The sequence below is a fragment of the Ostrea edulis genome, chromosome 3 (assembly GCF_947568905.1).
Source record: "Ostrea edulis chromosome 3, xbOstEdul1.1, whole genome shotgun sequence".
In the NCBI taxonomy this organism is placed as follows: domain Eukaryota; kingdom Metazoa; phylum Mollusca; class Bivalvia; order Ostreida; family Ostreidae; genus Ostrea; species Ostrea edulis.
In genome coordinates, this window is record NC_079166.1 from 15,789,410 (window position 1) to 15,933,588 (window position 144,179).

Here is a 144,179-nt window from a genome sequence, read left to right on the forward strand (position 1 = left end):
ATCAACATGCTAATGATAAATAAAAATACTATTTACTGGATTTCTATTTAATGAATAGCTCATAAACAATCTAATACTTATAATAATAAAAAAGATATTACCATTTTGTGCTGAGATCAACAACTTGTCAAAATTTAAATTCAGTACTACTGTAAAATCTCTGTTTGTAATATGAATGTATTTGATATTTTATTTTAAACAAATACATGAAGGTTTAAATATTTGCATGGTATGTGAACATGTAGAATTTCACAGGGATATTTTGTTACAGATTATTGACGAGTGGCATAGGGAATATTTTCCTCCTTCACAAAGTGTTGATTCATATGATGAAAATACAGACGATAGTGATATTTCAACTGCATCAGAAAATGAATCCAACGAAAATATTTTAGAACAAAGAATACAACTTGTGCATCCTGATAATGATCAGAATAAAAACCTAAATTCAGAGGAGGAGGACTGGGAGAATAACAATCTTGACTTAACAATTCGTGAAAAGATAATCAAAGGCTGCTCCTGCAGAATGGATTGCATATCAAATATTAGTTTTGAAGAAATCAGTCACCATATTTATTCCATGAGAGAACTTTCCAAGGAAGAGAAGGATATGTACATTATGGGAAAGCTAAAAAGTAAAAGTTCTGGTGGCGGATCTTCAAGACGCGATGCCAAACGACAGAGATACGAATACAATTTTGATGACCGGGAAGTATGTAAAGATGTGTTTTTATTTTTACATGACATTGGTGAAAAACATTTTAAAAATCTTGTGAAGCATATGAAGACCCATGGAATAAAACCACGGACACATGGAAACATCGGGAAAAAACCACACAATGCCCTGTCCTTTGAAGAAATTAAATTTGTCGTGCAGTTTATCAATCGATATTCTGAAGATAATGGACTTCCTATGCCAGCTGCTCCAAGAGGTCGCGACTCCGAACCACCCATTTTTCTACCTTGTTCAACACCAAAGAACGAAATTCATCAGTTATATGTTGAAGCTTGTCATGAGGTCCAAATTCGTGCTGTTAAATTGTCCTCATTCTATTCCATCTGGTCTGCCTGCCTTCCTAACATTCAGATTGCCAACCCCAGATCTGATGTATGCAATACCTGTGAGCGCCACAGAGAGCACATTTTGAATGCAAGATCTGAAAATGAAAAGCTTACAGCAACAAGAAATTTTACAGATCACATTGAAAAAGCAGAGAGGGAGCATCACCTCTACATTCAGTGCATTAAAGAAGCCAGGGAAGAACATCAGTCTATTCAGCTTCCTGAGCCACCTGTTAGACCCTGTTCCACAGATTTCCTCAAAACTCACTATACTTTTGACTTCGCGCAATGTGTGTCTGTACCTTATCATTCCAGACAAGTAGGGCCATTATTCTTTGAGACACCACGGAAAATTCAGATCTTTGGAATTTGTATGGAGGGAGCAGGATCTCAGCGAAATTATTTGATTGATGAAGACCAGACCATTGGAAGAGATGGAAAGAATGCCCATGGGCCAAATACAGTCATCAGCATACTTCATCACCATTTTCAAAATTATAGCATGGGAGAGAAATGTGCTGTTCTTCACTGTGATAACTGTCCAGGTATGTATATTTCATCTTCATTTTTTCATATACACCTAGTTCTATTCATTTTGTTCACATGTATATGCTGCTTCTAATATTCTAATGCTCACTTCATCTTTAGGTCAAAACAAAAACCGGTATGTGATTGGATATTTGCTATGGCGGGTCATGATTGGGCTACATCGAGCAATTGAACTTCACATGCAGATACCAGGGCATACAAAATGTCAAGTGGATGCAGGCTTTGCTCAGATCAAAAAGAAGTACAGGAGGTGATATTGTGTTAATATCAATTAATATTCCAAAAATAAAATTGTATCTAGCATAATCGAGAATTTCTATAATAGTCTATATTTGTTCAAAACCTTTGCGCGGCGATGCATTTTGTTTTTAGATCAGATTGTGACACTCTACAGCATGTTGCTGACGTAGTCTCCAAGTCCTCCAAAAGTAACGAGGCTGTGATAATAGAGGATGGAAATGTGAAATACTATGAATGGAAAGAGTATATAAAAACAACTTTTCAGCCTTTGAAAGGGATACGCAAGTTTCATCACTTCACTTTTTCAGCACTGCTGCCTGGAGTTGTATTATGCAGCGTTGATGTAGATGGCGACAAGGTCCCAGTAATCCTCAGTAATCACGACCAAATCAGTGTAAATCTACCACCAGAGATAATGCCGGGCGGACTCAGTAGAGAACAACAGGAATATTTATACAAACATATCAGACCTCATGTCCGGGAATGTTTCAGGGACACAACATGTCCAGAATTTCATGAAGAATAAGTGAAAGTTTCAATTGTTTCCGACAATGATTAACGTCATTTCAACGTCATTTTTTGTAACGTCATTGAAATATTATCTTAACCTTTGACGGCCTATATCTCAGTAAATATGCTGAATATTTGACCCAAACTTCACATGTGTCTTTTTAATGTTGTTTTCTATCATATTCCATTAAAAAGTTAATTTTGATAATTTTTACCATAAGGGCCCTTTTTGCATGGGACGGCTCAAATGTTAAGTGGGTAACTTTTGATATTAAACACCCATTACAAGAGCGACTTATAAAAGTGGTCCAGTAGTGTAAATGAAAGGTGTATATAAGGAACAGTGATCAATCAAATAACTCATACAAGCAATACAAAACAAAGAGTTGAGCAAACACGGACCCCTGGATATACCAGAGATGAGATCAGGTGCTTAGGAAGTGTAAGCATCCCCAGTCGACCGGTCAGGTCCAGTGATTGTCTAAATCTTCTACTATCCCGTTTCCAAGTCTTTATTATTTGTTCAAACAAAAGTAAGACTTCCGCCCTCACTCAGAAAGTAAGCACTAGAACTTTTCTTAAGTATAATCTGATAAAGACATTGGAAGGAATTGGACATTCACCAACAGTGAGTGCACTATTTATTTCATTCTTCGTTACATCTTATATTAATAATATTTCTGTAAAGTTTCTAATTTATCGTTTCTGTTAATTTGAAGTTAAAGAATAATTTCCAATTACAGATAAACAAGGTATAGTATTTAATTTATTATTAAATTCTTTATATTGGTTTCATGCATGCATCATGTATATTTGGGATTCAATCAGTACAGTATTTTTGTAAATATTGTTTGTAACACTGAATTGAACGAGCTACAGACTGATTGGCTCTAGTTATCTTCTGAGAGAACGCTTGTTCCACAAACAGGTGATTGAATCACATTATGTGTTATTACAATATCATAAGATATTATGCAACAGCTTTACAAGGATATTGAAACTTATCATTTTGTAATTTATGCGTGTGTACATCTCAAACTAAGTAATGTTCAATAAGACTAAAGTTTAAAAGTTATCAATATCAAGGGGAATAACTTATATTTTTTATAATATCTAGACGTTTCATGACAAAAGTTGTCACTCTTCTACATTATCAAAATTATAATATGCTACATAATGATTTTTATCAGTTGTATATATTAAACACATTACATTTTGATTTATTTTGCTCTTGTTTATGTCACAGAGTTTTATTCCCTATAGCGTGTCAAATAAAAAATACAGAAACCAAGTAGCCATAGTTGTCATTTCTGATATTGAACAACAATAACAAGGCTATCATTAATCAGTCTCCACATTTTTGATATCTAAAACCTTTGCAGTTTTTTTTGTAGAGTTTTCTGTTTGGTAGGAAAAGGGAGGGACACCCTATCATAGCAGCTTCACTTTTTATGTCACTATACACTATCTACAAAGAACCCTGGATTTCCATTACTCCTATTAATCCCTAACGATATTCTGTTTCAAGACTTTAGTTTATTTTGAATATGAAAACATAAATTGCAAAAACACAGTTCCTTCTTACAATCACATTATTCAATACAAGTGACATATTAATGATACGGATACTTTGTCTCTCAGACAACAAGTTGTTCTCATCCTGATCAAAGCCTACATGCCTATGACAACCACTATGGCTTGGTATTACGGTACAATATTAATCAGCTGATTAGCTGATACGAATACTAGAAATTGTGTGCAATATGCTGTCGGTTTAAACAGTGAAAATCACCATTACAGGCTTCTTGATGTACATTAGTACCTTCTTGTCATAGCATTATTACAATCACTGCCTGTGTTAAAGATTCATTTTCTTCATCCCCACAGCAATATTGGAAAACACAATTATTCGTGTGATATTTCACATGCATTGAAAACTAACCCGGAAGTGTTTTTAAATGATTAGGAATAGTAAGTCTTGTAAAAAAAAAAAAAAAAAAAGATATAGCGACCGTAAAACTTGATTATCTATAGGTTAATAATGGTTCTATTCTGCCTAAATTTGAATTGTTCAAAACTAGATTAATTCATATATTTTTTTTTAAAAAACCCAAAAACAAAACCCAACAATTATCTGACAAAAAGCCAGTCTACATTACTTTATATGTTTATAATTGTTGCACTTTTCAGCCCTGTCGTTGTGCTTAGATACGAGACGGAGAGCTTAAATGGGTTTTAGTATAAATTTACACAACCACAACTCTCTCTCTCTCTCTCTCTCTCTCTCTCTCTCTCTCTCTCTCTCTCTCTCTATATATATATATATATATATATATATATATATATTTCTAACCAGTCACGTGACATACAAACAATGAACGAAAATGAATCAGATTATCCAACAACCTCACTTACAAGTAAATTGATCTAAGATCCAACACCTGACATCATATTCGTATTAACGGAAAACTGACAACTCAACTGTATGACAAACGGGATGCTTTCAGCTTCTCCATCGTCAACTTCCCATATTTATGTAGCAATATTCCATTATCACCTGCATATGGTGTTTATATCTCTCAACTGATTCGATACGCAGGAGCTTGTTCTGCGTATAGTCAGTTTTTAAATCGAGGCAAGCTACTGACAAAGAAATTGATGGTAGAGGGGTTTCAACAGTATCGATAGAAGTCAGCATTTCGCAAATTCTATGGTTGCTATAACGATCTAGTTTGTCAATGCAACCTATCATTGGGTCAAATGCTGTCTGACATGTTTCATAGCGATTGTTAGACCGTTGTTGTCATATTGATTTTGACTACGGATAACTTCGTTTCCCAGATCATGATATAGGGCTCACAGCAGGTGTGACCGATCGACATGGGATGCTTACTCCTCTTACTAACCTGATCCCACCTCTGATATATCCAGGGGTCCGTGTTTGCCCATCTATCTATTTTGTATTCCTTATATGAGTTATGAGATTGATCACTTTTCGTTATCTTCACCTTTCATATCAATATAAAAACAGGTCAGCTAACAGGGGAGTACAGTACGTGCCCATGGGAATTCCAATAGACTGAAGATCTCGAAAATATTGTAAATGAGGAACCCCAGCATATTTTTTATTTCAACTTCAGAGTACTTGTGCATGGAATTAGAGTGGCTTTTAACGAAGTAATTTTTGGGATGGTTGATCATAAGATAGGAATATTTGCGTTTTCCAGTTTTTTCAAAGAAGTCTTTAATTTATCGTGAATGGCCGTGTAAAGTGTTGAAAGGTCATCCGTTTTCAGGTTGGTGATTTGAGAAAAATTTTGTGATTTCAAGTTTACTAAAAGTTCTTTAGAATTTTTTAGAATCCACATTTGATTTACACCACATCTGGGATATGTACGTGCACAGTACGCTTGAGGTTTCTCCTTCACAGCTGTTAATAATTTCGTGATGAACAAAGACAGGGGCCTTGTAGAACATTCACTGGATCCAGCAATGTATCTTTGTTTGTAAGGGTATCTATGAAGTTTAGGAATCCAGTATAGGTTACGGTAAGTCATATTCATCCGACCCATTGACTAGGATATTAAATGTGTCTAAAACCCTAAAACTGAATATTGTTTTTATACTAGCGGAAAAAAGAAACTGTTAATTAATATATGAAAAAAGAATTTTTAAAAAAATAAGAATGAACAAATTTTATTTTTTGTAATATTGTTAACAAAAAAATGTATTCGTTACAATATCTCATAATCCATTAATGTGAACGCTAAATAACTTCAATTTCAGCACACTCGAAAGACACTGGTATTCGAACTTCAATTAACAAATTAATAATGCGTGTGACCATCATTTGCATTCACGCATGCTTGACAACGACGCATCATTGATGCCACTAAACTGTTCAGAAATCTTTGAGGGATGTTGTTCCAGATGTTGGTTCAAGCCTGGTCTAAATCAACTAATGTCACTGGCTGATTTGGTAAACGGCGTAGACGTCGTTCCATTTTATCCTAGACGTGCTCGATCGGCGATAAATCGGGGGAACACCTGGCCAGGGTAAGACATCAACAGTCTGTTGAACAAAAAGGTCCCTGACTACATGTGCAACATGTGGCCTTGTGTTATCTTCCTGCAGAGTGATGTTAGTTTGTTGTATCTGTAAGAAGGATATTTCATGGCGCTGAATAATTTCGTATCGATAGCGTACGCTGGTGACATTTCCATTGACAATTTGTAGAGGGGTCCTTCCATGTGCTGTTATTCCATCCCACACCATAACGCTACCTCCCTCGAATTGTCAACGTTGCACAACACAAGCGTCCTGGTACCGTTCCCCAACGCGACGATACACTCTACAACGGCCGTCACTGCAACCCAAAGTAAATCTGGAGTCATCAGTGAACAGAATATTGGCCCAGTCCTGTATTCTTAATCGCAGATGTCGTCTGCACCACACTAGTCTAGCAATACGATGGTGTTAAAGCAGTATTGGACGCACAGCTGGACGTTTTGGTATGATGTTGTGTTCGCGCAGACGATTGCGCATAGTTTGGGACTGATTGGTCGGAGTCAAGGAATGCTACGAACAGTCAAACTTGCTGTCTGGAACGATTTCTCGGGTGCACAAATCTAATATGGTTGTCCTGTCGACGTGACATCACACGAGGACGCCCAGAACGTGGTCGATGGTGAGTGTTACCAGATTGTTGAAAATGTCTCCATAATGACTGGATGGTGTTCCTATGAACTCCAAGATGTTTTCCTACGATATTTTGTGCCATTCCAGCTTGAAGAATCCCAACAGCACGATTACGTTGGTTTTCGCTGAGTCGTGGCATGATAGAAGGGTAAATTTTGTCAAAATTAAAGTGCTTTCCTTAACAAATAGTGTCCAAACAAACCTTTTACACTTTTTACTCCAAACAGTATTGGCCAGTAACACTCGTGCGTACGAACACTTCGATAAACAAGTTCTGTTCACTAACCTTGAAAAAGTCCGTGCATCTGCGTCGAGTACTATACGATATTGTTCAAAAACACCACATTTATACATTGTTTAGATTTTATAAATATAAACAATCAATATAAAAAAAATATACTAAATTTTATAATGCACAGAATTTTTTCCGCTAGTATATCTAGAAAACTCAAAACCTTTTGTGAAACGTTGTAAAACAAAAGTTGTTGTTACTGTCCTGGGGTGCATTTTACAAAAGATTTTACGACTTACGACCAACCTAACATACTGGATTACTCCCGTTTATTGTAAGATAAATCACTCCAATGTAAAATAGTGAAAACATAATGTTGAAAATTAAGTTTCAGAAACTTTTTACTTCCCTCATTTAAGCTAATAAGTGTGTAATACAATTGAAGGCATGCGACTTTGTCGTAAGTTGTTTTGTAGAACAGACCCCTGAGCTACATATGTATTCGATATTCGATATTGAAGTTTGGGGTAAGCCCCTTAAATAAAGGGGCAAAAGTTGTCAAAATATTTTCTTGATATCATAAAAACTAAAACGAATTTGTTAAACATTATTGAAGTAGTCATCTGTTGTGACGATCAGTAGCTGATGATGTAAATCGTTCCATTCAAGATCTTATCATATCCCATCGGACGGAAGACCTACTCGTGAGATCTTGTCTAGTTAATTTTATCATTCTTCTGCTTCTTCTTCCGTTTCTTTTTCGTGCCTAAAACTATTCGACATCGTTCTCGACAGTTGGTGAAAGTAATAGATATTCAAGGATATGATAGGCCAATGTATCTAGACGTGCAGATTTTTTTTTTTCAAATTGAAGGGGGTTGAGGTACATTTTTAGGGGGGGGGTCAAATGGGGATGAGGTTTCACATAGAAATCTATGGAGAAAATTACTTCCAAATCTCAACATTTATAACTTAATAAACATGATAGAATCCTGGGGTCTTCAGAAATGAATAAAGCATGACAGTGCCTACAAATTAGTCTCAAGGTCAAGTCACCCTAGTCATCCTGACCTCTGACCATAGACATAAAAACTGGAATAAAACTTCAAAAATGATAAAAGGATGAAGTAGTATATTCATTGACCTTGACGTTGATTATAAAAACTGTATAACTTTAGAACCACGGCTGATAGAGATATGGGATCATCATAAGAGGACTTACAAACTAGGACCAAGGTCAATTGACACCAGTTTTACTAAAGCAAAAATGGGGTGTGAAAAACTCAAAGTGATCGTGATTTAGATCTTTTAAATAAAGTTAAAATTGGCATGAATTTTGTCAAGAGAGGAAAATAGTAGTACTCTGAAAATGTCACTTTTATACAGTCAGTACTTCGTTTAGGAAATTTTATAATCTGAAAATTATAATCATATCTTGTTTATTATCATCAATATTTTTTATTTCATTTTTTTTTTACATATTAATTTTATCAACTTGCGTGATGTACACCACATTGTCATTTTATCACGTGCGTTCACAGTCTGTTTTGTTTACAAGTGGCACGTTTCCGTACAGAAGTGTGTATGTCCCTCGCTTAACCCTGTTCTGTACCTCAAACAAGGAAAAATAAATGTAGTATAAATGAGTTGCCACAAGGAAGTACCTAGCTGGTCTGGTATATCTTTAACCTGTATGTAAGTAAAAATATATCTATAATTTCTACCTCAACATGATAACCATTTCCATTTCTATTTAAATATATTTCTCCGAGTTATGAGATTGATCACTGTTCGTTATTTTCACCTAGCATATATCTTTTAATCTAATTGACTTGTTTTTATTTAAATTACCAGTAGATTTAAAGAATAAGATGTTTTTAAATGTCAGCTTATTAAGGGCACAAAGATGCTACATGTTACAAGAAGGAAATGTATACAATTCATAAATGACAAACTCTTTATTATAGTCAATAATATGTTAGAAATAATAGTAAGTAACGGATGTTCCTTAATTTTAAACAATATACAGTTATTGATTGAAGTCGGAACTGAGAACCAAAGTGTTGCCTGGGGTTGAATACAATGGTATAACTAGTGGGTGCATGCAATATAATGCCCGATTTACCAGTCAGAACGGTCTACCCTCAAACAGCTCAAAAGACGTAATTTTGAAGATTTCGGGTTTCAACGTTAGAAAGATGATCAGATTGCCGATGTTTGAGCTTACTTGATCCAACATCTGAGATGAATTCTCGTAAATTGTGATTTTCGTACCCTGTTGCATTTGATTTTGTGAGACGTTTTAGTACGTTAAAATGATAAATTCGAATTGAAACTGTACACGCTATTACTCAGTTCCCGATATTTGGACATTTTTATGGCGCAGGTTGTGGAATTATTGAGTACCCTTTCCAAGAAATGAAAATAAAAATAAAAACAACAACAACGGACAAGAACATGAATTCCCCCATTAAGCTATGCAATGGCGAGAGGAATGAGAAATTGTTGATAGTATTAATCGTTTGACGACTAGTTGCTGATGTTCGATTCGAAAATTCTGAGTCTTCAATCTGTTTGACTAACACCGTGAAATACATGTACATTTTACTCTCTTTATTTGTAGAAAAAGAACGTAAAGCGTTGTAAAGAAACAATTTAACATGGTCAGTATAGTGAATCTCTCCCCCTCTATCTGTCTCTCTGTCTGTCTCTATCTCTGTCTATCTCTCTCCCCTGTCTCTCTTTCCCCTCCTCTATCTCTTACTCCTTTCTGTCTGTCTGTCTCTCTATCTCTATCTCTCTGTCTGTCTCTCTCCCCTGTCTCTCTTTCCCCTCCTCTATCTATCTCTCCTTTTTGTCTGTCTCTCTGTCGTTCTGGCTCTCTATATGTCTCTCTCTCTCTCTCTCTCTCTCTCTCTCTCTCTCTCTCTCTCTCTCTCTCTCTCTCCCTGTCTCTCTCTCCCTTCTGTCTCTCTCTCCTTTCTGTCTCTCCTCCCTTATGTATCTCGCTCTTTGTCTCTCTCTCCTTCTCTCTCTCTCTCTCTCTCTCTCTCTCTCTCTCTCTCTCTCTCTCTCTCTCTCTCTCTCTCCTTTGTCTATCACGCTGTCTCTCTCTCTCTCCTCTGTCTCCAGGCGCGTAGCCATGGACTGACTTTACATTTGTTTGAAGAATTGTGTTGTCCACTTATTTTCACTGTTTTCGATTGTTGTTTTTGATAAATGTTACTGATAACAAATAATATCCTATATCCATCTACTATATATACATACCTTTATATGAAGTACATTAAATTTACCTTGAATTTGATTAATGATGATGATTAAATTATAAATCGGAACTATATAACGCAAAAGTATGTTTGTTCGCTGTATTACGTTTGTTTGTTGTTTTACATGTGTTGTTGTTTCTTTGTTGTTTTATGTTTGTTTGTTTGTTTGTATATGCATAAATAAACAATTTTATGTCTACATTTCTTTCAACCTTGGAATTGCAGTCAACGTTTTCTGTTTTTAAGCTACAGTTTTGATATGTTGTGTGCGTGTGTGCATGTGTGTGTGTGTGTGTGTGTGTGTGTGTGTGTGTGTGTGTGTGTGTGTGTGTGTGTGTGTGTGTGTGTGTGTGTGTGGATGTGCGTGTGCATGATTTGAGGCAAAAGAACATACATATGCAAACAAAAAAGAAAACAAACGTAAAACAACAAACAAAACAAAGGTAAAACAACAAACAAAACAAACGTAAAACAACAAACATAAAACAATATAGTCACAAACAAACGTTAAATAGCATGCAAACAATTTCTAGATCTGAAATGCAACAACTATAATGTTATTCCTTGTTTTTGGTTTTAGTCCTTCATGACAGCACAATCTGGGTTTTGGAGCGGATATTACACACAATCTGACATTCGGTATCCTTTCAGCATACAGCTTTTTCTCGGTAACTTTGACGGATCGGTGAAAGGCGAAGGAACAGACAACATCGGTAATTTTATGATCAACGGATCCTGGAGGAAGTTGGACGGGTCGGTGAAGTTTACAAAGCAGTATATCGGCGCTCACTCTGTGGTTTATGACGGTCTTTTATCCCCTGATGGCAGACACATGGATGGGAAATACACCGTTGGGGAAAGTGTTGGAGATTTCCACATGGAAATTTCAAGTTAAGCTATAATCAGCTGTATTTTCACACCCATATATCATACAGTGACTAGCAGATTGCATACAAAACTGTTTGTTATATATGCATGTATATGAACTTGTGGTATTGTATTTCAGATAAGAGCATATATCATTAAACATTTGTTTAACTTTGTGTTGTACTACGTTAACGATTTATATCGTAAAGAGATCTTATTTTTTATTCAAATTCGAAACAAAATAACACAGCGTGTGGAACACGCATATTATCATATCGTGTTAGATGTGCAAAACCAAATATTGAAAACTAGCATGTCATTGTTTGTTTTAGAGACAGACCTCCGGAGATGGTGGGAAACTGAAATACAAGCAATCTGATGAAAATCAGTTCCTCAGTATGCTCCTTTGGGAGGGGGGTGAATTTTGTTTAACTTCTCTAAGCCATCACGAACAACGCGCACGAACATATTACATAGGATTTTGGTGTTGGTCTCTTCACGTCCTTGCTTTGTTTGAAATAACGTATGCTACTGACAAACAAGTTGATGGTACAGGGGTTTCAACAGTCTCGATTGAAGTCAGCATTTCGAAAATTCTATGGTCGTTATAATGATCTAGTTCGTCAATAAAACCTATCATTGGGTCAAATGCTGTCTGACGAGTTTCATACCGATTGTTAAGTCGTTCTTGGGACACTGATTTTGACTGCGGATAACTCCGTTTACCTGATCAGGATATAGGGCTAACGTTGAGTGTAACCGGTCAACAGGGGATGCTTACTCCTCCTTGACACTTGGTTCCACCTCTGGTATGTCCAGGGGTCCGTGTTTGTCCAACTATCTATTTTCTATTGCTTATAGGAGTTATGAGATTGATCACTGTTCGTTATATTCAACTTTCATTGTTGGACTGTGCATTCAGATAAGATCAGACAGTTATATCACATTGACGTAACCCGTCAACATCATATACTTAATACTTGAATTATCTTTCGAAATATCTCTCTTGTTTCGTCTGCAAAAAATTGCATTTCGTTTCGGAAGTTGTGGTGACGTCACGGTGACCTAATTCTTAATTGTATAAGGAAACGACAGCTGTACATTTCTGAGCTGTAGTAGGATAGAAATAAAGTTCATGTTTTTTGTGTATATTGCAGGATGACCTCCTTGGACTTCTAATGCTGTTTGAAGTATAAAAGCCTCGAAGGCTATCCTGCAGGATCCACGTGTACGAAAACACGTACCTTATTTATTTTCTTAATCAAGCGATTGATGAAATAAATGCATGTAAGACTGATCTTTTGTAAGAATTATACACTGATGTAAAATAGAGTTAACAATAACCATTCATGAAACAAGTTAAATCAATGTTTATACAAGAAACAAGACAATTAAATACACATAATTCACATTATCTAAGACTGCAATAAATCATAAGTTCAGTTTTCCCAAAACATAAGCTTATATTGGGAACTGTTTATACGATATACTTCCTCGTGGATTCTCGAGATGAAACGCAACACATAAGCGTTTAACAATTTATTGTTTGGCAGATAATGGCCACAGTGGTCAGAAACAACATTTACAACCAACAACGGTGAGGCCGCCGAACAACAGGGCTCACCCCCAACAACAACATTTTTGTGTCGCCCGAATGGGCAAGTAGCCTGCTGGGTAATCACAATCAAGCTACCGACACAATCAACATACATTGTATTCAATACTGTATCTAACTTGTATTGAACCTTATTGAAATTGTCAATATCAAATAATTCATAAATCAACATCCACATATCAACAGTCAACATCACAATATAACATCCAATTTGAAGGTGACGATTTCGCCCCAAACCACTAAAACTGCTATTCAATGCCACTGTGACGAGTCGTGCAAGTATGGAGGATCTCAGAATGCTGACAGCATGTGATATCTGAAACGAAAATTCTAAACAGCAGAAAATCGAACTTAATCAAAGAAAAGGGTGGGTTGGGTGGGTATTTCAAATTTCTCCGCTCTAAAATTTACCGACTTTCTCGAATGCTGCAGAAACGAAAAGGGAAGTGATGCTGCAGTAAATTTAGAATGATGCCTGTTAAAGTCCAGAACACAATTCCGGAATAAACATACCTGGCATTGATACTTAAATTCACAACATCAGCTGCCTTAGATTAAACAACATATACAATCATCAAATGACACAATAACACTCATCTACTTCAATGTAAAATTACCCATATAAGTAAAACGGAGGGAGGGGCGCTTAGATAACGACACATATTTACACACAAGCTGAAATATGTGGAATTATCCAACACTGCATTAAATCATAAGTTCAGTTTTCCCTAAAACTTAAGCTTATATTGGGAAATGTTTATACGATATACTTCCTCGTGGATTCTCGAGATGAAACGCAATATGTAGGCGTTTAACAATTTATTGTTTCGCAAATAATGGCCACAGTGGTCAGAAACACCATTTACAACCAACAACGGTGAGGCCGCCGAAAATAGGGCTCAACCCCAACAACAACATTTTTGTGTCACCCGAATGGGCAAGTAGCCTGCTCGGTAATCACAATCAAGCTACCGACACAATCAACATACATTGTATTCAATACTGTATTTAACTTGTATTGAACCTTATTGAAATCGTCAATATCAAACAATTGATAAATCAACATCCACATATCAACTGTCAACATCACAATATAACATCCAATTTGAAGGTGACGATTTCGACCCGAACCACTAAAATTTCAATTCAATGCCACTGTGACGAGTCGTGCAAGTATGGAGGATCTCAGAATGCTGACAGCATGCGATATCTGAAACAAAAAATCTAAACAGCAGAAAATCGAACTTAATCAAAGAAAAGGGTGGGTTGGGTGGGTATTTCAAATTTCTCCGCTCTAAAATTTACCGAGCTTCTCGAATGCTGCAGAAACGAAAAGGGAAGTGATGCTGCAGTAAATTTAGAATGATGCCTGTTAAAGTTCAGAACACAATTCCGGAATAAACATACCTGGCATTGATACTTAGATTCACAACATCAGCTGCCTTAGATTAAACAACATATACAATCATCAAATGACACAATAACACTCATCTACTTCAATGTAAAATTACCCATATAAGTAAAACGGAGGGAGGGGCGCTTAGATAACGACACATATTTACACACAAGCTGAAATATGTGGAATTATCCAACACTGCATTAAATCATAAGTTCAGTTTTCCCAAAACATAAGCTTATATTGGGAAATGTTTATACGATATACTTCCTCGTGGATTCTCGAGATGAAACGCAATATGTAGGCGTTTAACAATTTATTGTTTCGCAAATAATGGCCACAGTGGTCAGAAACAACATTTACAACCAACAACGGTGAGGCCGCCGAAAACAGGGCTCAACCCCAACAACAACATTTTTGTGTCGCCCGAATGGACAAGTAGCCTGCTGTGTAATCACAATCAAGCTACCGACACAATCAACATACATTGTATTTAATACTGTATTTAACTTGTATTGAACCTTATTGAAATTGTCAATATCAAATAATTCATAAATCAACATCCACATATCAACTGTCAACATCACAATATAACATCCAATTTCAAGGTGACGATTTCGCCATTTGGGCAACCTAATGAATTTTAAGCACATGCAGAAAATCCAATGAAGTTGTCCACCGCCACATGGTGGGGGTAGGAACCTTCAAATAATAAATTACCACTGTGTCTATACTCCACCCCACCCTCTGTGATAAATCATACCGAAGGGAACCTCACCTGTAAAATACTCAATTTCCCTATTTCTTAAGAGAAAATAAATAAATAAGTCGGGTAAACAAGCCCCACCGAAAAAAAAAGTAGTATAGCTTACCTATGGATTGAGGATGGGTGATACTATTCCCCCGCCATCAAATACCTGTTTAGCTGTCTCTCCCTATTCAGTCTATTCCTGCCTGTGCCATAGGACTAACATTATGGGAGTGCCTCCAGAAAATACGGGGAAGTAGAGAGAACCAACCAGCGTAGTATAACGATGCTCAAAAGTAATTGATTCAAGAATTTGGAAAGTTAAATTTGGACCAAATCATTGGCCCCGCAAGGAATAAACAAACGTTGAGGTTTATTTTCAAAGGTAGCTAGGTACCCAAATTTTCGAAATAAGTCGATGAATTTACCCCACCCCACCCCCGACTTGCCGCCCAATATCTAATCGTGTTTTATTCAAACTTTGCTCCGTCCCCCTGGCCTGACTGCCCCTTCTATATTACGAACCGACTACCCCCTCTTATACTGCCAATTTGACGGGTCCCTATATATATATATATATATATATATATATATATATATATATAGATATATATAGGGATATATATATATATATATATCCCTATAATAGCTCTAAAACTTCATTGTTATTTCGGATTTCAAACATTTCGGTTGAGCATCACTGAAGAGACATTTTTTGTCGAAATGCACATCTGCTGCATCAGAATTAGTACCGTATAAGTTTTACAATATAATCAAAGGGTTGCATACGTTCATAATTTACTCTTTCCAAATGTCAATGACATCTATATCGGATCTGAAAGGTTTTTCCAATTTTCAGCTATTATTTTCACAAATATTAGGTTTCTGTCCCAAAACTTGAAATGGTCTCCATGCAAAAAATCTCATCTATACTAAAAGGGTTCCATACTTTCAGAAAATAATTGTTATCAAATGCCCACATTATCTATATAGGATCTGAAGAAGTTTTCCATTTTTCAGCGATTTTTAAAGAAAAAAATCATGTTTTAGTCCCAAAACCTCGTAAATGCCCCAACATATCTATGTCAAACAACTTGATATTTAACCATAGGGTTATATACGTTCAAAAATTGCTTGTTTGCAAATGTCAATCGCATATATATCGAATCTAAAGAGTTTTTCCAGTTTTCAGTTATTACTTTTACAAATTTCATGATTTTTGCCCCAAGACTCGTAAACGCCCCCACGCAGAAATGCCAGGCAACCTGATTTATAATAAAGGTATTATGTATTTGCAAATATCCCTAGGTGGTCCCCCATTACCTTTACTAGCCCATGGTCTACTTGCTTATAGAAAGTTAACGTGATTAATTCTATACAATGAGTGCTGTAAAATCTTACTTATATGTCTAGTTGGATATTAATGAACTAAGTATTATGGAAAAAGTTATTTTCAGATATCAATTGAATTCCCTTAATCTATCTATTCAGCAAAAGACAGCTAACGTTTTCCCGGGTTTTTTACACACGAGCCCCATGCGCTACATCTGACAATCAGCTGATGCTTGCTGCCTGAGAAGTCTGTCATGGCTTTATTTAAGAAAATGTTTATTCTACAGCATGCGGTGTGATTTTTCAAATTTCTTTATTACAAATTTTCTCCAAAACACACACAAACAAAATCATCTATTGTAGTTTTTTAATATAATTACAAGTGAAAGTTTGGGAAGGTTCCCGGTTGTTTCCACACTAAAATAAAATAAATGTACAGTAGAACTCACGAACAAAGTTCATGCATTTATCAAGTGGAAAATGAATGTGGTGATTCACGCTAATTGTATTTCATTTACTGCGATTTGATGCTAGCAAAAAGCAAACTGTTACCGTTATCAACGTTGACTAATTGATTTCATTTTGATTTGAACCATCCACGCAACTTACAAAGAATTATCATATTATAATTAACGGTTCTTTTTCTTTGGCTGAAGGAAACTCCTTGCATTGCGTAATGCGTACAATATCAAAGACACTGACATTCACGAGGTGAAGGGATAAATATTTCAAAAATATGTCATGTAGACTTGATCCAATGGGATTGGTAAGTTGGAGCATTTGTTCAAACATCGTTCTTGATAGCCTCAATTAAATAAACAAACCAACAAACAAATCATATGACAAACGGCAATTAGTGTCAATGTGATTTACTCCACAAATTACCAATGATTTGATTTAAATAAGTAAAGTTGAAACAAGAAATCGCCCCATTCAAACAATTTATAATTGGTCGTGGAAAATAGATCTTTATACTTTAGATAATCAACATTTTAATAGTATTTTGTAAGTAAAAGTGTACTTAGCGTTACATCCATTGAATTAAATTTTATACTCTGTGTCATGTCATGAAAACACATTGGTACATTCAGTGGACACGTCGTATTGTACAGAAGGCATTCAGATTCAAGGCTAGCAATTTCAAAGGCGCCGACTATTGATTACAACGTTGTTATCTTATGCATATTTATAAACGAGTAATATAACATACATTCTTTTATCCAGTTCCTGATCATTGCCAGTTCCGAATCACTTTGTAATTATCATTAAAAAGTACTTAAGTTATGAAATGATTTTTACTTAGAAAGGTAAATCTCGTTGAAAATGAATACTGAGGGATACAAAACTGTTGTAATTCTTATCCAGCCCAGGTTTATTACTTGTCACACTTCTTTAATACATTAGGACTTCGACATCTTGGTCACTTATACGCTTGGGGAAAAAATCGCGCTGGAGGCAAAAGTTGTCTGTAGCTAAAGAATAACCAAGTTTTCTGCATCAAAAATGAATGCATTTAATTGATGCATCTTTCAGTAAAAGCAGCAATAAATATTTCTTCAACGAGTGTATTATTGTTGTTGAGATGCTTTACCAAAGAGACACCATCTGCTTGTCCAATTCCGGATCAGTCTTGTCAACTACACTGTACTGTCATACGCGACTTGTTGAACTTAGTTTTAAACTTTGAGCAATATTTCGGTTTATATTATTTATACAAGTAGTGTCAGATATAATACACACACATGTTTGTCCCCCACCGCAACGCGTAAGGGGACATAAAAATACCGGTGTCCGTGCGTCCGTCCGTCCGTCCCACTTCATTTTGTAGACGCAACTCCTCAGAAACCGCCCAATGGATTCCGTTCATATTTTATAGGATTGTTAGTCACCATGTGTAGTTGATCATATTACATGTACGCCGCCATTTTGATTCGACAATTTTTACAGGAGTTATGGAACTTTGTTAAATTTGTACATGCTACACTATTGGAACACTTTGTGGACGCAACTCCTCTGAAACCGCTCAACGGATTTTTTTCATATTTTGTAGGATCACCATAATATGTAGTTCATCATATTGAGCCGTCATTTTGATTAGACACAATTTACAGGAGTTATGGAACTTTTGTGTTTCAGCTTTTTTGCAGCGGTGGGGGACATGGCTACATGTAGCAATCTTGTTTTTATAAACACAATAAACTATTGTTTCCTGATTAGCAAAATGAATACCCCCCCCCCCCCCGTTTATAGATTTTAAAATAAGAAAATCGGGACCGTAAATACACCATGTATTGCATCTAGATTTACATCTTGAAATTGATTTCTAAAACGTATACTCTAGCCAATGCCCAAATGTGAAGCTTTGAATATTGTTCAATATATATAACCTCAATAATGTAGAGATTTAAACTATTCTTTGATTTGATTTTAATTCATTACAAACTAGGTATATATTAAGCGAAATAAACATGCACACGTACTGATTTAAAGTTTCGGACCGCTTGAAAGTTGGATCGGGTCCGTGAAAGTTCGAATCGGCCTGCAATCGTTTCAAATATCCCCGTCATTTGGAACTGGCGGTGTGATTTGGAACTGACCTATGAACACGGTTATGGCAAATGCAAAGGCCCGTGATATTTATCTCGATTTTCAAATAATTTTAGTTATTTTTTAATTTAATAACTTCTTATCTTCTCACCTACAGTATCTTCGTGGATTATACCGCTAACAATCGTTAATGAAAATGTGATCCGGAACTAGGCAAACGACTGTACCAGTATTTAGGGATTAATATTATTGATCACTGTTCGTTATCTTCACCTTTCATTGAAAAACACTTTCCAAAAACTGTTTACTATCATACACATATGATTTTGATAATAAAAACAAATCCATTTTTATGATTTTTGGTCTGCAAAATCTGCCGCTAGGGTCCCCGTGTATATACAGTAACGCCCACTGTGGCGATGGCATAAGACAGTGACTATAAATACCCACCGTCTAGAATGCTGTATTTTGGTTTAGAAAGAGGGAACAATATGCCTTGAGTAGGTGGTGCTGTATAAAAAGAGTGTACATATGGATAATTTAATAAAATATTTTGTAAATGGAGATAACACCTACAGGTGGTTCCCCATGCAGAATATCACAACGATTGGTTACATGTGCCTGTGGACAGTTTTGCATGGTTTTATCTGAGACATGCACTTAACGGGTATCATTCTAAAAATGGTGAGGATAAACAATACGAAATAGAGAGTTGGGCAAACATGAACACTATTTCTTATGCAACTTTGAAGTTTATGATTCCAGAAATATTTTGCGTACAGTTTTAGAAGTGCTATGTAATCAACGACACAACTGCTAGGAATAAATACTATACATTTCCTAAGCATGTAAATGATCTTTTTTTATTTATTAAACGTAACAATATCTGTTATTCGTATTGCTATTTACAACTTTAAAATATGCTCAATTATATTATAAATCAAATGTACCCGTGACTTTAAAGCAATACAACATGTAACTGAAGGAATTTTTAGCAATCCAATTATGCACCAAATGACACCTATCGGTATAACTAATATAATCCCCAAGAAAATTTCAGCAAAATAAACAAGGAAATATTGTTTGAGAGCATAGCTATAATGAGCGTTTCGTATAAACCGCCATTGCATCGTATATGCGGACAGGGGAACGATGATTGCCCAACATAATTGGGTTGCTGAGACCGAGGTCATATACAACGACTGAAACTGACGTGAGTAACTACACGTGTTACTTATTCTAAAATATTACAGCGTTTCATGAATGACTAAAAGTACTATAAGTGTAAGAGTATAATAATTACTCAAATGAAATTTTGATTGTGAATTTTTCTATAGAATTGGTATGTAAAATTATTTAGAAATCTAACACGTGCTCAATGCCTCTATTTCACATTTTTCCGAAACTGGTGACCTTCTAGGTCAATGTACATCACGGATTACGAGCAGGAATTACTGAGACGATGACAATGGTTCATGAATCGATAGTTTCTACTGATTTGACTTGTTTATTGCTTCAGATTCACTCTGATTGTATGAAGTTACATATATTTAATAACAAATATGTTGAATATCTGATCTTTTATTTTCAATTTATTTGCCGTCAGTTTCAACTTGCATTGCTTTAATATTTCCATGACAGGGGATGTCTAAAAAAAATTCAAATGGGAATTGTGACCCAGATGTCTACCTTTCTGCCCACACCCCTATCCCCCCAAAAAGCGGGGTCGCAACCTCAAAATGGCAATTAATGACTTTTAAAAACTTATACCATCATAGAGAGATCCAACCCCCGTAACCCCGCTCTAGGTCCACCAATGCATTGATTGATGTTTAAGCCTTTCTATGATATATGAATTCAAATATGAGACAAATATTTGATTGCTTTATTTTTCTCAAGCACTTCTTTATTTACAATTGAAACCCGGAGAATGACGACCAGTTAGCAGTTGCATCTTTCCCTTGACCACCATATGTCCTTATCCAGACCCTGTCCTTCTTCTTCATTATAATCACGGCTGTTGTTGAGGAAGACGCGAACCGGGAACCGCCAAATTTACCGTCAACATTATTATAGCCAACTATATTTCCATTGATGACAATTTCTGTGTGAAATTTTGACCCAGGTAGTGTCGTAATATTCCATGTGAAGGAGTATATACCATCTATTGGTGCTGTGAATATTCCTGTGTTACCGTTGTAGGCGGATCCAGAGTTTAAAGTTACTTTCCCAAATACAACAACAGCATTGCTACCAAGATTTTTTAGATTGGAGGACATTAGTGCATGGAAAGCTATGGCCCCTGTTTATATACAATGGGTCAAAGTAAAACTTTTCATTGACTTATATAATTAGCACATGTTTAATTTTTGATCAGGAATTCAAACGAACAAAATACAAATATATATTAATGTATTTGTTCTTCTATACATAATTACATACATACCATGGTTTCTTCCTTTGCAACTTTTTGTTTCGTACCCCATTCCTCGACAGACGGTGTTGTACTTGTTGTATTTACTGATGAAGTCCTGTGTGGTCTCTTTTGCATACAGTTCAGTCAATATACCCATTAAGACCAATGTCACCCTCAGCATAAGCATGGACACCCTACACACACACACACACACACACACACACACACATATATATATATATATATATATATATATATATATATATATATATATATATATATATATATATAATTATGCAATTCCAATTTTGAAGCTCATAAACTGTGTTACCTAGGAAAATTTTCATTCCTCATTTCAGATCATATACCAGCAGTTTTATAGCCTAAAATCTGCTTCAGATCAAGGAACTCTGTATCAACTGAGAAATGTTGTCAGGAGGGTTGATGTTCAAGGCCCTGAAGGAGTTACCAGTTCATATAGGTAAGTGAAAAATAAAGTAATGAAAATCTATCCTAAGAAAGTATCTCTAATTTGTTTCAATATTTTTTGTAAATCTTTATTTTAGATCACATATGAACTTTGTGCAGGATTGTTTGGAGGCCTTTGTTTTAGGATCATGTCTACACATGTTTGGAATGGAGTCTTTAGATGATGTTCCTGTAAATGTTGAAGTGCCTCACGTTTTACACCTGTCATCCAGCGAAGAACAATATGCATGGCTGAAACAACTTGGTGCACAGCTTTTTAAAAGATATGTAAAACTAGACAAAGGTAAAATTATTTATGATTTTAATTAATTAATGATGGATAGAAATTGTTCCTTTCAATGTCTATGTATGGTATAAAACATCCATACATTTTAAATACAGCAAAGTTTAATAAATATTTTCCTCATTTGTTTTCATTATATAAGAATGATAATGCTAATTCAAAAATGTCTTTCCTTAACATTCGACATGCATTTATGTTACTTTAAATAATTTATTGTAGACAGTCTGATCAACACTGAAATGACAGATCAAGTGTCAGAGATGGACGATCAAGAATTACTGCTCGCAGAAATGTATGACTCTCAGAATAAGCGATACAGCTGTGTGTGCAATAAAGTTTACAAAACGAAGGGTTACTTCAAAAGACACCTTGAAAAGGAATATGGATGGGACTTTACATTGCAACAGGATACAGTAAACTCAGCAACGCACTCAAAAATGGATCATGTTGCCGTGTGGCGAGCTTCATTTATGAAACTTTCTTCGCTGCTCAGAGACACTGAAGATGCTTATCAGTATGGTGATGGTAATCGCATTTTCCGCAATGCCAAGTTCGAGATGCTTTGTGCAGGTGCAGCACATCACACAAAATATCGTATATGGTTATGGCGTATGCAAGCATACGAGTGCGCCATCTTGAGTCCAAGACAAGCCGCTGAATACAAGTGGAACTGCACAGCCAATATGCATGGTGGAAAAGGTAAAAAACATTCCCAATGACAATCTGGTGGAGACTGTTGTGCAGAGAATTAAGAAGAAATTAAGAGAACAGGGGTCTAATTTAACCCACAAAAGTGCACAGAGAATAGCTCTTTCCACTCAAATTCAGGAAGAAATGAAAGATAATGTGTTACGGCAATTTACAAGTAAAGAAAAGGGACGCTCTAGACCAACCATTAACAGAGACTCTGAACTTAATTATTTGATCAGTGAACTAATGCATGGTGAAGTTTTTGATTTTATGCTTTCAGAGGATTTAGAGATTTATTTAACAGAGTGCAAGCCGAAGAACTGCACAAATGGATTTCAAATCAAAAGTTCAGAGCCAGTTTTGAAATGTTTTGAAGTAACATAAAACATAAGCTTCATACATTTTCGAGATTATCTAAATTTGTTGTTATTTTATGTGTTAGCTCACCGAAGGCTCAAGTGAGCTTTTCTGATCGAAATTTGTCCATGTTGTCCGTCGTCGTAAAATTTTAGCTAACAACTGACCTACTCAGCTAGGCAATGAAATCTAAAAGGAGCAGACAAATATTGCTGATATTTACATTTTCATTCATGTTTTTAAAGGATGTTTGGCATTATGACAATGTAGTATGTCTCCTTTTACGAGTTTACATTTTAAAAATGTAGAAAGTTTGCTTGTATGATTAAGATTTAACTATCAAAGATATACAACATTTTGATTGAGTCATGTGCAGTTACTAGATTTTTGAATGGGCTCCAAATTTCTGCTCAGAAATTTTTATTAAAAATTTGATAAACGTAACATCACTCAGGTTTTTGTTTCACTTATGAAAGATTTTTTAGTACACCCCCACCCTTCTCAGGGTACATGGAGTGTAGTCTGAAAATCTCAGTATTTTTCTATATCTCAACAATAGGCGATTATTTGAGAAATTTCTAGATTCTTTATTGGGAAATATTTGCATATTTACCAGTTTGGAAGGGGTCCTTTTATCAGACTCACTTTAGGGAGTTTGACAACTCTGTTAAAAGTTTAATCTCAGTTTTCAGTTCATGGAACTGGCTATGATCATCTGGTGAATTTCCATATGGACAACAATGATCATAATGTTCATAAGTTTAATGTCTATATACAACAAATGGATATGAATTACACATTGAAAGTTATAAAAGCAATGTTTTTCATCAAAATATGAAGTCAGTCAGTTTCTTGATCAGTTGTTGTTACATCACTACTACAGTCTGAATCATCAACAACCATTTCAACTCTTGCATTTGTTTTAACTGGGTGTACATATGGGCAAAGTTCCTCTCCACATTTGCAAGTATTTCCACAGATATCACAACAAAATGTTTTCTAATCACACATGTATGACTTGGTTAATAGCAATCCCCTGCAACTGTCAGATACAACAAGGTCTTTCATGTCATTATCCACTCTTTTCAGTTGTGCAGATTTAAAGATAATGAGGTCATGAGACTGCGTGTTGTCTCTGCCTGCACGGCCCATTTGCTGAACAAAAGAGTCAATTTCTTTTGGAGGTCCATAATGAATCACATTATATAACTCGGAGTAGTTCACCCCCATGCCTGCAGCATTTGTACAAATTAGTACTCTTAGCTGTCCACTTGGATTACTCATATCATTTCTAATTTTATCCTTCACATAATCTGTTGTTTTACTATGAAACATGATGAAAAGATTGCTTTTCCCGAAATGTTTAACAAAAATCATATATATTAATGAACAGTCTTTAATTGAGTTCCAAAATATCAAATGTTTATGAAACTTGTTTTGTTCTTTCGAAAGCCCCTCAATAATCCATGAGAAAATGACATCAAGGTCATCACTTTGTTTCACTTTCACAACACTCATTTTAATGTTCTTTCTATCTGGAGTGTCTGATATTACACAAGCGTTTTTTCCATAGCACAATTTTGACATGATTTTTCTTTTGTGACTTGGACATGCAGTTGAAGTCAAGGCCAAAACAGGGACTTTTAAACATAGAGAACGCAGTTCACCAATGTGACCAAACAATTCACGGAATGCAGTTTCTTGTTTATTCTTTTCTTCTCCCCTAGAAATAAACATAATAAGCAAATATATTTACAAATTTCAAAATAACATGGCGGTTGGGGGGGATTAAAAGTTCCTCATGCTTTTGTTGTCAGACACTGATCAATTCACAAAAAGTTTAGATATTTATAATGCAGTGTATTTAACCAAGGAATTCGGTTTAAAATTTCTGACTGTTTTACATTAGGATACACGGTGGTACTTACATGTAATACAAATAAGTATTATCATGTTCAAAATGTCTCATGTATGAACATTGCTCATACTAATAGTGTCATATTTTGCTCTTGTTTTGTTCTTTTCTTTTTATCATCATTTTTTTAAAATAAACATTGCACATTGAAATGTTAATAATCATGTATGCTGTATGCCCGAGAGGGCCCTAATTTGGAAATCAATCATATTCTATTCATACTGAGGGGAGTAGTCTTGAGAAAAACTATATAAATTAGATTTTGAAGACAACTTCATGATATAGATGTATAGGCTGTTTGTAAAACATTTTTCCTAACATTTTTTATCTGAGTAATCTTACCAATGAATGATGGTATGAGCTTCATCTACAACAATCAAACGGTGTCTCTTGGTAAACTCGGGGTTTTTGAGAACATCCCTCCACTTTGTCTCACCCACCAGTACTTCAGGGCTACCAAAAATGAAGTTGTAGTACCCGTTCATAACGTTTTCGACATCGGTTGACCCTTCTAGATCTACTGCCCTATATCCCAAGCTGGAAAGTCGTTCTACTTGCTCCTTCATAATGCTCACCAATGGAGCGACTATAACGGTTACCGCCGTTTCACCAAACACAAGTAGTACACACTCATAAGTGAGTGTTTTGCCACTTCCTGTCTTAGTTCCTATGAATATATCACGTTTTTCTGATAAACTGGATATTGCAGTTCGCTGATTATCAGTGAGGGCACTGATGTTGAATTTTTCGCAAATTTCTCTCTCTAGACGCTGTAGATCGGCCATCTTTATGCTTCACCCGAAACTCGTTTTGAAAAGAACTATTTCATTGGACAGTTTATTTTTAGCATATTACGCATTGAAAAGCTTGAGCCCGAAATTTAAATAACTACATTCGTCAAGGGTTTGTGTGGAGAGTACGTAATCACAAAACCTTGACTTGTGAGGATGTGGACACACCAGAGGTTGGATCAGGTGTCAAGGAGCAGAAAGCACCCCCTGTCGACTGTCGACCGGTCACACCCGCCGTGAGCCTCATATATATATATATATATATATATATATATATATATATATATATATATATAAATATAAATTATATATATATGCATGAAAGGTGAAGGTAACGAACGGTGATGAATCTGATAACTCCTATATGAAATACAAAATAGATTGTTGGGCAAACACAGACCCCTGGACATACCAGAGGTGGGATCAGGTGCCTAGGAGGAGTAAAAAATTCCCTGTCGATCGGTCACACCCGCCGTGAACCCTATATCTTGATCAGGTGCCAAGAATGGTCTAACAGTCGGTATGAAACACGTCGGGTTGAAACCCCGTACTATCAAACCTGACCATACATAGAACAAGCTCTTGCGTATCGAATCATTTGAGAGATATAAACTCCATATACAGGCGATAATGAAATATTACTACATAAATATGGGAAGTTGGCGATGAAGAAGCTGAAATCATCCCGTTTGTCATAAAGTTGAGTTGTTAGTTTGCCGTTAATATCTACTTTCAATACTGCCGTAAACCTTCGCTCATGTAGATAATTAACATAAAGATGTTCGCATAAGCGGCGACCTAATATAAGCTTGAAATGCAGTAGACCACCATCTTACAGCTATTGATTTAATATCCGAGAAACCTTTATCGATCTGATTTTGTCGGAACCCATATTCTAAAAGGAAGCTTGTAATACATGTTATCTAGGTCTATAGCGGCTATAAGCCATCCAAACTGCTGATAAAAGATATCTTGGAAGCGGGTTTCCTCCAAAATGACCAAACAAGGGGCCGGTAAAATTTGGTCTTACTTGCTTAAAATTAGCCATAACAGGGCAAGTGAATGTGCCATGACAAATTAGTACCACGTGACCCCCTTCCCAATTGATTGATAGTTTTGGCACCTAGGCTAGACGCACAATAAGTTGCGTTTCCGAATGCGCACATCAACAACTCCGAGAATGGTGTACCGATTGTTGGCTGTCAATAAAGCAAATTTTCCAACCCATAAAATCTCCCTTGTAGACCCGGGTTAGAATAAGTCCTCAGTACCCTTTGTTTGTCATAAAAGCGACTAAATGGGGCAGACTTACAAATGAAACCGCAAAAACTAAGGCTCCGTTTCACAGCAGATGTGTCACGATAAAGATCCATCTCTGCTCAAAGGCCGCAGGCGCCTAATATATGCTAATTTTTGAAGGCCTTCTTCATCAATGGGTGATGCCGAGCATAGACCCAAGTTTTACAGCCCTTCACCGGCAATGAGTGAAAAATTCTCGAAAGAGGTGTAAACAATATACCATCACCCATCCTTTAAAAAAGCCAAAGTATAAGCTATGCATTTCAACTTTTGCCATATAGACTGGAATACACAGTACTCATTACTCATATAAACTAACTGGTAACCTAGTATCCATCCTAGACTAAAGACGTCCAAAACCTTCCAGAGCGTTGAACCTGTTGGTTGCATCATGAATTCCTCATACCCAATAGCCACTACATAGGCTCTAACTGTAGGTTCAGCTCAACTATAAGTGAGAGGTAGGCATTAAGTGAACAATTTGTTCGAGTGATCGAGGCCAGATAATATCTGCCTTTGTCAGACTCCTAAAGTAGCCCTGTTTCGTACCTACAGGTATATGTTGCTTCAACATAACTTTTCATCAAACTACTAGCATAACGAAAGTTAACGTTTTTGAAATACTGGAATTTGTTTTTGGGATTCTCGATAGTCTTATGCAGTGACTATTTCTATTAAATCCCAGAAACACTTAACGGGTATCAGGAACCTAAGCTTGTCTACTGCTAATGGAACCCATAATTCTGAAATGGTACCTTAGATTAATTGCAGACCCCCCCCCCCCCACCAAAAAAAAAATTAAAACCGTCCAAATAGTGTTCTATCGTATCTAAACCATACTTTTTCTGTACCCACTCATTGTAGAAAAATTGAAGACTTTTCAAAAATTGAACAGGAAATGGAGCATCCCATGACATGGACAAGCACTTGGATATATAAATATATTCTAATTCTAGTAGCTGAAAGTACCCGTGGGGATCCGGGTTAGAATAGGTCCTCAGTACCCCCTTGCTTGATATAAGAGGCGACTAAATAGGGTGGTCCTTCGGATGAGACCGCAAAAACCGAAGCCCCGTGTCACAGCAGGTGTGGCACGATAACGATCCCTCCCTGTCCAATGGCCATAAGCGCCAAGCATAGGTCTAAAGTTGCATCCCTTCACCGGCAGTGGTGACGTCTCCATATGAGTGAAGTATTCTCGATAGGGACATTAAACAATATTCAATCAATCAATAAAATGCACTTTGATATGAACTTTACCCTACTTGTACCGAGACCCAGTTACCATGTCATGACCCTCAACCATGTACATCATCAATGATTCCGTGTGAATTTCAACCGACTATGATCTGCGCCAGAACTGCTCATGGAAAGTTATAACCCAGAGGAACTATCTCCTAATTATCATCATGATCTATTCTAATGCAAATTGCATGGTATCATCTGGTATGGGTGTAACTCCCCCACCCACCACCCCACCCCCACCCCCTCGTCCGCCCATAGATCTGCAGAACCTGTCTGTATATTTGAATAACCAGGTTTTGTTGTCGAAATACATAGACTGTCGTTAACCAGTTCCTGTTCGGGAGCAGGCGGTTTTGTCCGACCAATAATGCGATCTTCCCTGGTCTGGCCTCTAATTCGTCTCGATCGTTCTAACTAGAGGCATGCTCCCACAAATTTAAACAAAAAAATATTTCAATCTAATATAGCAGATAAAAGGGGACCGTTATGTGATTATTGAATTATATATATAAACCTGAGGGGGGGGGGGGGGGGGGTTCAAATGACTAGTTTTGCATGGCCACACTAAATCAGAATCCTTTAAAAATCACAAAACTCAGCCGTCATCGGATGCATTTCGGTTCGAAGAATTATACAAACAAAAACATTCTTACTGTGAAAGAAGTTTAGCCAAAAAATAAATGTTCATAACTAACAAAGATTATTTCAAATTTCTCAGCACTAAAATTTACCGACCTTCTCCAATGCTGCAGAAAGGAAAAGGGAAGTGATGTTGCAGTAAATTTAGAATGATGCCTGTTAAAGTCCAGAACACAATTCCGGAATAAACATACCTGGCATTGATGTTAAATTCACAATATCAGCTGCCTCAGATTAAACAACATATACAATCATCAAATGACATAATAACACCCATCTACTTCAAAATTACCCATATAAGTAAAAAGGGGGTGGAGGCGCATCGATAACGACACATATTTACAGACAAGCTGAAATATGTGGAAAAATATATAGAATATACCGTCACCACAATGCTATCCATATTGTCCTTGTCAACGAAGTCCTCACTGATTATCTCCCCTGAGTGTCACACTGAATCATCTCAACCGTGTCATCACCGCTAATATCCCCTGAGTGTCAGACTGAATTATCCTTGCAAAGTCATCATTGATCATCTCCGCTGAGTGTCACGCTAAATTATTCAAACCGAGTCCTCACTGACTATCTCCCCCGAGTGTCACGCTAAATTATCCAAACTGATTCCTCACTGATTATATCCCCTGGGTGGCACGCTAAATTGTTCAAACCGGGTACTCACTGATTATCTCCCCTGAGTGTCACGCTAAATTACCCAAACCAAGTCATCACTGATTATCTCCCCTCAGTGTCACGATAAATTAATCAAACCGAGTCCTCACTGATTATCTCCCCTGAGTGTCATGCTAAATTATCCAAACTGAGTCCTCACTGATTATCAACCCTGAGTGTCACACTGAATCATCTCAACCGTGTCATCACCGCTAATATCCCCTGAGTGTCAAACTGAATTATCCTAGCAAAGTCATCATTGATCATCTCCGCTGAGTGTCACGCTAAATTATTCAAACCGAGTCCTCACTGACTATCTCCCCTGAGTGTCACGCTAAATTATCTAAACTGATTGCTCACTGATTATCTCCCCTGAGTGTCACGCTGAATTACCCAAACCAAGTCATCACTGATTATCTCCCCTCAGTGTCACGTTAAATTAATCAAACCGAGTCCTCGCTGATTATCTACCGAGTGCCACACTGAGTCATCTCAACCGTGTCATCACCGCTAATATCCCCTAAGTGTCCGACTGAATTATCCTAGCAAAGTAATCATTGATCATCACCCCTGAGTGTCACGCTAAATTATTCAAAGCAACTCCTCACTGATTATCTCCCCTGAGTGTCACGCTAAATTATCCAAACTCATTTCTCACTGATTATATCCCCTGAGTGTCACGCTAAATTATTCACACTGATTACTCACTTATTATGTCTCCTGAGTGCCACGTTGAATTACCCAAACTGAGTCCTCACTGATTATCTACCGAGTGCCACACTGAGTCATCTCAACTGTGTCATCAACGCAAATACCCTCTGAGTGTCAGACTGAATTATCCTAGCCAAGTCCTCATTAATTATCTCCCCTGAGTGTCACGCTAAATTATTCAAGCCGATTCCTCACTGATTATCTCCCTGAGTGTCACACTGAATTAGTCAAACTGAGTCCTCACCAAAAACAAATCTTGTGTACCAACTGTTGTAAATGACCATACAGGACTTCAACACAATTTAAACAAAATATTTATTCCATTGTAACATCATCAATAGTCCTCTATGTACTCGTGGAAAAATCAAATATTATCAATTCTAATTCTATACTTTTGTGCATTTAATTCGCAGGAAGAATTTGTTTGTTTTAAAGATGTGATTAATTAGTGACTTAATAGTAATAAAACAAAACTGTCGGTAAACGATCGATGTATGAATCTACAAAGCTTTATTATTCTCCTCTTATGACAAGCAAGGGATATTGAGGACCTATTCTAATCCGGATCCCCACAGAAAAACAATATTTTGATTTCGATATATTGATTTGATTGCTAAAGGGGGATGATTTATCCAACCTGTAGAAAAACCTGCACCAAGCCAATGACCGAGACAATTCAGAAACTAAAGATTATATAATTCTTTGCTCAGGGAAAGGAATTTGACTTTATCCGTATACATGGATATGAAAATCGTGCAGAGCAAAATTACGTGGTTGATAGTATAGCAATGCTCAGAGAGATATACTTTTCATTTATCCCGATTCACATAACAATGACTACAAAGCTTGAAACCTGAAATCAAAAGCAGAAAGAACATTTTGTAGCAAAATAATTTTTTTGAAAACTCCAAAACTTGCATATTCTGCATGTATTGCTACTGAACAAGCAATCGAGTCTGCATTTGCGTCAACCCTTTCAGCCAAACGACAAGTCAAAGAATATGCTATGATAACCAAATGGTAGATTTGTGACTGCCACAAAATTGCCAATAACCTATCATGTCCACCTTTCCATCATCTCTGAATACATGACTGTATAGAATTGTTTTTGCATTTCCCTCTAAAGTATCAGACAATCCATCTTTTTTTCTAAGACCAAAGGGCTCGTCAAACCATACTCTCAATACACATGTGCCTCAGCTATGAATGGAAATGGATACATTACCTAAGCATCTCACGTTTGAAATGACTATGCGCCATCTGACAAGAAGTATTGAGTTAATTACATTATTAGGTCACCGTATAAACTACTCACAGACGCTGTGGAGCTTGAAACTGCTATTTACAAGGTGATTACAAATTCTGGATTAATACTGCCTGCAAGCATATCTCTTAAAACTATTTCAGTAATTCATAAATAAATTCCGCCTTAATGCCAAACAACTTGATATAATCGTAAGGGATTACGTTCTATAAAGCATAATACATGTCTGCAAATGTCCATAATGTGTTTGTAAGATTCTCGAAGTTTTCAATTTTTAACAAAACTTGTATGACAAATTTCATGTTTTTGCCCCAAAACTTGAAAAAGTATCCATGCATTAATGTCAAACAATCTGATTTACAATTAAAGGATTACATACTTTCAGAAAATAATTGTTTTCAAAGGTCTCTGATATCTATATATGATCTGAAGAAGTTTTCCATTTTTCGGCGATTTTTGAAGGGGGGAAAATCATGTCTTAGACCCAGAATTAGTAAATGTCCCCATATATCTATTTGAAACATCTTTTTAATCAAACTGTCACACAAGTTCAAATAATACTTGTTTGCAAATATTAATGACATCTAAATCGGATCTGAAAAGTTTTTTCCAGTTTTCGGCTATTATTTTTACAAATTTTAGGTTTTTCCTCCAAAACTGGAAAATGTCTCTATGCAAACAATCTGATTTATAATTAAAGGTTTCCATGCCTTCGGAAAATAATTGTTTTCCATTGTTCGGCGATTTTTAAAGGAAAAATCATGTTTTAGCCCCAAACCTTGTAAATGCCCCATATATCAATGTAAAACAACTTGATATATAATCAAAGGGTTGCATACGTTCACAATTTACTCTTTGCAAATGTCATTGTTATGTATATCGGATCTGAAGAGTTTTTCCAATTTTCAGCTATTAGTTTTACAAATATTAGGTTTTTGCCCCAACACTGGGGCCAATCTCCATGCCAACAATCTGATTTATACTAAAAGGGTTCCATTCTTTCAGAAAATAAGTGTTATCAAATGTCCACAGTATCTATATAGGATCTGAAGAAGTTTTCCATTGTTCGGCGATTTTTAAAGAAAAAATCATGTTTTAGTCTCAAAACCTCGTTAATGCCCTCACATATCTATGTCAAACAACTTGATATATAACCAAAGGGTTATATACGTTCACAAAATGATTGTTTGCAAATGCCAATGGCATATATATCGAATCTAAAGAATTTCTCCAGTTTTCAGCTCTTAGCTATACAAATTTCATGATTTTTGCCCCAAGATTCGTAACCCCCCCCCCCCCCCCCCCCCGTAGAAGAACCAGACAACCTGATTTATAATTAAGGTAATATGTATTTTAAAAAACACTTGTTTAAAAAATCCTTGGGGGGGGGGGCGTGTTCCCATTACCTTTACCAGTCCATGGTCTTATAGAAAGTTAGCGTGATTAATTCTATACAGTGAATGCTGTAAAATCTTTCTAGTTTAATATTAATGAACTTAGTATTATGGAAAAGTTATTTTCAGATATCAAATGACTTCCTTTAATATATCTATTCAGCAAAAGACATCTAAAGTTTTCCCAGGTATTTACACATGAGACCCATGTGCTCCATCTGACAATCAGCTGACGCTTGCTGCTTGAGAAGTTTGTCATGACCTCATATGGGAAAATGCGATGCATGCAGTGTGATTTTTCGAACTTCTTTATCACAACTTTTCTCCAAAACACACAAAAAAATCATCTATTGTAGTTATTTAATATAATTACAAGTGAAAGTTTGGGAAAGTTCTCGTTTGTTTCCACACTAAAATAAGATAAATGTACAGTCGAACTCACGAACAAAGTTCTTGCATTTATCAAGTGGAAAATGAATATGGTGATTCACGTTAATTGTATTTCAATTACAGTGATTTGATGTTAGCACAAAGGAAATTGTTACCGTTATCAACGTTGACCAATTGATTTCATTTTGATTTGAACCATCCACGCAACTTACAAAGAATTATCATATTATAACTAGCGGTTCTTTATCTTTGGTTGGAGAAAACTCCTCGCATTGAGTAATGCGTACACTATCAAAAACACCGACATTCAGGAGGTTAAGGGATAATTATTTCAAAGATATGTCATGTAGACTTGATCCAATGGGATTGGTAAGTTGGAGCATTTGTTCAAACATTGTTCTTGATAGCCTCAATCAAATCAACAAACCAACAAACAAATCATAAGACCAACGGTTATTAATGTCAATGTGATTTACTCCACAAATTACCAATAATTTGATTTAAAAAAGTAAATTTGAAACAAGAAATCGCCCCATTCAAACAATTTATAATTGGTTGTCGAAAATAGATCTTTATGCTTTAGATAATCAACATTTCAATAGTATTTTGCAAGAAAAAAGTGTACTTAGCATTACATCCATTGAATGAAATTTTATGCTCTGTGTCATGCCGTGAAAACACAATGGGGCATTCAGTGGACACGTCGTATTCTACGGAGGACATTCAGATTCAAGGCTAGCAACTTCAAAGGCGCCGACTATTGATCACAACGCCGTTATCTTATGCATATTTATGAACGAGTAATATAACATACATTCTTTTGCCCAGTTCCGAATCCCGTTGTAATTATCATTAAAACAAATACTTAATTAATGAAATGATTTTTACTTAGAAAGGTAAATCTCGTTGATAATGACTACTGAGGGATACAAAAGTGTTGTAATTCTTATCCAGCCCAGGTTTATTACTTGTCACACTGTTTTAATACATCAGAACTTCGACATCTTCGTCACTTACACGCTTGGCAAAAAAATTCGCGCTGGAGGGAAAAGTTGTCTGTAGCTAAAGAATAACCAAGTTTTCTGCACCAAAAATGAATGCATTTCATTGATGCATCTTTCAGTTAAAGCCTCAATAATTATTTCTTCAATGAGTGTATTATTGTAGTTGCGATGCCTTACCAAAGAGACACCAGCTGTTTGTCCAATTCCATATCAGTCGTGTCAACTACACTGTACTGTCATACGAGACTTGTTGAACTTAGTTTTAAACTTTGAGCAATATGTCGGTTGATATTATTTATAGAAGTAGTGTCAGATATAATTCGCACGCATATATGTCCTCCCACCGCAACGCGGAAGGAGATATAGAAATACCGGTGTGTGTGCGTCCATGCGTCCGTCCGTCCCTTTTCACTTTGTGGACGCAACTCCTCAAAAACCGCCAAATGGATTTTGTTCATATTTTGTAGGATTGTTAGTCACCATGTGTAGATGATCATATTAAATGTACGCCGCCATTTTGATTCGACAATTTTTACAGGAGTTATGGAACTTTGTTGAATTTGTACATGCTACACTATAGGAACACTTTGTGGACGCAACTATTCTGAAACCGCTCAACGGATTGTGTTCATATTTTGTAGGATTGTTAGTCACCATATGTACTTGATCATAATGAGCCGCCATTTTGATTCGACAAATTTTACAGAAGTTATAGGACTGTTGTGCTTCAACTTTTTTGCGGCGGTGGGGGAAATGGCTACGTGTAGCAATCTTGTTTTTATAAACACAATAAACTATTCTTTTTCCTGATTACCAAAATGGATAACATCCATAAAATCGGGACAGTAAATATACTATGTATTACATCTAGATTTACATCTTGAAATTGATATTTAAAAAGTATACTGAGATTGATTACTGTTCGTTATCTTCACCTTGCATGTATGACTGTATTATTTTTTCTTCATTAACTCACCAACTCCACAAGAAAATGCCGAAGGATTATTATCCCGGGTAGATATAACGTTAGATCATAAACACATTCAGAGAAAGATAATCATTAATGTTGATTAAGAGAATTTTGAATGCCGCAGTTTTGGCTGCCTAAATGTGAAGCTTTGAATATTGTTCAATATATATAACGTCAATAATGTAAAGATTTAAACTATTGTTTGATTTGATTTGATTTCAACAAAAGCTAGATATATATTAAGCGAAATAAACATACACAGGTACTGATTTAAAGTTTCGGACCGATTGAAAGTCGGATCGAGTCAGTGGAAGTTCGAATCGGCCTGCAGTCGTTTCAAATATCCCCGTCATTTGGAACTGGCAGTGTGATTCGGAACTAACCCATGACCACGGTTATGGAAAATGCAAAGGTCGGTGATATTTACCTCGATTTTCAAATAATTTTAGTTATTTTTCATTTTAGTAACTTCTGATTTTCTAACTTACAGTATCTTCATGGATGATACCGCTAGCAATCGTTTATGAAAATGTGATCCGGAACAAGGCAAACGACTGTACCAGTATTTCGGGATTAATATTATTGATCACTGTTCGTTATCTTCACCTTTCATTGAAAAAAACTTTTCAAAAACTGTTTACTATCATACACATATGCTTTTGATATTAAAAACAAATCCATTTTCATGATTTTTTGCCTGCAAAATCTGCCGCTAGGGTCCCCGTGTGTATACAATAACGCCCACTGTGGCGATGGCATACGATAGTGACTATAAATAGCCACCGTCTAAAATGCTGTATTTTGGTTTAGTTAGAGGGAACAATATGCCTTGAATAGGTGGCGCTGTATAAAAAGAGTGTACATATGGATGTTTTAATAAAATATTTTGTAAATGGAGATAGCACCTACAGGTGGTTCCCCATGCACAATATCACAACGATTTGTTACATGTGCCTGTGGACAGCTTTGCATGGTTTTATCTGAGACATTCACTTAACGGGTATCATTTTTAAAATGGTCATGATAAGCAATACAAAATAGAGAGTTGGGCAAACATGGACCCTATTTCTTATGCAACTTTAAAGTCGGAAGGTGTAAATTGGATAGAAAAAAAACTACTCATCTGTATACCCTAATTGAACCAAGTCGATATCAGCTATATCATGTATGTCTTCCATATCCCTGTGACCCGAAGCACCCTCCTCCCCCAGCTTGAACAATAATGCGGCTTACATCCCATCCAATGGGGAGTTGGACAATCACAGACCCTTGGTCAAACCAGAGGAAGTATAACGTGCCTAGGAGGAGCAGGCATTCCCCGTTCACCGGTCATACCTGTTCTGAGCCTTATATCTTGTATTATGATTGAAAGTTGGAACACTTACGCTGTTTTACAGTTTATGATTCCAGAAATATTATGAGTACAGTTTTAGAAGTGTTATGTAATCAATGACACAAGTGTTAGGCATAAATACTAAATCATTTAGCAATGTAAATGATCTTTTTTATTTATTAAGCGTAACAATATATGTTATTCATATTGCTATTTAAAACTTTAAAATATGCTCAATTATATTATAAATCAAATGTACCCGTGACTTTAAAGCAATGCAAGCTGTAACTGAAGGGATTTTTAGCAATCCAATTATGCACCAAATGACACCTATCGGTATAACTAATATAATTCCCAAGATCTGAAGAAAAATTCAGCAAAATAAACAAGGGAATATTGTTTCATACCTAGAATGAGGGTTTCGTATAAAACACCATTGCGTCCAGGGGCGGATCCAGGAATTTCAGTTACGGGGACGCCACTTTATGAGGCGGTGGGTCCATGGCGAAGCCCCCGGAAGCTCCTGGATTTTACAGATTTTATGGGGCTTGAAGTATTTCTCCTATTTAGTCATTTGTACTATTTTCTATCATTTTAATAAGGTAAAATTGATAAAATTACTCAAATTTTAAGGGTTTTTTGAAAAGAAATTAAGTTCTCCCAATAAAGTAATGCAAGAAATCAAAAGATTTTGTCATTTATTTCTCCGAGTGTGGAAGAAATTATTGCTTCTTTTATCGTTTAGTACATTTTCCGAAACAATATATCGCGATTTACCTAAAATTTGAAAATGTTAGGGGTGGGAGCGCCAGTTGCACCCCTCTAAATCCGCCACTGGCGTCGTATATGCGGACATGGGAACGATAATTACCCAATATAATTGGGTTGCTGAGACCGAGGTCATATACAACGACGGAAACTGACGTGAGTAACTACACGTGTTATTTATATTATAAGTGTAAGAGTATAATAATTACGCAAATGTCCCACTCAAATGAAATTTTGATTGTGAATTTTCTATAAAATTGGAATGTAAAATTATCTACAAATCTGACACGTGCTCAATGCCTCTATTTCACATTTTCCCGAAACTGGTGACCTTCTAGGTCAATGCACATCGGAGATTACGAGAGACGATAGCAATGGTTAATGAATAGAAAAATGCATCATAGAGAGATGCAATACCCGTAACCGCGCTCTAGATCCGTCATTGCATTGATTGATGTTTAGGCTTTCTATGATATATGAATTCAAATATAAGATAAAATATTTGATAGCTTTATTTTTTCAAGCATTTTTATATTTACAATTGAAACCCAGAGAATGACGACCAGTTAGCGTTAGCATATTTCCCGTCCCTACCATATGTCCTTATCCAGACAAATAGGAAATGAACAAACAGCGTATATTAAAGGTCGTTTTATAGGAATATATGCACGTCTTATCCGAGATATTCTTCGGAGGATCTAATGCAGATTTGAAATCACTGCATTTTCATCTATTAAAGAAACACAATAGAAATGTTGTGATATGAAAGGGTAAATATAACGAACAGTGATTAATCTCATCAGTCCTTTAAAAAATGCAAAACAGAGAGAGGGACAAGTACAGACGCCTGGACACACCGGAGATCGGGACAGGAGCCTGTAGGAGAGGTAGGCATTTCCTTATGACAGATCACACTCTCCGCGAGTCGTATTACTTGATTAGGAAACGCAATGGTCTGCAACAAAATCACAGATTGGTATGAAACAAAACAGAAAACATTCCATCCACATCACAGGTTATATTTGCAAACTAATATCCATTATCTGTATTTTGTTTTAGCATTAGATAAATGCCAATCTAAAACATAAATCATATTTCTTTCTGATAAAATAATACAGCGAAGTGAAATAGATTATATTTATAGTATATTGCATACGTATTTAATATCACCCCGAGTAATTCACACACAGTTATGTCTTGAATGGGTTGCTGTATAACAGCTGGTGATATACACAGAAACAGCTCGTTGAAGGATTTAACAGTGTCACAATGTTTTCCTATCCACCAAGTGTGTGATATCGATCATAAGTAAAGTTGATGATCTCACGCAAACAGGAAATTAAACTGGACGATGTAAGTATAAAGGACATTCATTCTTTTTCTCGTCTTCTTCGTTGTTCACGACTAAAATGCATGCTGCATTCTAAACTGCCATGTTTCAGGGATGTAATTATAGAAGAGCTACATCGTGATGTATTTCTACAGTTTGTATGAAGATGTATTGTATCATGTTTATTTGGAAATTAATTACTCAATGATACGGAAAAAATTCTCTCCAGTCTTAAACAACATATGGTATGTTGCATCACTTTTTAATTCTTTAGCAAAATTATTTCCTCGCATGCCAAAATTACTTTCAATGTGTATTATATAAAATATTTCGAGTAGTCTTTGAGTTTGAAAGGGGCGAAATTCAGACATTTACTTTCGATATTTTACGCGCCATTATTTGTGATGTGATATGCGACGGCTTGAATATAGTACATTGGACGTTTTACTAACGGATTAGATATAACCAACAAACAAGTCAATTATCACATTAGACAATACCGTATGGGAAGTTTTGTGTGTTTTGTGCTGCTTAAGGTCATACTACTGTCAGAAAAAGGGATTGAGACTGAGGTTTTTTCCAATTTTTCAAAGGAATTTTTCTGGAACTTTTATAAGGTAATTTATTGTCAGCGCAAGGGAATTGTCATTAAAAAATTCGCTTTTGTCCATGCACTTTTCCAAAACGCAGTTGGATAGAGACCTACTTGAACTACGAGAAAATGGTTATGTAGAAGCTGAGGGCAGCCACAGGATATGCATTTTGTTCTGTTCTTCATCTTTTCACATAATACACAACCGCACCTTTGGAATAAGATTTGACCTTGAATCATCATATACTTGTGCTCCTAGTTCCTGCCAACTCGTACATTTACAAAGTTTAAAAATAGATAATAATTAAATTTGCATTAATAAATCATACAATATTGTAATTCCTAACTTTTTGAACTATGATGTTTCCTAAATTAAAGAGACAATACTACTTATTACATTAAGTACAGTATAAAGCCATGCTTGGATTTGTTAACGATATGTAGACCCCGTTTGGAATTATATTGTTTGTGTTAAATTTCTATTTTAAATTTATTTTCCAAAAAGAATGAAATAGACTCATGACAGTAGGCCTTGTTGTCAATGTTATCTTAAGATCCATGATTTTGTTAATCCAAAAAGCAAATATTGATCGCACAGTTTAAATATTATAAAACAACCCCAATAATTACAGATGTTTAAGGAATAATTAGTATTAAGACAGCGACCCATGTAAACATATACCCGCAATTCCCGATTTCATAGTCTATTTCCTCGGTACATTCTTGGGTATTTGCTTCCCTATTCGTGTGTATAGGTGACTAAAGCACACGGTATATGGATATGTTGATTGATTGATTGAGGTTTTACGCCGTTTTGGCAATACTTCAGCCATTTTACGGCTTTGTAATATTTATCAAAATCAGATATAAATTATCGAACACGAGATCAGATGGAATTATGATAGCAATAAAGGATAATGCTGTCATGTAAAAATTACAAAAACTGATTGAAAGTTTATTTCCTGGCTCAACTTGAGCAAATGACTTATTATTACAACTAAGGATGTTATTTTGGGGGGTTGTCTATCCTTCAACTGAAGGAAGTAGACATTCTTCCCCTGACCGTTTAATAAAATATCGAACAAGAAATTCTGAATATTGTTAATGATACCAAGTATGTATGTTTGACTGGTGATTTTAATGCTAGAATTGGTCATTTGCGTGATTATTGTATACCTGATGATTTTCTCTTGTAATCCATTGTCAGATTCAACCAGAAATTACATATAGCTGTTCAATTTTTGTCAAGTACCATATCCCTTTAGGTAAAACTGTAAAATATTCCTTTGTTCATAATTGTAGTATAAACTTGTTGATATTCATATCCATGTCTCAAAATAATTATGTTTATACAGTAAGCAGGTGGGTAGGTAGTTATAAACACATAGGTGAAATTAGCAGCATTGCGTTGACTATGTTTTTGCCAGTACACACATTTTTTATATAATACAAAGATTTGATATTGATTCAACCACATGCAATTACATATAAATTTTAATTTTTGTCAAGTATCAAATTCCTTTAGGGAAACTGTAAAAAATTCCTTTCTACATATTTGTTTTGTAAACTTGTTGATATTCATATGTGTATATATAAATAATAACATGATGATATTTATACAGTAAACAGCCGTGTAGGTTGTAATAAACACATCGGTGAACTGACTTGCAAAATCAGTAGCACTGTGTTAACTATGTTTTTCCCAGTGCACACATTTTTGATATAATACAAAGTTTTGATATTGTTGATTTTTGTAGGTTATACTAGGATGTACATAACCCAATTTCATTTTCCACTTGTAACGGAACATATGAATATACAGATGGAGGTGAGAATCAACCTTCTGAGAGAACTCTTGTTCCACAAACAGGTGATTGAATCACATTGTTTTATTACAATAGCATAATATATTATGCAACAGCTTTACAAGGATATTGAAACTTATTATTTTGTAATTTATGCGTGTGTACATCTCAAACTAAGTAATGTTCAATAAGACTAAAGTTTAAAAGTTATCAATATCAAGGGGGATAACTTATATTTTTTTTAATATCTAGACGATTCATGACAAAAGTTGACACTCCTCTACATCATCAAAATTATAATGTGCTACATAATGACTTTTTATCAGTTGTATATGTTAAACCCATTACGTTTTAATTTATTTTTCTCTTGTTTATGTCACAGAGTTTTATTCCCTATAGCGTGTCAAATAAAAATACAGAACCGAAGTAGCCATAGTTGTCAGTTCTGATATTGAACAACAATAACAAGGCTATCATTAAACAGTTTACACATTTTTTATATCTAAAACCTTTGCAGTTTTTTGGGGTTTTTTTTGTAGAGTTTTCTGTTTAGTAGGAAAAGGGGGGGACACCCTCTCATAGCAGCTTCACTTTTTATGTCACTACACACTATCTACAAAGAACCATGGATTTCCATTACTCCTATTAATCCCTAACGATATTCTGTTTCAAGACTTTAGTTTCTTTTGAATATGAAAGCATATAAATTGCAAAAACACAGTTCCTTCTTACAATCACATTGTTCAATACAAGTGACATATTAATGATATGGACACTTTGTCTCTCAGATAACAAGTTGTTCTCATCCTGATCAAGGCCTACATGCCTATGACAACCACTATGGCTTGGTATTACGGTACAATATTTATCACCTGATTAGCTGATACGAATACTAGAAATTGTGTGCAATATACTGTCAGTTTAAACAGTGAAAATCACCATTACAGGCTTCTAGATGTACATTAGTACCTTCTTGTCGTAGCATTATTACAATCACTGCCTGTGTTAAAGATTCATTTTCTTCATCCCAACAGCAATATTGGAAAACACAATTATTCGTATGATATTTCACATGCATTGAAAACTAAACCGGAAGTGTTTTAAAGGATTAGGAAAGGTAAGTCTTGTTAAAAAAAAAAAACAAATAGCGACCGTAATACTTGATTATCTACAGGTTAATAATGGCACTATCCTGCCTATCTTTGAATTGTGCAAAACTAGATTAATTCATAATTTTTTTTTCAAAAAAAACAAAAACAAAACCCAACAATTATCTGACAAAACGCCAGTCTACATTACCTTATATGTTTATAATTGTTGCACTTTTCAGCCCTGCCGTTGTGCTTAGATACGAGACGGAGAGCTTAAACGGGTTTTAGTATAAATTTACACAACCACAACTCTCTCTCTCTCTTTCTTTCTTTCTCTCTCTCTCTCTTTCTCTCTCTCTCTCTCTCTCTCTCTCTCTCTCTCTCTCTCTCTCTCTCTCTCTCTCTCTCTCTCTCTCTATTTCTAACCAGTCACGTGACATACAAACAATGAACGAAAATGAATCATATTATCCAACAACCTCACTTACAAGTAAATTGATCTAAGATCCAACACCTGACATCATATTCGTATTAACGGAAAACTGACAACTCAACTGTATGACAAACGGGATGCTTTCAGCTTCTCCATCGTCAACTTCTCATATTTATGTAGTAATATTCCATTATCACCTGCATATGGTGTTTAGATCTCTCAACTGATTCGATACGCAGGAGCTTGTTCTGCGTATAGTCAGTTTTTAAATCGAGGTAAGCTACTGACAAGGAAATTGATAGTACAGGGGTTTCAACAGTATCGATAGAAGTCAGCATTTCGCAAATTCTATGGTTACTATCATGATCTAGTTCGTCAATGCAACCTATCATTGGGTCAAATGCTGTCTGACATGTTTCATAGCGATTGTTAGACCGTTCTTGGCACATTGATTTTGACTACGGATAACTCCGTTTACCAGATCATAATATAGGGCTCACAGCAAGTGTGACTGATCGACATGGGATGCTTACTCCTCTTAGGCACCTGATCCCACCTCTGATATATTCAGGGGTCCGTGTTTGCCCAACTATCTATTTTGTATTCCTTATAGGAGTTATGAGATTGATCACTTTTCGTTATCTTCACCTTTCATACCAATACAGAAACAGGTCAGCTAACAGGGGAGTACAGTGCGTGCCCATGGGAATTCCAATAGACTGAAGATCTCGAAAAGATTGTAAATGAGGAACCCCAGAATATTTTTTATTTCAACTTCAGAGTACGTGTGCCTGGAATTAGAGTGGCTTTTAAGAAAGCAATTTTTGGGATGGCTGATCATAACATAAGAATACTTGCGTTTTCCAGTTTTGTCAAAGAAGTCTTTAATTTATCGTGAATGGCCGTGTAAAGTGTTGAAAGGTCATCCGTTTTCATGTTAGTGATTTGAGAAAAGTTTTGCAATTTCAAGTTTACTAAAAGTTCTTTAGAATTTTTTAGAATCCACATTTGATTTACACCACATCTGGCATATGTACGTGCACATTACGCTTGAGGTTTCTCCTTCACAGCTGTTAATAATTTCGTGATGAACAAAGATAGGGGCCTTGTAGAACATTCATTGGATCCAGCAATGTATCTGTGTTTGTAAGGGTTTCTATGAAGTTTAGGAATCCAGTATAGGTACGGTAACTCATATTCATCCGACCCATTGACTAGGATATTAAATGTGTCTAAAACCCTAAAACTGAATAATGTTTTTATACTAGCGGGAAAAAGGAAACTAAATTAATATATGAAAAAATAATTTAAAAAAATAAGAATGAACAAATTTTATTTTTTGTAATATTGTTAACAAAAAAATGTATTCGTTAAAACATCTCATAATCCATTAATGTTAACGCTGAATAACTTCAATTTCAGCACACTCGAAAGACACTGCTATTCGAACTTCAATTAACAAATTAATAATGCGTGTGACCATCATTTGCATTCACGCATGCTTGAAAACGGCGCCTCATTGATGCCACTAAAGTGTTCAGAAATCTCTGAGGGATGTTGTTCCAGATGTTGGTTAAAGCCTGGTCTAAATCAACTAATGTCACTGGCTGATTTGGTAAACGGCGTAGACGTCGTTCCATTTTATCCTAGACGTGCTCGATCGGCGATGATTCGGGGGAACAGCTGGCCAGGGCAAGACATAAACAGTCTGTTGAACAAAAAAGTCCCTGACTACACGTACAACATGTGGCCTTGTGTTGTCTTCCTGCAGAGTGATGTGAGTTTGTTGTGTCTGTAAGAAGGATATTTCATGGCGCTGAATAATTTCGTATCGATAGCGTACGCTGATGACATTTCCATTGACAATTTGTAGAGGGGTCCTTCCATGTGCTGTTATTCCATCCCACACCATAACGCTACCTCCGTCGAATTGTCGACGTTGCACAACACAAGCGTCCTGGTACCGTTTCCTAACGCGACGATGCACTCTACAACGGCCGTCACTGCAACCTAAATGAAATCTGGAGTCATCAGTGAACAGAATATTGGCCCAGTCCTGTATTCTGAATCGCAGATGTCGTTTGCACCACACTAGTCTAGCAATACGATGATGTTGAAGCAGTATTGGACGCACAGCTGGACGTCTTGGTCTGATGTTGTGTTCGACTGATTGGTCGGAGTCAAGGAATGCTACGAGCAGTCAAACTTGCTGTCTGGAACGATTTCTCAGGTGCACAAATCTAATATGGTTGTCCTGTCGACGCGACATCACACGAGGACGCCCAGAACGTGGTCGATGGCGAGTGTTACCAGATTGTTGAAAATGTCTCCATAATGACTGGATGGTGTTCCTATGAACTCCAAGATGTTTTCCTACGATATTTTGTGCCATTCCAGCTTGAAGAATCCCAACAGCACGATTACGTTGGTTTTCGCTGAGTCGTGGCATGATAGAAGGGTAAATTTTGTCAAAACTAAAGTGCTTTCCTTAACAAATAGTGTCCAAACAAACCTTTTACACTTTTTACTCCAAACAGTATTGGCCAGTAACACTCGTGCGTACGAACACTTCGATAAACAAGTTGTGTTCACTAACCTTGAAAAAGTCCGTGCATCTGCGTCGAGTACTATGCAAGGTAAAGATAACGAACAGTGATCAATCTCATAACTCCTACAAGCAATACAAAATAGATAGTTGGGCAAACACGGACCCCTGGACACACCAGAGGTGGGATCAGGTGCCTACGAGGACTAAGCATCCCCTGTTGACCAGTCACACCCGCCGTGAGCCCCATATCCTGATCAGGTAAACGGAGTTATCCGCAGTCAAAATCAGTGTGCCAAGAACGGCTTAACAATCGGTATGAAACACGTCAGACAGCATTTGACCCAATTCGAGATTGTACTGACGAACTAGATCGTTATAACGACCATAGAATTTGCAAAATGCTGACTTCAATCGAGACTGTTGAAATCCCTGTATCATCAACTTGTTTGTCAGTAGCTATACGATATATTATACTATATCATACTATACGATATATTTCAAAAACATCACCTTTATAGATTGTTTACATTTTATAAATATAAACAATCAATCTAAAAAAAATTATACTAAATTTTATAATGCACAGAAATTTTTCCGCTAGTATATCTAGAAAACTCAAAACCTTTTGTGAAACGTTGTAAAACAAAAGTTGTTGTTACTGTCCTGGGGTGCATTTTACAAAAGATCTTACGACTTACGACCAACCTAACATACTGGATTACTCCCGTTTATTGTAAGATAAATCACTCCAATGTAAAATAGTGAAAACATAATGTTGAAAATTAAGTTTCAGAAACTTTTTACTTCCCTCATTTAAGTTTTGGGGTAAGCCCCTTAACCCTTTCTCTACCGGCACATTTTAGAGGTTTTTAAAGACTAAATGACAATATTTTTAAATCGAGTTACATCTGCATGTATCACGATTTTAGGTAGGCATGTGATATATAATTTTGTTACAAATTGGACAGTGAACATTTTTTTCATAAAGATTGTCATGTTATCCCATGACCCCAAAGAGTTCTACGGGGTCAAAGGTCATATAAGTGCACATTTTTGCTATCTTTTTTCTCTGGAATATATATATTACGACCCCTCTCACTGGATTCGAGTCAAAAATAGGAAATTCTAAATGTATGAGCTGATATATCTTTTAAAATACTACAAAAGCATCACAATCAAATTAATCAATTTTATTGACAAACAAATATTTTTGGTTGCTAAGTAACAACACTCATGGTGTAATTTTGACCATAATTTGCCTTTCTACATCCATTCGACACAATTCAAACATAATTACATTGCATGATGATTAGTAAATGTCACATTATTTTAAAAATATAATCTTTGACTAGATCTTAATCATTTTAAAAGGTTTTTAACAAAAAATATAATGAAGAGAATTAAGGTCAAAGGTCATAAAATGAAAATTTCGTACTTCATATACATATTCATTATTTTCTAGTAATATGACGTTTTGCCATTGTATCCCACTAAATAGTATAAATATTACAACATTAAAACAAAGAATCTAAAAAATCAATTTTTTTATATTCAAATATATTTGGTTGCTAAGCAACAACACCATTATGATATAAAATGCTATGCGAAAATAATGCCCGTTTTTCCTCCCCAAGTTCATTGTACATGTAAACGAATGTTCAAGTCCTTACTTCCAATCACTAAATTTAAATGTACTTGCATTATATTTAATAAAAATTGTTCTTCTTATATTCAACCTGTTAAAACATATTTCTAGACATAATTCTTGATACTAGGTTGTTCCGATAGGGGCATGCGTTGACCAATATCTGTCTATCGACTGGAACTTCTCAGCAGACATGTATAAGATAATGCCCAAAAATCTGAAGAAAAAAAGTAAGATTGTTTATACTTAGCCCCAATATACTGAAGTATTCTCAGAGCTTTTGAATACTCAATTGGCTCTGTAAATGTTTTCTATAATCAAGGCCCTCTGAAAATTATGCGTTTAATTACTTGTAAAATTTTATCTGGGGTAATTGTAATACACATTTAATAAATGTGTTAGATGCACAGCCAGATTAATTTTGGTAAAGGTAATCTTATAAAATGCATTTTATTATTCGTTTTAAACTGGAAATCACTGTCACAATATCGGTACTTTAAAACTAGTAATACCTGTACAGTTCCTCTTCAGTGAGAGGCTTCGAACTTCCTTGGGAAGCATATGACAATCCTTCCCCCTTGATATGACCATCACAGCATAATGGTTGGTGGCAACACAGATGGAGAAAACCAAATCTTCTGTCAAAAACAGCTTCATAAAATCTGCAATTCTCTGAATAATCAGGTCCCATATCTGAAAATAAAAATGCAAATAAAATCAGTATTGGCCATCATACCTTATTTGTCAGCATTTAAAACACTTAGCATACCTTATAATTAGAAACAGAATAATGATTTTCCGTGTTTTGTCTCTTTTTGTATGCATGTAATCAGTGTTTTCCCTAAGAACCGGCCGCCGGCCAAATTGACCGTTTCAAACGATTTTCTGGCCGGTTCAATTATAAAAAAAATCAAAAAATAATATGTTGTCAATTTCAGTGATGTTGATTTACACGATCGATCTTTGCAAAGAATGTATGCGGTAGCAATATGGTTGGCTATAAATATCTTTCATATTTCTTCCTTGTTTATGTTTTTATCGAGAGCTTTTTGAAACGGCGATTTTGATTGGACGATATTTTAAACTCTCCCCTTGGGCGTGAGAAGCACATGGCAGTGAAAAATAATGAAGCGTCGAACGAATACATTACATGATTTCTTCCAGTCAAAACATCGGAAAGGTGTGTATTTAACACCACTGTGACTAACTTGTCTGACGTAAAAATGTTCAACCCTTTGGTATATATTTAAAAATGTAGGTTAAAAAGTGGCATATGAACAAGGGTCATTTTGCCCACTGAAATGCCTCAGAATGCAGGAGTTTGCGTCTAATTTTTGCGTCTAATTTTCCAAAATTTCATGGGGGGAATCCCCCCCATACCCCCCCCCCCCCCCCCCCGGCCTGTTACAATTCTAAATGGGCCTGTTCAAATGAAATGAATGGAAAACACTTCATGTTATATTTAGTACTGCAACGATAAACAGTAAAATGGTACACGCATATCAGTGTACCATAATGCCATGATTCCATTTGTGAATGTATTATATGTATCTGGATTCATTTGAATGTTAACTAAATGTATAGGGATTTAACCCTATATTGAACCTCAAAGAGTCATACCAACTGCATGCCAGGTTGTCACTCCGAATGAAATGCCACAGTTCTTGGATCAGGTGTCCCTGTGTCCTCCACACCAACATACTTCCATCGCATGTATGGATTTGCCAGTAGACTGTCACTAGTGGAAGATACCTGGAAGCTTTCCACTAAATATTGGGATGTCAATAACCTTTTTAAAGATGAAAAAATACAATTAAGAATTATTGGTTTGTGTTTTAAAGCAGAATATAAGCTTCATGATAGTAAGGGACAGTTTCGCACGAAAGTACTGATCATATTTATTTAAAGATAGAGATGTCCTATATTTGAAGTGCTATTTGGTTAGGGATTACATACATAGTTATTTTGGATTTCAAAGATTTCGGTTGAGCATCACTGAAGAGACATTATTTGTCGAAATGCGCATCTGGTGCATCAAAATTGGTACCGTATAAGTTTTACATACATATGTTAGAAATCAAATTAATGGAATATTTCATTATACTTTGTGAGTGTAGCAGAGTGCGTATTGACAAAAAACAATATACATCATGGAGGTGTTAGCATTATGCCCAACGTATACATGGGAGCAAATACTGAAGAAATTCAGGTTAAAATATACAGTGTCCAGCGAAAATATTGTGCCTCTGAGGGAAATTGAATGGCCCCAGATTTAAAGTAGAATTGAATTGGTTCTTCATTGTACACAGTGTCTAAATCCCCTGGCATGGTACTCTGATGGGGTGTGGATTTAGTCGAAACTAGAGAAAATCTAAGCAAGAAGTGGGCACATGCCCATCAGCTTATAGCACACCAGCATGTATGGATCATATAATTAAATGCTTTTTCAATAGCCTGTCATAACCAGATTTTGATTGATGTTAACCCCCCCCCCCCCCCACGCACATACCTTTTGTCCCAAACACACATTTTGTTTTTATTTCTGTTACAATATGAAGAAAAACCTCAAATTACGGTAATAAATTCTATTATTACGATAATACAATAATGCAATATATGCTTTCCTAACAGATTGTGTTTTCTTTTCATAGAAAGATTTTTTTTATAAAGATAGAAAATCTTGGAAAATAGCCTCCACACACCAATGGTCATGAATGCCCAGTCTGATTAAAACCATCCCACCCTTTTCTCATCCACACTAAATCCACCCTCTTCTTACACTCGCGCGTCAGGTGAGGAGATACCAAAAGGGGGGGGGTCAGACTGATTAATGCCGGGCCAGGACATATTAATTGATGTCAGATATGTTCAGCTCTTAATAAACAATTGGGTGTTATACACTTGGTTTAGATATCATAAAATATAAATATTTTCTTTCATGAAACGACAAATTATGGCATCAAATCGCGGTTAATATATTAATCGTGCATTTTTCATAACATGAGATAACCGCAAACTTTTTTTTTTCTAGTCGGCCTATGTGGCTACATCAACTTACATGTTTATACTGAATGCATGATCGTTTGGGTCATCCTGCAACAGGATATCCAAGGTATCTTCAGACTTCTTCATCTGACATGAGGTCGTTTTCAAGATGTAAAATACAATACAAGCGTTTGTTGTGTTGTTGTTTTCGTTGAAACGGAAACACGTGTGTTGCCCGTGGACACTTTCAGAAAACACCACGGCCGCGATCCGGATCACGGGGGGAAAAGTATTATATATACAATATGCAGACTGGTCTTTTTGTTTTCTTTGTTTGGCAGAAAAAATTATTTCTATACCGAATAAATATTACATAACGTTTATATCTGAATTTGAAGTATTTTTTTTAATTCACTCTACCGATGTAACATTCTCGTTAGGTGTTTTATAAAGTTACAATACAAGTAGGTGGTGTAACTGTTATTTACCAATAATGGTTTTTATACTTCTTTTTTTTTTAAAGCAGAGAATACCTGGCTGATTATTTCATACATATATGAATATTGTTTTAGTGTATCAAAAAGTATTCATATTACCAACAGAGGACAACACAAATAGTTTTCACTACTTTATTGAGCAATGCGCGTCGATCGCTTTCAGCACCGACGTTTTATCGCTAATTTTAAAGAAAACCGCGCAGCATGTCCCAATTTAATTTTTTCGCAATATAAAAACTAACAAGAATTACAACACGAATAAGGGCCCATCAAAACGAAAATTTCCTGTTCTTTTACAGGCTGTATTTACTTTTCCCTATTTCCATATATGAATATTGGTAAAACGCCAATCTGTTTAAACATTGAGAAATAAAATTGTAAAAAAGCGTACATGTGCAAAAAATAGCTATTTTCTTATAACTTTGCCAGGCATTGGAAATAACTTTTATATGTTCTGAAAGCAGGGAATGTATGCTTTTCAAAAATATAAAAAATAGTGCATTCATACGGGAGATTAAAAAAATCGTATCGAGGGGGAAAATGGCCTTACGACAAAGCGTTGCGTCATATTTAGACGAAGCCATCTTTCGCTTTAAATGCTTTTATTAATTTAATAGCTTTATTTACTTAACTGATTTTTACATAGTTACAAAATAGAGAAAATTTCCAAAAATTTGATATATAGATCATATATCTTATGACCGTAGTTTGAAAGATTTAGAGACACTCCTTTTGCGCTGTTCCGTTTTTACGCGCCACCGGTCAAATTGACCGGTACGGTAGAGAAGGGGTTAAACAAAGGGGCAAAAGTTGTCAAAATATTTTCTTTATATCATAAGAACTAAAACGAATTTGTTAAGCATTATTGAAGTAAAGTCATCTGTTGTTACGATGAGTAGCTGATGATGTAAATCGTTCCATTCAAGATCTTATCATATCCCATCGGACGGAAGACCTACTCGTGAGATATTGTCTAGTTATTCTTATTATTCTTCACCTTCTTCTCCCACTTCTTTTTCGAGCCTAAAACTGTTCGACACTGTTCCCCACAACCAGTTGATGAAAATAATAGATATTAAAGGATATGATAGGTCAATGTATCTAGACGTGCAGATTTTTTTGTTTTCATATTGAAGGGGTTGAGGTAATTTTTTTTGGGGGGGGGGGGACAAATGAGGATGAGGTTTAACATAGAACTCTATGGGGAAAATTAATTCCAAATCTCAACATATATAACTTGATAAATATGATAGAATCCTGGGGTCTTCAGAAATGAATAAAGCATGACAGTGCCTACAAATTAGTATCAAGGTCAAGTGACTCTAGTGATCCTGACGTCTGACCATAAACATAAAAACTGGAATAACCTTAAAACTGAGACTAATAGTGACATGCAATCTTCAGAACTAGCAAGAGCATAAAATTGGTATTATTTGAGAATAAGGCCTAATAGAGACATGGGGTCTTCAGAAATGATGGAAAGATGATGAGATCCACAAATAGTATCAAGGAAAAGCGACTCCTTGACCTCTGATCTTGAATATACAAACTCTTATCATTTTTAAATGAAATTAATACAGAAATAGGACCTTCAGAAATGATAAGAAGATGATTAGATCTACAAACTAATATCAAGGTCAAGTGATTATATTGACCTTTGAGCTGAGAACATAGATTTGGTATTCCTAAAGTACCAGGTCTGATAGAGATATGGGATCTTCAGAAATAATAAAAATGATGGTGTGATCTACAAATTGGTAATAAGGTCAAATGACTCCAGTGCTCTTGACCTCGGACCGTAAACATAAGTATGGTATAATTTTAGAACTGGGATTGATAGTGACATGGAATCTTCAAAAATTATAAAAGGATGATCTTGACTTTGACATTGATTATAAACACTTGTATAACTTTAGAACTAGGGCTGATAAAAACATGGGATCATCATAAGAGGACGTACAAACTAGGATCAAGGTCAAGTGACATCACTTTTACTAAAGGAAAAATGGGGTGTGAAAAACTCAAAGCCATTGTGATTTAGATCTTTTACATAAAGTTAAAATCGGCATGAATTTTGTAAGAGAGGAAAATAGTAGTACTCTGAAAAAAGCCACTTTTATACAGCCAGTACTTCGTTAAGAAGATTTTATAATAGGTAGAATATAATCATATCTTGTTTATTATCATCAATATTTTTTATTTCATTTTTTTTACATATTAATTTTATCAACTTACGTGATATACACCACATTGTCATTTTATCATGTGCGTTCACGGTCTGTTTTGTTTACAAGTGGCACGTTTCTGTATAGAAGTGTACATGTCCCTCGCTTTACCCTGTTCTGTGCCTCAAACAAGAAAAAATAAATGTAGTATAAATGAGTTGACACAAGGAAGTACCTAGCTGGTCTGAATATCTCTAACTTGTATGTAAGTAAAAACATATCTATAATTTCTACCTCAACATGATAACCATTTCCATTTCTATTTAAATATATTTCTCCGATATATCTTTTCATCTAACTGACTTGTTTTTATTTAAATTACCCGTAGATTTAAAGAATAAGATGTTTTTAAATGTCAGCTTATTGAAGGGCACAAAGATATTATATGTTACAACAAGGAAATTTGTACAATCCATAAATGATTTTTTTTTTTATTATAGTCAATAATATGTTAGACATAACAGTAACTAACGGATGTTCCTTAATTTTAAACAATATAAAGTTATTGATTGAGGTCGGAACTGGGAACCAAATTGTTCATTGGGGGTGAATACAATGGTATAACTAGTGGGTACATGAAATATAATGCCCTCTTTACCAGTCAAAAACAGTCTACCCTCTAACAGCTCAAAAGACGTAATTTTGAGGATTTCGGGTTTCAACGTTAGAAAGATGATAAGATTGCCGATGTTTGAGCTTACTCAATACAACAACTGAGATGAATTCCAGTAGATTGTGATTTTTGTATCCTGTTGCATTTGATTTTGTGAGAAGTTTTAGTATATTAAAATGATAAATTCGAAATGAAATTGTACATGCTATTACTCAGTTCCTGATGTTTGGACATTTTTACGGCGAAGGTTGGGGAATTATAGAGTACCGTTTTGAAGAAATGAAAATAAAAATAAAAACAACAACAACGGACAAGAACATGAATTCCCCCATTAAGCTATGCAATGGCGAGAGGAATGAGAAATTGTTGGTAGTATTAATCGTTTGACGACTAGTTGTTTCTCTCTTTATTTGTAGATAAAGAACGTGAAGCGTTGTAAAGAAACAATTCAACATGGTCAGTATAGTGAATATCTCCCCCTCTGTCTGTCTCTGTCTGTCAATATCTCTCTGTCTATCTCTATCTCTGTCTGTCTCTCTGTGTGTCAATATCTCTACCCGTCTGTATCTTTATCTCTCTCTGTGTGTCTCTTTCTGTCGGTCTCTCATTCTCTCTTTCTCTCTCTCTCTCTCTCTCTCTCTATCTATCTATCTCTATGTCTGTTTGTCTGTCTGTCTGTCTCTCTCTTTCTCTATTTCTCTGTCTGTCTCTCTCTGTCTGTATCTCTCTCTCTCTCTCTCTCTCTCTCTCTCTCTCTCTCTCTCTCTCTCTCTCTATCTCTCTCTCTCTCTCTCTGTTTCTATCCGTCTGTCTGTATATATCTCTCTCTGTCTCTTTCTCTCTCTATATATATATATATAATGTCTACATGTGTGTGTGTGTGTGTGTGTGTGTGTGTGTGTGTGTGTGTGTGTGTGTGTGTGTGCGTGCGTGCGTGCGTGCGTGCGTGCGTGTGTGTGTGACGCAACACAATATACTATACAAACAAACAAACGTAAAACAACATACAAAACAAACCTAAAACAACAAACATAAAATAATATAGCCAGAAACAAACGTAAAATAACATACAAAAAACTTCTAGATCTGAAATGCAACAAATATAATGTTTTTCCTTGTTTTTGGTTTTAGTCCTTCATGACAGCACAATCTGGGGTTTGGAGTGGATATTACATACAATATGGCATTCGGTATCCTTTCAGCATACAACTTTTTCTCGGTAACTTTGACGAATCGGTGAAAGGCGAAGGAACAGACAGTATCGGTAATTTTATGATCAACGGATCATGGAGGAAGTGTGACGGGTTGGTGAAGTTTACAAAGCAGTATATCGGCGCTCACTCTGTGGTTTATGGCGGTCTTTTATCCTCTGATGGCAGGCACATGGATGGGAAATACATCGTTGGGGAAAGTGTTGGAGATTTCCACATGGAAATTTCAAGTTAAACAATTATCAGCTGTATTTTCACTCAGATATAGCATACAATGACTAGAAAATTGTATACACAACTGTTTGTTATGTATATGAACTTTTAGAAGGCTGAAATGTGGTAATGTATTTCAGATAAGTACATTTATCATTAAACATTTGTTTAACTTTGCGTTGTTCTACGCTGTGCTATTTATTTTTTGCACATGATCTATTTATGATATAATATTAACATATCATGTTAAATGTGCAAAACCAAAGATTGAAAACTACAGTACGGACAACGCGGATCCCGTATTAGACCGTGCTCCCCAAGAGGTATATGTATGTGGTCACCTTCCGACATTGGTATATGGTAAACTACCCTTATATTGAATGTATGGCTCAATAAAGGAAACGAGAAGTTTTTGCAAACTGTGTTTGCACATGTATCTGACACTTGGTATATATATATATATATATATATATATATATATATATATATATATATATATATATATATACATATATTGATGCATATTCACAGGGACCAGTCAAATTGACAGTATAAGAGGGGGTAGTAGGTTCGTAATATAGAAGTGGCAGTCAGGCCAGGGGGACGGAGCCAAGCCTGAATAAAACAGGATTAGATATTGGGCGGCAAGTAGGGGGGGGGTAAATTCACCGACTTATTTCGAAAAGTTGGGTACCTAGTTACCCTTAAAAATAAATCTCAATGTTTGCTTATTCCTTGTGGGGCCAATGATTTGGTCCAAATTTAACTTTCCAAATTCTTGAATCAATTACTTTTGAGCATCGTTATGCTACGCTGGTTGGTTCTCTCTACTTCCCCGTATTTTCTGGAGGTACTCCCATAATGTTAGCCCTATGGCGCAGACAGGAAAAGACTGAATAGGGGGAGACAGCTAAACAGGTATTTGATGGCGGGGGAATAGTATCACTCATTCTCAACCCATAGGTAAGCTATACTACGTTTTTATTCGGTGGAGCTTTTTTACCAGACTTATTTATTTATTTTCTCTTAACAAATAGGGGAAATTGAGTATTTTACAAGTGAGATTCCCTTGGATACGATTTATCACAGGGGATGAGGTGGATTATAGGCAGTGGCACAGTGGTAATTTAGTATTTGAAGGTTCCTACCCCCACCATGTGGCGGTGGAAAACCTCATTGGATATTCTGCATATGTATAAAATTCATTAGGTTTCCCAAATGTCGAAATCGTCACCTTCAAATTGGATGTTATATTGTGATGTTGACAGTTGATATGTGGATGTTGACAGTTGATATGTGGATGTTGACAGTTGATATGTGGATGTTGATGTATGAATTATTTGATATTGACGATTTCAATAAGGTTCAATACAAGTTAAATACAGTATTGAATACAATGTATGTTGATTGTGTCGGTAGCTTGATTGTGATTACCCAGCAGGCCACTTGCCCATTCGGACGACACAAAAATGTTGTTCTTGGGGGGAGTGAGCCCTGTTGAGCGGCGGCCCCACCGTTGTTGGTTGTAAATGTTGTTTCTGACCACTGTGGCCATTATCTGCCAAACAATAAATTGTTAAACGCTTATAATTGCGTTTGATTTCGATAATCCACGAGGAAGTATATCGTATAAAAATTTCCCAATATAAGCTTATGTTTTGGGAAAACTGAACTTATAATTTAATGCAGTCTTAGATATTGTGAATTATGTGTATTTAATTGTCTTGTTTTTTGTATAAATATTGATTGGACTTGTTTCATGAATGGTTATTGTTAACTCTACTTTACATCAGGATATAATTCTTACAAAAGATCAGTCTAACATGCATTTATTTCATCAATCACTTGATTAAGAAAATAAATAAAGTACATGTTTTCGTACATGTGAATCCTGCAGGATAGCCTTCGAGGCTTTTATACTTCAAACAGCATTACAAGTCCAAGGAGGTCATCCTGCAATATACACAAAAACAAGAACTTTATTTCTATCCTACTACAGCTCAGAAATCTACAGCTGTCGTTTCCTTATACAATTAAGAATTAGGTCAGCGTGACGTCACCACAACTTTCGAAACGGAATGTAATTTTTTGCTGACGAAACAAGAAAGATATTTCGAAAGATAATTAAAGCATTACGTCTTTGATATTGACGGGTTACATCAATGTGATATAACTGTCTGATGCAAGGTGAAGATAACGAACAGTGATCAATCTCATAACTCCTACAAGCAATACAAAATAGATAGTTGGGCAAACACGGACCCCTAGACACACCAGAGGTGGGATCAGGTCCCTAGGCAGAGTAAGCATCCCCTGTTGACCGGTCACACCCGCCATGAGCCCTATATCCTGATCTGAATGCACAGTCCAACAATGAAAGCTGAAGATAACGAGCAGTGATCAATCTCATAACTCCTATAAGCAATACGAAATAGATAGTTTGGCAAACGCGGATCCCTGGATACACCAAAGGTTGGATCAGGTGTGAAGGAGCAGAAAACACACCCTGTCGACTGTCACCGGTCACATCCGCCGTGAACTTCAAATATATATATATATATATATATATATATATATATATGCATCAAGGGTGAAGGTAACGAACAGTGATGAATCTGATAACTCCTATAAGAAATACAAAATAGATTGTTGGGCAAACACGGACCCCTGGACATACCAGAGGTGGGATCAGGTGCCTAGGAGGAGTAAGAATCCCCTGTCGACCGGTCACACTCGCCGTGAACCATATATCTTGATCAGGTGCGAAGAATGGTCTAACAGTCGGTATGAAACACGTCGGGTTTAAACCCCGTACTATCAAACCTGACCATACATAGAACAAGCTCTTACGTATCGAAACAGTTGAGAGATATAAACTCCATATACAGGCGATAATGAAATATTGCTACATAAATATGGGAAGTTGGCGATGAAGAAGCTGAAATCATCCCGTTTGTCATAAAGTTGAGTTGTTAGTTTGCCGTTAATATCTACTTTCAATCCTGCCGTAAACCTTCGCTCATGTAGATAATTAACATAAAGATGTTCGCATAAGCGGCGACCTAATATAAGCTTGAAATGCAGTAGACCACCATCTTACAGCTATTGATTTTATATCCGAGAAACCTTTATCGATCTACCTTTGTCAGAACCCCTATTCTAAAAGGAAGCTTGTAATACATGCTATCTAGGTCCATAGCGGCTATAAGCCATCCAAACTGCCGATAAAAGATATCTTGGAAGCGGGTTTCCTCCAAAATGACAAAAAACAAGGGGCCGGTAAAATTTGGTCTTACTTGCTTAAAATTAGCCATAACAGGGCAAGTGAATGTGCCATGACAAATTAGTACCACGTGACCCCCTTCCCAATTGATTGATAGATTTGGCACCTAGGCTAGACGTACAATAAGTTACGTTTCTGAATGCGCACATCAACAACTCCGAGAATGGTGTACCGACTGTTGGCTGTCGATAAAGCAAATTCTCTAACCCATAAAATCTCCCTTGTAGACCCGGGTTAGAATAAGTCCTCAATACCCTTTCTTTGTCATAAAAGCGACTAAATGGGGCAGACTTACAAATCAAAACGCAGAAAATAAGGCTCCATTTCACAGCAGATGTGGCACGATAAAGATCCATCTCTGCTCAAAGGCCTCAGGCGCCTAATATATGCTAATTTTTAAAGGCCTTCTTCATCAATGGGTGATGCCGAGCATAGACCCAAGTTTGACAGCCCTTCACCGGCAATGAGTGAAAAATTCTCGAAAGAGGTGTAAACAATATACAAACACCAATCTCTTAAAAAGGCCAAAGTATAGCCTGTGTATTTCAACTTTGTGACATAGAGACTGGAACACACAGTACTTATTACTCATATAAACTAACTGGTAACCTAGTATCCATGCTAGACTCCAGACGTCTGAAACCTTCCATAGCTTTGAATCTGTTGGTTCCATCATGGACTCCTCATACCCAATAGCCACTACATAGGCTCTAACTATAGGTTCAGCACAATTATAAGTGAGAGGTAGGCATTAAGTGATCAATTTGTTCGAGTGATCGAGGCCAGATAATAGCTGCCTTTGTCAGACTACTAAACTAGCCCTGTTTCGTACCTACATATTTATGTTGCTTCAACATAACTTTTCATCAAATTACTAGCATAACGAAAGTTAACGTTTTTGAAATACTGGAATTTGTTTTTGGGATTCTCGATAGTCTTATGCAGTGACTATTTCTATTAAATCCCAGAAACACTTAACGGGTATCAGGAACCTAAGTTTGTCTACTGCTAACGGAACCCATAATTCTGAACTAGTGCCTTAGATTGCAGACCCCCCCCCCCCGAAAATTAAAACCGTCCAAATAGTGTTCTATCGTATCTAAACCATACTTTTGTTGTACCCACTCACTGGAGGAAAATTGAGGACTTTTCAAAAATTGAACAGGAAATGGAGCATCCCATGCCATGGGCAAGCCCTTGTCTTCATAATTGTATTCTAATTCTAGTAGCTGAAAGTACCCGTGGGGATCCGGGTTAGAATAGGTCCTCAGTACCCCCTTGCTTGTTGTATGAGGCGACTAAATAGGTTGATCCTTCGGATGAGACCGCAAAAACCGAAGCCCCGTGTTACAGCAGGTGTGGCACGATAAAGATCCCTCCCTGTCCAATGGCCATAAGCGCCAAGCATAGGCCTAAATTTGCAGCCCTTCACCGGCAGTGGTGACGTCTCCATATGAGTGAAGTATTCTCGATTGGGACGTTAAACAATATTCAATCAATCAATCCATAGCTCTTTAATATGAACTTTACCCTACTTGTACCGAGACCCAGTTACCATGCCATGACCCTCAACCATGTACATCATCACCGGAACTGCTCATGGAAAGTTTTCACCCAGAGGAACTACCCCCAGTCCGTAACATCTCCACATGTATTTTAATCTTTAATTCGTACCATCCACAGGTCTAGATTTTGTTTTTGATGACCTAATTATCATCATGATCTATTCATTGCATGGTATCATCTGGTAAGATTGTAACCCCCCCCCCTCCCGTGCGCCCATAAATCTGCAGAACCTGTCTGTACATTTGAATGACCAGGGTTTGCTGTCGAAATACATAGACTGTCGTCAACCAGTTCCTGTTCGGGAGCAGGCGTTTTTGTCCGACTCCACATGCGATCTTCCCTGGTCTGGCCTCTAATTCGTCTCGATCGTTCTAACTAGAGGCATGCTCCCACAAATTTAAACAAAAAATATTTCAATCTTATAGAGCAGTTAAAAGGGGAGCGTTATATGATTATCAAATTTTAAATATAAACCTGATGGGGGGGCGGGCAAATGACTAGTTTTGCATGACCACACTAAATCAGAATCCTTTAAAATCACAAAACTGAGCCGTCATCGGATACATTTTGCTTAGAAGAATTATACAAACACAATCATTCTTACTGTGAATGAAGTATAGCCAAAAAATAAATGTTCATAACTAACAAAGATTATTTCAAATTTCTCCGCTCTAAAATTTATCGACCTTCTCGAATGTTTCAGAAAGGGAAAGGAAAGTGATGTTGCAGTAAATTTAGAATGATGCCTGTTAAAGTCCAGAACACAATTCCGGAATAAACATACCTGGTATTGATGCTTAAAGTCACAACATGAGCTGCCTTAGATTAAACAACATATACAATCATCAAATGACATAATAACACTCATCTACTTCAATGCAAAATTACCCATATAAGTAAAGAGGGAGTGGGCGTTTAGATAACGACACATATTTGCAGACAAGCTGAATTATGAAGAAATATATACAATATACCGTCACCACAATGCTATCCATATTGTCCTTGTCAACCAACTCCTCACTGATTATTTCCCCTGAGTGTCACGCTAAATTATCCAAACTGAGTCCTCACTGATTATCAACACTGAGTGTCACACTGAATCATCTCAACCGTGCCATCACCACTAATATCCCCTGAGTGTCACACTGACTTATCCTAGCCAAGTCCTCATTGATTATCTCCCCTGAGTGGCATGCTAAATCATCAGTCAAACCGAGTCCTCACTGATTATCTCCCTGAGTGTCACGATGAATTATTCAAACCAAGTCCTCACTGATTATCTCCCCTGAGTGTCACGCTAAATTATCCAAACCGGGTCCTCGCTCATTATCGACTGAGTGCGACACTGAGTCATCTCAGCTGTGTCATCAACGCTAATATCCCCTGAGTGTCAGACTGAATTATCCTAGCCAAGTCTTCATTGATTATCTCCCCTGAGTGTCACGCTAAATTATTCAAGCCGAGTCCTCACTGATTATTTCCCCTAAATGTCACACTAAATTATTCAAACTGAGTCCTCACCAAAAACAAATCTTGTGTACCAACTGTTGTAAATGATCATACAAGACTTCAACACAATTTAAACAAATATATATTTCATTGTAACATCATCGATAGTCCTCTATGTACTTGTGGAAAAATCAAATATTATCAATTCTAATTCTATACTTTTGTGCATTTAATTCGTAGAAAGAATTTTTGTTTTAAAGATGTGATTAATTAGTGACTTTATATTAATAAAACCAAACTGTCGGTAAACGATCGATGTACGTATTTACAAAGCATTAGTAGTCGCCTCTTATGACAAGCAAGGGATACTGAGGACATATTCTAATCCGGATCCCAACAAAACAACAATATTTTAATTTCGATACATTGATTTGATTGCTAAAGGGGTGATGATTTATCCAACCTGTAGAAAAACCTGCACTAAGCCAATGACCGAAACAAGTCAGAAAGTAAAGATTATATGATTATTAGCTCAGGGAAAGGAATTTGACTTTATTCGTATACATGGAGATGGATATCGTGCAGAATTAGGTGGTTGAGAGTATTACAATGCTCAGAGACATATACTTGTCATTGATCCCAACTCACATAACAGTGATTACAAAGTTTGAAACCTGAAATCAAAAGCAGAAAGAAAATTTTGTAGCAAAATCGAATTTTGGAAAACTCCAAAACTTGCATATTCTGCATGTATTGCTATTGAACAAGCAATCGAGTCTGCATTTCCGTCAGCCCTTTAAGCCAAACGACAAGTCAAAGAATCTGCTATGATAATCAAATGGTAGATTTGTGACTGCCACAAAATAAATCGCCATTAATCTAGCATGGCCACCTTTCCATCATATCTGACATGACTGTGTATAAAATTTGTTTTGTTTTTTTTTGTTTTTTTTTTGGGGGGGGGGGTTGCGTTTCCCTCTAAAGGCGTATCAGACAATCTATATTTTTTTTCAAGGACCAAAAGGCTCGTCAAACCGTACTCTCAGGACTCATGTGCCTCAGCTATGAATGGCAAATGGATACATTACCTAAGCATCTCACTTTTAAAATGAATATGCGCCATCTGACAAGAAGTACTGCGTTAATTTCATTGTTAGGTCACCGTAGAAGCTACTCCCAGACAATGTGGAGCTTGAAACTGCTATTTACAATGCGATTACAAATTCTGGATTAATACTGCTTGCAAGCATATCTCTTAAAACTATTTCAGTATTTATGAATAAACTTCACCTTAATGCAAAACAACTTGATATAATTGTAAGGGGTTACGTTCTTTAAAGCAAAATACATGTTTGCAAATGTCCATATTATGTTTGTAAGATTCTCGAAGTTTTCCATTTCTAACAATACTTTAACGTCAAATTTCATGTTTTTGCCCCAAAACCTGAAAGAGTCTGAAGAAGTTTTCCATTTTCGGCGATTTTTAAAGAAAAAACTCATGTTTTAGCCCCAAACCTTGTAAATGCCCCACATATTTATGTCGGACAACTTGATTGACATATATATATATATATATATATATATATCCCTATAATAGCTTTAAAACTTCATTGTTATTTCGGATTTCAAACATTTCGGTTGAGCATCACTGAAGAGACATTATTTGTCGAAATGCGCAACTGGTGCATCAAAATTGGTACCGTATAACTTTTACATCATAAACACACTCAGAGAAAAATCATCATTAATATTGATTAAGAGAATTTTGAATGCCGCAGTTTTAGCTATGCCAATGCCTAAATGTGAAGCTTTGAATATTGTTCAATATATATATAACGTCAATAATGTAAATATTAATTTAAACTATTGTTTGATTTGATTTTATTTCAACACAAAGTGGGTATATATTAAGCGAAATAAACATACACACGTACTGATTTAAAGTTTCGGACCGATTGAAAGTCAGATCGGGTCAGTGAAAGTTCGAATCGGCCTGCATTCGTTTCAAATATCCCCGTGATTCGAAACTGACCTATGAACACGGTTATGGAAAATACAACGGCCGGTGATATTTACCATGATTTTCAAATAATTTTAGTTATTTTTCATTTTATCAACTTCTTATCTTCTCACCTACTGTATCTTCGTGGATTATACCGCTAGCAATCGTTAATGAAAATATGATACGGAACTAGGCAAACGACTGTACCAGTATTTCGGGATTAATATCATTGATCACTGTTCGTTATATTCACCTTTAATTGAATTTTTTTTCAAAAACTGTTTACTATCATACACATATGATTTTGATAACAAAAGGAAACAATTTTTATTATTTTTGGCTTGCACAATCTGCCGTTAGGATCCCCGTATATATACAGTAACGCCCACTGCTGCACTGTGGCGATGGCATAGAATGCTGTATTTTGGTTTAGTAAGAGGGAACAATATGCCTTGAATAGGTGACGCAATATAATAGTTTGTAAATGGAGATAACACCTACATGTGGTTCCCCATGCACAATATCACAACGATTGGTTACATGTGCCTGTGGACAGTTTTGCATGGTTTTATCTGAGACATGCACTTAACGGGTATCATTCTAAAAATGGTGAGGATAAGCAATACGAAATAGAGAGTTGGGAAAACATGGATCCTATTTCTGATGCAACTTTAAAGTCGGAAGGTGTAGATTGGATAGAAGAAACTACTCATCCGTATATCTTGGGTTAATGAAGTTGATATCACCGATATAATGGTGTATGGCTTCCAAATCCATTTGAGACAAAGCGACCTCCTCCTCTAGCTTGAACAATAATGAGGCTTACATCCCATCCAATGGGGACTTGGACAACCACAGACCCTTGGTCAAACCAGAGGAAGTATAACGTGCCTAGGAGGAGCAAGCATTCCTCGTTCACCGGTTGCACCTGTTCTGAGACTTATATCTTGTATTTTGATTGAAAGTTGGAATACTTAGGCTGTTTTAAAGTTTATGATTCCAGAAATAGTATGCGTACAGTTTTAGAAGTGTTTTGACCAAGGGTCTGTGATTGTCCAACTCCCCATTGGATGGGATGTAAGCCGCATTATTGTTCAAGCTGGGGGAGGAGGGCACTTTGTCTCACAGATTACGAGCAGGAATTACTGAGACGATAACAATTGTTGATGAATCGAAAGTTTCTACTGATTTGATTTGTTTATTGCTTCAGATTCCCTCTGATTCTATGAAGTTACATATGTTTTATAACTAATATGTTGAATATTTGATCTTTTATTTTCAATTTATTTGCCGTCAGTTTCAACTTGCATTGCTTTAATATTTTCATGACAGGGGATGTTCCAGAAAATTGTCAATGGGAATTGTGACCCAAATGTCTACCTTTCTGCCCCCCCCCCCCCCACTCAAAACAAAAGCGGGGTTGTTACCTCAAAATCGCAAAAAAAGACTTTTTAATACTTAAATACCATCATAGAGAGAGGCAACCTCCGTAACACCGCTCTAGATCCGCCAATGCATTGATTGATATTTAGGCATCTCTATGATATATGAATTCAAATATCAGACAACATATTTGATAGCTTTATTTTTGTCAAGCAATTTGATATTTACAATTCAAACCCAGAGAATGACGACCAGTCAGCGTGTGCATATTTCCCATAACCACCATGTGTCCTTATCCAAACCTTGTCCTTCTTCTTCATTCTAATCATTGCTGTTGCTGAGGAAGACTCGAAATGGGAACTGCCATTTTTACCGTCAGCATAATTATAGCCAACTAGTTTTCCATTGATGACAATTTCTGTGTGAAATGTTGACCCAGGTATTGTCATAATAGTCCATGTGAAGGAGTAGATGCCATCCCTTGGTGCTGTGAATATCCCTGTGTTACCGTCATAGGCGGATCCAGAGTTTAGAGTTACTTTCCTAAATACAACAACAGCACGGTTACCAAGATTTTTTAGATGGGAGGGTATTCGTGCATGGAAAGCAGTGGCTCCTGTTAATAAACAGAGTTAGCAGTCTGTAAACATTAAGACACATAAAATGGCTCAAAGTAAAAAAAAATATTGAGTTATATCAATAGCACATGTTTAATTTTTAATCAGGAATTCAAACGAACAAAATACAGATATATGCTAATGTATTTGTTCTTTTATATATAATTACATACATACCATGGTTTCTTCCTTTACAACTTCTTGTTTCGTACCCCATTCCTCGACAGACGGTGTTGTAGTTGTTGTATTTACTGATGAAGTCCTGTGTGGTTTCTTTTGCATACAGTTCAGTCAGTATACCCATTAAGACCAATGTCCCCCTCAGCATAAGCATGGAAATCCTATATAATATATATATATATATATATATATATATATATATATATATATATACCCTTATCATGCTTTTCTTAAATAGGCATTTTAATACATAGAGTATATACCTCTTTGACACATCTACAATATACGATTGTGGGCTGTTTAGCAGGGAGACATCACAAATTGTCATGCTTGAACAGGGTTATCACCCGAGGGCACCGAACTAACGCGGACCACAGTATACTATTATAGCTTTTATTTTTGCACAAAGGTTACAGAAGATCATATATAAACAATAGGAAATGAACAAACAGGGTATATTAAAGGTCGTTTTATAGCAATAAATGCACGTCTTATCCTAGATATTCTTCGGAGGATCTACAACAGATTTCAAATCATTGCATTTTCATCTATTAAAGAAACAGAATAGAAAGATTATGATATGAAAGGGTAAAAATAACGAACAGTGATTGATCTCATCAGTCCTTTAAAGAATACAAAACAGAGAGTGGGGCAAGCACAGACGCCTGGACACACCGGAGATTGGGAGAGGAGCCTGTAGGAGAGGTAAGCATTTCCTTATGACAGATCACACTCTCCGCGAGTCATATTACTTGATTATGATTAGGAAGCGCAATGGTCTGCAACAAAATCAGGCCTGGAGGTTATAAAACTTTTCCTATACTCATACTCAAACTCAGTCATGTTTCATGAGTACAACTCTGAACAAACACCCAGCATGTTCCAAACATTTTGAGCATGTACTCCATTTGGGTATAATAATGATTTTATAAAAGTTTTATAGCCTTCACTTTTGAGTATGAGTTTAGAGCACAGAGTTTGAACTTGAGTATGGAAACTTGTTCACAAAGCTTTATAACTTCCAGGCCAGAATGTGAAGAACAGCCAGAAAATTGGTATGAAACAAAACAGAAAACATTCGATCCAATGACAGGTTATATTTGCAAACTAATATCCATTCAATATCAATATTTTGTTTTAGCATTAGATAAATGCCTGCGAAAATAAAAATCTAAAACATGAATCTTTTTTTTTCTGATAAAATAATACAGAAGAGTGAAATAGATTATATTTATAGTATATTGTATACGTATTTAGTATCACCGCGAGAAATTCACACACAGTTATGTCTTGAATGGGTTGCTGCATAACAGCTGGTGATATACACAGAAACAGCTCGTTGAAGGATTTAACATTGTCGCAATGGTTTCCTACCCATCAATTGTATGATATCGATCATAAGTAGAGTTACCTCTCGTTGCACATACAAATGTAGATAGTTCAACAAAATGAATAAACTACTGGAGAAATTTGAAATTATGATATGTTTTATTAAGCAAAGTATTGCACATATAAGAAATGACCATAGGAAATAGTTTTTGCAATACTTACATGTTGGATAGCGATATTATTCCCTATTGTCTTACACTACACACTGTAACTATATACAGGAGGTGACTGTATGCTGTTTAACATTACATTTTAGTAGTCCCATTTATATATTCCTAAAGATCCATTAAAATGTAACAGTAGTAAAGTAATCGGTAATTGAATCCAACATGTAATATACATACAGTGTCGATGATATCACGTAAATAGGAAAGTAAACTGGTCGATGTAAATATAAAGGACATTCATTCTTTTTCTCGTCTTCTTCTTTGTTCATGACTAAATTACATGCTGCATTCTAACCTGCCATGTTTCAAGGATGTGATTATAGAAGAACTTCATCGTATTGACTTTGAACAGTTTGTATGAAGATGCATTGTATCATGTTTATTCGGAAATTAATTACTCAATGATACGGGGAAAAAAATCTTTCAAATCTTAAACGATATATCGTATGTTGCGTCATTATTTAATGTTTTAGCAAAATTATTTCCTCGCATGCCGAAACTACTGTCAATGTGTATTACATGAAATATTTGGAGTAGTCTTCGAGATTGAAAGTGGCGAAATTCAGACATTTACTTTCGATATTTTACGAGCCATTATCTTGAATATAGTATATTAGCCGTTTTACAAACGGATTAGATTTAACCAACAAACAAGCTAATTATCTCATTAGACAATACCGTATGGGATGTTTTATGCCCCTTAATAATGTACTAACTGACTGAGGTTTTTTTTAGAATGAAGGTGTGGGGGAACTTTGTAAAGGTAATTTATTGTCAGCGCAAGGAAATTGTCATAAAAACACTCGCTTTTGTCCATGCACTTTTCCAAAACGCAATTGGATAGAGACCTACTTAAACTGCGAGAAAATGGTTATGTAGAAGCGGAGCGCAGCTACAGGATATATATTCTGTTTTGGTCTTCATCTTTTCAAAAAATACACAACTGCACCTTCGGAATAAACTACAATATTGTAATTCCTAACTTTAATTTGAATTTTGATGTTTTCAAAATTAAAGAAACAATAAAAGTTATTACATCAAGTACAGTATAAATCCTTGCTCGGATTTGTTAACGATATGTAGATCCCGGTTGGAATTATATTGTTTGCGTTAAAATTTCTATTTCAAATTTATTTTCTAAAGATAATGAAATAGATTCATGACAGGAGGCCTTGTTGCCAATGATGTAATAAGTACCATGATTTTCTTAATCCAAAAAAAGCAAATGTTGATCGCACAGTTTAAATACTATAAAACATCCCCAATAATTACCAATGTTTAAAAGAATAACATTACCACAGACACGGCCCATGTAAACATATACTCGCTATTCCCGATTTCATACTCGATTTCCTCGTTACAGTCTTGTGTATTTACTTCGCTGTTTGTGTGTATAGGTGACTAAAGCACACTATATACGGTTTGGTTGATTCATTGGCAAAACGTCATCCATTTTACGGCTTTGAAATCTTTATGAAAATCAAACACAAAATATCGAACACAAGATCAGATGGAATTATGATAGCTAAAAAGGACAATGTTGTCATGTAAAAATTATAAAAACTAATTGGAATTTTTTTTCTGTTTCAAATGAAGCAAATTATTTGCTATTACAACTAAGAATGTTCTTTGTGGGGTTGTATATGTTATTTGTGGGGTTGTATATGTACCGCCTGAAGGAAGTAGACATTCTTTCTCTGACTTTTTTTAGATATCAAACAAGAAATTCTAAATATCGTTAATGATACCAAGTATGTATGTTTGTCTGGTTATTTTAATGCTAGAATTGGTCATTTGCGTGATTATTGTACTCCTGATGACTTTCTAACTCTTGTAATCCATTGTCAGATTCAACCACATGCAATTACATATTGATTTCAATTTTTCTCCAATACCAAATCCCTTTAAGTAAAACTGTAAAAGATTCCTTTATACATAATTTTGAATATATAAAAATAATGATATCTATATAACAAACAGAGGGGTAGGTAGAGATATACACATAAGTACAATGACTTGTTTATAACAGTTTACTAAGTTGTTTCCAGTGCATACATTTTCTATTATAATAAAATGTATTGATAGTGTTGATTTTTGTAGGTTATACTCGGATATACATAACCCAGTTTCATTTTCCACTTGTAACGGGGCAGATAAAAATAGAGATACAGGTGAGAACCGACCAAGTGTACAATTCTGGTGTACGGACAAAGCAGACAATTGTCAGCGCAATATTGAATTACCTGCGGGTGTCTTAATTGAGAATGAACACAATCAGATATCACTCTGTCCAAAACTATTTGTATAACCATTGTTTACAAAACAGCAACGGATATTTGTAACATTCTTGTCACTTCAGAAATACAGGCTTTCGATTTTAAAAAGGGAGGTGAAACATTTCGAAGAATAACAAAATTAACAGACCATGGTTTAATAAGGATTGTCAATTGCTGTCTTGCAAATAGAATGTTTGATAAAAATGATTCGAAAGACAACAAATGTAATCTCAAGATAACGAGTAAGTAGGGCAAAAAAGCAATGGATTCAGGTGAGTGGTTAATCGGTATTGTAAAAACGATCTTCTGAAAACAATGGCGGTCCAACTCACCCCGAAAATCATCGTTCAATATCTTTCCTTATTTGTCTAAGGAAAATGTTAGCTTGTATTCTTGATAACAGATAGGATATTTTTACAAATGAAATTGATTTACATGACGAAAATCAAGCGGACTTCAGGGGAAATTATTCTACATTAGATCATATACTGACTGCCCTCGATAACTTTAGACAAGCATTTGATACTGTATGGCGAAATTGTCTATCAATCACAATGCACATAAAGGATATAAGCGGAACATGTTTTCAATATATTCAAAATATGTACAAAGGTATCAAGTCCGGTAAGGCATGCAGAAAACTTTTCACCATTTTCATTTTCCATATATAAACTTACAATCAATGAAAACGCAACGCTGAATAAGATGTGAATACATTTTATCAGAAATGTTATTTGCATCATGTAAATCCATTGTCAACTTCACATGGTTTTGAGAAGTGAACATCTTGTGTTTGAAATTGAATACTTGATTGTACAGTCTATGACAACAATGCTAAGGAAGACAATCATTGAAATCGAATTTATATAATCAGTACCGAATGTGTCCTCCGCTTGCTGCAACACACGCACGGAATCTCCTAGGCATAGAACGGATTAGCTCTTATCCTTAGACGAATTTGACTCCACTTTTTTGGCACACTGTTTTCCCTAAAATAGCTCTAAAACCATAGTTATTTCGGATTTCAAACATTTCGGTTGAGCATCACTGAAGAGACATTATTTGTCGAAATGCGCATCTGGTGCATCAAAATTGGTACAGTATAAGTTTTACATTATGACCCCTGGGTAGAGGCCTCTGCTGGTGGACTGTTAGTCCCCGAGGGTCTCTACAGCCCAGTAGCTAAGTACTTCGTTACTAACTTGAAAATACGGATGTATATTTAATTACCGTGATACAATTTAGAAATTCATTTCAAAATTAAGGATTATCTCCCTCACGCATAGCTCTTATCCTTAGACGAATTTGACTCCACTTTTTTGGCACACTGTTTTTCCCTATAATAGCTCTAAATTTCATAGTTATTTCGGATTTCAAACATTTCGGTTGAGTATCACTGAAGAGACATTATTTGTCGAAATGCGCATCTGGTGCATCAAAATTGGTACCGTATAAGTTTTACATTATGACCCTTGGGTCGAGGCCTCTGTTGGTGGACTGTTAGTCCCCGAGGGTCTCTACAGCCCAGTAGCTAAGTACTTCGTTACTAGCTTGAAAATACGGATGTATATTTAATTACCGTGATAAAAGTTAGATATCCATTTCAAAATTAAGGATCATCTCTCTCACTCATAGCTCTTATCCTTAGACGAATTGACTCTACGTTTTTGGCACATTGTTTTTCCCTATAATAGCTCTTAAACTTCATTGTTATTTCGGATTTGAAACATTTCGGTTGAGCATCACTGAAGAGACATTATTTGTCGAAATGCGCATCTGGTGCATTAAAATTGGTACCGTATAAGTTTTACGTTGTATTCGGACTTGCAGTATGTTCCTCCATTATGCCTGCAATACTGCTTCCAGCTGCCGACGTGTCTGTGGCTGCGGATGTCTTACTGCCCTACCTAACTAGTTCCATAAATGCTCGATTGGACTCAGATGGGCTGAAAATCCCGGTCATGGAGATGTGTTGATGCCTTGTTGACGTAAAAAGGCAGTCGTTAGACGGCCAGAGTGAGATCGCGCACTATTCTGCTGAAACTGAGTGACATCACGTTGGACAGCACAAAACGGTACAACTGCTGGCCGTAGAACCTCATTGATGGAACGCTGAGCAGTGAGAGTGCCATCAATGACGATAAGAGGTATGCAATGACGAAATGAAATGCCACCCCATACCATTACGCTATCGCCTTCCCATCTATCCGCCTCCCGAACACAACAAGTTGCATAGCGTTCACCTCGTCGTCGTCATATACGGGTACGCCTATCATTGCCTCTTAATGAAAACGGGACTCATCCGTGAATAGAACTTCCACCCATTCCCTTTGACTCCTTTGGGTCCACAGCAGCCGATTATGTCGCCTGATTACTGTCAAATTATTGTCTCTAAACGACGTCGCAGAGTTGACGCAGGTAGACGCAGACCGACAACGCCTTGTATATTTTGTGCTGTTTGTGCCGCCGTAAGTAATCGAGCACGGAGATGACGTAATTGGATAAGACGGTCCTGGTTTGGCGACGTCACTCTAGCTCTGCCTGAGCGTGGTATGTCATTTACGGAACCCGTTAGTGCAATCCTCTGGGCCAGTCCAGTGATAGTCGAGGGGGAACAACCCATCTGTCTAGGAATGTGTCGCGCAGACCGGCCTGCAGCTAACATACCCTTTGCTTCATGGCTCTGATTGTTACTCAGACTCGGCATATTTTCAAAATGAAACGTTCTATCAAAATTTCTTTATTGGGATTTATTCACCCGATATGAATGCTACACACATACAAATCGCAGAGTCTGATCAAGCATAAATCGACTCCCTCGGACAAAATTGTAATTGTAATTGTAATTAAAAGATTTATATAGCGCCCTATCAACATTAGTTCTCTAAAGCGCTTTACAAATGTGAAAGAAAAGATAATATAAAATCGATGTGCACATACATGTGAATAAAATATTCATAGTGTCAGAAATAAAATGCATAAGTGTTCTTATTAATATATAGCGATATGATATGATTACCCTAATAACATATGAAACAATTTAAAACAACAAATAGGAATAATTAAATACATAAAAAGTACATAGGTATAATAACAAACAGCAGTTTGTTTGGTTTTTTTTTTTGGTTGGTTTTTTTTTTTGTTTTTGTTAACAACACTGTAGAATCATGTGTCGCTGACCAATGCTCAACAAACCATATCTGGACTGAAGCATTCAACTGAGACCGAGGTTTAATGTTTTATCTTATAGTGTATTTACAAGTGTTAAAACATGTTTGTATCAAAATTGTTGGTTTTTGAAAAAATAAAACTGTTGCGTTTTCATTGATTGTGAGTATATAAATGATCTAGAGGAGTTTCTGTTCGTTACGAATGCCATACTTATACAAAGTATTACTAGTATCTTTGAGAATGAGAATGAATTACCAATGTATTTTGAACTTCTAGATATTTTTTATGTCGACGACATTGTTATCATGGCTGAATCTGGTAATGAATTTCAAATATACTAGTACTGATTACAATGGAAGTTGAAAGTGAATGATGACAAAACAAAGATAATAGTATTTTCCAGAGGTGTTATGTTAAAAACAAAAATTTCATTACAATAATTTCGTTAAAAAAATGTTGGTTTATTTTAATCTTTTATTTAATTCAATATCAACAAATATATAAATCATTCATCAACATTATTTCAATGTTCTACATATTCAAATATATGTTATACATTAATGAATTTGTAGTGCAATATATAATACAATGTTAAGATTTAAAATAAAGAAACTTATTTCAAATCATGAACACTATATATAAAGAGATATATTTATTTTACAAAATGATATAAGATATATTCTCTTGAGTTTTTTCTTCTTTTATAGATATTTTGTAAATGAGCATCGAACTCTAGGTACTATATGGACGAGTTCATTGCTGATTAGAGGGGTTGGAGGTTAAGATATACTCCATAAATCATCCATGTTTCTGCATATAGTAGATAAATGACGACCCAATGGTCTGTGTATATGGCAAAACAAATGACGATATACATGTACATTCATTGAACAATTGTAAACTGCGCACATTTGATGAAAAATTATCAATATAAAAAGTGTAAAAAAAAAAAACAAAAAACAAAAAAAAAAAAAACAAACAAACAAAAACAAAAAAAAACCCAGCGGAATAACTTAAATATTTCTTTTCTTGAATGGTTGAAAATGTTTAACTCCCAGGATAACATTTTGTACTTTGATTTATAGTGTCGCTACACGAGGTAGTGCCTGGGTTAATAGTTTTGACAAAGCTGAATATTAACACGAGGTGGTGACAATAATATAGAATAGACGCGGGTTGAGGAGCTGATTTTAATCAGATTGAAATAAAAACCCAACTGTACTATGATAGGAAGGAAAATTAGTTCCCATAGAAAATATTCCCTGTTACTTCTAGATATATATGAGTTGTCATATATTATTTATTTCTTTACCTATTGGTTACCGGACACTGAGGCAATTTTTCACATTTATAAACACACACACACCCACACACACACACACAGACACACACATATATATATATATATATATATATATATATATATATATATATATATAAAGCACTAAAATGACCAACGACACGAACAACCACATTGTCAAATTTTCGGGACGACCCGTCCCTTCTTCAGGACAAACGAAAAGAATTATATAATGTGGCCAATATCAACAGAGCAAAATAACAAAAACTACATATAAATACATCTAGCACTACAACTACACTAATCTACAAACGTATTTACAATGCAGACTACATGTTTTTTGGTCTCTAGGCTTGCAAATCAATGTTAAAAGTGGAGCGAATTAGGACATGCCTTATTCGTCCAAAGAGCTGATCCAAAAAAACAAAAACAAAACAATCTTGTTGTTCGTGTCGTTGGTCATTTTAGTGCTTTCTATAATTTTTAGTATTTGACATTGTATCTTTGTTGTGGATCCGACACTTTGAGGTATCGAGTGTTGTTGGAACTTTAGTACTTTTATATATATATATATATATATATATATATATATATATATATATATATATAAAGTCTTATATAAAATCGACAATTCATTTCTGATTTCAAACATATACAAAACCAAAAAAATAAATTACACTGTCGCATCAAATATTGATCGTGCACATTACACAAAGAGCATTATCAAAATAAACATCTGACATTAAAATGTGTGAAAATAAATCGATTGACAATGAGTATTTTTTTTTTACAAATGATCTGATTTATGATCGAGAACATGTGATCAAAGATCAACACGTGTTTGAAAATATGTAACTTTTGGAGCAAAAACGTTAGTCCCTTTTCTACATGTGAGAAGCGTTTTATTTATGACCTCCTAAGGTTATCCCGACTCACATAACAGTGATTACAAAGCTTGAAACCTGACATCAAAAGCAGAAAAAAAATTGGTAGCAAAATCGAATTTTAGAAAACTCCAAAACTTGCATATTCTGCATGTATTGCTACTGAACAAGTAATTACGTCTGCATTTGCATCAGCCCGTTCAGCCAAACGACAAGTCAAAGAATCTGCTATGGTAATCAAATGGTAGATTTGTGACTGCCACAAAATTGCCAATAACCTATCATGGCCACCTTTCCATCATCTCTGAATATATGACTGTGTATAAAAAAAAAATTTTTTGCATTTCCCTCTAAAGTCGTATCAGACAATCCATCTTTTTTTCATGGACCAAAACGCTCGTCAAACCATACTCTCAAGACACATGTGCCTCAGCTTTGAATGGAAATGGATACATTACCTAAGCATCTCACGTTTGAAATGACTATGCGCCATCTGACAAGAAGTACTGAGTTAATTACATTATTAGGTCATCGTAGAAACTACTCACAGATGCTGTGGAGCTTGAGACTGCTATTTACAATGCGATTACAAATGCTGGATTAATATTGCTTGCAAGCATATCTCTTAAAACTCTTTCAGTATTTTATAAATAAACTTCGCCTTAATGCCAAAGAACTTGATATAATTGGAAGGGGTTACGTTCTTTAAAGCAAAATACATGTCTATGCAAACAATCTGATTTATAGTTAAAGGGTTCCATGCCTTCCGAAAATAATTGTTTTCAAAGGTCCATATTATCTATACAGGATCTGAAGAAGTTTTCCATTTTGGGGCGATTTTTGAAGAAAAAATCATGTTTAGCCCCAAACCTTATAAATACCCCACATATTTATGTAAGACAACTTGATATATAATGAAAGGGTTGCATACGTTCAAAATTTACTCTTTGCAAATGTCACTGACATCTATATCGGATCTGAAAAGTTTTTCCAATTTTCAGCTATTATTTTTATAAATTTTAGGATTTTGCCCCAAAAATGGAAATAGTCTCCAGGCCAACAATCTGATTTATACTAAAAGGGTTGCATACTTTCAGAAAATAATTGTTATCAAATGTCCACATTATCTATATAGGATCTGAAGAAGTGTTCCACGTTTCAGCGATTTTAAAAGAACAAAATAATGTTTTAGTCCCAAAACCTCGTAAATGTCTCAATATATCTATGTCAAACAACTTTATATATAACCAAAGGGTTATATACGGTCAAAAAATGCTTGTTTGCAAATGCCAATGGCATATATATCGAATATAAAGACTTTTTCCAGTTTTCAGCTATTAGTTTTACAAATTTCATGATTTTTGCTCCAAGACTCGTAAACGCCTCAACATAGAAATGCCAAACACCTGATTTATAATTAAGGTACTATGTATTTTCAAAAAAACACTTGTTTGCAAAAACCCTTAGGGCGTCCCCCATTACCTTTACTAGCCTATGGTCTACTTGCTTATAGAAAGTTAGCGTGATTAATTATATGCAATGAGTGCTGTAAAACCTAACTTACATGTCTAGTTGAATATTAATGAACTAACTATTATAGAAAAGTTATTTTCAGATATCAATCGAATTCCCTTAATCTATCTATTCAGCAAAAGACAGCTAAAGTTTTCCCGGTTTTTTTTTTTACATACGAGACCCATATGCTCCATCTGACAATCAGCTGACGCTTGCTGCTTTAGAAGTTTGTCATGGCCTTATTTGGGAAAATGTTTATTTTACAGCATGTGGTGTGATTTTTCTTTATTACAAATGTTCTCCAAAACACACACAAACAAAATCATCTATTGTAGTTATTTAATATAATTACAAGTGAAAGTTTGGAAAGGTTCCCGGTTGTTTCCACACTAAAATAAAATAAATGTACAGTCGAACTCACGAACAAAGTCATTGCATTTATCAAGTGGAAAATAAATGTGGTGATTCACGCTAATTGTATTTCAATTGCAGCGATTTGATGCTAGCACAAAGCAAACTGTTACCGTTATCAACGTTGACCATTTGATTTCATTTTGATTTGAACCATCCACGCAACTTACCAAGAATTATCATATTATAACTAGCGCTTCTTTATCTTTGGCTGGAAGAAATTCCTCGCATTGCGTAATATGTACACTATCAAAGTCACCGAAATTCACGGGGTAAAATGATAATTATTTAAAAAATATGTCATGTAGACTTAATCCAATGGAATTTGTAAGTTGGAGTACTTGTTGAAATGCCGTTCTTGATACCCTCAATCAAATCAACAAACCAACAAACAAATCATAAGACCAACGGCAATTAATTTCAATATGATTTACTCCACAAATTACCAATGATTTGATTTAAAAAAATAAGTTGAAACAAGAAATCGCCCCATTCAAACAATTTACAATCGGTCGTGTGAAATAGATCTTTATACTTTAGATAATCGACATTTTAATAGTATTTTGCAAGAAAAAGTGTACTTAGCGTTACATCCATTGAATGAACTTTTATGCTCTGTGTCATGCCGGGAAAACACTATGGATGATTCAGATTCAAGGCTAGCAACTTCAAAGGCGCCGAGTATTGATTACAACGCCGTTATCTTATGCATATTTATGAACGAGTAATATAACATACATTCTTTTGCCCAGTTCTGAATCACTTTGTAATTATCATTAAAAATTACTTAATGAATGAAATAATTTTACTTAGAAAGGTCAATCACGTTGACAATGATTACTGATGTAATTTTTATTCAACCCAGGTCTATTACTTGTCTCACTTCTTTGATACATTAGGACTTCGACGTCTTCGTCACTTATACGCTTGGAAAAAAATCGCGCTGGAGGAAAAAGCTGTCTGTAGCTAAAGAATAGCCAAGTTTTCTGTACAAAAAATGAATGCATTTAATTGATGCAAGGTGAAGATAACGAACAGTGATCAATATCACAACTCCTATAAGCAATACAAAATAGATAGTTGGGCAAACACGGACCCCTGGACACACCAGAGATGGGATCAAGTGCCTAGGAGGAGTAAGCATCCCCTGTTGACCGGTCACACCCGCTGTGAGCCCTATATCCTGATCAGGTAAACTCAGTTAACCGCAGTTAAAATCAGTGTGCCAAGACCGGCTTAACAATCGGTAGGAAACACGTCAGACAGCATTTGAACCAATGCGAGGTTGTATTGACGAACTAGATCGTTATAACGACGATATAATTTGCGAAATGCTGACTTCAATCGAGACTCTTGAAACCCCTGTACCATCAACTTGTTTGTCAGTAGCTTACCTCGATTTAAAAACTGACTATACGTAGAACGAGGTCTTGCATATCGAATCAGTTGAGATATATAAACACCATATGCAGGTGATAATGGAATATTGCTACATAAATATGGGAAGTTGACGATGGAGAAGCTGAAATCATCCCGTTTGTCATACAGTTGAGTTGTCAGTTTGCCGTTATTGTCTACTTTCAAATAGCTAAGTATGAAGCAGTCGTGGACGACTCTGTGGTGTCCTTTATTTCGAGCTCACAGGGATATATCAAATCGACATATGAATGAAAGCTATTATTGTTAATAGACAAAACGTCATCGATATATCTAAATGTCGAATTGAAGGCCACAGTGAAAGATTTTTTCTTCTCGCGTAGAAGTTTTTGAATAAATTCTGCTTCATATGAATATAGAAACAGGTCAGCTAACAAAGGAGCACAATTCGTGTCCATGGGAATTCCAACAGACTATTGGAAGACCTGATCACCAAAGACCACGAAGACATTGTCAATGAGGAACTCTAGCATATTTTTTATTTCAACTTCAGAATACTTGTGCGTGGAATCAGAGTGGTGTTTAACAAAGTAAGTTTTTGAATGACTGATCAGTAGATATGAATATTTCCGTTTTCCTTTTTTGTTGAAGAAGCAACTGTCTATGGTGTCAAAAAATCTAGTCTTTAATTTATCGTGAGGAATGGTCGTGTATAGTCTTGAAAACTCATAGGTTTTAATGTTATTGATTTGGGGAAAATTCTGCGATTTCAAGTTTACTAAAAGTTCTTTCGAATTTTTTAGAATCCACATTTGATTAACACCACTTCTGGCATATGTAGTCGCACAGTAAGTTGGAAGTTTCTCCTTCACAGCTGTTAATATTTTCATGAGGAGCAAAGATGGGGCTTGGTAGAGCACTTACTGGATCCAGCAATGTATCTTTGTTTGTAAGGGTTGTTATGTAGTTTAGGAATCCTGTATAGGTACGGTAACTCATATTCATTCGACCCATTGACTGGGATATTAAATGTGTCTAAAACTGAAGCATGGTTTTGAAGAATTTCATCTTTTGAAAGGACAGTTGGAGTATAAGTATGATTACCAAAAGTGGAATTAATGCCAAGTTCGTTTAAAATACAGTTGTAATAATGAACCTTACAAACAAAGACAATGTTGCTACTAGCTTTGTCAGCTGGAACCAAAACATATTCCTCATGTAACCTATTTAATTCTTTTATCACTTCTGGTTTACTAAACACAGAAGGATAGATGGTACGTACTTGTGTTTTCATATGTCTAATGCGGGATTTTAATATCCCTCTTATGCTTTTAACCCATTCTGACAATGTATCAAGTTCTTCTTTTTCATATTTAGCCCATCGTCTGACATAATCTTCGACAGAATTCATAATAGAGATGAAGTTCTGTCGCCAATTAAAAGACCGAGGTTCTCTGTATTTAGGACCTTTTAGAATAAGTGATTTGAGGTCCTCATTTTCAACTATATCAACATCACCAGTAATGACATGTCCAGATGGACTATAGTTGAAAGAAGAACAAGAACATGTTGGTGGATTACGTATAAGATGGTCTATATCTAGGCACTGCAAAGTTTGTTTATAATTAAAAAGTTTGGATGCAATAGTAGAACTATAGCTGTAGGAAATACAGGGTGTAGACTTGAACTTGAAATAAGTTGGAATACACGACTGAACCCTTTTATGACGAAGAATGTTGCTTATGTTGACGGCATCTATTCCTTTGTTTGTAAATTTGAGCTTAAGGAACTGGCGGCATGATTTGGAAGGAATATCATCCATGGTCCGTGCTGGGTTATAAAGTCTGTGGTAGGCAACATCCATAATCATCGAGTTCGGTCTATATTCAGGTGTTGAAAAATCCAAGTGTAGACTAGCCACAGCTTCTTCAAATAACGTATGTAAAACCCTCAATGGAATAGAGTAAAGTTTTGTACTAATATGATGTGGACCTAATTGTCTGTTGACGTAAGGCAAAAGTGAATCCAACGTGACATCATTTATACTTGGTCTTTTATATGAACGATGTCCATGACTGCGTTTTCGTCTTTGGGTATTGGGAAAGAGTCCCATCACATTCACGTTATTTCCTTGTGGACTAGTCAAATTTCCCACATCATATACATTATCATTGCATCCATATGGAAATGAAGTGCCTAGGGTCCTGATCCAGTGATCTACACGTTGTCTACGAAACGGGGTGCTTAATGTTGGATTGTTTAGGTGATGGTAAATTTTTTCTAAAATCCTTACCCTCATGGACAAGATGGAGTGGCCCGGTGCATTAAAATGCTAGTAATTTGAAATATGTGCCCCGATATTCTTTTATTAAGTGAACCATTGGTTTCTCCCACATAAATTAAGACACACAGGTTACACTCAATGGCGTAGACAACGTTAGAAGATTTACAAGTCAGATTATCAAACGTTTTGGTACAGAAACTACGTCCAGTTAGATTACTACTAAATGAATTTCTAGTGATCAGTATATCACAAGTTTTGCAATATTTTGCAGAACATTTTGAGGTTGAACACATGAGGTCTGAAAAGGAATTATCAAAAATATATCTTAAAGGAACATAACAGTCTCTAATTTGAGTACATGTATAAGAATTGTGGTTCCTGTACCAAAGCTGACAATCTGACGATTGTACATAAGACAAATCTTTGATGTATCTTTCAGTAAAAGCGTCAATAAATATTTATTTAATGAGTGTATTATTGTAGTTGAGATGCCTTACCAAAGACACACCATCTGTGTGTCCAATTCCGGATCAGTCGTGTCAACTACACTGTACTGTCATACACGACTTGTTGAAGTTAGTTTTAAACTTTGAGCAATATCTCGGTTTATATTAAATGCACTGTTGGATTTATAGAAGCAGTGTCAGATATAATACGCAAACATTTTTGTCCCCTACCGCAATGCAAAAGGGGATATAGAAATACCGGTGTCCGTGCGTCCGTCTGTCCGTCCGTCCCACTTGACTTTGTGGACGCAATTCCTCAGAAACCGTCCAATGGATTTTGTTCATATTTTGTAGGATTGTTAGTCACCATGTGTAGTTGATCATATTACACTGCCATTTTGATTCGACAATTTTACAGGAGTTGTGGAACTTTGTTGAATTTATACATGCTACACTATAGGAACACTTTGTGGACGTAACTCCTCTGAAACCGCTCAACGGATTTTGCTCATATTTTGTAGGAGTGTTAGTCACCATATGTAGTTGATCATATTGAACCGTCATATTGATTCCACAAATTTTACAGGAGTTATGGGACTTTTGTGCTTCAACTTTTTTGCTGCGGTGGGGGACATGGCTACGTGTAGCAATCGTGTTTTTATAAACTTTTTTTTTCCTGATTAACAAAATGGATAACCCCCCCCCCCCCCCGTAAATACATTTTAGAATGAGAAAATTGGGACAGTAAATATACTATGTATTGCATCTAGATTTACATCTTGAAATTGATATTTAAAAAGTATGCTGAGATTGATTACTGTTCGTTATCTTCACCTTGCATGTATGTAGTCAATTCAATTTTAAGCATATCCATATACGTCTATGACTGTATTATTTTTTCTTCCCAACCTCGCTAACTCCACAAGAAAATGCCGAAGGATTGTTATCCCGGGTAAATATAACGTTAGGCCATAAACACACTCAGAGAAAGATAATAATTGATGTTGATTAAGATAATTTTGAATGTCGCCGTTTTGGCTCTGCCAATGCCTAAATGTGAAGCTTTGAATATTGTTCAATATAAATAACGTCAATAATGTAAAGATTAATTTAAACTAGTGTTTGATTTGATTTTATTTCAACAAAAACTAGGTATATATTAAGCGAAATAAACATACGCACGTACTGATTTAAAGTTTCGGACCGATTGAAAGTCGGATCGGGTCAGTGAAAGTTCGAATCGGCCTGCAGTCGTTTCAAATATCCCCGTCATTTGGAACTGGCAGTGTGATTCGGAATTGACCTATGAACACGGTTATGGAAAATGCCAAGGTCGGTGATATTTACCACGATTTTCAAAAATGTTTATTTATTTTTCATTTTAGTAACTTCTGATCTTCCTCATCTACAGTATCTTCGTGGATTATACCGCTAGCAATCGTTAATGAAAATGTGATCCGGAACTAAGCAAACGACTGCACCAGCATTTCGGGATTAATATTATTGATCACGGTTCGTTATCTTCACCTTTCATTGAAAAAAAAACTTTTCAAAAACTGTTTACTATCATACACATATGATTTTGATAATAAAATGAAATCAATTTTTATGATTTTTGGCCTGCAAAATCTTCCGCTAGGGTCTCCGTGCATATACAATAACGACCTCAAAATCGCTAACAATGACTTTTTAAAACTTATACCACCATAGAGAGATGCAACCCACGTAACCGCGCTCTAGATCCGCCAATGCATTGATTGATGTTTAGGCCTCTCTATAATATATGAATTCAAATATGAGACAAAATGTTTGATTGCTTTATTTTTCTCAAGCACTTCTATATTTACTATTGAAACCCAGAGAATGACAAGCAGTCAGTATGTGCATTTTCCCATTCCCGCCATATGTCCTTATCCAGACCTTGTCTTTCTTCTTCATTCTAATCACTGCTGTTGTGGAGGAAGACTCGTAATGGGAACTGCTAACTTTACCGTTAGCAAGATTGTAACCAACTACATTTCCATTGATGACAGTTTCTGTGTTAAAATATGATCCAGGCGTCGTCAAAATAGTCCATGTGAAGGAGTAAATGCCATCTCGTGGTGCTGTGAATATCCCTGTTTTACCGTTATAGGCGGATCCAGAGTTTAGAGTTACTCTCCCAAATACAACAACACTGGTACCGCAATTTTGTAGATTGGAGGACATTCGTGCATGGAAAGCTATGGCCCCTGTTTATAGACAGAGTTAGCAGTGTTTAAAACATTTAGACACATACAATGGCTCAAAGTAAAAATTTTCATTGACTTATATTAATAACACATGTTTAATTTTTAATCAGGAATTCAAACGAACAAAATACAGATATATGCTAATGTATTTGTTCTTCTATATATAATTACATACATACCATGGTTTCTTCCTTTACAAGTTGTTTCGTACCCCATTCCTCGACAGACGGTGTTGTACTTGTTGTATTTACTGATGAAGTCCTGTGTGGTTTCTTTTGCATACAGTTCAGTTAATATACCCATTAAGACCAATGTCACCCTCAGCATAAGCATGGAAACCCTATATATATAATATATACCCTTATCATGATTTTCTTAAATAAGTATTTGATACATACAGTATATACCTCTTTGACACATCTACAATATACGATTGTGGGCTGTTTAGCAAGGAGACATCACAATTTGTCAGGTTTGAATAGGGTTATCACCCGAGGGTATCTCACTAACGCGGACTATAAGATTATAGCTTTCATTTTTGCAAAAAGGTTACAGAAGATTATATATAAACAAATAGGAAATGAACAAACAGCGTATATAAAAGGTCGTTTTATAGGAATAAATGCGCGTCTTACCCTAGATATTCTTCGGAGGAGCTAATGCAGATTTCAAATTGTTGCATTTTCATCTATTAAAGAAACACAATAGAAATATTGGGATATGAAAGGGTAAAAATAACGAAAGGTGATTAATCTCATAAGTTGTTTAAAGAATACAAAACAGAGAGTGGGGCAAGTACAGACGCCTGGACACACCAGAGACCGGGACAGGAGCCAGTAGGAGAAGTAAGCATTTCCTTATGACAGATCACACTCTCCGCGAGTCATATTACTTGATTAGGAAACGCAAGGGTCTGCAGCAAAATCAGGCCCGGAAGTTATAAAACTTTGTGAACACGTTTTCATACTCAAGCTCAAACTCTGTGCTCTAAACTCATACTCAAAAGTGAAGGCTATAAAACTTTTATAAAATCATTATCATACTCAAATGGAGTACATGTTCGAAATATTTGGAGCATGCTGGGTGTTTGTTCAGAATTGTACCCATGAAACATGACTGAGTTTGAGTATGAGTATAGGAAAAGTTTTATAACCTCCAGGCCAGGGAATGTGAAGAATAAACAGAATATTGGTATGAAACAATACAGAAAACATTCGATCCAATGACAGGTTATATTTGCAAACTAATATCCATTATCAGTATATATTTTTTAGCATAAGTTAAATGCCAATCTAAAACATGAATCATATTTTTTTCTGATAAAATAATACAGAAGAGTGAAATAGATTATATTTATAGTATATTGTATGTGTAAAGTATCACCCCGAGTAATTCACACATAGTTATGTCTTGAATGGGTTGCTGCATAACAGCTGGTGATATACACAGAAACAGCTCGTTGAAGGATTTAACAGTGTCGCAATGTTTTCCTACCCGCCAATTGTATGATATCGATCATAAGTAGAGTTACCTCTCGTTGCACATACAAATGTAGATAGTTCAACAAAATGAATAAACTACTGGAGAAATTTTAAATTATGATATTTTCTATTAAGCAACCTATTACACATATAGGAAACGGCCATAGAAAATAGTGTTTGCAATGCTTACATGTTGGACAATGATATTCCTGCCTATTGTCTTACAATATACACTGTAGCTATATACAGGAGGTGATTGTATGCTGTTTAACATTACATTTTTGTATTGTTTGCGTTAAAATTTATCTTTCAAATTTATTTTATAAAGATAATGAAATAGACTCATGGTAGTAGGTCTTGTTGCCAATGATGTAATAAGTACCATGGTTTTGTTAATCCAAAAAAGCAAATATTGATCGCACAGTTTAAATACTATAAAACAACCCCAATAATTACCAATGTTTAAAGGAATAACATTACCACAGACACGGCCCATGTAAACATATACTCGCTATTCCCGATTTCATACTCGATTTCCTCGTTACATTCTTGGGTATTTACTTCGCAATCTGTGTGTATAGGTGACTAAAGCACACTGTATACGGTTTGGTTAATTTATTGATTGATTGATTGGTTGAGGTTTTACGCCGTTTTGGCTAAACTTCATCCATTTTACGGCTTTGAAATCTTTATGAAAATCAGACACAAAATATCGAAGACAAGATCAGATGGAATTATGATAGTATAAAGGACAATGTTGTCATGTAAAATTATAAAAACTGATTGGAAATTTATTTTCTGTTTCAACTGAAGCAAATTATTTGTTATTACAACTAAGAATGTTCTTTGTAGGGTTGTATATGTTATTTGTAGGGATGTATATGTTATCTGTGGGGCTGTAGTTGTTATGTGGGGTTGTATATGTTATTTGTGGGGTTGTATATGTTATCTGTGGGGCTGTAGTTGTTATGTGGTGTTGTATATGTTATGTGGGGTTGTATATGTTATCTGTGGGGTTGTATATGTTATTTGTGGGGTTCTATATGTTATTTGTGGGGTTGTAGATGTTATTTGTGGGTTTGTATATGTTATCTGTGGGGTTGTATATGTTATTTGTGGGGTTCTATATGTTATTTGTGGGGTTGTATATGTTATCTGTGGGGCTGTAGTTGTTATGTGGTGTTGTATATGTTATATGTGGGGTTGTATATGTTATCTGTGGGGTTGTATATGTTATTTGTGGGGCTGTAGTTGTTATGTGGGGTTGTATATGTTATATGTGGGGTTGTATATGTTATTTGTGGGGTTGTAGATGTTATTTGTGGGGTTGTATATACACCACCTGAAGGAAGTGGACATTCTTCCCCTGACTGTTTTTAGATATCGAACAAGAAATTCTGAATATTGTTAATAATACCAAGTATGTATGTTTGTTTGGTGATATTAATGCTAGAATTGGTTATTTGCGTGATTATTGTACACCTGATGATTTTCTAACTCTTGTAATGCATTGTCAGATTCAACAACATGCAATTACATATACATGTTCAATTTTTCTCCAATACCAAATCCTTTTAGGTAAAACTGTAAAATATTCCTTGGTACATAATGTTGTATATATATAAATAAATATATCTATACAGTAAACAGACGGGTAGGTAGTGATAAACACATAAGTGAACTGACTTGTATATATCAGTTGACTATGTTGTTTCCTGTTCATATATTTTTGATATAATAAAAAGTTTTGATATTGTTGATTTTTTTTGTAGGTTATACTCGGATGTACATAACCCAATTTCATTTTCCACTTGTAACGGAACAGATGAACACAAAGATGCAGGTGAGAATCAACCAACTGAAAAATTGCTGTGTATAGACAAAGAAGCCAATTTTCGACGCAATATTGAATCACCTGCTGTGGTCTCAGTTGAAAATGAACAGGATCATATAGGTAATTATGGTAGATAATGACTTTTATGTAACGTGTTAATTGTGTATGTTCTATTGTGTATATTTTGGATAAGTAAAATATGGTAAATGTATATGTTTTGTATAACATGTTAAATTTGTTTCTTTCACGTTTGATGGATGTTGGGTATGGAATTTTTTCTGTTTGAGACCCCCCTTTTTGGGATGCCTCATATTGGTATGTTTCATATCGTCGCTGTCTTGGGTGCAAATTTCCGATCAGGCAAACTTAAGATGATGTAATGTTTTGTTTTAGGGCCCCTTACTTAGCCTATTGCATGGATGATCTATCACAGCGCGCCGTTAGGACGCTTTGGTCATTCCTCTTTGTTTGCTTGGAGTGCAAAGACTGCTCAAGTATTTGTGTACACAAAGAAAATTAATTTGATACTGGAATTTTATTCACTGTGTTTGTGATTATATATATATTACGACATTGGGGGATCGTTCTGAAGTGGTTCCTCTCGTACGAAACGTGAGTTAGGCTAGGCCTATATGATATGTTTTTAGACTGTTGCTTGTTTAAATTGAAATTCGTGCCTTCGGAGATGACGGAGGGTAATAGACTGAATGTATGTTTGATTGGACATTCCTTTATTCGACGGGTTGGACAGTATATGAAGGATTTTTCTGCACTGGAAAACTTTATTTGGACGGTGATCGATTCAATGTTTCTATTCGGGCGCGGGCGCCATGAAGCTCGTGCATTTTACACAATAGGCTGACTACATGTACATGTACTTGAATTTCTCTGCGATTCCCGACATATTCTTCCTACATATCGGGAAAAATGACTTGCACCAGTATAGCAGTGGCGAACTATCTCGCAATATTGTGTCCATTGCAAACTATTTGCGGGAAAGCATAGGCATTCGGGTAGTAATCGTAAGCCAGTTGTTTCGTCGTCGACCTTCAGTCGTGCCACCAGGTTTCAATGAGAAGGTGATTGAAATCAACATTAACTTGAAACGGGAGCTTGAAGCTAGGCAAGGGACTCATTCCTGGCGTCACAGAGAATTCTGGAGCTCCCTAGATTTCCTCAGCGCTGATGGTGTGCATTTATAATCCCCTCGTCAAGGTCATCTTCGATGCACAAGTATTGGCGTAGTATTTGCTGTGCGATACGACATCAGTGGAAATTATTTCAGGCCAGTATAATTCCATTTTTCTATGTTGAATTGATAGATATTTTGTTTGAGACATACACATTGACATTATTATACAAAGCAAGCCTAGGTCTTACTTTGGCTCAGTGTTTACATGTGTATTTAGGCCTCGTTACGTTGACGGTGTAGTGAGTCGTGTATATATGTGTGTGTGTGTGTGTGTGTGTGTGTGTGTGTGTGTGTGTGTGTGTGTGTGTGTGTGATTCTGCCATATTGGGGACCTGCTACAGATACGCAAGTCTTAAAATGGGGGCCTCAAAAAGTTTGGGGACTTGACTTAGGTCCCCAATCTTTTTTATCGTTCAAAACAAATAAATAACATGTCTACTTTCTAGAAAAATAAAAAAAAATAACGTGTCCCACTTTCGGGGTTTCATCAAACACATGATTACACAGATACTGTGTGGATTGAAGTTGCCATCTTCGTTTACGCACCTCTGACGATACACACATGTGATATGCGCATGCGCATGTGTAAAGAGAACGGAAGTATAAATGTTTTGAGGCGGGAGTCAACAAACATGACAAAAAGAAGACGCAGAAAGGCTGGACAGGAAATTCTGGATTCTTTCAATAAGGATTCTTTCTATATCAAAGAAACGCTGGAAAAGGGTATGTTTTGTTACTTGTTTGATGAAATATGATGTGAAGAATCTTATATCTTATTTTAAAGTGTGAGGGGGGGGGGGTCATTGACGATTGCTGCATATTAGAAATTCAATTGAAATGAAAAGACAGACATATTGGTTAATATGTTCCCTTCAAATAGTACACAATGTATACTACGCGGGTCCCTTATAGAATATCACAGTGCACTTTATGCCTTTACTTCTCCGAACTACCAATATATGACATCATAATGGAAAATGACGTCAAGTCACTGCAAACTTGAGCTGTTATGACGGGGAGAGTGTCAAAAACTGTAGACCTTATTTCAAACTGACAATAAGATGTCAGAACGCTATTGCAAAATCCACGTGTCTGAATTGTATTTTAATATCTTATATGTGCGAATATTTTAAAATAGTTTGTTTCATTACCCTTGATTGAAATTCAGCGTGTTTAAACTGCTTTCGAAAAATATACTTTTGAAATATACTCTGATTTATACAAGTGGTAAGAGGTAAATTTATGATGTGTTTATAAAAGAGTCTAGCGCAGGCAATTTATAAGGATTCATTTGAGATCTTTTACGGAAATCGTAAGAGGGGTTTGTTCTCTACCCGAATCTTGCTTAGTTAAATGTATGATGGCTTTTTTCAATACAGATTACCCTCAAATGTGTAGGTTAGTGTGTCGGTAAGTTGAACTCTTCATGAAATATATGTATTTTGTACGCAAGTAATACTACCATTTTTCCCAAGCACATTTCGGTACACAAGGATACGGTGAGTTCATTTATCAAACATAAAGTTAAAAATAATTGTTAAATTTGCTGCGGTATTTTAAAGCGATTTATGTGAAACACTTCAAACAAATTATAAATGACCGTCAGGTGATCAACGAAGTCATGTGATATCATAATAGATATGCTAATATATAGCCGAGAGAACCTTCTATATAAATTATCTGTATTTAAGCATATAAATTACAAGTGAAAACCAAAAACCGACCGCGCAATCCAATGTATGTTTTGAACGCATTTCAAACTCCGGGAAGCTGTATTCATTTCACAATATTTTAGAATTCAACTAATAAACGATATGAATGTGCACACATATGTGTCATAGCAATATGAGATTTTTTAAGTAATATAATAAATGAATTTGGTCCCCGTTAATTGGAGATACGGGAAAATAGTACACGTAATGTAGGTTTTTGAAGCCAAACTTGAGATCGGAGTCAATCCCCCCTTTTCTTCTTTAATTCATCTACATATTACTATATATAGTCCTTCCTCTCACTTATTGTTACGCATGCTTAGAATAGAACGTGTCATTTTGACTTGTGTTTAAAATTTGTAGACCTTATCAGGACCTTAGAAAGCAATTTCAGTGGGGAAGGGGGGGGGTCTTTTTCCTGGGGGAAGGGGGGCACTACCAAACAAAAGGACAAGATAGGATCAGACCTCTCTTTGCTCTTTGTTTGTGGTGTTCCTAAGAATGATGCAATAATTCATCATTAGAAACCTGTTGCCATCCCTGTTATGAAATGAATATTGATTTTAAGTTATGGGATATCATATATACAAAGGTCACATAAGGTCACAAAATATTATGCCAATATCCGATTATTTTTTTTTTTTTTTTTTTGATTTTTTTTTTTTCATTTTTATACCGCAAATTTTCATTAATTTTCAGCACATTTTGTTTCAGAAAACACAGAGCTCTAAAATAAGAAAATCCAAAAAGGATTTACTTAATAAAACATCAACGTATTTCATTGTTACATTAAAACGCACTTGTTTTCTATTGCTTAAGACTAAAATAATTGTAATAAATGTTTTCATGTTGTTTATACTAGGGATGCTAGTGCTGCAGCAATGCATTCAATGATTTAAAAAGTGATCAAATCACTGATATAAATTATAAATAATATAGCTACAACCATTTGTTTTCCTTTTTTTCTTTTATTCTACACAATTCCTAAGATTAATAAATGAATAATATCTCATTGTGGTCTCACTAGCCTAAAACTGTGTGTTAATATTAATTGTCTGCCATTTCATAACATTATTAACAAAACGCTAATATTTTAACAAACTCTCTCAAACCGGAAAAAATTCCAAGTTCTGACATATAGAATTCTTTTTCTCATAATTATTCTTGGGACCACACGGTCGGGATGATTATGATAAGCTGCATGATGCATATTAAATGGTAACATACATTTATTAATGTTAGATTATACTTATAATATTATATTAAAAATGCTCTAGATTAACTAAATAATGCTCTTAAAGATTAACTATTTTCAAACTAATGTTAAAAGAATACTTCATAAGTCCTAAAAATTTAAATTTTCTCTGGATTTCTTTTTGTGTGGTGGTATCTAACGTAGGTCCAAGTTCCTGTGTAAACCACTGTAAACAGCTGATTGAGGTTACAAGGCATATTATGGATGTTGAAAATGCGCATCGAGTGTTTGATTTCTTGTCATTCTGCAGTGTTGTAATCTTGTTTATACTCTCTTACATCCGTGCAATTTCTTGTCAATCGCCATAGATCTGTTAGACCATGATAAAAAAAAATGATAGATTCTCATCCCCGCCCGCCTCGATTTCCCCCCTATTATTGTAAAATTTTATTGTAAAATTTCTGATTTTCTTCGTCTTGATTCTGGTCGGGATCGGTATTCACCTCCCCATTCAACTTTCATTTTAATACCCGCGTATTTTCCTTGACAGCTGACAGGCAAGGTGAAGGTATGGGTAATTTCTTGTGAAAGATTGGTGAAGTTATGTAGTAAGAGATATTTACATTTAAATGAACTTTTATTCGGGCATGATAGATAAATCTGCACCCATTGATGAGGTCAGCAAAAATCTGTACAATGGAGGAAATAAAAATTATAAAATAAAAAATTCACAGATTAGGTCATGTCTATGTTAGTGTCCATTTTCAGCAATAAGATGCAATTAATGCTGTGCCCATAGTACGCCATATTGTATAATATATTATGAATAACAAATATAAGAATATTTTTCAATGAAAACAATCAGGCATATATGAAATGCCTTGTCCTGGTACAATAAGATAAGATTTATTGAGACCAAATTTAGGCCCTTGAGGGCATGCAAGAAGATAGATGGAACATTCTATCGTTAAAATGATATTGTCCTACGGACCCAGTTTAACAAAAGAATTCGTTTCCATGTATTGACAATGTAGCAAGATAAACACGGGCGTTACTCGAACTCAGTGAATTCACTATGAACAATCCCGAGAGTTCTTAATGTCAGCATGGTGTGTAAATTCGAATGGAGAAAAACGTTGAGAAAATGAGCTGAATTTTCGTCTTTATCTGGATTACTTTTTAGGGTAAAATTCATTATTCAGCTATTCCATATTTACACGGTGTTTTAGTTTGTGTTTTATACTGTTAGATATTCGAATCCACTTCATGTGACTTTATCAATTACATTGTTTACATTAAAACCCTTGTGATGTCACAATTGTTGATATGAAAAGGATATAAATATAATATGAGCTTTATTCACTGTAAAAAGCATGAACATATAATAATAGCAAGCGTAGCAAGGTGCAACGTGCCGCTTGCAAAGCGAGCTCAATATAGACAATCGTGTAAGAACAGGAAATTCAAACTGAAATCTATACATTAATTATCAAGCAAATTTTTGTGTGAAACCTTCCCAAAATTCCTTTGCTACTGTACCAGCAAAGTAATTTACATTTCATAAAATACAATGTAATTGTTTAACTTAATCAAGTTCAAGTAAACACAATTTAAGTCAAATTTAACTAAATTTTGGGGTAGTGTCTTATGTGTGTTTGTAATCACATTATATGATAATTGCTTGCCTTCATGAATGCAATTAAAAAAAACAAAATGTACAGGAAAACAAATATGGGAATTAGGGACCCAAACTCTTTAATGAAATAGTGCAATATAAATGATAACCAGCTAAAAATTCTTACCAAAAACCTTCTCCGTTAAATGTTAATTCATAAATGTATTTGAGATTCATTGTCATTGGGATTTTGAAAATTGTTTAGGTATTAAATTTTGATATGCCAGACACTCAGTCATATGATATCTGGTTATATTTAGACTAAGTGATCAAATTCTGTATTAGTGGCAAACAGCAGATAATCAGTAAATTAACAAAATACTCTTATGACTTTTTCTCAAAAGCAAAATACCCATTGATTTGAAAATCAGGGGGTAAATACTCTTTGTGGTAAAAAATTATCTGGAGCTCTGATTTTTATATATACATATGTAGTATGCGCTACGGTTAATTTGAACCATTAAAATTATGTTGTGACCATGTAATCTCTGCGAATCTTGCTCAGTAGGGAAAGCAGGATTTAATTTGATGCTGTTATAATCGATCATTGTTTATGAATAGTATCCTCAAAGACAAATATTTATGGTCCAAATATTATGTTTAAAGTAATTTTTTTTCTGACGCAGACCTTATAAAGCTGCTCAATATACATTTTTTGTTGCCATGACAATAACCAATTTAAATTTTATTCAGGATATAAAAAGTGCTATTTTTTTAGTTTTAAAATAACATTTTTCTACCAATTAGGATAATCTTATAGATAATGCTCTTTTCAAAAATTCTACCAGCTTTTTACCCCATAAGTTTGCCTCGTGTAGTTTTTATACCACTAGTATTCCCTTTTGTACAAAGAAACATCACAAAAATAAGCCCATCTGGTCAAAAAACGACACGGGCGATTTTTTTTAACAAGTCAATTTTTAAAAGATAAATTCCTACTGAACATACTGATATGCAACATGACTTTGTTCGCCACATATCAAAATGTCGTAAACCTTGCCTTAAGCAGGTCAAAAACTTGAACTTTTACATCCTAATTTATGTCTATTTGATATCAACTTCACAAGTTTCATGTCCAATAAACTAATCCTATCGGTCTTCTACTGAGGTGAAATTCATAAGGTAGTCAAGCAATATTATGTATACAAGTAGGGTTTCCTCATAGAATTAAAGTTCTTTTAGTGAAAAAAATTGCATACAAGTTATATGTAGGTAGCTGGTGTTTGGAATGCGACACCTTGAACATCAGCTTTTGAACCATACGTACAATACAAAAGCTAATGGTCCTTAGAATTATTGAAATTTATCTTAAATTAAAAAAAAAAACAAGAAAAGTCTTATTTTTATTGTACAGTATTAAAAAAGATTTTCAAAATTTTATATGAAATCTTCATGAGTACATAAGAATGTCAGACTATGTCTAAAACTGTTGATCTCGTCACAAGTTTGCTACTTTCGGTTACTCAGGGCAAAGACAGGTTTGAAAACCATATTTTTATTTGTAGTATTTGTGCAAAATAATCTGCAAGATTTTTTTCCAAGTTGCATCCTGTTTTCAAATCATTTCAAATACAAATGTATTTATAATTTACATGTAGTTCATACAACATGTACAAGTGAATTGTAGCTCCAGAAATCTTGCCTTTATGATATTATTTAGCAGCATCAACATTTTCCAGTGACAAAATCATAGTCATGCAAGCTAGGCTGAATTTTATGGTGCAATTTTTTTTTATTAAGGGTTGATGCTTCACAGGAAGACGGTTCGTTTGGACGCCTGTTAAACGATGATCATCTTCATCCAAATTGTAAGCCAAAAGTCATTGAGATAGATGAGAAGCCAGTTATTTGCTTTTACTCTCTAAAACCAATACCTCCAGATACAGAACTGTTGTATGATTATGGGCCTGGTAACATGTATCCTTGGAGAAGAAAGGTAATGAAGCCATATTTGCATGCTTGTTTTTTTTATGTGTGTATGTGTGATTTTAAGTGGATGAATATACACATGTAAATATTCAATCTCATCGTCGGAAACCCACGGTTGATTACACTTCGTTCCTCTCTCCATCACCCGGGGGTCCATTCATTCCTACTCGCTCGTTCTAATGAATAAATATTGTAAAATATCGTCCAATCAAAGTAATCGTTATAGTAATGGAACTCTTCTGTTTTTAAAGGTAGCACTAACTTAATTTTGCTACCACAACAATTCTATACCGAAATTGGGATGAAATTGTCTTTTTAATTGGACAAATCGCTTAGGGTTTTCTATGAGCGCCCAATCAAATTGTCTCATTAATTATTCATGAGAATGAGCGAGTAGGAATTAATGGACCCACAGGTGATGGAGAGAGGAACGAAGCGTAATCAACTGTGGGTTTCCGACAATGATTCAATCTAATTTCAGCTCATTTGCAATGCTATATTTCATGTTAGCTGAATCAAAAATAAGATATCGATTGCACGACTCTTTTATCTGTAGATCCAATAGAAGTGCAAAAAATGCAAATCCATGGAAAGGTCTTATTTTTGTGCATTATGTTCTTGTTTTGTTGAAACTTATCACCAGAATTTTTTATTGAACTTAACACTCAGAGAAAAGCAAATTTATAATTTATCTATCTTCAATATGCTAACTTAAGACTATGGTTACAACCCGAGTACAACAGTTTTGAAGCAATTTACTGAATTTCATCTTAGAGTTCATCTTTTTCTAACTTATTATATGAAACTTGAATGAATACATAAGCTCAGAAGTTGTGAAATGGTCAATGTAGAGTGTTTATACATACAGCAAATTTGCTGGACCTATAACGAAAAGTGTATATATTTGTTTATGGTTACCTAAACAAACCCTAATTTAATAGCTTTCTTTAGAATATATTTTATGCTGGTATGAAATTTTCACTGTTTCACTACTGCTGCAAATCACTTCTTTTTCTTTAGAGCTTTATTTTTATGTAATGACTTGAGACTGTCTGCTTACATGTATTTTTAATGTTAAGGATTATTTTCAACAATATACAGATTTCTATAAAAATTTTGTCTTGCTAATAAATACCATATGACTTTCTTGCAAAAATAAGGTGTCAAAAAAAATTGGTGCTCTACAGTGTGTCAGAACTGTTGGTTAGATGGACAATCTATTGTTTACTACCTTGTGTTAAACAAAAAGTGGGTTTCACATAGTTTTTCTACTTTAGACTAAAATAGATTGGGAATTTCCAGTACTAAGAAAGGAGAAAATGTATGTCAGGACCAGGTATCGAACTGAGACTCCTGCATCACTAGTGCAGGTGCTCTACCAACTGACCTATCCAGGCAAATATATATGGTCCAAACCATTACATTCCAAAGTGATGTAATTGGTTCATTCTTGTCATCCAATGAAATACCTCATTTCTTGCTACGTTAGGCTATGACTTTAGCATATGTAAACAAACTTGCTGAAATGGCAAATTTTGCTAACTCAAATGGGAAAAATACATGCAAATTAAGTTTTTAATTACTCTATCATGGACTAATATGGTGTTTAGAATGCTTGAATTAATCTTTATAAATTATGTAATAGAATGCAGATTGCAAATTATTCTATTTTATATCAAATGGTGGATCGGTCGAACTACACAAAAGTACCCTGAAATTAGTGTTCAGTGTAGAGAGGGTCATTAAACATGTTAAAGCAAAGTGATTTTCATTCCGTTTCGTTGTAAACCATGTTGACAACTTAACAATATAAATTACGTTTATGAGAGCAAAATGGTCAGTCCTTGGTATTTTGCTATAGGGATGTTTTACTGTACATGTATTTATTCACCCTGTGGAAGTTTGATATGTATACTGTCTATACTTACAGTGTTTTAATGTAGAATTATGACCAGAGCATTTCTTTTATCTTGGCAGTACTAACTGTAAAAATTAATATTATTATACCCCCCCCCCCCCACAACAAGTTGTGGGGGGTATACTGGAATCGGGTTGTCCGTCTGTCTGTAGACGCAATGGTTTCCGGGCTGTAAAGCATTATCCTTTCCACCTACCGTCACCATATCATATATATGGACTACCCATGGGATGAAGATGTTCCCTATCGATTTTGGGGTCAAAGGTCAAGCGCACTGGATATCGAAGTAGCAATATGGTTTCCGGGCTCTAAAGCGTTATCCTTTCCACCTACAGTCCCCATATCATATATATGTACTACCCATGGGATGAAGATGTTCCCTAGCGATTTTGGGGTCAAAAGGTCAAAGGTCAAGTGCACTGGACATCAAAGTAGCAATATAGTTTCCGGGCTCTAAAGCGTTATCCTTTCCACCTACAGTCACCATATCATACATATGGACTACCCATGGGATGAAGATGTTCCCTAGCGAATTTGGGGTCAAAAGGTCAAAGGTCAAGCGCACTGGACATCGAAGTAGCAATATGGTTCGGTTTGTCATGCCATTTCTTTTTTACACTCAGAAAAGCGGTAGTTTATACCTATTACCAACACCCTTTGGGAGATTGGGGTAAGCGGGGGGTATTCTTAGTGAGCATTGCTCACAGTACCTCTTGTTTTTCATTACTAATGCCATAAAATCAGGGATCCAAGGTCTATGATAATTGTACAAACTTAAAACAAAAAGGTGGAGGCTCATACCTCACATTACAAAGGTTTTGACCTATGAATATGTGTGCCTATCATAAAATGGCACTTTCTATTCTGGTTTAAATATTTGTGTTTTTAAAATTAAGTTGCAATTTTTTCCAGAGGAAGTAAAGGATATTGATGCCAGTTCTTGTGTGGATGATGAGGATCAGAGTGAGGAGGAAATAGATGACAGTCAAGACAACCAGAATTTCCAAACTGTGACTCCAGGTACTGTATACACACTGCATGAAAAATTTTGAGCATCAAGTTTCTTTACTTGGTATTGTAAGCATAAGCCCAACATGTACTACATACATGGAAATGTGTAGTTCTCAAGACTTGAAATGGAGTTTGTGAATGGCAATCAGGATGATTATACTCAAGAATAGAGCAAGGTTTAGTTCAGGACACAAGTTATTTGCATTGAGTGAACTTTGCCAGTATGAAAGACATTGTACTTCACACAAAAGTCTTCTGAATGGAGATGGGGGAGCTGAGATTAAATTCCTAGTAGAACAAAGTATATAACTTTGTACATAGTTAACCACTCAAGTACACAGACCATTCAATTAATGAAAGTATTTATTACCAGTACACATAAATATGTAAACAATCACTCTCCAAAATCGCATTCATATGATAAAAATCACTTCACTCTTCTCAAAATATTTAGCCAGTCATGATGTACCACTTTCTGAGCAATTTGCATTATCTATACACATACCATACTACCAACCAAAATTATAGTCTGAAAACTTGATTTTAGGGAAGAGGGAGGCAGTATCTGATAGCGGATGCTCCAGAGAAATGGATGAGTCTTCATCCAAGCGACAGAAGTTACAGAAAAAGCCATGGACTTCATCTGAAATGAACTCCAGTCACAAACATTTTTCACACTTTATTACCATGTTGAAGGTACCTGGGGAAAATGATGTAACAAATGTTTTGAAAAAAAGATAAAAACCTTTCAAAAAGAACTTGGAGAAATGTAAGAGACCAAGTCTACAATCTAATTAAAAAACAGAAAATGTTGATTTTGATACTACTTTGATTGTTCACTAGAATTGATGGTATCTGAATGAAAAATGATATTTTTGTTTACAGTTCTTACAATTTACATAAATTGTACATAAAAGAATTTGTTGAATCATTATCAAAATAGATTTTGACAAATTGCAGCTTTTTAGCTCATATGAGCCAAAGGCTCAAGTGAGCCTTTCTGATCAAAATTTGTCTGTTGTCTGTCGTTGTTGTGACCGGAAGGTCGGATGTTCGAATCCCTGCTGCGACTTGACCTGAGTCAATAAGAAATAGGTAGCAACTGTTCCATGGCCAAGTGCTCAACACATTAAAATAATAGTTTCAGGTCTTTCAGATGAGACCTTAAAAACTGAGGTTCCGTGTCATGGCAGGTGTTGGCATGATAAAGATCCCTCACTGCTCGATGGCCCTAAGTTCCGAGTAAAGGTCTAAATTTGAAGCCCTTCGCTGGTATATGGTGAGGTCTCTATATGACTGAAAATCTCAAACGGGATGTAAAACAACATACAATCAATCTATCAATCAGTCATTGTTAACTTTTTACAATATCATCTTCTTCTCCAGAACCACTAGGCCAGTTTCAACCAGACTTGGCACAAATTAGGAATTCAAGTTTGTGCAAATGAAGGGCCACACCGTCTTTCAAGGGAAAATAACTAAGAAAAAGTAAAATTGAGTGTTGTCATTCAAAAATCTTCTTCTCAAGAACCTTTGGGTCAGTAAAGATGAAACTTAAATGAAAGCTTTCTGACAAAGTGTAAATTCAATTTATTCAAATCATGACCCCGGGGTATTGGTGGAGCCATTATGGGCAATCAAAGTTTTACATAGGAATACATAGGAAAAATCTTTAAAATCTTCTTCTTAAGAACAGCAGAGTCATAATCAGTCACATTTATATGGAAGCATCGTCAGGTAGTGTAGATTCAAGTTTGTTCAAATCATGACCCCTGAGAGTAGGGTGGGGCCATTATGAACAATTAATACCTAGGAATACATAGGGGAAATCCTTAAAATCTATTTCTCAAGAACAGCATAGCCATGATAATTCATTTTATATGGAGTTATCCTCAGGTAGTGTAGAATCAATTGGTCCAATTGTGGCCCTGAGGTAGGGTGGGACAACTATGGGCAGTCAAATTTTTTACACAGGAATACATAGCAAAATTCTTTAAAACTATTTTCCCCATGAATAAAAAAGTAATGATTAATTATATTTATATAGAAGCATCCTATGGTAAGCATAGATTCAAGTTTGCTCTAGTCATGACACCCCCCCCTACCTTCTGGGCTACAATGAGTAATCAAATAAAAGTTTTTCATAGGAATATGTAGGGGGGAAAATCTTCTGATTAAAAACAAGAATGGTCATAATTACTCAGGTGAGCATTGTGGCCCATGGGCACATTGTTTAATCAAAATGCAGAGAATATGTTAATTTGCATATTACATGTACATGTAATATTGATCAGTTGGTCATGTGATATAATTTTATATCTGAAATGAAATGATGACAATTGTATGAATGATGATGAGTTTAAAGTCAGATTCTTTAACACATGTATTTTCAAGAAAAAATTTGTCTGGAGGTATTTTGGAAATTTACTTTTTATAGTATTGTAATAAATGTTTGTTTTCATGCTATGTTGAAGGTCGAGTATCTACGAACACAACTGACTTGAATGAACATCAGAAGTATTAGATAATGTATTTACAACTCAAACTGTAATAGAATTTGATCAATTGAATTTGTGAAATTAATTTGATAATAAATTTTGATTTTTTACCTAAATTTAAACATTTTGTTGGTTAGTAGATCAGACAACATTTAAGTCATAAGATTTAAACATGATACCCATAGGCCATTTTACTTAAACTGTTTGTATTGACGGAATGGTTCAGTACTTTTTTTTCAGTCAATAACTTAATACCTCAGTATGTTAGCAGGTCCGGGAGAATGGTGTCTGGTGTGAATAAGGGACATGCAGTCAATTTGTAGCTCATGGATCTAAAAGAGGAATAAATATGATATACGCTCTGTATTTGAGTCATAGTTAGCACTGTCCCAGGGTGAAGTTTTTGCAGCAGATCTATCACTATGTAAATACATACTTTGCATAGAAGGAACTCGCATGATTGAACAGTGCTTCACAAGCCTTGCATGACGTGTGTAGCAAACATTGAAGGTGTTGTAGGAAGTTTTACTATGATTTGATTTTACATGAAAAAATTCCAAAGTATCACATACTTAAAGTAAAAAAGGTGCAATTAAGTTTGATTAAGTCTCCAAATTTTAATTAATAACCATATCCTTGTATGAGATTCCCATTTTACTGTACTTTTATCAAGTGCATGTACTGTAATATGTCCTAAATTGAATATAAGTTTATTATTTTCAAGTACCCAAATTTATCAGTGTAAATAAGGTCTGCGGTTTCTGTTTAAACCATATTATTTAATGTAAGTCCCCAAACTTTTACCCTGTGTATAAGGTCCTTAGTTTCTATATAAATCCTTCTCTTGTTTAAGTCCCCAAACTTTTACCATGTGTATAAGGTCCTCAGTTTCTAAATATACCCTTATCTTGTGTAAGTCCTCAATTTCTATTTATACCCTTATCTTGTGTAAGTCCTCAACATTTTACCGTGTGTATAAGGTCCTCAGTTTCTCTACCCTTGTGTAGGTCCCCAAACTTTTACTTTGTGTATGCAGTCCTCAGTTTCTGTAGGCACCTTTACCATGTTTAAGTCCCCAAACTTTTACCATGTGTATAAGGTCCTCAGTTTCTACATATACCCTTATCTTGTGTAAGTCCTCAATTTCTATTTTTATCTTTATCTTGTGTAAGTCCTCAAACTTTTACCGTGTGTATAAGGTCCTTAGTTTCTATACCCTTATTTTGTGTCAGTCCCCAAACTTTTATTTGTGTATAAAGTCCTCAGTTTCTGTAGGTACCCTTACCATATGTAAGTCCCCAAACTTTTACCGTGCGTATAAGGTCCCCCGTTTCTATCCCCCTCCTCGTGTGTAAGTCCCCAAACTTTTACCTTGTGTATAAAGTCCTCAGTTTCTGTAGGTACCCTTATCATGTGTAAGTCCCCAAACTTTTACCTTGTGTATAAAGTCCTCAGTTTCTGTAGGTACCCTTACCATGTGTAAGTCCCCAAACTTTTACCTTGTGTTAAAGGTCCTCAGTTTTCCAGATATACCCTTGTCTTGTGTAAGTCTTCAAACTTTCATTGGTTATATATCGTCTTCAGTTTCTATATCTTTGTCTTGTGTAATTCCCCTTAAACTTTAACCGCGTGTACAAGGTCCAAGTTTCCGAACCTCTTATTTTGTGTAAGTGTACAATGTGTATAATGTCCTCAGGTTAATGTACGTTTTTCTTATTCAAGTACACAACATTAATTACGATACCGGGTGCTACAAACATGGCCGTAGAAACCCAAGGGGCCGTGCCCCCATAATCTTGCCGATATATAGTATACTAGAGAAAAACTTAGCTCCTTGATGCTTGTGCCCCCACAACAATAGTGTCAGATTACCTTTTTTTTCTTTTCTTTTTTCTCGTCAAGAAATTTTTGCTTGGTAGTTTCTGAAAATATTTGGTTGCTCCCCCCCCAAAAAAAAAACCCCCCACCTGCTTCTTACGGGGCTGTCAAATATGTTTTGATAATATATGAAGGTTTTGTTTAATATTCACATGAAATATTTGACTTGAATGCTTATTTATTTTTCAACGATCATGCGAATGCCCTATGATATATATACACTATTAAGCTACCTGTCTTGTAATACTATTTTAACATTTTGGACCCTTCAAAAATTATGGTACTCATAATGGCTGAGTGAAATCAAGGGAATTTTTTAGCTCACCTCAACGAAGTGGGGAAAAAGATTTTTAAACAGTTTATTTCCAAGTAACTCTCTGCCCTAGATGCATGGATGATACCTCTCGGGTTTAACAGTACCAGTCAAGTGTCAAAATATTTTCTAAATGTATGAGCAGATTAAAGTTCCGGGATTGTGTCTTATTCCCAATATATAATTGTATAGGCCCTACCTGAATCAAACTCAGTTGCATGGATGATGTTTCATGGGATAAAAACACCAGACCATGCTTCTGATTCTGTACGATACCCATAATTTTGTGATAGTGAAATTGTTAAAAATAGAGCCATACTTAACTATTTTGCATGGATAAGTCTGATTGGGGGAAAAACCCGTAACAATATCACAATCTTATAATTATTTAAAGGGAATACGTCAGAAAACAGTGTGTGTATGAATTATTACTATTATAGTATCGCACAATTTGGTACGTAATAGAAATTTGGTTTTACTTTTATGTGACCCTTTTTTTAACTGACGACATTTCTAGGAATGCACAGAGTATTCATTTAAAATAAAAATCAGGGTTCATTATTCTTCAAACATTCAGTTTTAACTGTCAACTGTCATTTTTGTGTCAAAATAAAATCATCGCTGATTCTCAGGAGCTTCCCCAGGAACTTTGACATATAACAGTGCCGCTTCTAACCCCCCCCCCCCTCCCATCGTTCCAACGCAAATTCCTCCTGGATCCACATTTATAGTCAAATTTTCTGTATGCAATCTGACCATTGGCTTGTTTATTTGTCATCATAGTACAGTTTAAACATATATTTGTAGCATAAATTTACGATTTCGTTTTGTGGACATAAAAAAGCTTTGCCCTGAATGAAATCAATCTACAATATAAAAAAAAAAAAAAAAAGAAGACCTATTTCGCCATGCACAGACCATGTACCTGTGTACGATGAAGTACAACTAAAAGTGTAACTGCACTGTATCCATAGTTATGAATAAGCAAAATGACCAACTTTTTTTTTGTTTTTGTTTGGCTGCTTCTTTTTTTTTAACTCTCAATCTGTTTTCGAATCTCAACGGAAGCTTCTCGGAGTTTTAAACAGATTCGGCTTTGGCTACCATATACACATCCAAGTCATGATCAGGATTCTCGCCCTTTTTGCTTTTGATGTTAAATTCATCGGACCCCTAGCAAAATATTTTGTCATACCTATAAAAATTATTTCTCAAATAAGTCTGAATTAAAATAGTCTAACACTTCTGATGAAATCGTAATTGTTGAACAGCTCATTGAGCTATTGTACCTCAGTCGATGAGATATTGGAGATCTATGACTTTTTTTCCGACACACTGTAGGCGGGATAAGTTATTATCTAATCAACGATCGCAAACATGGAAACCATCACAAGATATGATAAAATAAAAAGATAAAAGGTATGACAACACATTGTTTGACTATGTTCTCGGACAAAACGTGTTTTGTCCTTCGAACCAAACTGTTTGCCTTACAACCCCAAGCAAACAGTTTGGTTCATGGGTCCGACAAACCACATGTTGCCCTAGAACCCAGTCAATAAAATTAATGACATGTATGATTCATAGGTCCATGCTACCCAAAATTTTTAATTCATGAATAGGTCCCCATTTCTCTCTGTGTATGAACGACTGAGGTTAGGTCCTCAATTCTGTTTGCTTATGAGGAATTGGGTCCCCTAATTTTACACAGAAGTCCTCAGATTGGCACTTACGGGTCCCCATTTTCTAAATTCATGGAAATATCAGTCCAGCTCAAAGACTCACTCTGTTTACTTAAATCAGGATACCTACAGAGTAAAATGAGTTGAACAATGCCAAATATGTCATGAAATCTCTCAGTCCCCATTTTAAGATGTTATGACAGGGTCCCCAAATCGGAGTCGATACACGTATATGTGTGTGTGTGTGTGTGTGTGTGTGTGTGTGTGTGTGTGTGTGTGTGTGTGTGTGTGTGTGTGTGTGTGTGTGTGTGTGTGTGTGTGTGTGTGTGTGTGTGTGTTACGTTAATTCCCAGGCTACATTGCTTGTTAATTCATCACACAAACGCAGAAAAATTTGGAAAGGGCTCGGGTCATTTTAACATATATCTATGTAAACTAGTTTAAGCTTAATTACATTGTTGCATGCTCAGATGTTGTTAGGCCTGAGTTGTTCTATTACATGTTTATCTGCCATCGAGTCTCTAACGGTTATCATTATTAGTGTTATCTCCTATTGTTAACTTCAGTCATATAAGACTCCTTTTGCTGGAACGGAACTATACCTGTCCGTACAGACTGTAAATATTCGGGTGTTTTGTCATGTATGTGGGTTACTTGAAACGGTGCCATACGTGTTCAAGTATGTTGTTTTGTATCGTGTATGGCACTTGCTGAATTACTTGAAACGGAACCATACGTTTTCTCGTAATGTGACAGATCTTGTTGGTTCAGAGGGGGATATTTTTGTATGGCACTTGCATGTGTTTGGTCACTAATTACTTGAAACGGGACCATACGTTTTCTAATAATGTGACAAATTTTGTTCGTTCAGAGCGGGACCATACGTCTCTGTACATTTTTGTATGGCACTTGCATGTGTTTGGTCACTAATTACTTGAAACGGGACCATACGTTTTCTAGTAATGTGACATATTTTGTTTGTTCAGAGCGGGACCATACGTCTCTGTACATTTTTGTATGCCACTTGCATGTGTTTGGTCACTTATTACTTGAAACGGGACCATACGTTCTCTAGTAATGTGAGTGATTTTTTGTATGTTCTAGTCGGGTTCATACGCCTCTGATTATTTTTATGGTTCATGCTTGTGTGGTCAAAGTTGGCTACTTGAAACGGGACCATATGGTTCAAGTACTGTTACATCATTTCTTTGTTTAGGGCAGGTTCATATTTCTATGTTCAATACACATACTTTTGATTCAATATTATATGTTACCGCACTGACTGTAAACTTCTCACTAGGTTCACAACAGGACCTAGCCTTCATGTAATATTATCTACAAATATAAACTTGTATAGATTATGAACTTGTCATTGATACTCATTTACAGTATATTTTAAGGGGATTCTGCCTTTTTAACTATGTGTTAGATATACTGTTTTTAGTCTGTGTGTTTTGTTAATCAAGGATCCTTGTTGTTAGGTTAGTACCAGTGGACAATGCCTCCAAAGAGGAGATATTTTGTACCCCGGATCACCCACTCAAAACGGACTCGCAAATCCACACCTGTTACAAGCAGAAATGTAGCAGACCCAGCCCCCCAACCTACGGAGATAAATTACAACAATTAGCCAGGGCTCTACTGGAACAAGGGTCCCTGAACAGCATAAATATCTCTAGTCAGGAGCAGGCCACCGTAGCTGATGTTGAACCACAAATTCCACTGCAACAAGCTACTAGTACAACTACTGGGTACCTTAGGGTATCCCCTGTAACAGCGTCATCAGCTACGTTCAGTCCAATTCTGGACCAAGTATTTTTAGGCGAGAACTCACAACCCACTATGTCGATAAGTGATACACTAATGTTAAGTGATGGTGTACCCTTAGGGGCCAGCCTCTCCCTCAAAATGAAGAACAAAATCTGGAACAATGAGTTTATTGACATGCACAATTTACTGTATGCAAAATATGAATCCCTATCTCTTACATTTGCAGCTGGTATTATTAATTTGCACCAGGGCCCAAAGTACAGAAAACCCATTTCCATTTCACAATGGACTGATACTTTTCTAGTATTTTCGGCCATTTAGTTGGAAAATTTTCCAGGCGAAGCTCTGCATCTACTTAAGCACGGTCATATAAGTTGGCAAATTCCCCATCTTCATGGGGACAATGCGTTCCGTATGTATGTTGGGCATTCCCATGACCTCTCATACCCTAAACAACATTCAGTTAATTCTGGTATTCCATAAGAAAATTCTTCAGTCCATTATGATTATCTTATGATGTTACTGCTCTAATCAGAAAAAAATTGTCAGATGTACCTTAATGGCTATAACTTACATTCAAGATGTATTTCGCATTATACCAATACACTAGATGACTATCATCTTCTTGGGTTCTCATGCGATGATAAGTACTACTATGACAAATACCTCTCAATGGGTGCTAGCAGTTCATACCGAATTGTTTAAACCTTTAGTACTAGCCTCCAATGGATCATGTGTGTGAAGTATTAGGCAGCAGACATGTATCATATGCTTGACGACTTCTTTTTCATAGGTCCAAAACAATCAACCAAGTGTCTTGAAGATTTACAATAATTTGTGCGCATTTGCTCTGAAGCAAGTATTCCAATTAAGCATGAGAAAACAGTCCCCCAAGCACAACTCTTACTATATATGGGATAGAAGTAGATTCCATGACACTACAATTCAGATTACCCGAGATCAATTAAAACTCAAACAAGGTTAAGCTTAAATATTTACAGCCTGTTATAGGGCTCTTGAACTACGTATGCCTAGTTGTAGTACTAGGCAGTGCTTTCTTGTGTCGTTTGCTAGACCTCACATGCAAAGTTACCAATTCTGCATTTTTTTTATTTCATTAAATTGTAAATTCGTGCAGATCTTTATATGTGGTCCTACTTTGTGGATAACTACAATGGAAATATGTTATGTGCCAGAAATATGGTCTTCATCCGACAAAATTCCTTTTTACTCATGCTTCAGGGTCCTTGGGTTTTTGTAGCTATCCGAGGGAACTATTGGTTCACTTTGCGTTGGGACTCTGCTCATTCCATACGAATGGAACAAATTGCTATTAACCCCTTAACAGCCTCTGCATAGCTACACAAGTGGCAACTTCTCATTTCCTGGAATCCTAATATCACTCTACCAGTTTCAGTTATTCTGCTTGTAATTTTATGGGGTACCTTTTCACAATAAAATATTCCTCTAGTACTATTGCATCACATACGTCTGCTATTAGTTTCCTGCATAAAGTCTTGATAATTAGTGACCCAACACAAGCTTTTGTTACGAAAAAGATTTTGAAGGGTTGTCAGGCTAAAGGTCCTTCAAAGGATGGAAGACTTCCTATTACAGCCAATTTCTACATAAACTGTTATCAGCACTAATTCATACAGTGCCCCAATATTCAAGTCGCATTCTGATGAAGTCAATATTTCTGTTGGCATTCCATGCCTCTTTACGACTTGAAGGAATCACTGCAAATCACCTAAGACAAAATCCCAAATTCTAGAGTGTTCAGACATTTCCTTTGAATATAAAAATGCACAACTTTCTGCAGTACAAATAGTAATTATACATTTCAAGACAAACAAACATCATTAGCCTTTAATGATTTCCCTTACAACAACTAAAACTAGGGATTTCTGTCCTCTCTGGGCTATGTGGGAATACTTGCAAGTTTTGAAACACACATTAGGTCCTCTTTTCCAACTTCCAGATGGTTCCCCTGTTCCTTATTCAAATTTAGCGCTACATTTAAAGCAAGCAATACAGTTCAGTGGTCTTGATCCCAACAGTTTTAAGGGACATAGTTTTCGAATCGGTGCTGCAACGCACGCGGCGTCCCTGGGCTACCCCTAGAATTTAGTACACAAATTAGGCAGGTGGCATTCAGAGGCAATTCGAAAATATATTTACACTGAGTCTTTTCGGATTTAAGGCCCTTCCCTCATGGGTAGTCCAGATATGTCTGCTACCCTTTATCCGTTAAGTATAAATTCTTCTGCTGCAACCAACTTTTCTTTGACCCTGGTGCAAGTTATTGATTGTTGGTATATTAGTGTACATATCACTTTTGAGTTTATGGTATTTCATACCACATCTTTAGGTATGCAACAATTCCAATCTACAGTGTATAAAATCTATATAATATATGCATCTGTGTCAGTTCAGAGATGTCTGCTGTCACTTAGTATGTGTATATGTTGGTGTTGCAGTTCAGATATGTCTGCTGCTCCAGACTGTGTTTATTTAAGGATCAGTTCAGATTTGTCTGCTGTCCAATTTTTCTGCATGTATACATTCTTATTGTTGGGTGTAATTACATATGCCTAGAGACTTCATTACCTCTCGGTTACTTCTTTTTATATAGATAGTATTGATAGAGTTAATTTCTGCTTTGTTGATAATTTGTTCATCAGCCTTGCCAGTTGCCTTTGGGTAGACGGATCCAATTTGCAATTGGATTGTGGCCTGTTTTATTTGTAAAACCCACCTTATTTGATTGCAGGCAGCTCTATTTCGATATTTCATTATATGTTGTAGGAGGTAAGGTTGCAAAACCATACCTATGTGATACATATGTTCTTGTATTTTTGTGTTCGACTCATTCTGACCCCCACTAGCTATTCTGTTATATAACTTCGTCATTTTTCAAATAAATGGCATTTTGTCAATTCACATCACTGTCCTGTTTTCACTGCCTTTATCAAGTAACAAGCAAAGGCTACTTGGCAAGTCATATTAACTAAGGAACATAAATATCATTCTGTTCAAAACTATCTGTAGAGACAGTGTTAACAAAATAGCAACAGGTATTTCTAACATTCTTGTCAATTCAGCAAGAAAGTCTTTCGATTTTTAAAAGGGAGGCGAAACTATTTCGATGAGTAACAAAAGTAACAGATCACGGTTTAATAAAGATTGCAATTTCTATCTTGCAAAAAGAATGTTTAATGAAAATAATTCAACTAAGATCAAATGTAATCTAAGACAATGAGTGAGCAGTGCAAAAAAGCAATGGATCCCCGTGAGTGGTTTATCTGTATTGTAAAAACGAACTTCTGAAATCAAGGGCGATCCAAATCATCCCGAAAATCGTCGTCCAATATCTTTACTTATTTGTCTAGGGAAATTGGTAGGTTATACTCTTAATAGCAGATAGGAAGCTTTTGCAAAGGAAATTAATCTAGTTGACGAAAATAAAGCGGGTTTCAGAGGAAATTATTCTACATTAGATCATATACTGACTGCCCTCGTTGACTTTAAACAAGCATTTGATACGGTATGGCAAAATAGTCTATCAACAAAAAAATACACATAAATGGTATAAGCGGACCATGTTTTCAACATATCTAAAATATGCACAGAGGTATTAAGTCCAGTGAGACATGGATAACACTTTTCACCATTTTTATTTTTCATATGTATAAATGATCTAGAAGAGTTCCTATTCGATACGAATGTCGTAAGTATACAAAATATTAATAATACCATTGAGAATGAATTACTAATGCATTTTGAACTTATACTTCCTTTTTATGTCGACGACACTGTTATCATGGCGGAATCTGCTAGTGAATCACAGTAGGGAATTTTAGATATATTGATCCAAATGGAAGTTGAAAGTGAATGTTGACAAAACAAAGATCCTAGTATTTTCCGGTGATCCTATGTTAAAAGCAAAACAATCATTACAATGATTTAGTTATAGTTAATGTTAAAGAATTATGATATTTAGGCATTGCATTTTCTTGCACGTTTTAATTTTTCTAAAACAGAAAAACACCTTTGTGAACAAGCATGTAGGGAATAATTACAAACATTAGACACTTCAATTTATAAGATAAATACCAATTTGATCTGTTCGGTAAAGTTGTAGTCCATGTACCAGTATTATTATACGATTGTAGTAGGTTTACAAAGTATTAATAATACCATTGAGAATGAATTACTAATGCATTTTAACTTCTAGTTCTTTTTTATGTCGACGACACTGTTATCATGGCTGAATCTGTTAGTGAATTACAGTAGTGAATTTTAGAGATACTGATCACAACGGAAGTTGAAAGTGAATGTTGACAAAACAAAGATAATAGTATTGTAACGATTAGTGAAAAAACGCAGAGTAGACCTAGATTCAGGGCAACAATGGAATAACTTGTCCTCCCTCAAAGTTGATTACTCTGAAGGGTATATATTAGAGCGTATTGGTAGTTTCAGGGTAGTCTGATACAGAGCAGCTGTTGGAAAGCTGAAGAAAAAATTAGAGGGTTAAGAATAAATAATTAAAGAAAGGATAGAATTGTAGAGTAGCACCCGTGACAAGAATCTCGGGGAATTGAGGCGAGATACTGGGGGCTGTAAATCGAAAGATTGAAACACCTAGTACCCGCCATCAATAGGAACCTGGGGCAAGGTACACGGAGCCAAGAGTTACCCAGTGATTAGAATCGAAGCCCATATCATACCTTTTATAATAAAAGATAAAAGAACCCAGATAGGTTAGAGAATAATTATTATACTGTATATAAATTAAGCATAGACTTCGGTAGAGTTAGAGGGACGATTTATCCCCTTAGAATCCTAAGCAAGGGTACAAGTTAGAGTATTTTCCAGAGGTTCTATGTTAAAAACAAAAATTTCATTTTAATAATTTCGTTAAAGAAAACGATAAAGAATTATGATATTTAGGCATTGTATTTTCTCGTACAGGTCATTTTCCTAAAACAGAAAAACACCTATGTGAGCAAACATGTATGGAATCATTACAAAAATTAGACAATTTGATTTACATAATAAATGCTAATTTAATCTGTTTGATACAGTTGAAGTCAATGTACCAGTATTGATATACGGTTATGAAGTATGGGGCTATATTCTCGAACGCATAGATTTGAAATTTTTAAAACGTATTTAATTTTAAAAGCCCGCGTACATGGTTTATGGCGAAATAGATCGTTTCCCCATTATATTTCTGTAATACTGTAGAATGATTTCATATTGGGCCAAACTTTTTTCTCCCCAGAAAATAAAACTGTATACGTATTATACATATATCTGTTTAAATGGTACTGTAATGGAATTTTAACAAAGCCATGTTTGGAATGTTTACAGAATGTTTTTAATACGAGTGTTGTATCAAATACAGGTATATAGAACGAAGAATTTCACAATATAAATGTTAAGTGGGTAACTTTTGTTATTAAACAACCATTACACGAGCGATTTAAATAAAAGTGTTCCAGTGGTGTATATGAAAGGTAAAGATAACGAACAGTGATCAATCGCATAACTCATACAAGCAATACAAAAGAAAGAGTTGGGCAAACACGGATCCTTGGATATACCAGAGGTGGGATCAGGTGCCTAAGATAGGTCAGGCCCAGTGGTGGTCTGAACCTTCTAGTATCCCGTTTCCATGTCCTTAGTAAAATTTCCACCCACACTCAGAAAGTAAGCACTAGAACTTTATTTAAGTATAATCTGATAAAGACATTGGAATGAATAGAACATTCACCCACAGTGAGTACACTATTTCATTCTTCTTTATATCTTGTATTAATGATATTTCTGTAAAGTTTCTAATTTAGCATTTCTGTTAATTTGAAGTTAAAGAATAATTTCCAATTATAGATAAGCAGGTTATAGCATTTTATTTATTATTAAATTCTGTATATTGGTTTCATGCATGCATCATGTATATGGAAGGTGAAGATAACGAAAAAGTGATCAATCTCATAACTCCTATAAGCAATACAATATAGATAGTTTGACAAACACGGACCCCTGGACACATTGGAGGTGGGATCAGGTGCTTAGGAGGATTAAGCACCCCATGTCGACCGGTCACACCCGCCGTGAGCCCTATATCCTGATAAGGTAAATGAAGTTTTCCGTAGTCAAAATCGGTGTGCCAAGAACGGCCTAACAATCGGTATGAAACACGTCAGACAGAATTTGACCCAATGATATAATGTTATAACGACCATAGAATTTACGAAATGCTTACTTCAATGGAGACTGTTGAAACCTCTGTACCATCAACTTGTTTGTCAGTAGCTTGCCTCGATTCTCGATATCTGGGATTCAATAAGTACAGTACTTTAATAAATATTGTTTGTAGTACTGAATTCAAACAGACTGATTGGCTCTAATTATGTTCTGAGAGGACTCTTGTTCCACAAACATGTGATTGAATCACATTATTATGTTTTATCATAATATAATAAGATGTTATGCAACAGCTTTAGAAGGATATTGACATTTATTATTTTATAATTTATACATGTGTACATCTCATACTGAGTAATGTTCATAATGACTAATGATTGTTTTAAAGTTATCAATATCAAGGGGAATAACTTATATTTCTTATAATATCTAGAAGTTTCACAACAAGAGTTGTCCTTCATCTTAATAATAATATGCTACATAACGATTTTTATCTACAGTTGTACGTGTTAAACCCATTACATTTTGATTTATTTTACTCTTGTTTATGTCACAGGGTTTTATTCCCTATAGCGTGTCAAATAAAAAATACAGAACCCAAGTAGCCATAGTTGTCATTTCTGATATTGAACAACCATAACAAGACTATCACAAAACATTCTACACATTTTTTTATATCTAAAACTTTCCAGTTTTGTAGGGTCCTCTGTTTAGTAGGAAAAGGGAGGGACACTCTGTGATGGCTACTTCACTTTTTATGTCACTGTACACTATTTACAAAACCAACCCTGGATTTCCATTACGCCTATTAATCCCCACCGAGATTTTCTTTCAGGACTTTAGTTCATTTTGAATAGAAAAACACATATAAATTTAAAAAAAACGCCTCTTCTTACAATAACATTTTCCAATTCAAATGACAAATTAATGATACGGATACGTTGTCTCTCAGATAACAAGTTCTTCTCATCCTGATCAAGGAATACATGCGTATAATAACGACTATGGCTTGGTATTGCGGTACAATATTGATCAGCTGATCAGCTGATACAAATACGAGAAATTTTGTGCAATATACTGTCGGTTTAAAACAGTCAAAATTACCATTACAGGCTTCTAGAAGTTAGTCAGTACGTTCTTGTCATAGCATTAATACAATGACTACCTGTGTTAATCATTTATTTTCTTCATGCCAACAGCAATAGTGTAAAACACAATCATTCGTGGGATATTTCACATGCATCAAAAGCTAGACCGGAAGTGGTTTTAACTGATTAGGAAAGGTAATTCTTGTAAAAGTTGATATGGCGACTATAATACTGGATTATCTATATATTAGTAATTGCACTGTCCTGTCTATCCTTAAATTGTACAAAACTAGATTAATTTATAAAAACACCAAAAACATATAGGACAAAACGCCACTCTACATCATCTTATATATTTGCTGCGTTTTCAACCTTGTCGGTGTGCTCGGGTGTGGGACGGACATGTTAAACAGGTTTTACTATAGGTGAGCACAACTCTCTCTCTCTCTCTCTCTCTCTCTCTCTCTCTCTTACTCACCCTTTCTATTTTTAACCAGTCAGGTCATATACAAACAATGAACGATAATGAATCAGATTATAGCTCTAGCAAGTTTATTGTTATTTCGGATTTCAAACATTTCGGTTCAGCATCACTGAAGAGACATTATTTGTCAAAATGCGCATCTGGTGCATCAAAATTAGTACCGTATAAGTTTTACATTACATGTATGACCCCTGGGTCGATTCCTCTGCTGGTGGAATGTTAGTCCCCGAGGGTCTCTACAGCTCAATAGCTAAGTACTTCGTTACTAGCTTGAAAATACGGATGCATATTTAATTGCTGTGATAAAATTTAGAAATTCATTTCAAAATTAAGGATTATCCCCCTCATGCATAGGTCTTATCCTTAGACGAATTTGACTACACTTTTTGACACTGTTTTTGGCACTCTGTTTTCCCCTAAAATAACTCTAGCAAGTTTATTGTTATTTCGGATTTCAAACATTTCTGTTGAGCATCACTGAGGAGACATTATTTTTCGAAATCCGCTTCTGTTGCATCAAAATTGGTACCGTATAAGTTTTACATTATCCAACAACCTGATATACAAGTAAATGGATCTAAGTTCAAACTCCTGACTTCATATAACCACTGCCAGGAGGAAAGGATCCTTAACATTACCTTACCTAGACAAGGATACCAACATGGCTCAAGTAATAAGAAAATAATGCTGTTATCATAAAGTATACACTCGACTGTATTGATAAATACATAGGCAGTAAACAAATCTGATTGGAGTATGAAACTTCATCTAAAGATTCATCAACACTCACATACCGACACACACACACACAAGCTATGCAGGCGTCTTTAGCTATTTACATTCGGGCTTAAACTATACCAATGTCCCTAAATAAACACACTTCTGATTTACATCATGTACGTACTTTTGACTTTCTTTGATGTTTACCCAGGAACATACATTTTCTCTTTGATCGGTTTGAAATCATTTATCTTAATTCGACAAATGCATGTATCTGACTGAAGTAATTTCTGCATAGATGACAAATCATTCGTACTTGTATGTAAAATCTCATCATCAGCAATTCCGTGGGGATCCGGGTTAGGATAGGTCATCCATACCCCTTGATTCTCGTAAGAGGCGACTAAATGTGGCAATCCTTCCACCACAATGACCCTCGGACAAACATCGGACATCCACCATTATTTTGTATAGTAATTACGGAAATATATCGAGTGATCATGCGTTAACAATACAATATGTACATATCTTTTTGTTTGAGGAATGAGTAAATATTTTCCTTTGTAATCTTTCAATCAGGCAATATGTATCCAGACAGACTTAATGCAGCTAAATTAATAGAAATTCCTTCAAACAAAGACAAACTTGCAGAAGTGTATTGCCTTATGTCACCGGCCTCAGAATCAACTAAATGTCCACAAAATAACGAACACGTGTGTCTATGAACTTAGTTAAGATGTTTCGTTGTGTATTGTACTACGCAGATATTTACATTTCAGATATTAAGGATTATTTTCCTCACGCATAGCTCTTATCTCTAGACGAATTTGACTCCACTTTTTTGGCACACTGTTTTTCCCTATAATAGCTCTAAACTTCATTGTTATTTCGGATTTCAAACATTTCGGTTGAGCATCACTGAAGAGACATTATTTGTCGAAATGCGCATCTGGTGCATCAAAATTGGTAAAGTATAAGTTTTACATATATAACATCGTTTTTCAAAGGGGGCATTTGTTGATACAAAATCTTCAATTTTTATACACTTTCGTTCTTCGTCTTACAACTGTCTCAGCAGGGGAGGGTCAGATATAATGTATATTAGCATATCATCGTCGAAACGAGATTTGGTAACGATAATGAACAGTGATCAGTCTCATAATACCTGTAAGGAATGCAAAAAAAAATTAGCAAACAGGGACCTTTGGATCTACCAGAGGTGGGATCATGTGCCAAGGAGGAGTATGAGAAATTCTGAATCTTAACTGCAACGAGTTATGTTTTTATATGATTAATTAGCCTTCCAAACTCTAACGATTCTGTTGGTAAGGCAGACAATAATTCTTTCGAGTCATTCATGGTATTGCATAATAGCACACTGGGCGAGGAAGCAGTAATTATTCCCACATTATTCAAACATGTTTTTGTAGTAATTAGTTTCTGCCGTGTCGATTATTAAGGTGAAATTATTTCTTCATAATTTATACATTTCCATGTTGATAACTAAAACATATTTATCTCGTTTCTTTCGTGCTTCATTAGCATTTGGTGTTTGCCATTTAAGGCAAACATCTGATTTAGCTGTATTATTACATTAAATAGAATATTTTTGTTTGTGTAAATCGAGATTGGGATCCCGGATGTGTTGAATTTGGACGACTCTAGTTTTTTCTAAAACTTATTTTTATCAAAGTTTTTGAAGTTTCCATCATTTTCTGTGTGTTTCCCCCCTACAGTTGGAACTTTTTATCACACACATTGGATAGTGATCAGAGATAGCAATGGAAAAACTACAATTTTACATGTTATGAGGTTATGTGGTATAAAATCTCGTTAAGAGTTATTTCACCTCGAATTCTAGTTTTGTCACGGGTCACGAGAGTTCGACGTCAATCAAGTTCAACTCTCACACGATGTAAGGCACAGACGCAGTAAAGATGGCGTCGTGTGATTGAGATAACATGTGAGCATAATTGTTTTCCCGTTCATTTCCAGTAATCACAAGTTCTTAGGGTAAGGAATTCTAATACAAAACTCTTAAATCAATATCCACATTATATCACTTTTTTAACAAATCAGCAATATTATATCGTCTTGTACCATGATATTTTGGGTATGATAAACAGAGTAATCAGAATAGACTTGCTCAAGTCTCTATGTTTAATAATCAGTGCTCTCTTTAATATTTTTGATAATGCCAAACATAGAGACTTGTAAACCCTGCAAAATCACCGACCAGAATACGGTCGGTAAAGTGATCATATTACAACACTGCAGTGTGGTGCAGCAGAATCGCTGATAAGTTGACAGGTGATGTATGACTATGGGGATTTCCAAAATGTTACAATGTTAAACAATTTTCAGACATCTGAATTAAAATGAACATGGAAATATCTAAAGCTATATCTGATGGATTCAAGCAGTTGTCTATAAGTAATTTAAAATGTAACCAGAAAAAAGTAATAGAAGCATATTTAAAGAAAAGGGATGGCTTTTTTTCTGTTCACCAACTGGGAGTGGTAAATCCTTAACATTTGAACTGGCACCCTTTTTGTTCCAAACTTTAAGTTCAAAACATGAAAAAACAATCGTGTTGGTTATTTCTCCTTTGACCTCTCTTATAAGAAGTCAAGTACAAACATTACAGCAGAAAGGAATTAATGCATATCATTTGAGTGAATATGGAGACTCTGCTGATGCCACAGTTATCTTTGCAAGTCCAGAATCCATCTTAGGAACTCAAAGAAATGTTACCGAGGATCTGGCTTTAAAAAATTGATCAAAGCTATATCTGTGGATGAAGCTCACTGCATAAAGAAATTGTAAGTATACAATAAATGGATTTTAAGAAATTTAAAGAATGTAATTTTGTAATACAGCACTTTTCTGATTATGTGAAATTAAGTATTTTTAATACTTAATCCACTCCACCTCTACCCCCCTTCCCCTTCACACACAAAAGAAATCAAGGAAATATTTACATTAATAACGTTTATTTTTCTAATGCAGTGGTGAAGATGGAAAGAAAAAACCAGCATATCGTCCATATTATGGAAAACTAGGGGAAATAAGATCTCTCACAGGAGAAAATGTTCCAGTGATTGCATTAACAGCAACAGCAACGACTGAAACAAAGTAACATATTTACAAAAGTTTATGTATGAAAAATGTTGAAGAAATCATTGTCAGCCCCAACAAGATGAATATCACCTACTGGTGCATCAAATTACAGCATGGTAGGATCAGAAAAAAATTTAAATGGCTTGTTGAAGAGCTCAAAGCAAATAAGGAAAACACAACAAGAATGATAATATTTTTTAGGCAGATTAAACACACATCAGAAGTTTATGAGCACTTGGAAGAATCACTAGGAAAGGCATCATACATCAATTATCAGAAGAATGGCCCTAACGATGACCGCAACAGGCTATTTGACATCACCATTTAAAAACATATGATGATGTGAAGGAATCTATTTGTACATCATATCAGAATCCAAATGGTAATATACGTGTAGTTCTTTGTTCAACGTCCTTTAGCATGGGGCTGGATGTTAAAGGGGTTGACACAGTTGTTCACTATGGTCCTGCCAACGATATTGATGACTACCTTCAAGAAACCGGGCGTGCTGGTAGAGATCCACTGATACAAAGTCATGCAATTCTCCTACTGTACAAAGATCCCTGGGTAGTCGTAATATTACTACTTCTATGAAGGAATATACCCAAACCAGTCTATCTCGAAGACAATGCTTGTTGGAAATGTTTGAAAACACACCTCAACCAATTTCTCCATTGCATAGCTGTTGTGATAACTGCAGAAGAAAGTGTGCATGTTCATGTAAGTGCTCAGATGAATGTTCATATCAAGACCCATGCATTGGAGCTAAATCAAAAATATTTGAGCTAATTCTTTCATCAAATGAAGAGAGTTCAGATGACAGTCAGACATCAGATGATGGTATGTCTGATGACAGTGAATTTATCAAATATCTTTCTACAAAACCAGTCGTAAACTACTCATCAAATGAAGACTGATGCCTATATATTACATTCTTTTTATCCATGTGTCCGTTTATAGTCCACAAGAGAAGCTGATATCCAGTTGCGCACTTCATCCATGTCTAGTAGGGATAGAGGACTTTTAGACATTTGAAATGAACTATCATGCAGTCTTCCAGGTAGTATGGAGAAAAGGTCCAGTTGTTGATACTGTTCAACTAATTTCAAAATGTCATCAGTAAAATTTGCGGCTGTGTGCTTAGATGAAACTTTTTTCACATGACAGTTCGAATCAAAACACTGCAGATTGTAATGACAGTGCACTACGCCTTACTCTGGACACTGTTTTCTCAGTAAAAGTACCTCTAAAACTGTGTGCTTCATCCTTGAAAACTTTGTTGCAATGTTCCAAGTCTAAATCATTTGGATGATTTGAATCGCATTCTCCTCTGTGATTAACTGTTCGGTTCCATGTTAGTCTACATGCCATTCTCTCAGTCAAAAGGACCTTTGTTTGAGCTATTGTCTCCAAAATTCCATATGCATATTTGGGACAATTACAAGCCTTGTAAAACAAAACAAGGAACTGGTTTATTCGCATTATACGCTCACCATCTCCCATACGAATAGCATCATTGTGGTTCATTCTCAACTGTCCCAAATTTAGCATTAATCTTGTGTAGTTGTGTACCCCATCGTCCGATACACATGTTGTAATTTCGGTAACCCGGGTATTTCCATATAAAGGGTCTGGGTGACCATGGACCTCGGTCTCATGTTCTCTTAGTGATTTTGGTCGCTTGTATTCCTTATTGCAGTAACGACATATCAGATATTTCGACTGGGGCCATACTCTGGCAAAAGTGGTGTATCCGGAACACAGTACTGCTTTGCAAATTCAGATGCATGGAATAAAATGTGTGCACACATTTCTTTTTTGTCACCAATGGGACCGTCATACACATTTTTTGTTGGCACAGAGTTCAGAGAACTCATGCCAAAGTACCAAAGACCACCAGTCACAATATAAGCTATTGTAACTTTCTCTACCAGGTCGGAACATGCATAAAAGTCCTGTGACGAGTGTTGAGTGACATTCCTAGCGTTTAAAGTAGTTCGTGCAGCATACAAAGTTCCTTGGCTGCGAGCAGAGTTGGTGTTGTAGAGTTGTGACCATATCACCTAATAGAAGAAAATACCATGAGTTTGTTATTGATACGTTTTATATCTTAATACATTTTTTGTAAAAACTGAGTTAACATATGAAATGCAATTGAAATTTACCTTAAGCAATTCAGCTTGGTTATGAAACTTCCATTTTCGGAATTAGGCCCTGTAAACGCTTGGAAGGGGTGCGATCATTTCGTTTAGAAGATTGGGCCTGTTTGTGGCGCACAAATGTGAGATAGTCACCTCCACTTAGAACTTTGTCTGGGTTTTTTTGCCAATCGTCCGTTGAATCATGTCCAAGAATGAGAGTGTGAAGGAATTCACAGATGTCTGTCATATCTTCATTATACTGCTCATATTTCATCAATACACCTAGGTTAATCTGGAAAACAGGGTTCATTGATATTCTTTAAAATTATGTAAATACTCGAAATTGTCTATTTAAGTGTCATATAGGTGATTAATTAATGCATTGCTCTATTTTCACCAAGTATGGTTAAAGTTTTGAAAGAAATATGTCTACTTGCCCTGTTGGTGCGAGTTTTCATTTCTTTCAGATACTCGTGACTGATGTATTTTGGTAGGACATTGATGTAAGGAAGAAAGTGAGGAATGTACTTTGACCATTGCTGTGACACTAAGAAAGTGAATTCGGATAAAAGGCATTTCTTTTCATGGTCACCAGGTATCAAATTCTGGAAATTGTATGTGTCAATGTTAGTCTTCGGTCTACTGTTATCGAGATGGTTTCCTGATACTCGATTTTCATAGGCACAAATCTGAAACATATGCTGATCCTTATTTTGGTTGGTAATGGTCATGCGCCTTACTTTTGTTCTCATGTCTACATTGTCACCAACAAAATAGTATCCTGGGTGCATGCTTTGCCTATGTTGATCTAAATCCTGTCTGACATTGGAATATGCAAGTGTGACCTCAGTGTCCTCATCAACATCTTGGCGCATTGATGCTAATTCTTCATAAACCTGCACACTGTTCATCAATCGATCTTCAGTTGCTCTATCCTGCTCTACAGCTACTTTCCAATTTTTGATAGTTTTATCCCCGTCTTTTCCATATCTATCTGCTAATGCCAAAGTTGCTGGATAAGACAAACAATCAAAAGTAGAATTTAACCTTCGAAATGCAGATTTTTTACAACCTCCTTTCATCAAGATGATGCTATTAATATGTTGAAAAAGGCTGAGCTCTTGATTGTGAATGCTGAGCAACTTTGACCCCACTGACACAATACCTGGCAGTAAAGCATTATCTTTTTTTACATTTGTTTCTTGTCTGTGATGGAGTTGATACTATTGTCTCAAGTATTTCCAGGAATATCGGGGCTTCTGTTTGCCATTCCTGCAAAACCGTTTCCAAGGAAAACGCCCGTACTGCCTCCTTATCTTTTCTTCTAAGTACAGAATTAAAACCCTTTGACACAATTCTTCCTATTTCTGATTGTAGTATTTGGAAAATTTTATTTTTTAGACAGTCAGTGAGATTGGGAATATCAATAATTTTTTCTGAAAATTCTTCGACGTTTCCACATTCTAACAAATGCACAAGCTCCGTTGCACGGTTTTGAGGAAGATCGTTGTTTTCCTAGAGAAATAAAACAATGAAACAAAACTGACATTCAAGAACGTAAAAAATGAAATTGTGGAAACTTGATAAAAGAAAGTTGTTTAAATAAAAGAATTCGAATGCTGAGTTGGTCAGATTAATTAGGAATGTAAATGTTCAAAGTGCATATTTTTATTTTATCTTGTAAATATAATGTTAAAATTAAAAGTTTTAAACCACAAACCTTGTCATCATTTTCAGAGAAATGACGAAAAAATTGATCTAAATCTTCAGATCCAGCCTGGTTTTCACTTGGGAACAAATTTCTCTTCTTTTTAGATGTTTCTGGTTCTACTGAAGCTAATCTCTTAGATGTTTCATGTCCATGGGATTCCAATAAACTTTTTATAGTTCGCTCATAGTTTGTCTTAAGTTTTAAAACACTTTCATTCACCTTATTGACTTCTCTGGCACACTTACGGCAAACTGTATCAGTATTGGTGTCTGGATTTATGTCAATGTGCAAGTATCTTTCAATTAACACACAATATTCTGTCTTGGATGATCCTTGGAATAATTTTCTTCTCAAATTGCTGTCTTCAGTTTTGTTTCCACACAATAAACAGATAATTTTTTTGGTTCTCGGTGTATATTTCATAAAACTGAAAAACTTTCTCGGTGTAGAAACTGCCATGTGAATTCACCAATTTTAAACAATAAGAATGTCACAGCTATAAGCCAAAGCATTTTGAATTGGGGAAAGGTCATAAAATGCCCTGCAGAGGGATACACGATGACAGATTTAATTAAAAGGCTGATAAGCCCTGTGCAGGGTTTACAAGTTTCTATGTTTGGTGATATTAAGTATGGTAGAGAGCAGAGAAACACAGTAAAATTTGGATGAAATGATAATGTAATAAAAACAACATAGAGACTTGAACAAGTCTATAATCAGAAGTATATTGATAAATAGATTTTTTTTAAACTTCGTTCTTATGAAATTCATTAAACATATGCCAGATTACTGTGTATTCCTTACTTTACTCGAGTATTTATTTCCGCGATTTCGCCGGTTTGGTTCAAACCGCGAGAACATAAAATCGCGAGCGCTGAACATTTGTTTTAATTCCATATAGTATATATGTACATATACAACTGTCGATTTTAGAATCCACGAGAGAAGCTTCTCGCAATTTTACGCGGATAGTAATTCCTCGTATTTAATAGGAATCAGAGAAATGGAGATAATGTATATTGTAGCATAGATGCATTTTCTCACCAGAATTTTTATCCATTTTCAGGGTTTAAATACAATTGGAAGATGGCCAATGTGTCTTCATTAACGAATACCTTACAAATATATATTCAGCTGAAGAGGGTGATATCTTTACAATTTAATGATTAAAAATGTCAAATCTTAAATATTTGTTTTGACACTGGTAGGGAACCTGTTTTGGTTCAGGAATACTTGTTTGTTAAGTGTCTAACAACACATTCTCTTGTGTTTTGGGATTTTTTTTAAAAGAATCAGTATCAGTAACAACCAACAGTTTCATGCTCAGATCCAGAGACAAAAAAAGCAACCAGAGACGCAGTTCTAGCATGCCGTAAATCAAATTCCACTTCACTCAGTACATTGGAAACTACTGCTATACGCTCATCCTCATCTGAATCCCATTCATCTCGTCCTTCACCAACCTCCAGTGTCATTACTTTAGATTCCGACTAGCAGGTAGATTGAAAATCATTCCCTGACATTGTTACCCCACAAAAATCTTGACTTTTTACTAATGTCTTCTCGTGAAAGTACGAATTGTTTTTCTTCAATATTTACACGTTCTTACTCAGGACAACGATATAGATCGTACCTATTGTAAAGTTAGAGTATTGGATTATCTTATTCTATTATACTTACTGAGAAACTAAATTTACTTACTGCAGAACATCCATGTTTGGAAAGAAAGTGATCAATAATCGATCTAGGGCTTCAATGGGACGAAATCTTTTTAGACACTGAATCTCATGATTTCTTGTGGGGAGAAATATCAGAAATGAAGAAAAATGGTCTATATGTTTCCAGAACACAACGTGTCAACAAATGGAAGGAGTTAAAGGGAATTATCTCCCTCATGCATAGCTCTTATACTTAGACGAATTTAACTCTACATTTTTTGGCACACTGTTTTCCCTATAATAACTCTAAACTTCATTGTTATTTCGGATTTCAAACATTTCGGTTGAACATCACTGAAGAGACATTATTTGTCGAAATGCGCATCTGGTGCATCACTATTGGTACCGTATAAGTTTTACATAAAGAAGTAAACGTTGTACATGCACAAGTATCATGCTTTATTAGATATCTGAGGAATTTCAACGTCACAAATTAGGAATATGATACATCAGCTTGAGAAAGTTACCAATAAAAGCTTCCAAATTTGTGTGAAGAAAAAGGTTCAAGATCAAAGGTCACTATCCATGGTACCCAGCAAATCTGTAAGATATAATCACTTACAGGTACATGTCAAATATCAAAAGCCTACCGCAAAAGACAAAGCAGTAACAGTCCGGACACAATTTCTAGCAGTTATCAATTCAAATTATTCTCTTGAAGTCTTCAAATATTTTGATCACCTCGTCCTTCATTCCGGTCGACAGGGGATGCTTACTCCTCCTAGGCACCTGATCTCATCTTTAGTGTGTCCAGGGGTCCGTGTTTGCCCGACTGTCGATTTTGTACTGCTTATAAGAGTTAGGAGATTGATCACTGTTCGTTATCTTCACCTTTCATGAGGTATCCTCGCAAAGCAAATATAGAATTTGTTAATCCATTTCTAACCTTCTCCCTCCTTATATTCATGAGCGATTAAAAATATTCATTATTTCGATAGATTTTATAAGCCTTTCATCATTATTGTTTGCTTTCATATCCGCAGAGTCTCATCTTCTCCCAACTGTATTCAGCTGCAGATCTCGTGCTTGGTTGATGCCTGGTTTTCAAATATTTTCACATTATTTCACAAACAATGTGTGCGTTCCAGTGATATTATTAAGACTTTCATGTGCACGGTAATGATTTTATTTTAACAAAACGCACCCAGGCAGTCAAACTATATTAAGTTGTGTGTGAGCTAGGATGGTATTGAAGCGTTGAATCCGCAGGATTATAAAATTATAGTTGTTTTCTAGTTTTAAAATATTGATATAATGAATAGGTGGCTCAGCATCTCGTATATGTTAGAAAATCACATCTTTACAGATAGAAAATTTTCTATATGAAAAGGCGTTGAGTCGCTTTGATTTCTGTTTCCATCTGTATTTTGATATGAGAGAGTCTTTTCTATGCTGCGATTTGTTTTTGCTTTTTCACAAACTGTTAATAAAAGATTGACAACATTTTTATTTTTTTGAAGTCTAATATGTATGTAAGAAACTTTAGTCAAACGCATACCTATACAAAAACCTGTAATAATGAAAAGTCTTGTCATGAGTATTGTATCAATTAACTGCTGCCTGTATAATGCTCCATCCCTCACGTCAACATCAATGTTTGTGTAGACATTACACGCATGTCTTCATCGTCATCATTGTCTATAAAGGCTCCAAAGTCATCGTGGTGCAAACACACAAATTATGCAGGATGCATCCCGAGATAATCAGTGAGACTATGTGGGAGAACTTTCGAGCGGGTATTTTTCTAAGCCTCCGAACTTTTCCGTTTACGTGTTCATCTACTCGTTCAACGATTTGTCTTGAGGAGGACAGCATCTGTTTAAATCGGCATTGTTGTGTATTCAGTCTTCCATTGTCTCGGAAAGGCATTACCAATCAATTCCTCAGGGGATAGGCACTGTCCGCGATAACAAATTGTCCATGCATCAATGGTGCACTCAGGCCATCCCGTGTACGCATCACGTATAAGCATGTATCAGTCCGACACAACCTGTTTATTTCAAATCATGGATAATTAGTCAGATCATTACAAATGGTTTTATGTGATGAATACCTAGTCTTATTAATGACAAATTCAGAAGACATTAACGTAGAGTTTACACCATCTAATTTACCTGTAGTTGGATTGAATGGAAGTTTTTTTTTCGGTTGAAATAATCTATATCACCACCAGGAGCTGTTGTTAACCGAATAATTATGTATTCCATGATACGTGAAGATAACAGTGATCAATCTCATACCTCCTATAAGCAATACCATTTATACTTGGGCAAACACGGACCCCTGGACACACCAGAGGTGGGATCAGGTGCCTAGGAGGAGTAAGCATCTCCTGTCGACCGGTCGCCCCCGCCGTGAGCCCTATATCTTGATCAGGTAAACAGAATTATCCGTAGTCAAAATCAGTGTGCCAAGAACGGCCTAACAATCGGTATGAAACATGTTAGACAGCATTTGACCCAATGATAGGTTGTATTGAGGAACTAAATAGTTACAACGACCCTAGAATTTGCGAAATGCTGACTGTTGAAACCCCTGTACCATCAACTTGTTTGTCAGTAGCTTACCTCGATTTAAAAACTTACTATACGCAGAACAAGCTCTTACGTATCGAATCAGTTGAGATATATAAACACCATATGCAGGTGATAATGGGATATTGCTACATAAATATGGGAAGTTGACGATGGAGAAGCTGAAATCATCCCGTTTGTCATACAGTTGAGTTGTCAGTTTGCCGTTAATATCTACCTTCAATAAAATATCTAAGTATGAAGCAGAAGTGGACGACTCTGTGGTGTCCTTTATTTCGATCTCACAGGGATATATCAAATCGACATATGAATGAAAGCTATTATTGTTAATAGACAAAACGTCATCGATATATCTAAATGTCGAAGAGATAATGTCAGGTTAATTGTGAGTTAAAGTCAACTCACATTTGTGCAATTGTGTCCAGGGAAATTAATGATTTGATTTGTTTTCTATTTTGTTGTCAATCTATCGACTTCTGGAATAAATATCAACTGATCCATGGTATCATAAATTTTGGTATCAATCTTTCTGAGTTTATATCTTTAAGTTTCCCTGTTGACCTTAATTGGGATACATTACCGTTGTATAGTTTAGATGTCAACCTGTCGACCCTTTCTAACGATTTCTGCTGTCAACCTGTCGACCCTATCTAACGATTTCTGGTGTCAGACTGTGGACCCTTTCTTACAATTTCTGGTGTCGACCTGTCGACCCTTTCAACTCTTTTCAACATATGCACTATTTTTCTATAGGGTATATATTTTATGTGCACAGGAACATCGTAGGATCGATATAAAAAGGGGAACTATGAAAGGTGAAGATAACTAACAGTGATCAATCCCATAACTCCTATGAGAACTACAAAATAGAGAGTTGGGCAAACACGGGCCTATTTCTTTTGCTACTTTAAATTTGGAAGGTGTAGATTGGATAGAAGAAACTACTCATCCGTATATCCTAGTTGAACCAAAGTGATATCGCGATATAATCTTCTATGGCTTCCGTATCCCTGTGAGCCGAAGCACCCTCCTCCCGCAGCTTGAACAATAATGCGACTTACATTCCATCAGATGGGGAGTTGGACAATCACGGACCCTTGGACAAACCAGAGGTCGGATAACGTGCTTAGGAGGAGTAAGCATCCCCTCTTGACCGGTCGCATCTGTTTTGAGCCCTATATCCGCTATTTTGATTGACAGATTGAACACTGTTTAACACTTAGACTGTTTTACAGTCTATTGTTCCAGCTGTAAGAAATATTAGGCGTAAAGTTTTAGAAGTGTTATATAATAAACGACACACCTGCTAGGAATGAACACTATACATTTTCCTTAGCATGTAAATCAGGTACTAGATGTTGTAATTTATTAAGCGTAACAGTATCTGTTCTACATATTGCTATTTACTATTCTTGAATATGCTCAATTATATTTTAAATAAAACGTACCCGTGACTTTCATATTCTCATGACAGGGGGTGGTCCACAACATTTTCACATGGGAATTGCGACTCAAACGTATACTTTTCTGTCCCACAAACGTGGGGTCACGACCTCAAAATGGCAAAAAATGTCTTGTTTAAAACTATTCCACCATAGCGCCAAACAACCAGCACAACCCTGCTATAGATCCGCCAATGCATTAATATATAGACATTTCTATAATAGATGAATTCAAATAGAAGACATGATATTTGATTGTTTTATTTTTCTCAAGTAATTTGATATTTACAATTGAAACCCGGACAATGAAGACCAGTCCATGTATGCATATTCCCCTTCCCTGTTAAATGTCCTTATCCAGACCTTGTCCTTCTTCTTCATTCTAATCACTGCTGTTGTGGAGGTAGACTCGTGCTGGGAACTGCCAGATTTACCGTTAGCATAATTATAGCCAACTACATTTCCATTCATGACAATTTCTGTGTTAAAACGTGACCCAGGTATTGTCATAATAGTCCATGTGAAGGAGTAGATGCCATATGTTGGTGCTGTGAATATCCCTGTGTTACCGTCATAGGCGGATCCAGAGTTTAGAGTTACTCTCCCAAATACAACAACAGCATTGTTACCGAGATTTTGTAGATTGGAGGACATCCGTGCATGGAAAGCTACGATTCCTGTTTATAAACAGAGTTAGCAGTGTGTAAAACATTAATATTCATACAATGGCTCAAAGTAAGATTATTCATTGAGTAATATCAATACCACATGTGTATTTGCATATTTTAACCAGGAATCCAAAGGAACAAGTTTTGTACTAAAGAAATATGCAAATGTATTTGTTCTTCTATATATAATTAGATGCATACCATGGTCTTTTCCTTTGTAACTTCTTGTTCCGTACCCCATTTTTTGACAAACAGTGTTGTACTTGTTGTATTTACTGATGAAGTCCTGTGTGGTTTCTTTTCCGTACAGTTCAGTCAGTATAGCTATTAAGACCAATATCACCCTCACCATAAGCATGGGAACCCTGTACAGAGAATTATTGAAACATAATACATATCCTTATCATGATTTTTTAAAATAAGTATTTGATACAGGCAGTATATACCCGTTTGACATATCTACAGTTTACAGTTATGGACGTTTTAGCAGGGAGACATCACAAATTATCAGGTTTCAGTGGGGTTATCAACCGAGGGCGCCTATGCGTGATAGCCCTACTGAAACCTAATTATTTTTTGTTATGTCCCTCTGCTAAACAGTCCATGACTGTATATTGCATCCCTTTACGTGACAATCCTCGACCAATAAGTGCAAAATTCATTAACATTTTCCTTAAAATGCATTTATAATTTCTGTATGAAAAAAGATAAAGAAAACGAACAGAGGTCATCAAAAAGGTAAAGAATTTAAAGTGATCAATCTCATAAATCCTACATGAATAATGCATAATTAAGTGTAGGGCAAACATGAACTCTTTGATACAGGAGAGATGTAAACGCATACAGCATAGAAAAATAAGAGTTGGAAAACAAGGGTATATATACTCAAGCACTTAGTGGTGGGATCAGGTGCCCAGGAGGAAGAAACAATCTCTTTCAACAGTCAAACAATCCCCGCGTTCATTGAGTTGATATTTTCGTGAGAATAGGGTTTGGTGAAATATTTACTGGATCCTTTTCAGGGAAGTCTTGGAATCCGATACAAGTACGGTGACTTAAATTCATTTATTCTATTGGCAGGAATAGTAGATATGTTTCAAACTGAAATGTGATTTTTAAGAATATCTGCTTATGAAAACGAACTTTAAGCATAAGTTTGTAACCAAATGCGGTGAAAAAACCACGTTTCTCTAAAATATAGTTGTAATAACGAGCCTGACAAAGACAATGTAGTTACAAGCTTTCTCAGCTAGAACCACTTTATATTCATGTTTACAAAACACAGAAGGATAGATGGTACACACTTTTGTTTGAAAGGGACATTGACCTGAGTTTTCATCAATGAAAATTGACAGGTGTTTGTTACAGAAATCAAAATCTTTTATGAATAAGGGGATTAAAATATTTTTTTCACATGACACACTTTGTATTTAACACCGAACCCGCCTCCCTAATTCGTGTTTGTAAACACAGTGTGTCTGAATCTAGAGTGAGACGAATGCATGAGCAGTTCATATGCCTGTCAATAGCCACGAATTCATGTGTTGAGGTAAGGACATCAAGATTTCTAAAAGGTATGTGAAAGTCATTCAATATTTCCACATTTGGTAACGATTAATCAATTTGGGGAACAAGCACAAAGACGACAACTTGGATTCCATGCTGATAGTTGTATATCATGATATGTAAACAAAACCAGGGGTCCTGTCGTGTTGGGTGTTTTTGAAGAAAATGTTTAGATGTCTCCAATATATTTATGCGATAGTCTTTGAACTTTAAGTTTGTCGCTATGTTTCACATGTATCAATTACTATCATACTATTAATTAAATATCTAAACATCTTTCTATTTCACCAACATCGCATCCATGCCCTCTTTAACTTATCTAATACAGTATTTTGATATCCCTTCCGTGTTCTTTATCCATTGTGACGAAGTGTCAAGGATATTCTCTTCACATTTATCCCATCAGGTTGCACAAGACGTCATCGATCAGATTTATTGCTGATAGTTGGAGAAGACATGCTATGCAGAAAATTAGCAATTTAAGGACAACTTCAGGTGAACAAAAAGAATTAGCGAATCCGCTGAATAACAGTCAAGTGGTGTGCTTTGTAAATAGTTTGCAATATTCTGTCTTTTTAAATATATCTTGATTTAATGCCTATTTTTGGGATACATTTTTTGTTTGAAAATACTTTTTTCGTCAATTTCGATCAAACTTTGATGTACGCGATATATGGGACGTAATATTTTAATTGTTTAACAGAATATTGAGCAGATTTCAACCCACTGCATTTTCATCTGTTAAAGAAAACACAGTAGAAATAATGTGATATGAAAAAGTAATAATAGCAAACAGTGATCAATCTCATTAATCTCAAAAATCCTTTAAAGAATAAAAAATAATACAATAATGGTACATGTTGAAACCTCAAGGTCGTCATCCAATGCCGCAACAAAAGTATATAAATTGTACGGTCAATAACACTATATTAGACATTAGATAAGTTAGATTTAGGCGAGTCAAACAACAAAACAAGTCAAACGACAAAGACAAATATACAAAAACAATGACAAACAAATAAAGTGTACGGGGTTCAATGGAAACAAACTATGCAACAAACAAGAAAGTTTGTATACAGGCGGATCAAGATGATGAAGTGGATAAATAATGATACAAAATAGACTAAAGTCCAACAACACTGGATGCGTAGATGTGGCGGATCCTATTTATCGTATGTTGGTAATATGCGTAAAGTATCACCATGAAAAACAAAACTTGGATAATCCATATCTTTATTTATGTATTGAATGGGTTGAAGGAATGCATGAATGTCGCAATGTTTTCCTACCCACCATATGTGTAATGGCGATCATAAATACGAGTTATCCCTCATTGAATGTAAATAGTTCAACAAACATGAATAGACTAATGGAGAAATTTGAAATTATGATCTTTGTTATCAAGCAACTTATTACACATATAGGAAACGACAATAGAAAATGATTTTTGCAATACTTACATTTTGGACAGCGATATTCCTGTCTATTGTATTTCAATATACACTGTAGCTATATACAGAGGGTGGCTGTATGCTGTTTAACATGGTATTTTTGTATCCCCGTTTATATATTCCTGAAGATCCATTAAAATGTAACAGTAGTAAAGTGATCGGTAATTGAATCCAACATGTAATATACATACACTGTCGATGACCTCACACAAACAGGAAATTAAACTGGTCGATGTAAGTATAAAGGACATCCATTCTTTTTCTCGTCTTCTTCTTTGTGCATGACTAAATTACATGGTGCATTCTAAAGTGCCACGTTTCAGGGATGTAGCTATAGAAGAGCTCCATCGTTCTGTTTTTGAACGGTTTGTATGAAGATCCATTGTATTATGTTTATTTGGAAATTAATTACTCAATGATACGGGAAAAAATCTTTCAAATTTTAAACGAGAGGTGGCATGCTGCGACACTTTTTAATTAATTTGCAAAAATTATGTGTTCGCATGCTAAAATGACTTTAAATGTGTATTACATGAAATATTTTGTGTAGTCTTTGAGTTTGGAAGGGGCGAAATTCAGTTTTTACGCGCCATTATTTGTGATATCATATGCAACGGGTTGGTAGCAATTTTACCAGCGCATTAGATTCAAACAACACACAAGCCAATTATCATATTAAATAATATTGCATCAGGTGTTTTGTTCCGTTTAAGGATGTAATGACTGTCAGAAGAAAGGACGGAGACTGCATTTTCCCAATTTCTCGAAGAAAGATGTGGGGAAAACTTTTTTAATGTAATTTTTGTAAACGCAAGGAACTTGTCATAGAAAACTTTGTCCATGCAATTTTCCAAAACGCAGTTGGATAGAAACCTAGTTAAAGTGCGAGGAAATGGTCAACCGCGCCCCGGGATTAAAAACTGACCTTGTATCATCTTCTACTTGTGTTCCCAATTCCTGCCAACTCATAAATTTACAAATCTTTGCGATTTCAAAGAATTGAAATTGCATTTCTCGATCATAAAATATTGTAATTTCTAACATTAATTTGAATTATGATGTTTTCAAAAATAAAAACAATAAAACTCATAACGTCAAGTACAATATAAATCCACGCTCAGATTTCTTAACAATGTGTAGATCACTTGTAAAGATCACAGTAAAGAAAGAAAGAAAATGATATTGTTTGCGCTAAAATTCCTATTTTAATTTCTTTTCGAAATACACCCGTGGTAGTAGGTCTTGTTGTCACTGATGTAACAAGTATGATGGTTTCTCTAATTCAAAAAAAAATATTGATCGCACAGTTTCAATATTATCAAACAACGTCAATACTAACCTTTGTTTAAAGGAATAATATTTCTACATAGTGTTAAGACAACGACCCATGTAAACATATACTCGCAATTCCCGATTTCATACTCGATTTCCTCGCTACATCCTTGGGTACTTACTTCGCTAATTGTGTGTATAGGTGGCTAAAGCACACTGTATACCGTCTGGATATCAAGACTCGGAACATTTATATGATGTCCACGCTGAATAATGAGGAGTTGAGTTTTCAACTCTCACAATCAGTTGATCAAAGAACATCACATGTGACGTCACTGTAGCTCGTGATTAACAAACTAATTAACGAGAGTTTTAGAATCCTGACTTAGATTTAAATTCGTATTGGAACCCAACAAAATAAGTCGGGTGATAATCGACAGGCATTTAAAAGACAAGGATCAATAAACAAGGGACGCACAGGAGGGCGAATTTCGAGAAATAACTGTAATTATCACGTGAAACTATCGTGTAGTGTGTTTCAAATCAAACAACATTTAAACTATCCGGAATTTGCTGAATTTATTTCAAGTTGTGATGTAATTGGCTCAACAGAAGCAAAAACAGATAATTCTGAAGATATAAAGCTACCTGACATTGTGACCTTTATGATTAAAGACACCAATTATCACATACAAGATCAGGTGGAATTATAATAGCTATAACATTATTGTCGTCTAAAAACCATAAAGACTGTTGTATATTTATTTTCTGGTTCAAATTAAGCTAATCAATTGTTATTATATCTGACAATGTTATCAGTGCAGTTATATATGCACCAACTGAATGAAGTAGACATTCTTCCCCAAACCGTTTAATAAAACATCGAACAAGAAATTCTGAATATTGTTAATGATACCAAGTATGTATGTTTGACTGGTGATTTTAATGCTAGAATTGGTCATTTACGTGATTATTGTACTCCTGATGATTTTCTAACTCTTGTAATCCATTGTCAGATTCAACCAGAAATTACATATAGCTGTTCAATTTTTGTCAAGTACCATATCCCTTTCGGTAAAACTGTAAAAGATTCCTTTGTACATAATTTTAGTATAAACTTGTTGATATTCATATGTATGTCTCAAAATAATGATATCTATACAGTAAGCAGGCGGATAGGTAGTGATAAACACATGTGAACTGACTAGTAAAATCAGCAGCACTGTGTTGACTATGTTGTTGACAGTACACGCATTTTTGATATAATACAAATATTTGATATTGATGATTTTTGTAAGATATACTCGGATGTACATAACCCAGTTTCATTTTCATTCTCCATTTGTAACACAACAGATAAAAATAGATATGTATGTGAGAATCAACCAAGTGTAAAATTGTGGTGTGCGGACAAAGCAGACAATTTTCCACGCAATATTGAATTGCCTGAGTTGGTCTCAATTGAAAATGAACAGGATCATATATCATTCTGTCCAAAACTATTTATAGAGACAATGTTAACAAAACCGCAACGGATATTTGTAACATTCTTGTTAATTCAGCAATAAAGTCTTTCGATTTTTAAAAGGGAGGTGAAAATATTTCGATGGATAACAAAAGTAATAGACCAAGGTTTAATAAAGATTTTAATTTATATCTTGCAAAAAGAATGTTTAATGAAAATAAATTAACTAAGAACAAATGTAATCTAAGACAATGAGTGAGCAGTGCAAAAAAGCAATGGATCACCGTGAGTGGTTTATCTGTATTATAAAAACTATTTTATAAAAACAAGGGCGATCCAATTCACCCCGTAAATCATCGTCCAATGTCTTTACTTATTTGTCTACGGAAAATGTTAGTTTGTATTCTTAATAACAGATAGGAAGCTTTTTGCAAATGGAATTAATTCATTTGACGAAAATCAAGCGGGCTTCGGGGAAAATTATTCTACACTAGATCATATACTGACTGCCTTCGTTAACTTTAAACAAACATTTGATATGCTATGGCAAAATGGTCTATCAACAAAAATGCACATAAATGGTATAAGTGGAATATGTTTTCAATATATTCAAAATATGTACAAAGGTAATATATCCAGGGAGGCATGGATAAAAAATTTCACCATCCATTTTTATTTTTCATTAATATAAATGATTTTGAAGAGTTTCTATTCAATACGAATGTCGTACGTATACACAGTATTAATGATACCATTGAGAATGATTTACTAATGCATTTTGAATTTCTGGTTCTTTTTATGTCGACGACACTGTTATCACGACTGAATCTGCTTGTGAATTACAGGAGTGAATATCAGATATACTGATCACAATGGAAGTTGAAAGTGCATGTGGACAAAACAAAGATAATAGTATTTTCCAGAGGTTCTATGTTAAAAACAAAGATTACATTACAATAATTTCGTTATAGAAAATGTTAAAAAATTATGATATTTAGGCATTGTATTTTCCCATACAGGTTCTTTTTCTAAAACAGAAAAACACCTGTGTGAGCAAGCATGTATGGAATCATTACAAAAATTAGACAATTTGATTTACAAAATAAATGCTAATTTAATATGTTTGATACAGTTGAAGTCAATGTACTAGTATTGATGTACGGTTCTGAAGTATGTATATTGTCGAACTTATACATTTGAAATGTTTAAAACGTATTTAATTTTAAAAGCCGGTTTACCTTGTCTATGGCGAATCAGGTCGCTTCCCCATTACATTTCGGTATACTGTAGAATGATTCATATTGGACAAAAAATTCTTCTCAGAAAATAAAACTGTATTCGTATTGTAAATACATCTGTTTAAATGGACTGTTTGGATTGTTTACAGAATATTTTAATACAAGTGGTATATCAAATATTTAGTACGAAGAAGTTCACAATATAAATGTTAAGTGGGTAACTTTTGTTATTAAACAACCATTACAAGAGCGACTTATAAAAGTGGTCCATTGGTGTATATGAAAGGTAAAGATAACGAACAAGTGATCAATCGCATAACTCATACAAGCAATACAAAATAGAGAGTTGGGCAAACACGGACCCCTGGACATACCAGAGGTGGTATCAGGTGCCTAAGATAGATCAGGCCCATTGGTGGTCTGAACCTTCTACTATCCCGTTTCCAAGTCTTTGGTATTTGTTCAGACCAAAGTAAGACTTCCGCCCGCACTCAGAAAGTAAGCACTAGAACTTTTCTTAAGTATAATCTGATAAAGACATTGAAAGGAATTGGACATTCACCCACAGTGAGTGCACTATTTATTTCATTCTTCTTTACATCTTGTATTAATAATATTTCTGTAAAGTTTCTAATTTAGCGTTTCTGTTAATTTGAAGTTAAAGAATAATTTCCAATTACAGATAAACAAGTTATAGCATTTAATTTATTATTAAATTCTTTATATTGGTTTCATACATGCATCATGCATGTCTGGAATTCAATCAGTACAGTATTTTTAGACGGGGTCACGTGACCACGTCTATTAGTTTACTGTCAGTCTAGGCCTCAAAACGGAAGCCGTGACTAGAACACATGAATTGAATCTACGTGGATAAAAAGAGTGCATAAATTGCGCTGATCATTTTGTACACAAATTTGAAAAATATAAGATCAATATTTTGAAGAAGAAAAAAAACAATCGTTTTATTTTTCATTGATTTATTACATGAATTTGAATTATCTTTCAAACAGAAACGATTGTTGTTTTCATGAGCAAATATTCTTACTTTGTTTACATCCAGCCTTTTTTACGGAAGAAACCGAGAATATGCGAATGTATCCGGAGTTTGTCGTGTTATTTATTCTATGCACGCAAAAAATAGTTTGAATGCAAGTCAACAATGTTACCTCCCGACAACTGTACAGGCGAGTTCTTTTGGACGTTTTTCTTATTTATTTTGAGGTCAAAAGGTCAAAGTCTCTTTTTCACTATATACTGTACATTTGAGCTTGCTCTAACTTTTATACATGTACTTGCTGGTGCATGTTTATAAGATTTCAAATCCTGATGACATTCAAGATTCATGTTGCTTTTGAAATCCAAAGGCCAAAGGTCAAGGTCATTATCACACTAAATACATATTGCGACCATTCAAAGCTCCATACTTATAAACTATATACAATACGTGCATGTTTTTACTTCGTGAATGCAAGCGTGCATACTTTTCCAAACTGCAACTCTGCCATACGCATCTTTGATGCATAATATTTTGAAATTATATATTTTACAGCTCTTTATATTATATTATTTAAAAACAGATGTCTGGCGTGTGGACTTGTATATCTATGATTGACTATCACATGTATATATCTTTCTTTGCATGGGAAACCTCTAGTCCTAATGTGTGTCAAAAAAATTGAAATTATGTAAATAATTTGTTAAAATGTTTACAATTTACATGTACCTATTTACAGTTCTAGTTGTTTAGAAGCAAGGTGACGATAACGAACAGTGATCAATCTCAAAACTCATACAAGCAATACAAAATAGATAGTTGTTTAGAAACTATTTTTATGCCCCTGAGATCGACGATCAGGGGGAATATTGTTTTTGTCCTGTCTTTCATTATGTAATTCTGTCATTCTGTATTTCTGTCTGAAACTTTAACCTTGCTAATACATTTTGAACAGTAAGTGATAAAGCTTTGATATTTCACATGAATATTCCTTATGATAAAATCTTTCCGTTTGTACTAAACCTTTTCACCTTGACATTTGACCTACTTTTAAAAATATTGACATTGGTAATAAATTCTAAATGGTAAATATTAGAACTTTCATATTGCACTTGAGTATTTCTTGTGCCAAATCTTTCTACTGGTACCAAGATATTTGTCTTTGTGACCTTGTCCATCTTCGGAATTGGCCATTATCCGGGAAAGTTTGTGTTTCACAAACATATCTTGTTTTATACAAGTTTGGAGTGTTTACATGTCCGTCTCATTATAACCTTTTCTGTGATACTGAAGATAGCGATGGAAACCCAACATTGCAATTTATTTAACCCTGATTAGGAATCAGTCTGTATTATTAACTCAAAATATGACATTGCAACAGTTTTATATTCTCTACACATTCATAGTTCACTGTTCTGTATCGATGTTAGTATTATTCAACAGTAATGCTGTTACAATTGTCAATTGTCCAGACACTGGTATGTGCATAATATTCTAAAATGACTGAATTTGCAGCACTTCATGTTATATTGTTTCACTTGAGAAGACAGTTGTCTGGCTTGTGGACTTGTTTATTTATGTTGGACTGTAACATGCAAATATTTTTCATTGCATAGGAAACTTCTGGCCAAAATGTGTGTCCAAAAAATTGAAATTACTATGTTACCAATTTTGCTCAATGTTTACAATTTACATGTTCTTGTTTACAGTTTTAATAGTTTAGAAAAATTTCCTTTACTAAAGCAAGAATTGGAGTGTTTACTGATCCCACCTCTGGTGTGTCCAGGGGTCCGTGTTTGCCCAACTATCTATTTTGTATTGCTTGTGGGAGTTATGATCACTGTTCGTTATCTTCACCTTGCATTTAACCATCGAGTTTGTATCTCTGCTGGTGGACAGTCTGTCTCCGAGGATACTTGTCGCTCGATATATGTTCCTTCATGAATATACACAATAACGAAACAATGCTGGCTGACACGTCGCCCAGTATAAAAAGGTGTCACTCTGTGGAGTCTATAAGGGACACAGGCTCCTACAGATCGGTTGGTGTCTCTCGGATTATCCTTCGAGATATCAAAGATTTGTCGTATGTACAATCGTCAGATTGTCAGCTTTGGTACAGAAACCAAAATTCTTATACCCAAATTAAAGACTGTTATGTTCCTTCAAGAGATATATTTGATAATTCCTTTTCAGACCTCATGTGTTCAACCTCAAAATGTTCTGCAAAAAATTGCAAAACTTGTGATATACTGATCACTAAAAATTCATTTAGTAGTAATTTAACTGGACGTAGTTTCTGTACCAAAACGTTTGATAATCTGACTTGTAAATTATTAACTCAAATTAATAATGGTGGTAACCAACTTCTTTACAAACATTTTAATGCACCGGACCACTCCATCTTGTCCATGAGGGTAAGGATTTTAGAAAAAATTTACCGTCACACAAACAATCCTACATTAAGCATCCCTTTTCGTAGACAACGAGAAGATCACTGGATCAGGACCCTAGGCACTGCATTTCCATATGGATGCAATGATAATGTATATGATGTGGGAAATTTGACTAGTCCACAAGGAAATAACGTTAATGTGATGGGACTCTTTCCCAATACCCAAAGACGAAAACGCAGTCACGGACATGGTTCATATAAAAGACCAAGTATAAATGATGTCACGTTTGATTCACTTTTGCCTCACGTCAACAGACAATTGGGTCCACATCATATTCGTACAACACTTTACTCTATTCCATTGAGGGTTTTACATACGTTATTTGAAGAAGTTATGGCTAGTCTATACTTGGATTTTTCAACACCTGAATATAGACTTAACTCTATGATTGTGGATGTTGCCTACCACAGGCTCTATAAACCAGCACGGACCCTGGATGATATTCCTTCCAAATCATGCCGTCAGTTCCTTAAGCTCAAATTTACAAACAAAGGAATAGATGCCGTCAACATAAGCAACATTCTTCGTCATAAAAGGGTTCAGTCGTGTATTCCAACTTATTTCAAGTACAAGTATACACCCTGTATTTCCTACAGCTATACTTCTACTATTGCATCCAAACTTTTTAATTATAAACAAACTTTGCAGTGCTTAGATATAGACCATCTTATACGTAATCCACCAACATGTTCTTGTTCTTCATCTTCTTTCAACTACAGTCCAGCTGGACCTTTCATTACTGGTGATGTTAATATAGTTGAAAATGAGGACCTCAAATCACTTATTCTTAAAGGTCCTAAATACAGAGAACCTCGGTCTTTTAATTGGCGACAGAACTTCATCTCTATTATGAGTTCTGTCCAAGATTATGCCAGACGATGGGCTAAATACGAAAAACAAGAACTTGATACATTGTCAGAATGGGTTTAAAGCATAAGAGGGATATTATAATCCCGCATTAGACACATTAAAACAAAAGTACGTACCATCTATCCTTCTGTGTTTAGTAAACCAGAAGTGATAAAAGAATTAGATAGGTTACATGAGGAATATGTTTTGGTTCCAGCTGACAAAGCAAGTAACAACATTGTCTTTGTTTGTAAGGCTCATTATTACAACTGTATTTTAAACGAACTTGGCATTAATTCCACTTTTGGTAATCATACTTATACTCCAACTGCCCTTTCAAAAGATGAAATTCTTCAAAACCATGCTTCAGTTTAGACACATTTAATATTCCAGTCAATGGGTCGAATGAATATGAGTTACCGTACCTATACTGGATTCCTAAACTACATAAAAACCCTTACAAAGATACATTGCTGGATCCAGTAAGTGCTCTACCAAGCCCCTATCTTTGCTCCTCACGAAAATGTTAACAGCTGTGAAGGAGAAACTTCAAACTTACTGTGCGACTACATATGCCAGAAGTGGTGTTAATCAAACGTGGATTCTAAAAAATTGTAAAGAACTTTTAGTAAACTTGAACTCATAGAATTTTTTCCCAAATCAATAGCATTAAAACCTATGACTTTTCAACACTATACACGACCATTCCTCACGATAAATTAAAGACTAGACTTTTTGACATCATAGACAGTTGCTTCTTCAACAAAAACGGAAAACGGAAATATTCATATCTAGTGATCAGTCATTCAAAAACTTACTTTGTTAAACATCACTCTGATTCCACGCACAAGTACTCTGAAGTTAAAATAAAAAATATGCTAGAGTTCCTCATTGACAATATCTTCGTGGTCTTTGGTGATCAGGTCTTCCAACAGTCTGTTGGAATTCCCATGGGCACCAATTGTGCTCCTTTGTTAGCTGACCTGTTTTTATATTCATATGAAGCAGAATTTATTCAAAAACTTCTATGTGAGAAGAAAAAATATCTCGCTTTGACCTTCAATTCGACTTTTAGATATATCGATGACGTTTTGTCTATTAACAATGATAGCTTTCATTCATATGTCGATTTGATATATCCCCGTGAGCTGGAAATAAAGGACACCACAGAGTCGTCCACTTCTGCTTCATACTTAGATATTTTATTGAAAGTAGACATTAACGGCAAACTAACAACTCAACTGTATGACAAACGGGATGATTTCAGCTTCTCCATCGTCAACTTCCCATATTTATGTAGCAATATTCCATTATCACCTGCATATGGTGTTTATATATCTCAACTGATTCGATATGCAAGAGCTTGTTCTGGGTATAGTCAGTTTTTAAATCGAGGTAAGCTACTGACAAACAAGTTGATGGTACAGGGATTTCAACAGTCTCGATTGAAGTCAGCATTTCGCAAATTCTATGGTCGTTATAACGATCTAGTTCGTCAATACAATCTCGCATTGGGTCAAATGCTGTCTGACGTGTTTCATACCGATTGTTAAGCCGTTCTTGGCACACGTATTTTTACTGCGGATAACTCCGCTTACCTGATCAGGATATGGGGCTCACGGCGGGTGTGACCGGTCAACAGGGGATGCTTACTCATCCTAGGCACCTGATCCCACCCCTGGTGTGTCCAGGGGTCCTTGTTTGTCCAACTATCTATTTTGTATTGCTTGTGGGAGTTATGAGATTGATCACTGTTCGTTATCTTCACCTTGCATCCACTTGATTTTAACCTTTCATGTGTTATTGACAGGTTGTATTGTGCAATTCCAAAGTATGCCATTATCAATTTTATCTTTAACATTTGGTTTCATTATGTTGGTCCATAAAAAATAAGCTATTAAACATATACTGTCATATGTCAACCTATCACAAGTTACCTTTCTGTTCTGTTGACATATTAAACTTTGTTCCATACCGTTATCTATATTTCTTGTCATTTACTTTATTATAGCATTCATGCTTTTTCACAAGGGTTCAGCACCTGATTTAGCTATGAATAGCAGAAAAGCTAAGTGCATAAGTTAAAATGGTGACCCTCACTATAAGATACAAACCAAGGATATTGAGGTTTAATAAGGAAGAAACTATATCGGCGAAATGATAACTAAGAATATCGAGTTCTGGATCATATTGATTAAATAATATAAGACTAGGAGTTACAATACAAGCATTCCTTCAGATATTCGCTTTGGCCTCAAAACCATAAAAGACCTTAAAAAAAATTCGATTTTGAACACTTCTTTTCTTATATCAAAAACACGAATAGGAAGTTGTACATCAATCTGCAATTTAAGACTTATGTCTGATTAAAGTATTTGTCTGGAGAGGTTTCATATGAATTGTCATATGAGCATAACTGCACCATTTCTAAAAGTTATGCTTTGAATAATTTGACCCCCGTCTTTCAGTACTTTCAGTACTTTGATTGTAAATATTGTTTGTAGTACTGAATTCAAACTAATGATTGGTTCTAGTTATCTTGTGAGAAGACTCTTGCCCCACAAACAGGTGATTGAATCACATTATGTTTTATTACAATATCATAAGATGTTATGCGACAGCTTTACAAGGATATTGATATTTATTATTTTGTAATTTATACCTGTGTACATTTCATGCTAAGTAATGTTCATTAGGACTAATGATTGTTTTAAAGTTATCAATCTCAAGGGGAATAACTTATATTTCTTATAATATCTAGACGTTTCATGACAAGAGCTGTTATTCTTGTACATCATCAAAATTATAACATGCTACATAATGACTTTTTATGAGTTGTATATGCTAAACCCAATACATTTTGATTTATTTTTCTCTTGTTTATGTCACAGGGTTTTATTCCCTATAGCGTGTCAAATAAGAAATACAGAATCCAAGTAGAAATAGTTGTCATTTCTGATATTGAACAACCATAACAAGGCTATCACAAAACATTCTACACATTTTTGATATCTAAACCTTTCCAGTTTGTTTTTTTTTTAGTTCTCTGTTTAGTAGGAAAAGGGAGGGTCACCCTATCACGGCAGCTTCACTTTTTATGTCACTGTACACTATCTACAAAGCCAACAATGAATTTCCATTACTCCTATTAATCCCTAACGATATTCTGTTTCAATACTTTAGTTTATTTTGAATATAAAAACAGATAAATTATAAAAACACAGTACCGTCTTACAATCATATTATCCAATACAAGTGACATATTGATGATACGGATACTTTGTCTCTCAGACAACAAGTTGTTCTCATCCTGATCCAAGCCTACATGCCTATGACAGCGACTATGACTTAGTATTACGGTACAATGTTGATCAGCTGATACGAATAAGAGAAATTGTGTGCAATATACTGTCGGTTTAAAACAGTGAAAATTACCATTACAGGCTTCTAGATGTACATTGGTACCTTCTTGTCGTAGCATTATTACAATTACTATCTGTGTTAATGATTTATTTTCTTCATGCCAACAGCAATATTGGAAAACACAATTATTCGCGTCATATTTCACATGTATTGAAAACTAAACCGGAAGTTCTTTAAACTGATTAGGAAAGGTAATTCTTGTATAAAAAAGATATAGCGACCGTAATGCTGGATTATTAATGGTTAATAATGACACTATCCTGCCTATCTTTACATTGTGCAGAACTATAATTGTTGCGGTTTTCAACCCTGCCGTTGTGCTCAAGTACGAGACGGACAAGTTAAACGGATTTTAGTATAAGTTAACACAACCACAAGTCTGTTTCTCTCTCTCTCTCTCTCTCTCTCTCTCTCTCTCTCTCTCTCTCTCTCTCTCTCTCTCACCCTTTTCTCTATTTCTAACCATCTATACAAAAAATGAACGACACTGAATCAGATTATCCAACAACCTCACTTACAAGTAAATGGATGTAAGATCCAACACCTGACTTCGTATTAATATTAACGGAAAACTGTCAACTCAACTGTATGACAAACGGGAGAATTTCAGCTTCTCCATCGTCAACTTCCCATATTTATGTAGCAATATTCCATTATCACCTGCATATGGTGTTTATATCTCTCAACTGATTCGATGCGCAGGATCTTGTTCTGCGAATAGTCAGTTTTTAAATCGAGGCAAGCTACTGATAAACAAGTTGATGGTACAGGGGTTTCAACAATCTCGATTTCAGTCAACATTTTGCAAATTCTATGATTGTTATAACGATCTAGTTCGTCAATACAACCTACTATTGAGTCAAATGCTATCTTACCTGTTTCATACCGATTGTTAAGCCGTTCTTGGCACACTGGTTTTGACTACGGATAACTCCGTTTACCTGATCAGGATATAGGGATCACGGCGGGTGTGACCGGTCGACAGGGGATGTTTACTCCTCCCAGGTACTTGCTCCCGCCTCTTGTTTGTCCAGGGGTCCGTGTTTGCCCAACTATCTGTTCTGCATTGCTTGCAAGAGTTATGAGATCAATCACTGTTCGTTATCTTCGCCTTTCATTCCAAAAGAAAAGGGCCCTTAACATTACCTCTCCTAGACAAGGATACCAGGGCATGGGTCAAGTGATAAGAAAATAGTGGCAACACTGATGAAAGACACCTTTCATTGTTGTTTTTATAAAATATACACTTTTTTGCATTGATATATACATAGGCAGTAAACAAAACTGATTAGAAGTATGTAACTCCATAAAAATACCCGTAAGCACTAACACACACGTAACAAAAACAGGTGTCTGTAGCTAATTACATCTGGGTTCACACTATGCCAATGTCTCTAAATAAACATATTTCTGGTTTACATCCTATAGGTACTGCCACTTTCCATATCGCTCTGGGGGTTTACTAGCTCTAACTGTTTTTCTGAGAGGTGGAGTACTACATTCCGGTGAATAAACTGAAACTAAAGATCTAGAAAAAGAAGACGGTGGTGTAGAATGACTTGAGGAATGGTGTAGAGAGGATAGAGGCTCTTGAAGATGACAACGCTGAGAGATCATGTACACCCCTTTATCACTCACATCTGAAGGTTCTAAAGAACTCGGGGATGAATCATCTGAAGAAATAGTGGCTGGAATCTGATGTTTCTGATTCTGTTTGGTTAACCTCTTTAGAAACAAAATAGGAATTATGATTAGTTCGAATACAATGATATGGTCATATTGCTTGATACATGAGTCCCCGTGTCTTCTTTCAACACTTGTAGATATCTTTGTTGTTTCCCTTTCGTGGCGGAATGATAACTAGAATATTAAAGACATAAAACAAAGAGAAAAAGTGTGTTTAGCCTCCTTTTCACATCAACTTATGGTGTTAACTCTAAAGTTTATCAGGATTCAAAATATATAGCATACACTTTGAATCTGTCAATAAACTCAACAATTCAGTTTACTTAAATTGTTTACGCATCACATCTGAGAAAGGCATATATTCTGCTGTATAAAAGTTGACAAGCGTAATTTATGATATTCAAATATTCCTCATGCCAATGTGTCGACATCTACATAGAGCTGCTTAATGATATTTCTACTACATCCCAGTTATTGCCTTGCTTTTTCTTGATTTCAAAATGGAAGCAAAAGGAACCACAAATGGTGTAAATCTAACCTGTGTTGAGATGACGTAAATACATACAGCTCAGTGAGGATTTCTCTAACAAACCACAAGTGGTAAGCCATAGATTTAGCATATCCGTTTAGTGTCCAGGAAAACGGCGTGGCAGAAACACCACTTACGAATTTCCTATCACGATAGAGAATGCAAAAATGTTAACGGTTTAGTACCCGAATCAGAGGTTACTGATATAGTGTTGAATGTATATATTTGTGAGTGTTTCAATATACAAGACATTTTGTTATGAAAAGATAATCGACAAACTAAGTAGATCTGTAAATAAATTGGTCTACGATCTTGCCTATCCCTCCGAGTCGGTCATGAGTGTATCTCGTTCCTCACTTTCAATGTGTCATTATTGAAGCATCATTTTGATTAAAAGGTGTAATATAGGGCTTATATCATTGTTTCAAAAAATTGCCAACGTATACAGCAAATTTTATTCATTAAAAAGAATTCAAATGGAAAAGGTGCTCTCTCCCACCTAGAG

General features: G+C 35.4%; 7 protein-coding genes, 3 long non-coding RNA genes and 2 pseudogenes across 17 annotated transcripts in view; 5 read left to right on the top strand and 7 right to left on the bottom strand.

Moving 5' to 3' along the window:
- Positions 1 to 2,573, top strand: part of LOC125648164 (uncharacterized) — a 3,748-nt gene extending 1,175 nt beyond the window's left edge. The window contains exons 1-4 of one of the 4 annotated variants that reach the window (XM_056160201.1): positions 1 to 1,607; positions 1,711 to 1,861; positions 1,984 to 2,039; positions 2,160 to 2,573. The exon at positions 1 to 1,607 is cut by the window's left edge and continues 1,172 nt beyond it. In XM_056160201.1, the coding sequence (XP_056016176.1) occupies positions 176 to 1,607; positions 1,711 to 1,861; positions 1,984 to 2,039; positions 2,160 to 2,377 (1,857 nt within the window). In that variant the 5' untranslated portion in view covers positions 1 to 175 and the 3' untranslated portion in view covers positions 2,378 to 2,573. Of the gene's footprint in view, positions 1,608 to 1,710; positions 1,862 to 1,983 lie in introns of all 4 variants that reach the window. The other 3 variants (XM_056160199.1, XM_056160200.1, XM_056160202.1) reach the window with 3 other exon arrangements.
- A 6,273-nt stretch (positions 2,574 to 8,846) lies between these two features.
- Positions 8,847 to 12,725, top strand: LOC125675541 (uncharacterized). Of its 4 annotated transcripts, XR_008801804.1 has the most exons (5): positions 8,852 to 8,987; positions 9,916 to 9,955; positions 11,142 to 11,451; positions 11,761 to 11,824; positions 12,586 to 12,725. XR_008801804.1 is itself a non-coding variant. In XM_056160203.1 (4 exons), the coding sequence occupies exons 2-4, from the start codon at positions 9,953 to 9,955 to the stop codon at positions 12,588 to 12,590; spliced, it is 318 nt and encodes a 105-aa protein (XP_056016178.1). In that variant the 5' UTR covers positions 8,852 to 8,987; positions 9,916 to 9,952; the 3' UTR covers positions 12,591 to 12,725. The 4 variants fall into 4 exon arrangements, 2 of the variants coding, with proteins under 2 accessions (XP_056016178.1, XP_056016179.1); XR_007370544.2 differs by having other exon boundaries at positions 8,847 to 8,987; positions 11,142 to 11,824; XM_056160203.1 differs by lacking the exon at positions 11,761 to 11,824.
- A 9,124-nt stretch (positions 12,726 to 21,849) lies between these two features.
- Positions 21,850 to 23,450, top strand: LOC125677064 (uncharacterized; annotated as a pseudogene).
- Positions 23,451 to 24,121: 671 nt separating this feature from the next.
- Positions 24,122 to 26,001, bottom strand: LOC130053468 (ATP-dependent helicase wrn-1-like). Its single transcript, XM_056160775.1, has 2 exons — positions 25,559 to 26,001; positions 24,122 to 25,024 (listed from the first exon to the last, which is right to left on the bottom strand). Exons 1-2 carry the CDS (start codon positions 25,999 to 26,001, stop codon positions 24,301 to 24,303), a joined length of 1,167 nt encoding a protein of 388 aa, XP_056016750.1. The 3' UTR covers positions 24,122 to 24,300.
- Positions 26,002 to 46,667: 20,666 nt separating this feature from the next.
- Positions 46,668 to 50,522, bottom strand: LOC130053278 (uncharacterized). Its single transcript, XR_008801805.1, has 4 exons — positions 50,196 to 50,522; positions 48,758 to 48,926; positions 47,650 to 47,830; positions 46,668 to 47,354 (listed from the first exon to the last, which is right to left on the bottom strand). It is a non-coding gene; the product is annotated as an uncharacterized LOC130053278 (long non-coding RNA).
- Positions 50,523 to 52,618: 2,096 nt separating this feature from the next.
- LOC125677074 (uncharacterized) lies at positions 52,619 to 55,058 on the top strand. Its single transcript, XR_007370919.2, has 3 exons — positions 52,619 to 53,049; positions 53,874 to 53,913; positions 54,589 to 55,058. It is a non-coding gene; the product is annotated as an uncharacterized LOC125677074 (long non-coding RNA).
- A 9,688-nt stretch (positions 55,059 to 64,746) lies between these two features.
- On the bottom strand, positions 64,747 to 66,991 carry LOC125675538 (complement C1q tumor necrosis factor-related protein 3-like). Its single transcript, XM_056160205.1, has 3 exons — positions 66,913 to 66,991; positions 65,359 to 65,522; positions 64,747 to 65,180 (listed from the first exon to the last, which is right to left on the bottom strand). Coding segments are annotated over exons 1-3 (558 nt in total). The 5' UTR covers positions 66,915 to 66,991; the 3' UTR covers positions 64,747 to 64,788.
- A 15,391-nt stretch (positions 66,992 to 82,382) lies between these two features.
- Positions 82,383 to 83,227, bottom strand: LOC130053279 (heavy metal-binding protein HIP-like). The gene is made up of 2 exons (XM_056160206.1): positions 82,992 to 83,227; positions 82,383 to 82,812 (listed from the first exon to the last, which is right to left on the bottom strand). The coding sequence occupies exons 1-2, from the start codon at positions 83,143 to 83,145 to the stop codon at positions 82,409 to 82,411; spliced, it is 558 nt and encodes a 185-aa protein (XP_056016181.1). The 5' UTR covers positions 83,146 to 83,227; the 3' UTR covers positions 82,383 to 82,408.
- A 4,791-nt stretch (positions 83,228 to 88,018) lies between these two features.
- LOC125677069 (uncharacterized) lies at positions 88,019 to 99,621 on the top strand. Of its 2 annotated transcripts, none has more exons than XR_008801807.1 (4): positions 88,019 to 88,042; positions 93,642 to 93,837; positions 96,661 to 96,768; positions 97,307 to 99,621. It is a non-coding gene; the product is annotated as an uncharacterized LOC125677069 (long non-coding RNA). The 2 variants fall into 2 exon arrangements; XR_008801806.1 differs by lacking the exon at positions 88,019 to 88,042 and adding an exon at positions 90,685 to 90,794.
- Positions 99,622 to 117,358: 17,737 nt separating this feature from the next.
- Positions 117,359 to 121,855, bottom strand: LOC125676678 (uncharacterized). Its single transcript, XM_056160776.1, has 6 exons — positions 121,801 to 121,855; positions 119,410 to 119,681; positions 118,806 to 118,961; positions 118,259 to 118,591; positions 117,711 to 118,217; positions 117,359 to 117,619 (listed from the first exon to the last, which is right to left on the bottom strand). The coding sequence occupies exons 1-6, from the start codon at positions 121,853 to 121,855 to the stop codon at positions 117,467 to 117,469; spliced, it is 1,476 nt and encodes a 491-aa protein (XP_056016751.1). The 3' UTR covers positions 117,359 to 117,466.
- Positions 121,856 to 122,607: 752 nt separating this feature from the next.
- LOC125676677 (putative nuclease HARBI1) lies at positions 122,608 to 124,305 on the bottom strand (annotated as a pseudogene).
- A 2,012-nt stretch (positions 124,306 to 126,317) lies between these two features.
- On the bottom strand, positions 126,318 to 129,923 carry LOC125677067 (heavy metal-binding protein HIP-like). The gene is made up of 3 exons (XM_048915044.2): positions 129,769 to 129,923; positions 126,944 to 127,107; positions 126,318 to 126,751 (listed from the first exon to the last, which is right to left on the bottom strand). Coding segments are annotated over exons 1-3 (558 nt in total). The 5' UTR covers positions 129,771 to 129,923; the 3' UTR covers positions 126,318 to 126,359.
- Between the last annotated feature and the right edge of the window lie 14,256 nt (positions 129,924 to 144,179).

Coding starts and splice junctions, on each gene's coding strand:
- LOC130053468 (XM_056160775.1), bottom strand. CDS start 26,001: ATGGCCGATCTACAGCGTCTAGAGAGAGAAATTTGCGAAAAATTCAAC. Junction 25,025..25,558: donor GCTCATACCATCATTCATTG/GTAAGATTACTC, acceptor GTTTATTTCTAG/GGGAGAAGAAAAGAATAAAC.
- LOC125675538 (XM_056160205.1), bottom strand. Junction 65,181..65,358: donor TTGTAAAGGAAGAAACCATG/GTATGTATGTAA, acceptor GTTTATTAACAG/GAGCCACTGCTTTCCATGCA.
- LOC130053279 (XM_056160206.1), bottom strand. CDS start 83,145: ATGCTTATGCTGAGGGTGACATTGGTCTTAATGGGTATATTAACTGAA. Junction 82,813..82,991: donor TTGTAAAGGAAGAAACCATG/GTATGTATGTAA, acceptor GTCTATAAACAG/GGGCCATAGCTTTCCATGCA.
- LOC125676678 (XM_056160776.1), bottom strand. CDS start 121,855: ATGACACTGGAGGTTGGTGAAGGACGAGATGAATGGGATTCAGATGAG. Junction 118,962..119,409: donor ATGTAGACATGAGAACAAAA/GTAAGGCGCATG, acceptor CCTGTTTTCCAG/ATTAACCTAGGTGTATTGAT. Junction 118,592..118,805: donor GAGGTGACTATCTCACATTT/GTGCGCCACAAA, acceptor TTCTTCTATTAG/GTGATATGGTCACAACTCTA.
- LOC125677067 (XM_048915044.2), bottom strand. Junction 126,752..126,943: donor TTACAAAGGAAAAGACCATG/GTATGCATCTAA, acceptor GTTTATAAACAG/GAATCGTAGCTTTCCATGCA.